This window comes from Scyliorhinus torazame, chromosome 13 (assembly GCF_047496885.1).
Source record: "Scyliorhinus torazame isolate Kashiwa2021f chromosome 13, sScyTor2.1, whole genome shotgun sequence".
In the NCBI taxonomy this organism is placed as follows: domain Eukaryota; kingdom Metazoa; phylum Chordata; class Chondrichthyes; order Carcharhiniformes; family Scyliorhinidae; genus Scyliorhinus; species Scyliorhinus torazame.
The window spans coordinates 83973117-84116785 of record NC_092719.1 but is presented as its reverse complement, the minus strand read 5'-3'; the positions used below and the strand labels follow the sequence as shown (position 1 = coordinate 84116785).

Below are 143669 nucleotides of genomic sequence, written 5' to 3'. Positions count from 1 at the left end.
CGATGACATACAGAATCAATACCACAAACACAGGAAAAAGTTGAGGTCAGACAACGGTGTGACACAGAATCGCTACTCACAATCAAATGGAACAGGGGAAAAAGGTGTCCACAGCATTAAACGACTCATCAACAAGGCATCTTGATGACGTTCCGACATCAACCTATCTCTGTTATCATACCGAGCAGCCCCATTGAGTTTAGGACTGTTGTCAGCGCAAATGCTCTTCGGCAGAGACATCCGGACAACCCTACCGGCAAAGCAATTCCGAGACCCCGGCAACGCACCGGTTCTCGGCGACATGTGGCCACTATGCTCCAAACAAAAACTGTACTACGATCAACATGCAATCCCACTCAAGCCACTGACAATAGGTGACACCATCAGAATCAGGGACCCAGAAGGCAGATGGTCTGAGTCAGCCACGGTGATCAGGCAGGAGGCACCGCGGTCCTACATTGTCAAATCGTCTGCGGGAGTACTTTTTCGCCATAACCGCCGGGATCTATTAGAGATTCGACCTACAATGCCAGTATTTCCCACACTGGACTTGACCGTGTCCATTTGTCCACAGGATGTTCCTCACCACACAACGCCAGACAGTACTCTTGATGACATCAAACTATCATCCCTACTACCACCGTTAAGACGCTCCAACAGAAGTCGTAAGGCACCCAACCGGCTAGATTTGTGACGACACTTCAACACACGCACAAGACGAATATGGACATTTCTCATGATGGACTCAGAACACAGTTAATTGTTTCTGTATTACTTCATCATTTTCACAGTGTGCAGATTTGCATATTCCCACCACTTGTTATGTACAGTTTTCTTGAGGCCAGTCTAGAAAACATGTCCAATAAAAGGGGGGGGGGGATGTAATGATCTGTACATCTGTACATACATCTGCACATACACCAGGGACTACAGACAGATGTAACAGCCACAGCATCACTAGAGGGCATCAGAGATGGGTATAAAGGATCCAGCCCAAGGTAGGATCTGCCTCTTTCAGAAGCACAGGGCTAGTGAGCAGCAGCAGACAGAGACAGCTCAGCATAGGCAGCTTACCTTAGCTTCACTGGTCATGCCTCTTGACTGTATTATATCTAGTTAAGCTCTGGAAACGGAATGAACCTACTGAATAAAGTATTTGTGTTAACTGGAAGTCTACAATCTTTATTCAGACTTAGAGAATAACCTACTCCCTGTGTACAGTACAGTAAGAAGTCTTACAATACCAGGTTAAAGTCCAACAGATTTGTTTCAAATCACTAGCTTTCGGAGCATTGTTCCTTCCTCAGGTGAATGAAGAGGTATGTTTCATGAGCTCTCCATGTTCAGTAGAGTAGTGGATAGGGTGAGCTCTCTATGTACAGTGTGTAGTGGATAGGGTAAGTATTCTATGTACAGTATATTAGTGGATAGGGTGAGCTCTCTATGTACAGTATAGCAGTCAATAGGGTGAGCTCTCTATATACGGTGTGTAGTGGATAGAGGGAGCTCTCTATGTTCAGTATAGTAGTGGAAAGATTGAGCTCGCTATGTACAGTACAGTGGTGATTCGAGTGAGCTCTCTGTGTGCAGTATAGTAGTGAATAGTATTATGGACCAGGGTTCAGAGAGCCCCAAAGTAAATCATAGAGTTCACCTGCCCCACAACTTTAAACAGATTTTGGTTATGGGGAGCACAAGGGCCCACTTTACAGGTGTGATGCAACAGAGAGCTAAAGTATGTTTAAAACAAGACAATGTTTATTCTATGAATCCAGTTAACATTTTATGAACACACAGTAAACATCTTATCAACTACAAACACTGATACTTTCCCAATAACAATATTCTATAGGTAACCCTTAATAACTTCCCAAACATCATCCGTAAGTTAAATCCTTTTTAAAATAAAGACAGCAGGTTTAAATGCTCTACAGAAACAGGTATTACTTTGAAATCATCAATGATCTGGAGACATTCTTTAGCTTGTAGAGAGAGAGATCATTATACACCTGCTTGCTTTGAATGCAGCTATCCTCCTCTGAAAACGAAACTAAACACACTGTAGCTGCCTGCTCAAAAACGAAAGTGAAAGACAGACAGCCCAGCTCCACCCACACACTGACATCACTGCAGCAATGGATAGGGTGAGCTCCCTATGTACAGTACAGTTTTGGATAAGGTGAGCTCTCTATGTACTGTATAGTAGTAGATAGGATGAGCTCTCAATGTACAGTATAGTAATGGATAGGATGAGCTCTCCATGTACAGTGTAGTGGATAGGGTGAGCTCCCTATGTACAGTATAGTTTTGGATAAGGTGAGCTCTCTATATACAGTATAGTAGTGGATAATGTGAGCTCTCTATGTACAGTATAGTAATGGATAGGGTGACCTCTCTATGTACAGTATAGTAGTGGATAGAATGCGTTCTCTATGTACAGTACAGTAGTGGACAGTTTGAGCTCTCCACGTACAGTATAGTAGTGGATAGGGCAGTGTTTTTCAAACTTTTTTCCTGAGACCCATTTTTACCAACCTGCCAACCTTCGGACCCATGCCGGCTGAACTTCACAGCTGATGCCAGCTGACCTTCGCGACCCACACCGGCCGACATTCGCGACTCACGCGGGCCGACATTTGCGAACCAACATTAATCCCCAAACAACATGGCTGAAAAAGATGATTTGGTCATTGTTTGTGGGAGCCGATGTGCACATACTGACTGCTGCATTCCCTACGTAACAGCAGTGATTGTAGTGTTACCTGCGTGGTCGATAACACGTGTTACTCAATCCTTGGCTGATGGTGAGATCCTCTGAATCTTGTTGAAGAAGACTCGAACTCGTCCAGTAACAACAAAGGTTTATTGAGTAATTATAACTAGTAATGCGTGAGTTCTTTACCTTAACATGGGAACTAGGAATTGGATAACAAGATTTAACAATTGTAACTAAATGTAGCTCCACTAACTATCTATGTGATTCTGATGTTTTCCTGTTCACAGCACACCCGAGAGAGAGAGAGAGAGACCCCGCGTGGCTGCTTTTTATACCCCTGTTGGTCCAGCCCTTTGGTGATCATGTGGTGCTGCTATTTACCCATTAACCCCTTGTGTGCATGCACCTACAGAGATCACCACATCGCCCCCGTTTTAATGTGCTACAGGTTTTCTGTGTGGTGTAACGAAAACTAAACAGACATAATGAATTAAGTCAACTGGGAACAGATAAAACAAGTAACGCTGTGTACCGAATGGGATGGTATGAATGACTGTACAAAGTCAATCAACGTTTAAAAAGCCAATTCTAACGAAAAACTTTGTGAGTCCAGGCTGTATGTGTTTGATCAGGTGGGTTAATCCTTTCGCCGGTCGTTGAGGTGGCAGCGTTGATGTCGCCATGTCATTGTGACCGTCAGTGTTTGTGTGTCCGTGAGGACATCATGAGACATCAGAATGGTCGAAGTAAGTTGACGTCAGTAGTGGATTTTCTTTTGTGCTTGCAGTGTTGACCCCGTATGTCAACTTTTTTGCAAGCTGGGTTGGGTGATTGCGTTTCAGGGTGCTGCGGCAGTGATCTTTAACTGTAAGTGGAGGCTCGAGCTTCATTATGTCGCTGGGGAAAATCATTTTTTGTTTTGAGACTTTAAACCCCTTTTTGTTCACTTCCGGGCATTTTGGATGAGGCGTGGTGATGTAAGGTTCCTCCGCGACTGTGACCATGGCCACACGGTAGGAGTCATCTTAGGCAAGGTCATTGTTTTTGGACAGGTAATCACTGAATATTGGTTGGCGGTCCATAGATGCCACATTCTGAATGTCACAGGGTCTTAGTTGTTGTCCCGTGGAAGTCATCTGTAGCACAGCTCGACATTTGAAGGCATACTGGTTGTACTTTCCACACCTCAGGCACAGTTTGCCATAAGCTGGACATTGCCCTTTTAAGTGGGTGTGTCCGCAGTTATGACACATCATGACGCTGTCCTGGCACGTTCACGCATGTGCAGTAGCGTTCTCAGCCGGTTCCAGCCTCCGTGCGAACTGCACATGTGTGTGGGCCACTTGCAGATTCGCGCGCGCGGGATTGCCGGTGGAGGAGGGCCTTCGAGAAGCCTGGGCCACCATTTTGACTGCTCCAACCTAGTGGTGGAGGCCTTGGTCCCGGTAAATAAACTGTTGATATTGTGCTTCGGTGATTTCATGAGCAGAACATAGTTGTGTAGCCATTTCAAGATCAAGATTTTTGTGCTTAAGGAGAGATTTTCTGAGTCTCTCATCAGAAATGCCACTGACAATCTGGTCTCTGATGAGGGAGTCACGGAGGGTCTCATAATTACAGGATTGGGCCAGCAGCTTTAAGTCAGTGAGAAAGCTGCTGAATGAGTTGGCGTGACCCCAATTTGCGGTCAGCGGGAGCCGGTGCTGCACCTCATCAACGACAGAGGCAGGAAGAGACCCTTCATTTGCCGCTCAAGCAGCTCAATAGAGGCTCTTGCAAGGTAGCTTGGTGGTGGGAAAATGTGCATCCTTCCCGCCTCCCTATATCACTCTATGGGCCACCTTGCCTCCCAGCCCATCTCCAGCTGCCTGATAAAATCCAGCGTAATGTGTTTGCTTCCCACAATCAATTAAAATTTCTTGTCTTGTCAGTTCAATAAGCTTACAGGAAAAATTAACCCAACAAGCAGCTACAAGGCATAAACACCCTTAATGGGGAAGGGATATGGGGGAAGGGGGATATGTGGGAATGGGGGAAGGGGGATATGTGGGAATGGGGGAAGGGGGGATATGGGGAAGGGGGATATGGGGAGGGAGGATATGGGGGAAGGGGATATGGGGGAAGGGGGCTATGGGGGAAGGGGGATATGGGGGGTGGGGATATGTGGGAAGGAGGGATATGGGGGAAGGGGATATGGGGGAAGGGGGGATATGGGGGGAGGGGGTTATGGGGGAAGGGGGGACAGACCCGGCCTATCAGGCATACGACGCCCCAGGACGTTCCAGGGCGGCCACGAGCCAGGAACAGACCCGGAGCACCAGGCAAACGCCGCCCCATCTAGTGCATGTGCGGCAACGCCGGCGGGCCACACCCAGTGACGAGGAGGGCAGTCACAGCAACGGGCCCCCATCGCAGCTGACACAGGACACTGACGCACAGGACACCGACACACAGGACACTGACACACAGGACACTGACGCACAGGACACCGACACACAGGACACTGACACACAGGACACTGACGCACAGGACACCGACACACAGGACACTGACACACAGGACGCCGACACACAGGACACTGACACACAGGACACCGAGACACAGGACACTGACACACAGGACACCGACACACAGGACACTGACGCACAGGACACCGACACACAGGACACTGACGCACAGGACACCGACACACAGGACACTGACACACAGGACACCGACACACAGGACACCGACACACAGGACACTGACACACAGGACACTGACACACAGGACACTGACACACAGGACACCGACACACAGGACACTGACACACAGGACACTGACACACAGGACACCGACACACAGGACACTGACACACAGGACACCGAGGACACTGACACACAGGACACCGACACACAGGACACTGACACACAGGACACTGACACACAGGACACTGACACACAGGACACCGACACACAGGACACCGACACACAGGACACTGACACACAGGACACCGACACACAGGACACCGACACACAGGACACTGACACACAGGACACCGACACACAGGACACTGACACACAGGACACCGACACACAGGACACTGACGCACACGACACCCACATACAGGGGGCGGATGGACAGGAATCACCACTCCAGGGGACCCTGGACTTCGGGTCGGATGAGGAGCACGCCATTACGCCTTTGCTATCTCCTACACCCTCCGCCATCGCAGAGACACTCACCTCGGTTGGGCACTTTAGCGATGAGGCATCTGGAACACTAACTAGTGCGCACAACACAGCCGTCCCGGTACAGCAGGTGGAGGTAGGAGCAGCCAGGGGGCCGGGCAGTCGGAGGGCAGCCCGGCGCAGGCAACCATCTGCCGCCCAGATGGGTCCCTGGAGTTACCACCCACCCATAGACCCGATGCAGTCATGGACCAAGGGACGACCGAAGGGGGTGGCGGCGGCTTGCGGCAGCTGCAGACAAAGGTGGAGGAGTCCACCCGCGTGCAGGAGCAGGTAGTGGTGCCGATCATGCGTGCCACCCAGACTGACACCGCACGGGTGGCGTCCGTGGTGGAGGCAATGGGTGCGACGGTGTCAGACATGAGTCGCAGTATGCAAGGTGTGGGGCTTTCCATGCAGGCGCCATCCATGGCCCAGGACATGGCTGCCCTCTCACAGGCAGCCATGAGCCAGAGCCAGCAGGAGATCGCACAGGTGCTCAACGCCGTGGCCCAGTCTCAGCAGGCAATGGCCCCGTCTCTGCAGGCCATCGCTGAGGGCATCAGCGCCATTGCCCAGGTACTGGCCGGCGTCGTCCAGTCACAGACAGGGGTGGCCAACTCCCTGAGCTCCATGGCTGCAAACTTGAAGACCCTTGTTGATACCAAGGCGGGCCCCCAGGACTGGCAGCGCCAGGTGTCTGGAAGGCATCAGGTGCTCGGTCCGTTCGCATCCCGACCCATGTAGAGGCCGGGGGCCATCGGGCACCACGAGGGAGGAGGAGGTGCTGTGGCCCGTTCCGGGTCCCCCTGTAGGGGAGGTCCCAGAACACCGCAACACCTCGGACTCCCTCCCTTCCGTCCCAGGTGCATCGGGTGGGCAACGGGCAGGACAGGCTGGCAGCTCACCATCCCAGTCGCCCGAGCCGCAGCCTGGCCCATCTAGGCCGGGCCGCCCCAGGAAACGGCCGCCAAAGGGGTCCCTAGTCACAGAGCAGGAATCACAGGAGTCCACCTGCTGCACCGTCTGGGGAACCACCTAGAGCCATAGGCTCATAAGGCCAAAAAATTAGACACTGAGTAAGTTGGCACGGTGCAGGGCACAGATTAGTTCTGGGGCTAGGGCACGTGTATGAACTCTTTGTTATTAAAATCACTTTCACGCCTACAAAAGCTGCCTTTGTGCTCTGTCCGATGCGTGCGGGGGTGTGGTGTGAGGTGAGCACCAGTGTGTGTGTGAGGGGTGATAGAACGTCGGCCTCAGGTGAGTGTGCCCCCCCTCCCCCCAGGTCACCCTCGCCATCCCCCCGGGCAGACGACGGGACCGTGCGCGGCAGTGTCACAGCCGCATGCAGGAACAGTCCAGGTGGAGGGTGGTACTGTGGCCATGGGTCAGACATTGTCCAACGATGTAGAGCCCGGAGGTCATCGCAGGGCGGGTTATCATCATCCTCCATGGCCTCCAATAGACACGCTTCCACCGGTGACTGTGTGAGCCCGGCCCGTTGTACCGCAGGTGGATCTGCAATGGAGGGATGGTGTGCATGCGGATGGGGTGTGGATGGTTGGTTGGTGTTGGGTGGGTGGGGTGAGGGTGGTTGGTGTTAGGTGGGTGGGGTGAGGGTGGTTGGTGTTGGGTGGGTTGGGTGAGGGTGGTAGGCTGGTGCCATAGTGTGCAGTCTGTGTCCATACTCGGCGATTCCCACGCCCCCCTAGTCAGTGAACCAGGCGGTTATCAGCCTGTCCCATGCCCGCTGGCCCAGCCGGTAACCGTGGGCAGCCTCCCGTCCATGTCCAGCCGTCTGTCCTGCCCATTGCCCCCATCCTCCTCATCTGGGGAGGTCTGTGCCTCATCTGGCTGCTCCTCCCCTTCCCCCTCCTCTGCCTGCAGCACATCGCCCCTCTGCTGGGCTATGTTGTGCAGGACGCAGCAGACCACAACGATGCGGCTGACCCTATCTGATGGTTACTGTAGGGCCCCTCCAGAGCGGTCCAGGCACATGAAGCGCATCTTCAGCAGCCCAAAGCACCTCTCTATCACACCCCTGGTTGCTGCATGGGCATCCTTGTAGCGGTTCTCCATGTCAGTCTTTGGCCTCCGTATAGGCGTCTTCAGCCACGACCGCAACGGGTAACCCTTCGCCCAGCAACCAGCCCCTCAGCTGGGGGGGCGGGGGCGAGGGGCGTCCCTCGAACATGGTGGGGATGAAAGATTGCGCCAATACGGATGAGTCATGTACACTGCCCGGGTACCGGGCGCAGACGTGCAGGATCATCATGCGGTGGTCACAGACCACCTGAATGTTCATGGAATGTTCCTATTCGTCAACATGGCCCTGTTATCCGCAGGTGGCCGCACGGCGACGTGCATCCCATCGATCGCCCCCTGGACCATAGGCATCCTGGCCACGGCAGCTAAGCCCGCTGCCCGGGCACCCTGGCTGGCCCGGTGCACAGGGAACTGGATGAAGAGGTCTGCAATGGCATACAGGGCGTCAACATGTCAACACTGCCCATACCACCACCCCCCCCTGCAGCCAGGTGCCATGGGCTGCATGGCCGCGACTGTTGTCAGCTGGCACATGGCAAGGCGGACCCCCCCCCCCGCCCCCCCCCCCCAAGCATGCAGCCTCCCCGGCCCCACCCTCTCCATCACACACCCTCCCCGGCCCACCCCCCGCTCCTCCCCCCCCCCCACTGCCTCCCCCGCTCACCCCTGCCCCCCCTCTCTCTTCCCTTTCAACTCTCGTTGCCCCCCTCTCCTCCCCCCGCTCCACCACCCCGCTCCTCCCCCTCCACCCACGCCTCCCCCCACTCCTCCCCCCGCTCCTCCTCATCCCCTCCTCCTCATCCCCCCGCTCCACCCCCCACTCCCCTCCCCCAGCTCCTCCCTCCAGATTCTCTCTCCCAGCTCCTCCCCCCCAAGCTCCTCCCCTCTCACCTCCTCCCCCCCTGCTCCTCCCCTGCTCCTCCCCTCCCAGCTCCTCCCTCCACAGCTCCTCCCCTGCTCATTCCCCTCCCCCCTACTCCTCCCCAAGCTCCTCCCCCCACACCTCCTCCCCTGCTCCTCCCCCGTTTCTCCCCCCCAGCTCCTCCCTCCCCAGCTCCTCCCCGCTCCTCCTCCCCCACTCATCGTCCCCCCCACTCCACCCCCCCGCTCCTCCCCCCCAGCTCCTCCTCCCCAAGCTCCTCCCCCCCACACTTCCTCCCCCCCACACCTCCTCCCCCCCACACCTCCTCCCACTCCTCCCCGCTACTCCCCCCCACTCCTCCCCCCGCTGCACACCCCCCGGTCCTCCTCCTCCCCCCCCAGCTCCTCCCCGCTCCTCCCCCCCAGCTCCTCCCCCAGGCTCCTCTGCCCCAAGCTCCTCCCCCCACACATGCTACCCCCTGCTCCTCCCCCCAGCTCCTCCCCCCCAGCTCCTCCCCCCCCCCGCTCCTCCCCCTCCTCTCCCCCAATTCCTCCCCATGCTCCTCCCCCAAGCTCCTCCCCCCCAGCTCCTCCCCCCCAGCTCCTTTCCCACCCCTCCCCCTCCCAGCACGCACATTCAAACGGCTCCTGCGACCCCTACCAGCACCTGCGGCCGTGCCGTCACTTCTCCAGCGGCCGCCCCACGCCGACCCCTATCTCCGCGCTGGCCGGTGTCAACCAGCACGACTGGTTGGCGCCGTTAAATAGGTGGTTTGATTTACGCCAGCGTGACCCGTGATCACGCCGGCGGGACTTCGGCCCATCTGGCCCGGAGAATTGGGGCGGCCCCGGGGCCCATTGCGTCGCACCGGTCCTCAACATTCTCCGAGGCGTGCGGTGCGATTCACGTCAACGGGATTTTTGGGGGGGTCGGAGAATCCCGTCCAGGATGTCAGAAGTAATGTCCTTTTAGTCAAGTTAGCTATCCTAAATTCCATTTGATTACTTATTACTGCAATGTCCTAAAAATACATGTATAATGATTACTCAATACTCTTTCTATAATTCATCTCAATCCTTAATAAAGTAACTTATGTAAAACTACTCTAGTGCCATGTTAACTATTCAATTATAAGAGGTATCATCGCTGAACCCCCCCTTCAATCCCCCCTTTTGGCCCTTGGCTAGCCCAAGAATAGGCCATTAAAGAGACATACAGAATTTGTTGGAGTCTGGCCTAGGTGTGGAATGGACAACAGGCAAGAGCCATAACAGTCTGTCTGCCATTCCGTAATGCGGCGTCTGAGGCAACAGAGCGTGATTAAAAAGACAAGCAGTATAAACAGCTGCAAAATTACAACAACGTGCAATATAATACGTATCCATGGATGGATATTGGTATTCAATCCCCAATTCCATATTTTAGAGAAAAAGTTCTGTGACTGAAACAATTCTGCCGCCTTCTCGGCGTGAGTCTGGATGAGCTCCCGCTCCTTGTTCCAGAGGTGGTCAATTTGCGTCGCGTCCTTCTTAAGTCCTTCCCAGTCGGCCCGCAAGTGCGGGATGCATGGAAGTCCCTTCTGGACATATCGGTGAATCCGTTGGTCATCGTCAGTTAGCTCGAGGTCATCTGCTTCCACGATGGACACATCCCTGTATGGAGTCAGTTCATGATGGCCAATGGTAATAGACTCAGATAAATTGGTTAGAACAACATTATGCCCAGGCAATTCACACACAATGCCACGCTTGGTATAGTTGCTGTATGATGTCACAATGTAGTAATTGTCCAAGTATTGAGCACTATTAAACACAGTCTGATTGTTTACTTCGACCGCTAACGTGCAGTTCTCATATGTAGCATACCTGCAGTAATCTTCCGTACTAATGGCTTTCTCTGGGCACAACCAGTTATTTCCCCCACCCCCTTTGCATACCTGGAGGTTGATAGAGTATATCCTATCTGCCCTTTGGATTGCATGTTCAGGGGCATCCTTCAGTTTAACTAACACACCATTCCCATAGTGTCCCAAGCTGTTCACCTGAAGAAGTTCATGAGTACTGTTCTCCCCTGCCCTGGGAATATGCAACATCATTCTCACTAGGAGGGTGTGGTTATCATTGGCAAAGGGAACGCGACTGGCCAATGTCAACTCCCTCAGGTGTTCAGGAGCTTGGTGGGCAGTTTTTACCCAAGCCTTCAATTGATCATTGCTCACCCAATTAGGTACTCGGTGTGCAGCCAGCTGGAGTAGATTGGCCTGAAGGCTTTGTCCCATCTGACCAGCCCATCTATATCATTCTGTAATCTAAGGCCTTCCTCTTCACTATTTGCCACAGCACCAGTTTCTGTGATGTCTGCAAACTTACTGATCCAATCCAATGAATGCAGCCCAGGGGGTGGATAGCTGGTGGTCTCAGTGGTCAGGGCACCCGGACATGTCAGCTGGTATGGGTTCTGACATGTGGGGCAGGGTGGGGTTCGGCCCTCCACCAAGGGGGCGGGGAGGTTAGTGCCAGGAGCACAGTGCTACCTACTCACCCTGGCAGCCCTGAGGAGGTTGTGGAGTTTTTTCAGGCACTGCTGGCCGGTCCGGGCGACTTTGCCCACAGCGCTGGCCACCTCTGCCACCTGTGCCCAGGCACAACGAATGCCGGCGGCTGGCAGCCTCCTTCCCGGGCTGGGATACAGGGTCAACCACCGCTCCTCCATGGCGTCCAAGAAGGTCTCGAGTTCTGCGTCCACGAACGTTGGTGCCACTCTCCTTAGAGCCATTTTGTTAACTGGGATGATGTGTGTGGGGAGGGGAGAATTGTTTATATGCCGCTGCAGCTTGTCAGCCTCCTGAATGTCAATCACGGATCCGCGAATCCCGCACTGTTTTTCATTAGATCCAATTGTGCTCCACGGCCCGATGCTAGCCCCTTAATAGTAGCGGAATCGGTGCAGGTGCCGCGCTGATTTTTCTGTCGTGGAAGTCCATAGATTCTCCGTTGGCCTCAACACTTTCGGAAACAGAGAATCCTGCCCGGCGTTTAATCCGGACAGATGTAAGGTCATGCATTTTGGAACATCTAATAGAGGTAGGGAATATACAGTAAATGGCAGAACCCTTAAGTGTATTGATAGGCACAGGTCACTGAAAGTGGCAACGCAGATGGAGCAGGTAGTCAAGAAAGCATACGGCATGCTTGCCTTCATCAGCTGGGGCATTGAGTTTAAAAATTGGCAAGTCATGTTGCAGCTATATAGAACCTTAGTTAGGTCACACTTGGAATATAGTGTTCAATTCTGGTCTCCACACTACCAGAAAGATATGGAGGCTTTAGCGATGGTACAGGAGAGGTTTACCAGGATGTTGCCTGGTATGGAAGGCATTAGCTATGAGGACAGGTTGGATAAACTCAGTGATGCACCGTCAATTCCCACAAGACGAGAATGGTGGAACAATTGAGGCTTTATTGAGCAAGATGTTGTGCGTCCTGCAGCTGGAACCAGAATGGCTGCAGCGCAGGAGAGCAGACACTTTTATACGCCGCCTGCTGGGGTGGAGCCAGCAGGCGGGGATTTACCATTGTACCTCTAATATACTGGCAGTGCCGTAATACATATAATATACCACTAGTGGTGACTACCACATGCACTCCCTGTTAAAACAAAAGAGTCCGGCGAGGGTGGTGGAAACATTACAAGTTAAGTCTGTCGGGGGCCTTGACCCTCCTCTGCGATCGCCTCAGTCCTGGTGGTGATGTGGGCGCCGACTTGGTCACCTGCGACTCCGGGAGCGTGTTGTCCTCGTCTTCGTCACCCCTGAGTGGAACCAGAGGGAGGACGGATCCTGCTGGGGTGGGGCCTGCGGTGAGGTTCGCTGGAGGGAGGGTGAGTGGCGCAGGGGTGAATGAGACAACCGGGAGGGGGGGGTGGTTGGTGTCAAGTCGGGGGTCATGGGTGGGGATCCAGCAGGTGCCAGGTCCCGGAGGGAGATTGTGTCTTGGCACCCGTCAGGGTGTGCCACGTAGGCGCACTGCAGGTTTGCATGTAAGAGGTGGACTTTTTCGACCAAGGGGTCCGACATATGGGTCCGCACATGCTTCCGGAGGAGGACGGGTCCAGGAACTGTCAGCCATGTTGGGAGCGAGACCCCGGAGGTGGACTTCCTGGGGAAGGCAAAGACATGTTTGTGAGGGGTCTCATTAGTCGCGGTGCAGAGGAGCGAACGGATGGAGTGGAGCGCGTCGGGGAGGACCTCCTGCCAGCAGAAGACGGAAATTTTTAGACCGCAGGGCCTTCCAGTCCGTTCTGTTCTCCCTCTCCACCTGCCTGTTTCCCCGGGGGTTGTAGCTGGTCGTCCTGCTCGAGGCGATGCCCTTGGTGAGCAGGAACTGACGCAGCTCATCACTCATGAAAGAGGATCCCCGATCACTGTGGATATAGGTGGGGAAACCGAACAGAGTGAAGATGCTGTGCAGGGCTTTGATTACTGTGGCAGAAGTCATATCGGGGCATGGGATGGCGAAGGGGAACCGGGAGTACTCATCAATCACATTCAGGAAATATGTGTTGCGGTCGGTGGAGGGGAGGGGCCCTTTGAAATCCACGCAAGTCTGGCCAGTAGAAGTGCGGCTTGCACTCTGCGCAGACCTGGCAGTCTCTGGTGAAGGTCCTGACCTCCTCAATGGAGTAGGGCAGGTTGCGGGCCTTGATAAAATGGAAGAACCGGGTGACCTCCGGGTGGCAGAAGTCATAGTGGAGAGCCCGGAATTGGTCCACTTGTGCGCTGGCACATGTACCGTGGGATAGGGCATCAGGGGGCTTGTTCAGCTTCCCCGGTCGATACAAGATCTCATAATTTTAGGTGGAGAGCTCAATCCTCCACCTCAAGATCTTGTCATTTTGGATCTTGCCCCGCTGTGTATTATTAAACAAAAAGGCAACCGACTGTTGGTCCGTGAGGAGAGTAAATCTCCTGCCGGCCAGGTAATGCCTCCAATGTCGCACAGACCCAACGATAGCCTGGGCCTCCTTTTCGACAGAGGAGTGCCGAATTTCAGAGGCATGGAGGGTGCGGGAAAAGAAGGCCACGGGTCTGCCCGCCTGGTTGAAGGTGGCGGCCAGAGCCACGTCCGATGAATCGCTCTCCACCTGAACGGGGAGGGATTTGTCGACCGCGTGCATCGTGACCTTGGCGATGTCTGCCTTGATGCGGTGAAAAGCCCCTAGTCGCCACATTCCGGCGCCTGTTCGGGGAGGCTGGTACGGGAGGCTGTCCGCATAATTAGGGACCCACTGGGCGTAATAGGAAAAGAAAAACAGGCATCGTTTCAGGGCCTTGGGGCAGAGGGGGAGAGGGAGTTCCAGGAGGGGGCGCATGTGGTCGGGGTCAGGCCCTAAGACTCCATTTTCCACTACATAGCCAAGGATGGCAAAGCGGTTGGTGCGGAACACGTATTTCTCCTTATTGTATGTGAGATTAAGGAGTTTGGCGGTCTGGAGGAAATTTTGGAGGTTTGCGTTGTGATCCTGCTGATCGTGGCCGCAGATGGTGATGTTATCTAGGCACGGGAAGGTGGCCCGCAGTCCGTACCGGTCAACCATTCGGTCCATCTCTCGCTGGAAGACCGAGACCCCATTAGAGACGCCGAAAGGAACCCTAAGGAAGTGATAGAGGCGGCCATCTGCTTTGAACGCAGTGTATTGGCTGTCCTCCGGGAGGATGGGGAGCTGGTGGTAGGCAGACTTCAAGTACACTGCGCAATCTGATTGACCATGTCAGATATGCGTGGGAGGGGGTACGCATTGAGCTGCATGTACTGACTGATGGTCTGACTGTAGTCAATGACCATCCTGTGTTTCTCCCCAGTCTTCACTATCACCACTTGAGCTCTCCAGGGGTTGTTGCTGGCCTCAATGACCCCCTCCCGCAGAAGCCGTTGGACCTCCGACCTGAAGAAGGTCCTGTCCTGGGCACTGTACCGTCTGCTCCTAGTGGCGACGCGTTTGCAGTCCGGGGTGAGGTTCGCAAACAAGGTGGGTGAGGCCGCAGACGGTGAGGGGGGGGTATGGGTCCGCCGAATTTTAAAGTCAGGCTTTGGAGATGGCATTGAAAATCCAGGCCGAGTAACAGGGCAGCGCGGAGCTGGGGGAGGACGTAGAGCCAGAAGTTGCTGAACTCTACCCCTTGGACGGTGAGGGTCGCGATACAGTACCCCTGGATTTCAGCGGAATGGGATCCGGAGGCCAGGGAGATTTTCTGGGTGACGGGGTTTACCGGGAGGGAGCAGCGCCTTACCATAGTGGGGTGGATGAAGCTCTCTGTGCTCCCGGAGTCAAAGAGGCAGGTCGTCTCATGCCCATCAATCTTCACTGTCGTCATCGCAGTCGCGAGGTTGTGGGGCCGGGACTGATTCAGGGTGATAGAGGCGAGCTACGGAAGATGTTGGGAGGTCCCGGGCTGGTCAGTGGTGGTGGAGGTAGCGGTAGGCGACGAACGGTCAGAGGAGCAGAGGTCCTGAGGCGCAGTCCAAAATGGCGCCGAAGATGGCGGCGCCCACAGGGCGCACATGGCTGGCGGCATCAAAGGTGGCGGCACCCACGGGCTGCATGTGGCTTGCGGTGAGGAAGATGGCGGCGCCCATGGGCCGCACGTGGCTTGCGGAGGGGGCAATGTGGGCGCCCCTGGGTCGCACGTGGGGGGTGTAGGAACGCCGGGCCTGGAAACAGCGGCAACCGACCGGGCCTGGCAAACAGAAACAAAGTCTCCTTTCTTCCCACACCCATTGCAGGTCGCGCTCCACGCCGGGCAGCGCTGCCTGGGGTGTTTGTTTTGTCCGCAGAAATAACACTTGGGCCCCCCAGAGTTGGCTGGCTGCCGCGTGGCGCAGGCTTGCGGTGAGCTGGAGTCAGCAGCTGGTGGGGCCGACGATGCCCACGAGGGTGCCGCGCGGTCAGGGGCGTAGGACTGAACATTACGGAAGGCCACTTCTAATGAATTAGCGAGCTGCCTAGTTCCCGCAAGATCGAGCGTACCCCCTTCCAGTAGCCGCTGACGGACGGACGCAGACTTCATGCCTGTGTCGTAAGCGTCTCTAATTAACAGTTTGGTGTGCTGGACTGCCGAAACTGCCTGGCAGTCACAGTTCCTACCTAGGATCTGCAGGGCACGCAAGAAATCGTCCAGAGTCTCCCCGGGGAGTTGCTGTCTCGTGGCCAGGAGGTGCCTGGCGTACACTTGGTTCACCGGTCGAACGTAATGTCCCTTCAGGAGTTCCATCGCTTCGGAGTAGGTGGGGATGAGGGGAAAAATGTCAGGGTTCACCTGTGAATAGAGGACTTGGAGCTTCTGCACGTCCAAGGGTTCTTCAGCGGCTGCTCTGAGGTAGCCTTTGAAGCAGGCTAGCCAGTGGTCGAAGGTGGACGTGGCATTGGCTGCTTGAGGGCTCAGCTGCAGGCAATCAGACTTGATGCGGAAATCCATCGTTTAAAAAATCTTGTTCAATAAATTGATGCACCATCAATTACCACAAGACGAGAATGGTGGAACAATCGAGGCTTTATTGAGCAAGATGTTGTGCCTCCTGTAGCTGGAACCAGAATGGCTGCAGCGCAGGAGAGCACACACTTTTATACGTCGCCTGCTGGGCGGAGCCAGGAGGCAGGGATTTACCGTTGTACCTCATATATAGGGGCAGTGCCGTAATACATATAATATACCACTAGTGGTGACTACCACACTCAGATTGTTCTCACTTAAATGGCGGAGGTTGGGGGGAATGACCTGATAGAAGCCTACAAAATTATGAGCGGCATGGACAGAATGGATAGTCAGAAGCTTTTTCCCTGGGTGGAAGAGTCAATTACTAGGGGACATAGGTTTAAGGTGCGAGAGGCAAATTTTAGAGGAGATGTGCGAGGGAAGTTTTTACACAGAGAGTAGTGGGTGCCAGGAAATTGTTGCCAGAGGTGGTGGTGGAAGCACGTAAGATAGTGACCTTTAAGTGGCGCCTTGACAAATACATGAATAGGATAGGAATAGAGGGATACGGACCCCGGAAGTGTAGAAGGTTTTAGGTTAGACGGGCAGCATGGTTGGCGCAGGTTTGTGGGGGACTGAAGGGTCTCTTCCTGTGCTGTACTTTTCTTTGTTCTTTGCTTTATTGCCCCCTATCTTGCATTGGCTCCTATGTACAGGCTCATAAAAGCTCTCTTGGATGCACTTTAAGAATTTCGCCCCTGGAAGCCTTTCACACTATGACTATCCCAATTAATATTGGGGAAAGTTGAAATCCCCTACAATTATCACCCTATTATTTTTACACTTCTCTGAAATTTGCCTACATATCTGCTCTTCTATCTCTCCCTGACTGTTCTGGGGTTTATAATAGCAACGTGATTACCCATTTTTTGTTTTTAAGTTCCGACTATATATGGCCTCAGTTAAGGAGCCTGCTGAGATATCATCCCTCCTCATTGCAGTAAATGACTCCTTGATCAATATTGCAATACCACCTCCTCTTTTACACATGCCCCCACCCCCAAAGATTCTATACCCTGGAATATTGAGCTGCCAGCCCTGCCCCTTCTGCAACCATATCTTTGTGAGAGCAATAATATCATAATGTGAACAATGATAACTAAAATAGAACTAGACTTCTGCAATCCGCAGGCTCAGAAACCTCTTCATAATCGGTCATGATGTTTATTTTGACAGAGAAAATGTGAAAGCTCTGACGACTGTGTTAAACACAGTAAGGAAGTTGTTCTGAAACCCCCTGAGAGATCGTAAGTCTATTTGAATATTGCGCAGGCCTGTTCTCCAGGGCAGGGTGTGCAGACTTTCTCCAGGCACAATTGTTATAGGGAGCATCGGGCTAGTGGGTTAACACATATGCCAGGAGGGATCAGACATTGTAGAAGAGGAACTCCATTTGGTTTAATGTACAACAAGCTAAAGGGCTGGCTGCATTAGGAACTTCTGCTCCACAAGCCCATCATTTATCGCAGGCTCATTGCACAACACAACCTCGGTGCAAATGTGAATTCTCAGCTCTAAAGCAGTGCTTCCTCTAACACCTCTGCCTTTCACTCTGAACCTGCTTGTGTCTCCATTAACTATCACACGTCTTTTCCTCATTCTTGACCTCCGAATTAAGTTGTTCTGGATAAGGGCCGGAATTCTCCGACTGTTGACATTCCCTTTTCCCGCCAGCAGCACACCCCCTCCAGTGGGTTTCCCAGCGACGTGGGGTGGTTTCAATGGGAAATCTCATTGACACGCGATAGGAAGATAGAATCCGGCCGCCAACGAATGGAGCGCCTCCGAGAAATATGTGGCTGGGGGACCGGATAATCCAGCCCAAAGTTTCCCTCCTTAGCCTTCCACCAGGGAATGTTTACAGGAGGTGCACAAAGAATTCAGTCAATGGTCACATTAATTTTAAAAATTCACTAAATTTTCCTTAAATGAATCATTAGAAGGTATGGAGATTAAGGTTTACTGAAGGTTGTTCCGGTCCTTAATTGTTCTGGAGGGGAAAGGAGTTAGCAAAGGAAGCACGTTGGGGTGTATACAGTTGGAGCTGTACTCTTCAAGTTTGGTCATTTTCAGGCTCAATATGCTGCTTAGAAATGTTTAATTGGTCAAAATTCTAAATTTTATAAAGCATGCCAACCTGGAGGCTTTTCATTGGTTCTGTAGACTGTGTAAGTCTAGTGTTGTGGCCAACTGGGAGACTCTGGAATCTCGTGAGTAATTCTGTGTAACTAAACCAGCTGCCCAGTGTTGAACCATCTCAAGGAGGGTATGTTTTTAGCAGTATATGAGTCCCAAGTGGCTACGCCACACTCTAAATTTTCTGATGCTGTACTCTAAACATAGAACATCCCATTTTCTTTTCCATCTGTTCCATAATTTTTTATATCTCCACCTTTAATCTCTCTCCTTCCTATTATCTTTTTCAAATATCAAACGATCAGAACAATTTATTTTACAGGAGAAAAGATAGGTTCATAGAATCATAGAATTTACAGTGCAGAAGGAGGCCATTTGGCCCATCGAGTCTGCACCATCTCTTGGAAAGAGCACTCTACCCAAGGTCAACACCTCCACCCTATCCCCACAACCCAGCAACCCCACCCAACACTAAGGGCAATTTTGGACACTAAGGGCAATTTATCATGGTCAATCCGCCTAACCTGCACATATTTGGACTGTGGGAGGAAACCGGAGCACCCGGAGGAAACCCACGCACACACGGGGAGGATATGCAGACTCCGCACAGACAGTGACCCAAGCTGGAATCGAACCTGGGACCCTGGAGCTGTGAGGCAATTGTGCTATCCACAATGCTACCATGCAAGCTGATTCTGATTGGCTGGGGCGTTGCCATGGAGAAAGCAATGGGGAACATTCGGCTCCCCAAGTTTCCGGGTAGTTCAAAAAAGGTGCAAGGCTACAAGATATTCATTTTGTTTGCAGAGAATGTGTTCTTGTGTGTGAATGTATGTAACTTCTATCAACTATAAATGAGCCAAGTTACGAACCTGGCTGGTTATCTTAAACTGGTTGTTAGTGTAGCTATTAGCACATTCAAGTTTGGTCAGCAAGTGCTGCCCAATCATGTAATCTGATAGTAAATGCATTGTTTTGGGTTTTGTAAGTTGAGTACAGTCTGTACTCTGCCTATAGCTGAAGGAACATGTTGTTTGATTTTATCAGCCAATCACTGGGATGTACGGCCTATTTGCCTGGCATCACACTGGCATTGAAACTAATACACGGTGTTGCTGAATTTGTGGTAGACAGACATCATTTTGCCTTATGGCAGCATCCTGTTAGTGGAAAATACTGTTCACGGAACCACTGCACAGTAACAGTGTGAAACAGCTTGCTTAACCTCTTGTTTAAATTTTTGAGGTACTTTGTCTTTCCAGGGTAGAGCATAGAGCATAAAACATACAGTGCAGAAGGAGGCCATTCGGCCCATCAAGTCTGCACCGACCCATTTAAGCCCTCACTTCCACCCTATCCCCATAACCCAATAACCCCTCCTAATCTTTTTTGGTAACTAAGGGCAATTTATCATGGCCAATCCACCTAACTTGCATGTCTTTGGATTGTGGGAGAAAACCAGAGCACCCGGAGGAAACCGTGCAGACTCCGCACAGACAGTGACGCAGCAGGGAATCGAACCTGGCACCCTGGCTCTGTGAAGCCACAGTGCTATCACTTATGCTACCGTGCTGCCCATGTAATTTGAGGGAGGCCGGGCAGTTTCCAGGTCCAAAGGCCTTTGGCCTATTTATGTGCCTAGTTTGTGCGATACACAGTGAACAAACAGGAGAGCCTATATAATAATAGCAACACCTTTGCTATGTGCTCATTCGACATTGCAAGCCTATTAACAAATGTACCACTAAAGGAAGACATTGACATTTGCACAGTGTCGCAATCTAACAGCAACCTATATGCACTGCCATTTTCTGAGGGTGAGCTCTACTGGCTGTGTCACGCTCGAACGGCCGGCAGATGCCGGGAGAAGCTTCCCGCAGGCCTCCTGGCAGTCAGTACCCCTCACGAGATCTACCCAGATCTCACAAGGCGCTGAGATCAGGATCCAGCCCCAATGGGCATGACCAAGCCATGCTCGCTTAAGTAGGCCTTAAACCTACTAAGGCCGGTATCCACCGGCATCTCGGTATCTACCAGCCTCCCCAGAGAGTGTTGGGCCCACAATTGTTCACAATTTACATAGATGATTTGGAGTTGGGGACCAAGTGCAATGTGTCCATGTTTGCAGACGACACTAAGATGAGTGGTAAAGCAAAAAGTGCAGAGGATACTGGAAGTCTGCAGAGGGATTTGGATAGTTTAAGTGAATGGGCTAGGGTCTGCCAGATGGAATACAATGTTGACAAATGTGAGGTTATCAAGTTTGGTAGGAATAACAGCAAAAGGGATTATTATTTAAATGATAAAATATTAAAACATGCTGCTGTGCAGAGACTTGGGTGTGCTAGTGCATGAGTCGCAAAAAATTGGTTTACAGGTGCAACAGGTGATTAAGAAGTCAAATGGAATTTTGTCAAGGTAAAGATAGATAGTTTTTTGAAGAATAAAGGAATAAAGGTTTATGGTGTTCGGGATGGAAAGTGGAGCTGTGTCCACAAAAGATTAGCCATGATCTCATTGAATGGCGGAGCAGGCTCGAAGGGCCAGATGGCCCACTCCTGCTCCTAGTTCTTATGTTCTTATGTTCTTTCCGAGGCACAGCGGAGCATGTCCCAGTCTCAATTGGGCATTGTTGAGGCACTCCAGAGCATGTTCCAGTCACTGGCACCATGGTACAGACATTGGGAAGCCACCAGGGCTGGCAGAGCCAGATGATGCAGGGGTATCCAGAGCTCAATACACTTGCCCATCAGTCCCGAGGTGACCCCCAGGGCCTACGGGCCCCGGTCGGGAGGAGGGGGCACTGGGTGTCAACACGGAGCCTCCCTATGGGGTGGCGATGGTGGCCACCAGCTCCCCCAAGTGTCTTCCCCCCCCTGCCCCCTGGCAACAGGGTGTCTCGGAGTCAGCCTCCGAGACAGGGTGGCATGGCCCGCATGCACCACCAGCAAGTGAGCCGGGGCTCTCCAGCCCCAGGGCTCCCAGGGGATGCCCGCCAGAGGCACCAAAGGCCACGCGATACGGAAAGCAGCAGGCTGCCTCCAACTCTGATGTGAATCCTGGAGACACACCATGACGCAATGGCAGAGTATGGAAGGCTAAGCAGGTTGACGATCACTGAGAGGGCACTGGGGACGAAGGGGAGGTGGGCGGGAGGGTAAGGGTTGGGACGGTGGAGGGGAGGAAGGGGGACAGCACCATCGGGGGATAGGGGCAGTTGGGGTCATAAATGTACAAGATTAAAAGACGTTATGACATGTGAGGTGGGAGTGATATAGGCCGGGTCAGGGATGGGGAAACCGGTGTGGTGGTGTGGTGGGACTCGCACATTATTCCCAATGCGGGCCGACCTCCAATCTCCTGCCCCAGCCCTCTCGGGGCAAGGTGGTCCTGGATTTGACCCCCGCAAGGCGTACCATGTGCAGGAGATGGGTATAAGCATGCACTCAGCAGACAGGCAGGTGTCACACCATGGCATAGATTGAGGAGCATTCTGGAGCACACCTCTTCATTCACCTGAGGAAGGAGCAGTGACATCGAAACAAACCTGTTGGACTTTAACCTGGTGTTGTAAGACTTCTTACTGTGCTCACCCCAGTCCAACGCCAACATCATAGATTGAGGAACAGCAGTGCTCAGTTCAAAGCGGGTTATCATCACGACTCTGCCTTCGACAGTGAGTAGCTGTCAGTGCCGGCACTGGCCCATTACCCTGGAGTGATATGACACAGACCCTGGGAGGGTAGAACAGGGTGTTGGGAGGGGGGGATTGGGTGGGGGGTGTGGAATGGGTGAGGTGGGAGTGATATTGGCCGGGTCAGGGTTGGGGAAATGGGTGTGGTGGTGTGGTGGGACATGTGGTGTGGGTGTGGGTGGAGGGGAGTGGGGAGGACACTTTTCTTTACGCAAAGAGTAGTGAGGCCGTGGAATGCCCTACCTGCTACAGTAGTGAACTCGCCAACATTGAGGGCATTTAAAAGTTTATTGGATAAACATATGGATGATAATGGCATAGTGTAGGTTAGATGGCTTTTGTTTTGGTGCAACATCGTGGGCCGAAGGGCCTGTACTGCGCTGTATTGTTCTATGTTCTATGTTCTAAGATGACGGACGAAGCCACATCCTATGAGAAGCGGGTGAAGATGAGGACCTCATCCACATGAGTATCCTCCTCCTCCATGTGGTACCAAGTCCATAAGGACATGACACAGGTGCCGCACTCTCCTCTTGTTGAGGTGGAGCCTCCTGCGGCACACACTGTCCGTCATCTGTTTGAAAGACCAGCGACACTTGTACACCTTGGGCCGTGGCCAGCCTCCCCTTCTGGATCTCTCCCTGGCCTGATGGATGGCCGGGTCCTCGGAGTGTGGGGCGGGGACCTGTACATGGGCTACCACCTCAAGCCTCTGCTGACGCTGCTGTCACTACCTTCTCTTGCCTCCTGGCCGGCCACCAGCACCCCGAGCGTAGCATCTGCGGGGTCCAAGATATCATCCATCTCGTGTAATACCTGGAAAGAATTGGCGAGGGTGAGGGACTGACAAACATGAGGGCTTCTAACCCGGTACCCTCCAGTCCCCAATGGCTCCCCTTCCCCATCCACCTTCACATCCTTTGCCATCCCTCAGGATGCCATCCAACCTGCCCTGTCCACGTACCCCCGGCTGCAGCGGGTGCCCCTGGACACCGGACACCTGCTGTAACTTTACCTGGACTGAGCACTGGTTTCCTCATTGGTGCACACACCTACCCTCTGGTCCCGGGATTGTCCCGAATGCTGAGGTCCAGCCTCTGGATGTTTGAATGTATATATCTGTAGTGTTGAGTCCTCCACTGTTCAGGCAGAGTGTCCAGACATCTGATTGGGATGCTGGCAATAACTCTCACTTGAGACATGGCCCACAGGAACCCACTTAGGAGCTGTGAAGTGCAGACTTTACTACAATTGCCAATTCCCTATTAGCCTTTAGCCGCGTGGCCAGAGGCCGCTGCAGTCAGTGGGAGTTGTGGGTATTTGGCGAAACAGATAGGCGGGAGCTGGAGTTGCCCGCATTATGGGTACACACGATCCGGGGGTGGCATGGCGGACCCACGGGTGGCAAGACACTCACCTCCCTCCCCAGCCCAGGGACACCCCCCATCGATGATGCCCCCCCCAGACCGAGGGCATTGTCCCCCCTGGGGTCTAACCCCCCCCCCCCCCCCCACAAGCACTGGGGCAGCAACTCGAGTATCCCCGGGCTCACTGCCCGGGAGTAAAGATGTCTACTCACCTCCTCGGCTCCCCACATCAGCCATTCCGACAGCTTCATATTTTTAGAAAGGTGACTAATCGACGCCCGTGTGACCGCTTGTTGGGAAGATGGTTAGATCACGGGAGGCCGTTAGATAGGAGGCTGTTCCTGTTAATGGTATGGAGATTGGCTTTAATTGGAGATTATTGGTTTCTCGCCACGTCTAGGCAGGATCCGGTTCTCACCAAACAGGGACGAGCCGGTTAGATTGCAAACCGATCGGCGCCCAGCGCGATTCCCAATTCTGGTCTCTCCCATGATCTAACGGCTGTGTCCCACTCAAGTGCGAGGCGGTCATTAAAGTGTGCCCTCTAAATGTGGGCCAAACCGGTGAGAAACTCCCCAGGGCCCAAACAAGTGATGATGTGTGATAAGATAGTGGTGGGGACCTCACCAACAGAGCCGGCGGGAAACTCCTAGCAAAACCCACCATGAATTACACTTTTCCATTAGATCGCGCCCTGAATCTCTATTCATTGGACTTATGGGGTGGGATTCTCCATTTCTGAGACTAAGTGTTGACACCGACGCAGGATTCATGGAATTTCCAACAGCAAAACTGGTGCCAAACCTGGATCGATTCTGCAACTGTGGAGGAGTTAGCACTGGTGCCATGTGGAACACAATCGATTCCAATAAAAAACGGTGCTGGATTTGCTGGGTCCATGATTGCCACTCGGGAGATTGACAAGCTGCAGCCGCAAACACATTACAATCCCCACACACACTCATCCCAGTCAACAAGGTGGCACTGGTTGAGCTGGGGCATGCCCATCCACCTGTTGGGTCAGCTGGGGCCAGAGGGCACCCGGGGGAGTGGCCTGGGGGAACACCTTTACGACCCTTGGCCCAAATTTCACAGTGGGCTGTTAGCGGCGTGTGCAGCTGCATGACTGCCTTGCCGGCTGCGACAATGGTATTCCGTGCCGATCCACCCCGACCCCACAGCCCACCTCCTGGCCACCCCCCTCTACTCACCCAGCCCTGGCAGAAGCCCCTCGGTCAGCAAACTATGGTGATGTTGGACACTTTCCGTACCCTCTCTCTCTCCCTCAGCAACCACGACGCCGGTTTCACGATTTTTAAAAGGACAATTGAACTGCGCTGTTGGGAACTCGTCCCATTGGAGGCGGAGCATTGCAGAGGCCCCGGAGAATACCGGATGGGGCCCGCTAATGACATGCAAACAAAGTTTACTGTATGTGCATTCCGGAACGCATTGACGCCGCTGTCGAGGTGACGGAGAATTGCAATTTGGTGTCAAATTGGCGACCGCCGCGATTTTAGCGCTGGAATCTATTCTCTACCCCATCGCATTTCGCGAGTTCGCCGTCAGAAAACGGAGAATTCCGCCCATGACCTTAAATACTCGTGCAGTCCAGTTCGGTTTTAGTAACACCGCTGAAGTAGATGGGGGAGCAATGGAATCCCCTCCGGCTCCAGCGTCACTGACACTTCTCGTATTCCATAAGAAATAATAAAATGAGCCTCAACCTCCTACCTCGCGCACATTTCTGATCTTGGATGATATGCTTGCAATATTTGAATCTGCAGCTGCGTGTAAGGATTTTCTTGCACACCATAATTCGCTCATCCTGCACTCAAATGTACTGCTGTTGTTTGATTCACTCCCTTTCCATGTTGAGAAATCCCCGAATGGATTCTCCACTGCTGTCCACCTTCACCGGTCAATAAACACGTTTTGCTGCATGTGTGCTAGCTCATCATCTTGTAAATAGGGCACCAGCCAATTGCTCACCTTGCAAGCTGGAAGCAGAAATGGAGCGCATCAAAGCTATCCTGTGGGACAGCGGCTATTCTGATCAGACCATTGTTCAGTGTATCACACAAACTCACAAACTGGCCATTTTCCATCCTGAAAAGTACCCGGTGTACCTCGAATTACCCTGCAAAATAAGAAGTCTTACAACACCAGGTCAAAGTCTAACTGGCTTGTTTCAAATCACTAGCTTTCGGGGCACTGCTCCTTCCTCAAGTGAAGAGGTAGGTTCCAGAAACATATATATAAAGTCAAAGATGCAAGACAGATTTGTAAAGACTTAATTACCTGCAAATGCTCACATTCAAAGTATAGTCTTGCATCTTTGACTCTCTATATATGTTTCTGGAACCTACCTCTTCATTCACCTGAGGAAGCAGTGCTATGAACGCTAGTGATTCGAAACAAACCTGTTGGACTTTAACCTGGTGTTGTAAAACTTCTTACTGTGCTCACCCCAGTCCAACGCCGGCATCTCCACATCATGGCTTCCCTGCAAAAGGCAAAGTGTCTCAACAATGTGAATGCCAGGTTAAGCAAGCTGTTTAACACTGCTACTCTTGAGTAGTCTTTTTCACTGGCAGGAGATAATGGATGCATTTGTTTCTCGTTTTCCAAAAGTCCCTAGATTCTGGAAAGTGGGTTGAAAAACTGCACCTTTGTTCAAGAAAGGAGAAAGACAGAAAGCAGGTGTGATGCTGGACTGTCAGCCAATCAGCCTTTCCTCCACATTATCAATATCTTTATATCTGGTTGAAATGTTGAAAGAATTTTTTTAAACTATCTTTTTAACATAAATGATTTTTCTCCAGGGCCGCACAGGGCAGTGTTGCTGGAGATTGGTGTCCAATCCCTGGACCGGTCACCCATACAGCAGGCACCTCCCTCCCCCCCTACCTCCCCCCCCACTACATGCAGATTGCAGAGTTGCCCACCTCCCGTCACACTGGTCGACATGGGTTAAAAAATCTGGACGTGAGCAAACTGAGTGCCCTGGTTGAATGGGGATGGGGCCCCAGAGTTATTCCTGTGTCGCTTAAATAGCTTCAGCTTCTTCCCAGAATATCCAGAGTCCAACCGGAGAGAGGAAGCCAAATTCCCACAGAACAGAATCACTGGAATGAAACCGCCATAGGGTCCGGGGCTAACACAGAGTGCAGAGAGAGAGAGAAATAGAGGCAGGAATTGAGAGATTGGGAGAGCGAGAGAGGCAAAGAAATAGTGTGTGTGAGAGAGAGAGAGAGAAATAGAGAGAGATCCAGAGAGATACAGCAAAATAGTGAGACAGAGAAATAGAGGGAGTGAGACAGAGAAATTAAGAGAGAAATACAGAGAGAGATCCAGAGAGATACAGCAAAATAGTGAGACAGAGAAATAGAGGGAGTGAGACAGAGAAATTAGAGAGAGAAATAGAGAGAGATCCAGAGAGATCCAGCAAAATAGTGAGACAGAGAAATAGAGGGAGTGAGACAGAGAAATTAGAGAGAGAAATAGAGAGGTCCAGAAAGAGAGATAAAGCAAAATAGTGTGACAGAAAAATAGAGAGAGAAAAGAGAGGGGACAGGGCGAGGGGGGGGGGGGGGCAGAATGATACAAAGAGAGAGACAGGCAGATGAAGATAAACAAATATAGAGAGGGACACTAAGGAGTACAGAGATACAAACAGGGATAGAAAAAAGGCAGATTTGATAGAGAGCGACAGAAAGGAGATCCAGAGTGGGAGGGAAAAGAGAGGGGTCGAAAACAGATAGCCAGAGAGTTAAAGAGAAAGTTATTACAGAGAGAGAGAGATAAAGAGGAAAATAAACGGAATGAGGGAGGGAGAGAGGAAAATAAACGGAGACAGAGGGAAGAAGATATAGGGAGAAGGAAAGAGAATGAGACACAAAACCAGAAGATAAAGACAGGAATAGAGAAAGACAGGAGAATGTGTGGAGGAAGGACAATTGGGAGAGGGAGTGAAGGCTGAGAGGAGAGATATGAAACCCACAATTAGAGGGAGTGCAACCAGAGAGAGGGAGGGGAACTGTATATATACAGAGAGAGAGAGCGGGTCTGGGAGGAGAGGCAGCAGCAGACAGAGAGAGAGAGAGAGGCACAGTCTCCCGGAGTCGCCACTTTCCATGCGGAGTAGCAGCGAGCAGGAGGGATGCGGATGGTCAGGAGGTCCCGGGAAGGAGCAGCCTGACCCCGGGTTCCAGACAGCCTGAAGCCTCCATTCAGACTCAGGGCAGCGGAGATGAGCCGCTTGTGGATGGCCGCCTGTGTCCTGCTGTCCCTGGGCGGCCGGCCCCGCTCAGCCGGTAGGTAGCGAGACCCCTCCCTCCCCTCTGCCCTCACCCCTCCCTCCCCTCTGCCCTCACCCCTCCCTCCCTCTGCCCTCACCCCTCCCTCCCCTCTGCCCTCACTCCCCCCTCCCCTCTGCCCTCACCCCTCCCTCCCCTCTGCCCTCACCCCTCCCTCCCTCTGCCCTCACCCCTCCCTCCCCTCTGCCCTCACCCCTCCCTCCCTCTGCCCTCACCCCTCCCTCCCCTCTGCCCTCACTCCCCCCTCCCCTCTGCCCTCACCCCTCCCTCCCCTCTGCCCTCACCCCTCCCTCCCCTCTGCCCTCACCCCTCCCTCCCCTCTGCCCTCACCCCTCCCTCCCCTCTGCCCTCACCCCTCCCTCCCCTCTGCCCTCACCCCTCCCTCCCCTCTGCCCTCACCCCTCCCTCCCCTCTGCCCTCACCCCTCCCTCCCCTCTGCCCTCACCCCTCCCTCCCCTCTGCCCTCACCCCTCCCTCCCCTCTGCCCTCACCCCTCCCTCCCCTCTGCCCTCACCCCTCCCTCCCCTCTGCCCTCACCCCTCCCTCCCCTCTGCCCTCACCCCTCCCTCCTCTCTGCCCTCACCCCTCCCTCCCCTCTGCCCTCACCCCTCCCTCCCCTCTGCCCTCACTCCCCCCCTCCCCTCTGCCCTCACCCCTCCCTCCCCTCTGCCCTCACCCCTCCCTCCCCTCTGCCCTCACCCCTCCCTCCCCTCTGCCCTCACCCCTCCCTCCCCTCTGCCCTCACCCCTCCCTCCCCTCTGCCCTCACCCCTCCCTCCCCTCTGCCCTCACCCCTCCCTCCCCTCTGCCCTCACCCCTCCCTCCCCTCTGCCCTCACCCCTCCCTCCCCTCTGCCCTCACTCCCCCCCTCCCCTCTGCCCTCACTCCCCCCCTCCCCTCTGCCCTCACTCCCCCCCTCCCCTCTGCCCTCACTCCCCCCCTCCCCTCTGCCCTCACCCCCCCCTCCCCTCTGCCCTCACCCCTCCCTCCCCTCTGCCCTCACCCCTCCCTCCCCTCTGCCCTCACCCCTCCCTCCCCTCTGCCCTCACCCAACCCTCCCCTCTGCCCTCACCCAACCCTCCCCTCTGCCCTCACCCCTCCGCCCACACTCCTCCCTCCCTCACCTCTGCCCTCACGCCTCCCTCCCCTCTGCCCTCACCCCTCCCTCCCCTCTGCCCTCACCCCTCCCTCCCCTTTGCCCACACCCCCTCCTTCTGCCCTCACCCCCTCCTTCATTTCCCTCACCCTCTACTCTTCCTCCCTCACTCCCTTCCCTTCCCCTCTGCCCTCCTTCCCCTCTGCCCTCACTCCTTCCCCTCTGCCCTCACTCCTTCCACGCTGCCCTCACTCCTTCCCCTCTGCCCTCACTCCCTCACACTCTGCCTTCGTCCCCTTGTTCACTCACCCTCTGACCTCCCTTCCTCCCTCTGCCCTCCCTTCCCATTTACCCTCTGCCCTCCCTCCCTCCCTCCCTCTTTCCCCGTCTGCCCTCCCTCCCTCTGCCCTTCCTCCCTCATTCACCCTCTGCCCTCCCTCCCTCCCTCCCTCATTCCCCCTCTGCCCTCCTTCCCTCCCTCTGCCCTCCCTCCCTCCCTCCTCATTCCTCCTCTGCATTCCCTCCCTCCTCATTTCCCCTCTGCATTCCCTCCATCTGTCCTCAATCCCTCTCTGCCCTCCCTCCTTCCCCCACTGCACTCCGTCCCTCCTCATTCCCCCTCTGCCCTCCATCCTTCCTTCATTCCCCCTCTGCCCTCCCTCCCTCCCTCATTCCCCCTCTGCCCTCCCTTCCTCCCTCATTCCCCCTCTGTCCTCCTTCCCTCCCTCTGCCCTCCCTCCTTCCCTCATTCCCCCTCCGCCCTCCCTCTGCCCTCCTTCCCTCTACCCTCCTTCCCTTTGCCCTCCCTCCCTCTGCCGTCCCTCATTCCCTTCCTCCCTCATTACCTCCCTCCCTCATTCCCTCCCTCCCTCATTCCCCGTCTACCCTCCCTCCCTTGTTCACCTTCTGCCCTCCTTCATTTCCCCTCTGCCCTCCCTCCCTCGTTCCCCCTCTGCCCTCCCTCTCTCGTTCCCCCTCTGCCCTCCCTCCCTCATTCCCCCTCTGCCCTCCCTCCCTCGTTCCCCCTCTGCCCTCCCTCCCTCGTTCCCCCCCTGCCCTCCCTCCCTCGTTCCCCCCCTGCCCTCCCTCCCTCGTTCCCCCCTGCCCTCCCTCCCTCGTTCCCCCCCGCCCTCCCTCCCTCGTTCCCCCCCTGCCCTCCCTCCCTCGTTCCCCCTCTGCCCTCCCTCCCTCGTTCCCCCTCTGCCCTCCCTCCTTCGTTCCCCCTCTGCCCTCGTTCCCCCTCTTTCACTCGCTCTCATTTCGTCACTTCCCTCACCTCTTCCCTCACTCCCTCTCGTGTGCTTCTTTGTAGAATTCCCCCCCCCCCCAAGTTGTGAACAGTTTGTGACCTTTTGATGTCTGTCCACAAACCGAGAACATTAACCCCACTGGATTCTAGCTCTTGCCTCTGAGAATTATTTCCCAGGTTAACTCCAAGAGGTAAACGACAGAGACCAACATCACTGCCCTGACTACTCTGTGGAGACCCGGAACTGACCAATCATGGGGGGAGAACAACTGGACATTGGCTACAAACTGACCAATCCTAGGGAGAGAGACTGGAGGCACCATAGCAACAAACCAATCAATCGCAGGGCAGACTGACCAATCAGAGGAGAAAGCAACTGGACCAGGGCATCAAACTGACCAATCACAGGGGACAGTTAGAAGTCTTACAACACCAGGTTAAAGTCCAACCTGTGTTTCGAATTACTAGCTTTCGGAGCACTGCTCCTTCCTCAGGTGAATGAAGAGGTAGGTTCCAGAAACATATATATATATAGACAGCGTCAAAAATGCAAGACGATCTGCAAGACCAATCCCTGGACTGGGGTCAAACTGACCAATCACAGGGGCTGTGATTTTGTCTATATACCACCCCAGTCCAACGCCGGCATCTCCACATAATCACAGGGGTGGCAGTAACTGGACTGGGGGACAAACTGACCAATCATAGGGGAGGCAGTAACTGGACTGGGGGACAAACTGACCAATCACAGGGGAGGCAGTAACTGGACTGGGGGACAAACTGACCAATCTCAGGGGAGGCATTAACTGGACTGTGGTCAAAATGACCAATGACCAGCAGGACTAAAAGAGGGAGCGATTAGATTTGGAATAATTTCAGGTTGAGGAGTGACCATAGTTTGTACTGATGTCCCTCACTTCACTGCACCAAATCCATGCCTCAAGATGACCCAATTTGAAATTAGATGAAAAGTAAACTTGCGTCTGAATGGTATTTATGAGAGGAATATATATATATAGCTAACTTTAAAAAAATAATAATCTCTCTCGTTCTGTCAGATCAGGGTGAAAGTGGATTGAACTTTGGAGTCAAACTTTTGAGAGCTATTTTGGGGCTACACGTTGGTGACGTGTGCCGTGTGTGGGATTGATGTACGAGGAATGGGTTGTAATTTGGATACCTGTTTGTCTCCCTTTCAGGATCCATAGGTGTGCCTGGGGTGAGGCGACACTGTGAGTCTGGAGCCTGTAACCCTCGGCTGGGGAACCTGGCAGCAGCCAGAGAGCTACGAGCCAGCACCACCTGTGGCATTAACTCCACCGAGCTCTTCTGTTCATACTCAGGGAGGGGCTGTGAGGATCCACCGAGCTGTGCGAAGTGTAGTGCGACCCATGGCCACCCGGCCACTGCGATGACTGATTCCTCATTCCGATTCCCACACACCTGGTGGCAGTCAGCTCCAGGGAGCTATAAAGAAACCATCCAGCTGGATCTGGAGACTTACTTTTACTTCACCCACCTGATCATGATCTTTAAATCTCCTAGGCCTGCTGCCATGGTTCTGGAACGTTCCCAAGATTTTGGTTCCACTTGGAAACCTTACAAGTACTTTGCCATGAACTGTAATGACACCTTTGGACTCCCAGATGATCAGAATGGGGTCGGGGCGATTTGTACTTCCAGATATTCGAATCCGCTTCCTTGTACCCGAGGAGAGGTAGTAATCTTCCACATGTATAGCTGAATGATGCTTGGGTGTAAATGGCTTGTTTGAGATAGAAACATATTGCATTTATATAGCGCCTTTCACATCCTCAGGACACTTACACGATGGATGACTCTACAAACAGCAATTACCCCGCTTCAGGTGTTCTTTGAGGGATTAGCCATATATCCTCTTTTTCATCAAATCTTCCACATCCACCCAAAAGTGCAGATGGGACCTCAGTTTAACATCTCCACCAGAAAACGGTACCTCCAACAGTGCAGTACTCCTTCAGGAATGCACTGGGAATGCTACCCTAGATTATGTGCTCAAGCCTGAAGTGAAACTTGAATGCACTACCCACAAGCCTAAGCAATCTAAACAAAGGGTTGATACATCCCTGTGATTCAGTTGGTAGCACATTCACCTCTGAGGCATTAGGTCCTGGGTTCAAATCCCACTACAAGGGTTTGAGCACAGATATTCAGGCTGATACCCTGGTGTGATATTGAGGGAGTGCTGCACTGTTGGGGGTACTGGCATTTGGATTGAACATTAAGCCAAGGCCCTGTCTGCCCTCTCGGGAGGATATTAAAAGCTTCCAAGGGTGCTATTTTGAAGAAGAGCTGGGTAGTTCTATCCAGTCTCCTGGCCAATATTTATATCTCAATCAACATTACACAAAACATATGATCACATTGCTGTTTGTTGTAGCTTGTTGTGCATAAATTGGACGTTGGGTTCCCTGCACTAGAACAATGAGCACATTTCAATTTCATTGGTTGTAAAACGCTCTGAGACATCCAACAAGCCAATATTAAGTATAGTACATGAGTAGCGACACCTATAACTTTATCCCCCATATGTATCACTCGCTTCATATTAGGGGTGACACACTTGTCAGCTGTAAGTTTGTTTGACTTAGTTTGAATATTATGATTGGTGGTTAAGCTCAGGGACGAGGACAGACACCAGCATGTAGGTTGAGTTACAAATGGGCAAAATCTTCTTTTGGTCACATTGCCGATGTTTCTCACGCTTCAAAGCAGGAATGATAACCATTCCATCGCTTCTTCAATCTCAGGGCCAAAATTTGCTTTCCACAAACTCAATGGGAGGTGAACACAGCAGCTTGTCATTTTGATTAGTGAGTAATTTAACGCACCACAGCACCTCCACTCGCCCCCGCCCATCTTTTTCCAATTTCTATGCAAGACCTTTCAGGTGCTTCATCCAATTCCCTTTAGAAAGCCTCGATTATATCTGCCTTCTCTACACTCTCAGGCAATTCATTCCAAACCAAAACTGCGTAGAAAAGCTTTTCCTCATGTCGCTTTTAGTTCTTTTATCAATCACTTTCAATCTGTGCCAGTTGGTTCTCAACTGTTTCATCAATGGGAACAATTTGTCTGTATCTATTCTGTCTAGACCTGTCATGATTTTTGAACATCTATGTCAAAGTTCAGTTGTACTGGGTATTGGTGAAACCACGGGCTGGATTCTCTGTTTTTGGGACTATATCCCACGCCGTCGTAAAAACTGACTTTTCATGCCAGAAAAACTGGTGTGAAAAGGCCGCATTTTCATAGCCCTGCAGAGGGCTAGCAGGGACCCGGCGTGAAACTAGCAGCTTTAGCTGCAGATACGGGCCCCCACACTTCCGGGTCAGAGGCCATGCATGTGCACGGCGGAGGCCGCTCCGTGGCAAACTCAGACCGCGGAGCTGGACCTCCCAAATAGTGCCCCCAAACGGCCGCACGCCCATCCCGGACCACCTGCTCAAGAATACGAGGGCCCACATATGAGGGTCCCCCTGCCCTCCGATCGGCCCGCCCCCGCCCATGGCGGCCGCGGACTGAGTCCGCAGCTGCCACGCGAGTATCCCGAATGACTGGGACCATGTTAGATCCACGCCATTGGGACTTCAGCCGGTGGGGGGGCGGAGAATGGCGGGGCGGGCCTCCAGCAATGGCTGCAGGTAGGCGATAAGCGGCATACCTCCCGGGAATGCCGCTTTTCGGGGCCCGGAGAATCGGGGAACTGGTGCCAGTCCCGATTCCGTGTGCGGAAATGGATTCTCCGCCCCGGCTCCGGATGCGATTTCGGCGACGGGGTGCGGAGAATCCAGCCCCACACCTGGACGATTGTGTACAGTATGGGTCTCCTTATTTAAGGAAAGATGTAAATGTATTAGAAGCAGTTCAGAGAATGTTTACTAAACAAGCAATTGGCGGCTTGTCTTATGAGGAAAGGGTGGAAAGGGTTAGGCTTGCATCCGCTGGAGTTTAGAAGAGTAAGAAGTGACCTGATTGAAACCTTTTAAGATCCTGAGGGGTAGTGACGGAGTGGATGTTTCCTCTTGTCGGAGAATTTAGAACCTGTTTATAGTTAAGGGATTGCTTATTTAAGACCGAGATGAGGAGAAATATTTTCCCTGTGTGTCGTGAGCCTGTGTGTCAAAAGGCAGTGGAAGCAGAATCTTTGAATATTTTTAAGGCAGAGCGAGATAGATTCTTGATTAACAAGGGGGTGAAAGGTTATCGGGGTGAAAGGTCATCGGGAGCGGCAGGAATGTGGGATTGAGGTTACAATCCAATCAGCCATCATCTTATTGAATGACGGAGCAGGCTCGAGGGGCCGAGTGGCACCCTCATGCTCCTAATTTGTATGTTCCTCTCCACGTTCTTTTCTCTAAAGGGAATAGTCCGAGCTTCTCCAATATAATAATAATCTTTATTGTCACAAGTAGGCTTACATTAACACTGCAATGAAGTTACTGTGAAAAGCCCCTAGTAACCACATTCCGGCGCCTGGTCGGGTACACGGAGGGAGAATTCAGAATGTCCAAATTACCTAACAGCACGTCTTTCGGGATACGTGGGAGGAAACCGGTGCACCCGGAGAAAACCCACGCAGATGTGGGGAGAACGTGCAGACTCCACACAGACAGTGACCCAAGCCGGGAATCGAACCTGGGACCCTGGTGCTGTGAAGCAAAAGTGCTAACCACTGAGCCACAGTGCCGCCCACAATATATCCATATCACTGAAAGCCCTCATCCCTTGTGCCATTTTTCTAAATATTTTCTGCACTCTCTCTAAAGCCTTCATATCCTCCCTAAATTGCGCTACCCAGAACTGGACACAATACTCCAGTTGAGGCTGGGCTAGTGTTTAATGAAGGTTCATCATAGCTTCCTTTGCTTCTGTACTCTCTGGTCAGGACTCTCCATCCGTTTGTTGGCAGCGGGGTTCTCAGGTCCCGCTGGCAGGTTTCCCGGTGGTGTTGGGTGGCTTCAATGGGAATCCCCATCGACAGCTGCGGGAGCAGAGAATCCCACCACGAACTCCTCCCGCTGTCGAGGAACACATGGCTGGGAGGCTGGAGAATCCCACTCTCTGTCTCTGTTTTTATGTAGCTCAGAGTCCTGTATGTTTTTAACCATTTTCTCGACCTGCCCTGCACATATAATCCGAATCTCTTTGTTCCATTACCCCCTTTGAATTATAGCCTTTATTTTACGTTGTGTCTCCTTGTTCTTTCGAGCCAAATATATCCCTTCACAACTTTGCATTCAATTTGCATTCAATTTCATTGTTACTTGAAGGTTAATCAATGACGGAACAGTGGGAGGCATTCAAGGAAGAGATAGTGAGGATTCCGAGCAAATATATTCCTGAAAAGAAAGTGAGTGGGCCCCTCAGATCCAGAGCCCCTTGTCTATTAAGAGTATCCAGGGTGGAAGAAGACAGGAAAGGGAAGCTAGTGTCAGATCCCGAGAGATCGATGCTCCGGAAAGACACGAGGAGTTGAGAAAGTGCGAAGGTGAAAAGAAAAAAGAAAATCGCAAAAGTAAAGAGAGGGTACAAAAAAATATTGTCAAGTGAAATGAAGACAAACCCAAAGTTTTATAAATGCATCGAGAGCAAAGGGATCACAAAAGTAGGAGTCGGGCCTATCCGAAACCTAAAAAGGATAGTCTGTGTGTGGAGGTGGGAGGTGTGGCATGGTTCTTATTGAATATTTTGCATCTGTGTTAACAAAGAAGGGTCAATGCAGATATTGTAGTTAAGGAGGAGGTGAGAGGTTTAGCACCTTAGAAAGTGGATCACCAGGCCTGGATGTCATGTACCTCAGGCTGTTAGAAGTAACAAGGGAAGGAATGGCAGGGGCTCTAATCACCATTTCCTGATCCTGCCAGACTACAGACATGGTGCTGGAGGACAGATAATCGTGTTCCATTGTTTAAAAAGGGAGAAAGCAATAGCCTGCGGGATGCCAGTCAGCCAAACCTTGGTGGTGTGAAAATTGTCAGAAAAAGTTCTGAGGGACACTATTCCTCATCACAGTAGCACAAGTGGCTAGCACTGTGGCTTCACAGCGCCAGGGTCCCAGGTTCGATTCCCGGCTTGGGCCACTGTCTGTGCGGAGTCTGCATGTTCTCCCTGTGTGTGCGTGGATTTCCTCCGGGTGCTCCGGTTTCCTCCCACAGCCCAAAGACGTGCAGGTTAGGTGGACTGTCCATGATAAATTGCCGTTAGTGCCCAAAAAGATTAGGAGGGGTTATTGGGTTACAGGGATAGGGAGGAAGTGAGGGCTTAAGTGGGTCGATGGCCTCCTTCTGCACTGTATGTTCTATGTTCTATCATTACGAAAGATATGGATTAACCAAGAATAGTCAGCATGAATTTGTTAAAGGAATGTTTCCAGCTCCCCAGCAATGTGTTTCTCGGAGGCACGTCGTTCGCTGGCGGCAGGATTCTATCTTCCCGTTGCTTGTCAATGATATTTCCTCATTGTAATCACCCAGCGTCGCAGGGAGGCGCGCAGGCGTGGGTGCGCTGCCAACGGGAAAAGTGAATCTCAACAACCGGAGAATTCTGGCCGTCATGTCTGACCAACTTGACTGAATGTTTTGAGAAGGATTGAGGGGGGTAGCGCATTTGATGTAGTTTGTGTGGATTTTAACAAGGCTTTTGACAAGGTCTCACATGTCAGACTGGTCAGAAGAATAAATGTCCATGGGATCCAAGGGTAAATGGCAATTTGGAAAGTTCAATCTAAAATCAGTTGTCGCAGGAAGCAAAGGGCAATGTCAACGGGTATTTTTGGGACTTGACGGGGTCCGAACTGGGTCCATGCTGTTCATGGTATATATCAACGATGTAGACATAAATGTAAGAGATATGATTAAGAAGTTGCTGGATGATACAAAAATTGTCCGTGTGGTTGATATTGAAGAAGTAAGCTGTAGACAAAAGGAAGATATCAACAGAATATTTGCTTTCATAGAAAGCAAAGAGTGGGGATTAATGGGTGTTTCTCAGGTTGGCAATCAGTAGCTAGTGGTGTCCCTCAGGGATCAGTTTTGGACCCACAATTGTTCACAATTTACATAGATGATTTGGAGTTGGGGACCAAATGCAATGCGTCCAAGTTTGCAGACAACACTAAGATGAGTGGTAAAGCAAAAAGTGCAGAGGACACTGGAAGTCTGCAGAGAGATTTGGATAGGTTAAGTGAATGGGCTAGGGTCTGCCAGATGGAATACAATGTTGACAAATGTGAGGTTATCCATTTTGGTAGGAATAATAGCAAAAGGGATTATTATTTAAATGATAAAATATTAAAACATGCTGCTGTGCAGAGACTTGGGTGTGCTAGTGCATGAGTCGCAGAAAATTGGTTTACAGGTGCAACAGGTGATTAAGAAGGCAAATGGAATTTTGTCCTTCATTGCTAGAGGGATGGACTTCAAGACTAGGGAAGTTATGCTGCAATTATATAAGGTGTTAGTGAGGCCACACCTGGAGTATTGTGTTCAGTTTTGGTCTCCTTACCTGAGAAAGGACGTACTGGCGCTGGAGGGTGTGCAGAGGAGATTCACTACGTTAATCCCAGAGCTGAAGGGGTTGGATTACGAGGAGAGGTTGAGTAGCCTGGGACTAAATTCTTTGGAATTTAGAAGGATGCGGGGGGATCTTATAGAAACATATAAGATTATGAAGGGAATAGATAGGATAGATGCGGGCAGGTTGTTTCCACTGGCGGGTGAAAACAGAACTAGGGGGCATCGCCACAAAATAAGGGGAAGTAGATTTAGGACTGAGCTTAGGAGGAACTTCTTCACCCAAAGGGTTGTGAATCTATGGAATTCCTTGCGCAGTGAAGCAGTAGAGGCTCCTTCATTAAATGTTTTTAAGATAAAGATAGTTTTTTTAAGTCTCAAGGGATTAAGGGTTATGGTTTTCGGGCCGGAAAGTGGAGCTGAGTCCACAAAAGATCAGCCATGATCTCATTGAATGGCGGAGCAGGCTCGAGGGGCCAGATGGCCTAGTCCTGCTCCTAATTCTTATGTTCTTATGACTGGTCAGGTGGGAAGAAAAGTGCCAAACTGAATTCAATCCAGAGAGGTGTGAGGCGATGCATTTGTGCAAGGTTAACAAGGGAAGGGAAAACACAATAAAAGGTAGGATATTGAGAAGTGTGCGGAACAGAGGGATCTTGGAATGCATGTCCATAATCCCTGAAGGTAACAAGTCAAATGGTTAAGAAGACATACGGGATACATGTCACTGTAAGGTGAGTAAAAGAATATAAAATTATGTTGGATCTGGATCAACACTAATTAGATCGCAGCTAGAGTACATTTTACAGTTCTGATCATCACATTATAGTAAGGATATGATCACACCAGAGAGGTGCAGAAGACATTTCAAGAGGATGTTACCAGAAATAAAGAATTTTAGCTAATGGTACATAGAGGTATTTCTGAGGAGAGATTTAATTGAGCTGCATAAAAGTATGAGGGGCCTAGATAGAGTGGGTAAGAAGCGTCTACATTCCTGAGCAGAGAGGTAGGTGAGAAGGGAGGGCATCGATTTAAAGTAATTGGTAGATGGATTAGGTGGAAGTTGACGAGTAATGGCGGGGGAAGCTTTGCAGTGCAGCCAGTTTTGGAGAGGAACAGGGAGGTGAAGGAGTAGGTGCTCAGTTGCATGTTCTGATCAATGTGTGAGCTCTGATGAATTCCAGCAAAGCCACAAAAAGAGTGTGAATCTCATTGCCAGAGACAAGGTCGGGATTCTCCGTTGGATTACACCGAAATCACGAAACACGACTGGGCGGAGAATCGGTTCCGACGCTAAAATCACGGTGGGCACCAATTTGACACCAAATCACTATTCTCCGTCACCTCACCAGCGGCGTCAATGCAGTCCGGAACCGTTTGCATATCATTAGCGGGCAGGGTGTGGATGTTGAAGGTGGTGGATGGGGTGCCAATCAGATGGGCAGCTTTGACCTGGATGTTGAGCTTCTTCAGTGTTGTTGGAGCTGCACTCATCCAGGCAAGTGGAGCATATTCCATCACATTCCTAACTTGTGCCTTGTAGATGGTGGACAGGCTTGGGGAGTCAGGAGGTGAGCTACTCTCCACAGAATTATCAGCCTCTGACCTGCTATTATAGCCACAGACAGATGGCTGATACAGTTCAGTATCTGGTCAATGGTAAGCCCCCAGGATATTGCTAATGGGCCATTCAGCAATGGCAATGCTATTGAATATGAAGGAAAAGTAGTTAGATTCTCTCGTGTAGATGGTCATTGCCTGGCACTTGTATGGCACGAAGGATAATTGCCACTTGCCAGTCCAAGCCTAAAAGCTGTCAAGGCAGGAATTTGCCTGTGACGCTGGCATTCGAGAAGACTTTGAATGCGGTCGCAGTTGTGTAAATGGAGGGGTGAAGGGAGGAAGTATCTGTGAATTGGGAAAAGTACCATTTGCATAGGATAGTACAGCATAGGATAGCACAGGAGACCATTTGGCCCATCAAGCCTGTGCTGGCTTTCTCAAAGAACAGTCCAGTTAGTCCCACTCCCTTCCTCGTTCCCTATATCCTCCAATTTTCTTTCTTCAGTTAATTTGAAGAATTCCTGATGGACTTCATCCTAGGGTCTTAAAAGAAGTAATAGTTGGTGCATTGGTTTTAATTTTCCAAAATTCCCTATATTCTGTAAAGGTCCCATCACATTTGAAATTAGGAAATGTGACTTCTCTGTTCAAGAAAGGAGGGCAACAGAAAGCAGGAAAGGACAGGCCAGTTAGCTGAAAACCTGTCAGAGGGAAATTGAGGGAATTTAATATTAAGGAGGTTACAGTGAGGCACTGAGAAAATCTCAGTATAATCAGGCAGAGTCATTATGGTTTTGTGAACTGAAAATTAAGTTTGATTAATTTATTGGAGTTCTTTGAGTAAGTAACAAACAACATGGATAAAGGGGAACCTGTGGGTGTGCTGTACTTAGATTTTCAGAAAGCATTTGACAAGATGGAAAATCAAAGCTTACTATGCAAAACCTCATGGTGGAGGGGATAACATCTTCGCATGGATAGAGGATTGATCAGCAAACGGGAAGCAGAGAGAAGGGACAGTGGGTCTTTTTTGGGGTTGACAAGCTGTGACTGGTGGTATGCCACAGGGATCAGTGCTGGGGCCTCAACTATTTACAGTTTATATAAAGAACCAGGATGAAGGGACTGATGGTATGATTGCTAAATTTGCTGCTGACACAAAGGTCGGTAGTAAATTGTGAAGAGACAGGTTATACTGGAAATATATAAAAAGTTAGTTCGGCCACAACTTGAGTACTGCATGCCATTCTGGTCAGCCCAGAGGAGATTTATTAAGATGTTGCCAGGACTGAAAAATTGGAGCTATGAGGAAAGATTGGATAGGATGTGGCTCCTCTCCTTGGAGCAGTGGAGGCTGAGGGAAATATGATTGGGACGTGGAAAATTGTGAGGGGGGGGGGGGGCATAGATTTGAAGTGATTGAAGGATTAGAAGGAAGATGAGGGGGGACCTTTTACCCAGAGGGTTGTGGAGATCTGGAACTTGCTGCCTAATTGAAAATTGAAAAGGTGTCTGGATATGGACTTCGAATGCTGTAACGTGCAGGGCCTATGGACCAAATTGCTAGAAAGTGGGATTAAGCTGGCTGGCTCATTTTTCGGCCGACGCAGACATGATGGACCGAGTGGCCTCTTTCTGTCTATAAACATTATTTGGTTCAGTGGTCTTAAGGACTCTGCAGAGGGACATAGATGTGCTAAGTGAGTGGGCAAATAAAATGGCAAATGGAGTCTTATGTGGGAAAATGTGAACTTGTCCAGAAACATTGGCAGGAAGAATAGAAAAACAGCAAATTGATGAACTACAGAGAGCTGGCAGAACTTTGAGGTACAGACGGATCTGGGTGTCCTGGTACATAAATCAGAAAACGATAGTCTGCAGGTACAGCAAGTGATTAGGAAGGCAAATGAAACATTGCTGTTTATTACAAGGAGAATGGAATATAAAAGAAGGTGGGAAAGTAAGGTAAGGTAGCACTGTGGCTTCACAGTGCCAGGGTCCCAGGTTCGATTCCCGGCTTGGGTCACTGTCTGTGCGGAGTCTGCACGTTCTCCCCGTGTGTGCGTGGGTTTCCTCCGGGTGCTCCGGTTTCCTCCCACAGTCCAAAGATGTGCAGGTTAGGTGGATTGGCCATGCTAAATTGCCCTGAGTGTCCAAAAATGTTAGGAGGGGTTATTGGGTTACGGGATAGGGTGGAAGTGAGGGCTTAAGTGGGTCGGTGCAGGCTCGATGGGCCCAATGGCCTCCTTCTGTACTGTATGTTCTATGTTCTATGCCTTGCTATAGTTGTACAAAGTGTTGATGAGACCACATCAGGAGTAATTTTGGATTCCTTATTTAAGAAAGGATATAAATGCATTAGAAGCTGTTCATAGAATTTCATAGAATTTACAGTGCAGAAGGTACAGTTCAGAGAAGGTTCAATCAACTGATTCCTACAATGGGGGTTGACCTATTGAGGAAAGGTTGGAAAGGCTGGGCCCGAGAGACTTTTAGAAGATTGAGAGGTGATCTTACTGAAACATATAGGATCCTGAGGAGATTTGACAGGATGGATGCTGAGAGGATGTTCCCCCTGTGGGAGAGACTAGAACTCGGGGGCACTGTTAAAAATAAGGGATTTCCCATTTAAGATGGAGAGGAGAAGATGTTTATTATCTCAGAGGGACGTGGATCTTTGGAAGCCTCTTCCCCAGAGAGCAGTGGAGGCAGGGTCAGTGAATATTTTCAAGGCAGAAGTAGATAGATTCTTGACTGATAAGGAAGTTAGAGGTTATCAGGGATAAGTGGAATATGCAGTTGAAGCCATGATCTTATTGAATGCTGGAGCAGGCTCATGGGGCCAAATGGCCTATTCCTCTTACTTTATATGTTCATGTTTATTTATTCAACTCCCTTTTGAAAGTCCCTATCGATCCTGTATCCACGATTACCTCAGGCAGTATATTCCAGATCCTAACCACTCACAGGTCACCTCTGGCACTTCTGCCAATCACCTTAAATCTGTGATTATCAACCTTCGTCCACTGGAATCAGTTTCCATCGAATCCCTACAGTGCAGAAGGAGGCCATTCAGCCCATCAAGTCTGCACCAACACTCTGAAAGAGTACCCTAACTAGGCCCACACCCCCACATTATCCCCGTGACCCCGCACATTGATCATGACGAGTTCACCTAACCTGCACATCTTTGGAGTGTGGGAGGAAACCGGAGCACCCGGAGGAAACCCACGCAGACACGGGGAGAACGTGCAAATCCCGCACAGTCAACCAAGGCCGGAATCGAACCTGGGCCCCTGGCGTTGTGAGGCAGCAGTGCTAACCACTGTGCCACCGTGCTTTTTCGCTTTATTTACTCTGTCTAAATCCTTCATGATTTCAAATGCATTTTCCAGATCTGCTGTTAGCCTTCTCTCCTCTCGAAGAAATATCCCAGTTTCTCCCAATCTCTGTAATCTCAGGAACTATCCTAGTGAATCTCTTCTGTACTTATTTCAGGAGTTTCACATCTTTCCTGAAGTGTGCTGCCCAGAATTGAACCCAAAACTGAGGCTGAGACAGAGGTAGTGTTTTACATAGTTTTAGCAAAACTTCCTAACTTTTACACTGTACGCCTGTTAATAAAGCCAAGGATCCCATATGTTTTATTAACTAATAACCCCACAGGTTTACCAACCACCTAACAAATTTTATATATTCACCACCAGCTCTCTGTTTTTAAAATTGTGCCATTTAGTTCCGAGTGAACGTGCAAAAGTACCTGTTGATTGGGGTGGGAAGATATTTGTGAAACTCATACCAATAAAACAAATAGTGGCGTATTACTGTATTTAGGTTAAAAAGAATCTGGCTAGGAAGAGGACATGTGCGATGGGTCCAGTGCACTGTCCATGCATCTTGTCATTTTGAGCTGTGACATGCAGTAATTTGCTCATTGCAAAAACAAATCAAGTTCCAGCTTTTTGGAATTCTCTGGAGAGATATCTGAAGCTGGTTGAAATCCCTGAAATGCACCGCACTTGTGGTAATTCCAGTTAAACGATCAACTGCAAATTTGCACAGACATCAAAGAATGGAACTGCTTCAGGGCGGGGATCAGGAAGGGAATGAAGAATTTGAAAAGAATTCTGAAACATGTTACCTCATGCACTGTGGTGATTACACGCTCTATATGTTTGGGCTGTTTTTGACAAAATTGAAAAATACTTAGCATTTATCACACTCGATGACTCACTGCCTTGTTGCTATGGAGTCAGGGTTTCATAATGAGCTGCTCAATTCCACATTGAATGCTCAACAGGTGTAGGATATGTACTAAATTCTGTCTGCGAGAAAAAAGGATCCAGAGATTTTCCCCCCCACTTATTCTCAATGCAGGTCCCTCATCTGGTAAGGCCTTGAGCCTCAATATAAGGCAGGTATCAGGAGTAAGGCAGTGGAAGGCTTGAAAGGCCACCAGCTACATAACTGGCCCATTGGGCAATCTCCCAATAACTCAGAGGCACTCTTCCCACACCCTTCACCCAACCCTTCCAGCTCACCACAATCTCCACCGCCTCTCCACTCACAGATCCCTGCTTGCCTGCCCCACCCCATTATTCTATAGTCTCCTTTGCCCCTACCCTGCACAGCTGGTACCTTCACATGTACAATGGGCAGCTATTTGACTAGATGAGGCATCACACATGAAGCCAAACTTGACGACCGAGCAGCCCTATTATCTAACAAGGAGTGCCGAATGATGATCGGCTGTGTAAGCGCCCCGCATCGTCCATGGATGAATTCCTCTACTTCAGTTCACTACCCAAAGGGGGCGGGGATGGGGTCTGACCCATAGTGCCAGCATCCCCAAAACAGGTAGGACGAGGAGACGGGGCCCAAATTCATCCCAGCTGGAACAGGGATCAGACCGGTATCATTGAGACCGCTCTGACCCACGCCAGCCAACCAGCCTGACCTTCCCAAGGTGTCAGAGTTGCTGTGCCAATGTGCATCTTTCCATGCATGTTGCAGTCTGGAGCTCTGGACAGCAATAGTAGGGGCTCCAATTTTCTTTCCATCACCCGGAATCTCTCCAGTTCTGACCGCCTGCCAATGGTGTGTGTTGGAAGGATTTATAGGTTCATATTCAACCTGTTTGGCCGTGTTATGAATGGACCTTCGTGGCCATCAAGTTCGACGTTGGGATTTCCGCGGCAGGACTGGATATTCCCGCCTAAAATCGATGGACGTTTGGCTGCCTCCCCGAATTTTCTGCCCAACCTGCGATGGGACCCACTTGTGGGAAGGACCAGAAAATCCTGGCCCTGGAGTGGGACCTGAACCCAAGGGCACAAGATCTCCTTAGTCCAGGAAAAGAGAAGCAAATGAACATTTGCACGGGAGCATTTGGCGCCTCAAGTCTATTTTGACATTCAATTAGACCACCAGTGATCTGCCACTGAACTCTATTTACCTGCCGTGGCTCCATGTCGCTTGATACGTTATCTAACCTGAACCAAAATTAATGTGGAAAGCTTCAATCGCTTTTTGGAGGGAGTTCCGTTTTCCCAGTCTCTTGTTTGTGAAGCAGTACTTCCTAACATCAGTCCCTGAACTGCCTGGCTCGAATTAGAAGGTTCAGCCCCCTTGTTCGGGCCTGTCTATACCAGAGGAAGTAGTTTCCTTCAGTCTGCCCTATTAATTCCTTTAATCATTTTACACACCTCTTAATCAGCCCTTCATCTTCTATGCTCAAGGGGATAGAAGCCAGTTTTATGCAGGTTTCCCTTACAATTTAACCCTTTTAGCCTCCGTATCTTTCTGGTGAACTAGTGTTGCAGCTCCTCCCAGGTCAGAGGAGCACAGTTCATCCAGATGAGGTTGGTCCAAGGCACTATAGAAATGCAGCTCTATGTCTGTCATATTTTGTGATGCATTTATATTGTGCCTTTCTCCACCTCAGTGCCAATATCTGTTACAGCCAATTAGTACCTGCGCAGTAAAGCCATCATTGTGCACAGGTGGTTTCCACAGACAGCAATGCGATAATGAGCCGATAATTAGTAGTTGCTAACTGAGAAATAAATATTAACCAGACCACTGGGGAGAACCTCCACTCCCCTGGTCCCATGACAGAAAGCTCCCCCTCACCCCCCACACCGATTTTTCAATGCGCTCCTGTCATTGGATATCTTACTCCCTCAGGAATACACTGCAGTGTCTGCCAGAAATATCGATTCAAATCTCAGCGGGGGACATGTCTGACTGGTGGAAATGCTGCTACTGAACCATAACTGTCTCTACAGCAATGTCCTTTTCCAGCTTTGACCTTGGTTTGAGGAAAAAGCAGCTTAAATACTGAACAACTTTCACAGCCGAGTTACTCACATGGTAAACAGGAAGCAATTTAGATCACAAAAATTTCACTGGTATCTGCAAATCTCTTTTATCCAGTTTTTCCTTTCAACTCTTTAGCTTCACCCAGTGGCTTTGGCATGAATTTATATCAGGTTATAGAATCTTACAGCACAGACGGAGGCCATTCAGGCCATCGTGTCTCTGCCTGCCAATTGAAAGAGTTATTCAGTCAGTCCTGCTGACCAGCTTATTCTGCACAGCTCTGCGTGTTTTTTTCCTTTTCAAGTTTACACCCAATTCCCTTTTGAAAGTTACAATCAAATATGTTTGGGTTCTCTCAGGCAGTGCATTCCAGATCACAGTTTATTTCCTATTTGGTCTTTTAACAATTATCTGTTGGCTCAATTTTCCAGTCCTTCCTGACAGCAGGATCTTCCGGTCCTGCCCATGGCACTGGGTTTCCCAACAGCGGGGAAGTTGAGCAACGCAAAACGCTGTTAACGTCATCTCTGATACACTCAAGTCAAATTCCGTTCTCATTTTGATCACCATTATCATATTCCCCCGTTAAAACTCTCTGTCCCAGGGAGAACAACCCCAACCTCCCCAATCTCTTCACATCACTTCCATTTCTGCCAAGAGGCGCGATCTAACCAAAATAAGAGTGCCATCCTGGGCAGGATTTGCAGAGTCATTCCTGGCGCTTGTCGCACGGGGAACAACCCCGTTATCTAATGGCACTCTGCCTTAATTACGTGCCCCAGATTCCCCCAAAGTCCTCTTGGGGTGTCATTGAGCCCCCAGCACCCCACCACGAACGGGGCTGGCACCCCTGGGCCTGATCCACGATGTGGGCACAATGCCAGCTTGGCACTGGCACTGTGGCAGTGCCCATGGCACCCTTGCAGTGCCGGGCTGGCACTTAGGTGGCACAGCCAAGGTGCCAGATGGCAGTGCCAGGCTTGCAGTGCTAAGGTGCCCAGATGGCACCAGCAGTACCAGGGTGCCACCCAACCCAGAGGCCAATCACCTTGGGGCGTCTGATTGCTTGGAGACTCCCCCAGGTACCATTCTTCCTGGCCCCCATTTGTGGGGACCAGTATTGAACGGCACCCAGATGGGGTCCCCTCGGCAAGGCGGGTAGATGCTAGGTGGCTGTTCGAACTGGCAAAGGCAGATGTAAATCAGCTTCTAAGCAGACTTCACTCTGCGAGACTGGATCCCGCCCATTGTGGGCGGGATGCAGACCGCAACGTCTCGCAAGATCTGGTTCGATCTCGCGAGATGTAGCGGCTGTCGGGAAGCCCAGGGAAGGCATCTCCTGGCCGCAACATGCACCCGTTCATGTGCAACTTGGCCGGTAGATTGCACCCATCATTCCAGCAAATCTTCACTGCATCCTCTCCAAGGTCTTCACGTCCTTTCGAAGGTCTGGGTCCCTCCTGAAACAAGCCAGGTCCAGTAGTTCATTGCAGTCTTCACACAGCCTCATACTCTACAGATGGACATGGACTGTGCTGGCCTGAGGCACACTGCGCATCAGGAAGTGTGTTCATGTGGAAAAGAAATGAACAAGTCTGGCACCAGCTCATTCTCCCCTCCCACATGTGGAGTTTGCACATTCTCCAAATGTCTGCATGGGTCTCACCCCACAACCCAAAAAGATGTGCAGTGTAGGTGAATTGGCCACGCTAAATTGCCCCTTAATTGGAAAAAGAAAGGATTGAGTACTCTAAATGTATTTTTTTAAAACTTCCTCTCAGACCTCAGTTCCAATTAGCACATCATCTGCTCCTTTTTTTCCCCACCAATATTCTCCTCATTTCACTCACGTCGCCTTGTGTGTTCTGTATCAGCAGCCCTGCTCGCTCTCAGATAACTCACTCCCATAGGCCATTCATCATGTATGGCCCTGGGAAGGGGAAAATTGGTAGGGGTCTTGGCTGATGCTGTTATCCAGACACCCTCCTCTTTGTAACAGAGGTTGAGGGATAACAAATGCAGACACTAAGCTGGAGCGGAAACCCCGGGCTGATTTAATTTTCTCTAGCCCTGAGGTTGAATGTCACACCTCACATCATTCAGAATGGAATATTTTTAATCATCATCCTCAAGTTGTGGGCATCGCTGGCTAGGCCAGCATTTGTTATCCATCCCTAATTACTACCAAGAAGATGGTGGTCATTGTGTTTGGTCCTTTATACTTTACAAAGGAATCCATCAAACACTTTGACTCAATCTTTTATTGAATCTCGTGTGGTAAGATAGCAATCTGATACAGAGCATGTTATCATGGAGTCTGATTATTACTCCTCTGGAACTTGCACCTATCACTGCCCACAATCTTCTTCTGAAGATGGCCGGATGTGTCTTCCTTATATGGGGGTCACAGGTCATATGACCTTGGTCCAGAGACCGCACTGTGTGTCTGTACCGCCATCTGCTGGTTGGAGGTCGCACACCATCCATCTATGATATAGCCCGTAGGCATTTCACCACAATGGTGAGCCGCCTGCTTGAACCGCTGCAGTCCATGTGGTGTAGGTACACCCACATGCTGTTAGGGAGGGAGCTCCAGGATCTTGATCCAGCGACAGTGCAGAAGTAGTGATATATTTGCAAGTTGGGATGGTGAGTGTCCTGGTGTGGAACTTGGAGGTTGTTGGGTTTGTCCCCTTACACCTAAACCCTTGTCCTTCTAGGTGGTAGAAATCTCAAGATTGGAAGAAGTCCAGCCATCACTGTGCATTGGTAGAGGTTTATGCTACTGGATGGGATAACAATCAAGCAGACTGCTTTTTCCAGGATGGTGTCCAAGCTTCTACAATCTTGTTGGAGCTTCACCCATCTAGGCAAGTGGAGAGTACCGTAGGTGTCAGCATGTAAGTCGGCCTTTGAAGCCTCTGAAACTTGTTCCAAAATCAGAAGTTGACTTAGACACTGGGTCGGTTTATACGCTGTGATCTATGGTAATCCACCTCATGGCGTGAGTTCTCCCGCTCTGTCTGGCTCAATATCAAAGGCAGATTGTTCACCGCCAGCAGAGAAATACAAGAGACCATTTTCCTTACGTCTGACTATCTTTTAGCTGACAGACATTTGGAACTTGCCACCTGTAATTGTTACCTTTAGGTAAAAGATTGTGAATATTTATTACCTGACTTTCATTTTACTTTTAAATGTTTTGTTTTGCTGCTCTGTCCATTGAAGGGAAAAATAAGGCAATACCGAGTCCGTATGATTCTTCTTGATATATAGTGGGGGTGAAGGAACTGGGGAAAATCGAAAAGGATTGACTGGAATGTGATTGGGACAGAGTGTGGACAGTCATGGGCCCCAGTGAATGGTACTGGAGAAGTTGGATGGGAAGTAATCAAAGCAGCCATTGGCCATGGGGGCAGGGATGGGGTGAATGGTGCTGCAGATGGGGAAACAAATTCCCTTGGATAGGATAAGAGTTCAAAGCTCAATTGAGGGATTGAAGTGAAGCGACATGGTCATGTTGTGGCAATAATGACCAGCAATCCAAGAGTTTCTCCAGCAACTTCTCAAAGGCAGTTAGGGATGGTAATAAATGCTGACCCAGCCAGCGACACCCACAAATAAAACTTGATAAATATGAGTCCCGGTCCCACCATGATATTTTGAGAATTTGATTTCACTTCAATAAAACTCAAAGTAAAAAGCTGGTTTCAGTAAAAGTGACAATTGAGCTTTTGGATTGTTGGTGGAATATTAAAAACTGGAGTTGTTTATTCAGCCCCTCCACCATTCTGTTAAGTTAAAATTCTGACTTGTCGATCTGAGGTAGTGCTATAGTGTACTGGGAGCAGACTGCACCTCTAGAAGGGTCTATGGCAGTCTTCAACTGTTTGTAAAGAGTCGTTGAGAGAGTCAATGGGGGCGATTTTGTGCCCCCGTTCGCCATGAGCTTAAATTGTGGCAAGAATTGGAAAACGAGATTCTCGCCGGTGAGATCTAATTTTCCGATTTTTCCCTACACTTCACCGGTGATGTCATGAGGGGCATGAACCTAATTTTAATATAATTAGCACGCTTCTCTGACATATGTTCTCCCCACATTTAGATTTCCCCCCTCACCAACCTGAGGTTTACAACAGTTATTTAAATTATGAAGTAGGGCAGCATGGTGGCGCAGTGGTTAGCACTGTTGCCTCACGGCACCGAGGACCCTGGTTCGATCCTGGCCCCGGGTCACTGTCTGTGTGGAGTTTGCACATTCTCCCCATGTCTGCGTGGGTCTCACCCCACAACCCAAAGATGTGAAGGGTAGGTGAATTGGTCAAACAAAATTGCCTCTTAATTGGGGGAAGAAAAAAAATTGGACTCTTTAAATCTAATTTAAAAAAAAAAGATTAATAAATAGTGTAGCAGATGCGGGGAACCACTGGGGCTATAAAGGTAAGTATAGCCCCAGGGTAGGGGGGTGGAAGGACATGCTTGGCAGTGCCAGCCCCCCAGCATATCCATGCAAAGGGAGCCCTACCAGGGGGTTCCCTCTTGAGGAGCACCATTGGGGGAGAGTTTCCCTTAGATGTGAGAGGAAGGGTTGCCCTGGTGCATGTGTGGGGGATGAGGGGGATATGGGTTCTCCTTTTCCATGGTGGCGGGGGAGGGTGGGGTTGACCCAGTGCTTGCGTGGGGGCTGTGGGGGTGTGGATTTCCCATTTCCATGGTGGGGGGGGGGGGTTGTTGACCCAGTTGCGGAGGGTGGTGAAGGTTTCCCTGATACAAGTCGGGGTGGGTTCCCCATAATTGTCAGGGAGGGTTGCATTTTTAGCACAGAATGGGGTACCCTTTAAAAATTGCACCCGACCTCTGTGGAGCAGGCTCTATCAGGCCCCGCCCCATCAGCGTGATGGCCTCAGAGATGCCTGCAGCATTTTTTTACCCTTAGGTGCTGTAGTATCTACTGTCAGTCCTCCTGGTCACAGTGCTCAAGTTTACGGCCGCTACCTATTCATCCCACGCAGCATTGGTTGCTCTCTGGCGAACCCTCCAGAACCCTCAGGGGAACAGGACATCTCCACCGCATCTTGGAGCCTCCCCAGGTCTGCATCCGCGAATCGCAGCCATGGCAGCGAGCTGAGTGGGATAGGCTGAGCAAGTGCTGTTTAGGGACTGCTCCACCTTGTTAGCGGGGGGGGGGCGGCTGGTCAGTGCAGTCCCAGCGAATCGGCTGGAGAGCCTTCATTTGTGGCGTGAATCCCGTGAGGCCTCGCTAAGTGGACCAATTAACGTTGAATAGCGTTCTCAGCCTCGCCAGGCTGAGCGCCGGGAAGCTCGCGGCAAGTCCCGCTCGCTACCACACTTAAAATCTTTCTGGAGAATCGTGCCCACAATGTTTTGGCCTCAACTACTTTCTGTGGTTGCAAATTCGGCAGGCTCACCACAATCGGGGTGAAAACATACCACCTCATCTCAGTGCTGAATAGTTTACCCTGTATCCTTAGACAGTGACTCCTGATTCGGGACTCCCCACCATCGGGAACATCCTCCCTGCATTTACCTTTCTAGTCCTGCTAGAATTTTATACGTTTCTATGAGAACCCCCCTCATTCTTCTGAACAGTACGAAGTCTTACAACACCAGGTTAAAGTCCAACAGGTTTGTTTCGATGTCACTAGCTTTCGGAGCGCTGCTCCTTCCTCAGGTGAATGAAGAGGTCTGTTCCAGAAACACATATATAGACAAATTCAAAGATGCCAAACAATGCTAGGAATGCGACCATTAGCAGGTGATTAAATCTTTACAGATCCAGAGATGGGGTAACCCCAGGTTAAAGAGGTGTGAATTGTCTCAAGCCAGGACAGTTGGTAGGATTTTGCAGGCCAGATGGTGGGGGATGAATGTAATGCGACATGAATCCCAGGTCCCGGTTGAGGCCGCACTCATGTGTGCGGAACTTGGCTATAAGTTTCTGCTCGGCGATTCTGCGTTGTCGCGGGTCCTGAAGGCCGCCTTGGAGAACGCTTACCCGGAGATCAGAGGCTGAATGCCCTTGACTGCTGAAGTGTTCCCCGACTGGAAGGGAACATTCCTGCCTGGTGATTGTTGCGCGATGTCCGTTCATTCGTTGTCGCAGCGTCTGCATGGTCTCGCCAATGTACCACGCTTCGGGACATCCTTTCCTGCAGCGTATGAGGTAGACAACGTTGGCCGAGTCGCACGAGTATGTACCGCGTACCTGGTGGGTGGTGTTCTCACGTGTAATAGTGGTATCCATGTCGATGATCTGGCACGTCTTGCAGAGATTGCCATGACAGGGTTGTGTGGTGTCGTGGTCACTGTTCTGAAGACTGGGTAGTTTGCTGCAAACAATGGTTTGTTTGAGGTTGCGTGGTTGTTTGAAGGCAAGTAGTGGGGGTGTGGGGATGACCTTGGCAAGATGTTCATCGTCATCAATGACGTGTTGAAGGCTGTGAAGAAGATGACGTAGTTTCTCCGTTCCGGGGAAGTACTGGACGACGAAGGGTATTCTGTCGGTTGTGTCCCATGTTTGTCTTCTGAGGAGGTCGGTGCGGTTTTCTTCTGAACCCAAGCGAATATAACCCTAACCGACTCAATGGACACGATTCTCCCAAAAGGGAACAGGGTCCCCATGTGAGCGCGTTTAGCCGCGTGTTTCCCAGCACTCGCACCGTAGAGAAACACACGGATAGTCAACACTACACACATTGAGTAAGAGGCATGAACAGGGAACGCGTGGCCAAAGCTGCACATAGTCGCATTTTGGAGCCTCCCCAGGTCTGCATCCACTCTGCTCCATTGGTTGCTCTCTGGCTCAACCTCCAGAACCCTCAGGTCTGCTCCACTCGCCGGAACCCCTCAGTGCAGCCAGAGATCTGGGCGTCATTTTTAAACAGCATACCGATCTCTCCCCAACCCCCCTGCCAGCTCGAACGCACTATAGTAGGGTCCCTGGCCCTGTCAACATCCCACAATACCTGGGTGTAGCGCACAAAGACTCCGAGAGACGAATAGAGTGAAGTCGATGAGGCTTTATTAAGCGTGACTGTTCCCCCGCAGTTCAGTAGTAGACTGCCTGCGGGAGAGGACTCCTGGTACTTATACTCCGCCTTCAGGGCGGAGCTAGAGGTCAACGTCCAACCAGGACCCGGGATCTGTCAGCCAATGACATCACGGCTTCACAGTCCCACATGACCCCTAATGCATACTACCACATTCACCCCTTGTTAAAAATGAACCCGGTGGGGTGATGCTTCGCATGGTGGTAAGGGTTTACAAGGCTGGTCCTGGGAGGAAAACTTTCGCATGTTATTACAGTATGTACAAGGTTTTTTTTTTTCGAACTATTTACAGTAATCGTCAGGAAAAAAGACAAAATGTTCTTGTTAAAAGTCCACATATTGTAGTGTTAGATCGACGCCACGAGTCGGTCGGGCGGTCTGGTCGTCCGTGTCGATCGCCTCGGCCCCGGTGGTGGTGGTGGTGCTTGTTCCGGTGTTGTCGTCTCCGGGAGCCTTACGGTTTCAGCTTGGGCTTCACTCCTGGTCGGGCCTGGGAGGAGGACCGATCCTCCTGGGAAGGGGGCAGTCGCGGGGTGCGGCGGTGGCAGGAAGGGGGTGATTGGTGTCGGGGGGGTGTGTGTGTTGCCGGCGGGCGCCAGATCTCGCAGGGAGACCGTGTCCTGTCGGCCGTCGGGGTACTCCACGTAAGCGTACTGCGGGTTCGCGTGAAGGAGGTGAACCCTTTCGACCAACGGGTCCGACTTGTGCGCCCGCACATGTTTTCGGAGCAAGATGGGTCCTGGGGCCGCCAGCCAGGTCGGCAGCGACGTTCCAGAGGAGGACTTCCTGGGGAAGCCAAGGAGGCGCTCATGATGCGTTTGGTTAGTGCTAGTACAGAGTAGTGACCGGATGGAGTGGAGGGCGTCCGGGAGGACCTCCTGCCACCGTGAAACTGGGAGTTCCCTGGACCGTAGGGCCAGTAGGACGGTCTTCCAGACCGTGCCGTTCTCCCTCTCTACTTGCCCGTTCCCCCGGGGGTTGTAGCTGGTCGTCCTGCTCGAGGCTATACCGTTGCTGAGCAGGAACTGGCGCAGCTCGTCGCTCATGAAGGAGGACCCCCTGTCGCTGTGGACGTATGCGGGGCAACCGAACAGTGTGAATATGGTGTTCAGGGCTTTAATGACTGTGGCCGCGGTCATGTCAGAGCAGGGGATGGCGAATGGGAAGCGGGAGTACTCGTCCACCACATTAAGGAAGTATATGTTGCGGTCGGTGGAGGGGAGGGGTCCATTGAAATCCAGACTAAGGCGTTCAAAGGGGCGGGAAGCCTTAATCAGGTGCGCACCATCCGGCCTGAAAAAATGCGGTTTGCACTCTGCGCAGATGTGGCAGTTCCTTGTGACTGTACGGACCTCCTCTAAAGAGTATGGGAGGTTGCGGGACTTAATAAAGTGGTGGAACCGAGTGACCCCCGGGTGGCAGAGGTCCTCGTGGAGGGTTTGGAGGCGGTTAATTTGTGCGTTGGCACATGTGCCGCGGGATAGGGCATCGGACGGCTCGTTCAGCTTTCCGGGACGATACAAGATCTCGTAGTTGAAGGTGGAGAGCTCGATCCTCCACCTTAAGATCTTGTCGTTTTTGATTTTGCCCCGCTGTGCATTATCGAACATGAAGGCTACCGACCGTTGGTCCGTGAGGAGAGTGAATCTCCTGCCGGCCAGGTAATGCCTCCAATGTCGCACCGCTTCCACTATGGCTTGGGCTTCCTTTTCCACTGAGGAGTGGCGGATTTCTGAAGCGTGGAGGGTTCGGGAGAAAAAGGTCACGGGTCTGCCCGCTTGGTTAAGGGTGGCCGCTAGAGCTACATCGGAGGCGTCGCTCTCGACCTGGAAGGGGAGGGACTCGTCGATGGCGCGCATCGTGGCCTTTGCGATATCCGCTTTGATGCGGCTGAAGGCCTGGCAAGCCTCTGTCGACAGAGGGAAGGTCGTGGTCTGTATTAGGGGGCGGGCCTTGTCTGCGTACTGGGGGACCCACTGGGCGTAGTATGAAAAGAACCCCAGGCAGCGTTTTAGGGCTTTTGAGCAGTGCGGGAGGGGAAATTCCATGAGGGCGCGCATACGTTCGGGGTCGGGGCCTATTATCCCATTGCGCACTACGTAGCCTAGGATGGCTAGCCGGTTTGTGCTAAAAACGCACTTGTCCTCGTTGTACGTGAGGTTCAAGGCTTTAGCGGTCTGGAGGAATTTTTGGAGGTTGGCGTTGTGGTCCTGCTGATCGTGGCCGCAGATGGTTACATTGTCGAGATACGGGAACGTGGCCCGTAACCCGTGTTGATCAACCATTCGGTCCATCTCTCGTTGGAAGACCGAGACCCCGTTTGTGACGCCAAATGGGACCCTTAGGAAATGGTATAATCGCCCGTCTGCCTCGAAGGCTGTGTACTTGCGGTCACTTGGGCAGATGGGGAGCTGATGGTAGGCGGACTTGAGGTCCACGGTGGAGAAGACCTTATATTGGGCAATCCGATTGACCATGTCGGATATGCGGGGGAGAGGGTACGCGTCTAGTTGTGTGTACCTGTTGATGGTCTGGCTATAGTCTATGACCATCCTTTGCTTCTCCCCTGTCTTTACTACTACCATCTGTGCTCTCCAGGGACTATTGCTGGCCTGGATTATGCCTTCCTTTAGTAGCCGCTGGACTCCGGACCGAATGAAGGTCCGGTCCTGGGCGCTGTACCGTCTGCTCCTAGTGGCGACGGGTTTGCAATCCGGGGTGAGGTTTGCAAACAAGGATGGGGGTTGCACCTTGAGGGTTGCAAGGCCGCAGATAGTGAGTGGGGGTATTGGGCCGCCGAATTGGAATGTTAGGCTCTGCAGGTTGCACTGGAAGTCTAATCCCAGTAATGTGGGGGCGCAGAGTTGGGGAAGGACGTAGAGCCTGTAGTTTTTGAACTCCCTCCCTTGCACCGTTAGGGTAACTATGCAGAAGCCTTTGATCTGTACGGAGTGGGATCCTGCAGCTAGGGAAATCTTTTGTGTGCTGGGATGGATGGTCAAAGAACAGCGTCTTACCGTGTCGGGGTGGATAAAGCTCTCCGTGCTCCCGGAGTCGACCAGGCATGGTGTCTCATGCCCGTTTATCAGCACCGTTGTCGTCGTCGTCTGGAGCGTCCGGGGCCATACTTGGTCCAGCATCATTGAAGCCAGACGTGGTTGTAATGGTTGAGCGTCTTCTTCGAACCCCGTGGAGCCGTCGACACTGGGGTCCGTTGTTGCCGTCCAAGATGGCGTCGGGGGTGAACAAGATGGCTGCCCCAAACATCAAACATGGCTTGGGGGTCACAAGATGGCGGCGGGGGTGGACAAAATGGCCGCCGCCATGCGTCGCACAGGTCTGGGGTGGTCCAAGATGGCGGCGCCCTTCTTCCCCTCGTGGTGGCCGGGACCCAAAATGGCGGCGCCTGCGGGTCGCACATGGGGCGCTGGGGGGTTTGGGGAGCGTTAGAGACGCGCAGAACTCCCTCTTCTCCGGGGAGAGCGGTGGTCGGGACCCAAAGTGGTAGCGCTGGCGGGTCATACATGGGCCGGGGGGGGGGGGTTGGGGAGCGTAAACGGCGTGCAGGGCTCCCTGTTCTCCGGGGAGAGCGGTGGTCGGGACCCAGAGTGGTAGCGCCGGCGGGTCATACATGGGGCGCGGGGGGGGGGTTTGGGGAGCGTTAGAGACGCGCAGAACTCCCTCTTCTCCGGGGAGAACGGTGGTCGGGACCCAAAGTGGTAGCGCCGGCGGGTCATACATGGGCCGCTGGGGGGGTTGGGGAGCGTAAACGGCGTGCAGGGCTCCCTGTTCTCCGGGGAGAGCGGTGGTCGGGACCCAGAGTGGTAGCGCCGGCGGGTCATACATGGGGCGCTGGGGGGGTTGGGGAGCGTAAACGGCGTGCAGGGCTCCCTGTTCTCCCGGGACAGCGGCGACCTCGCGGGACCGGCACACAGCCGCGAAATGGCCCTTTTTCCCGCAGCTCTTACAGATCGCTGCGCGGGCCGGGCAGCGCTGCCGGGGGTGTTTCGCCTGGCCGCAGAAATAGCAGCGGGCTCCCCCGGAGTGGCTTGGCGTTTGAACCGCGCAAGCCTGTGGGGTGTCCGGGGAGGGGGGTGGGTTTGTCGCGACGGGTGCGTACGGAGCCCAATGGGCTGCCACGCGGTCGGGGCCGTAGGCGTGGGTATTTCGCACGGCCACGTCTAGGGAGGCTGCTAGGGCCCGTGCCTCTGAGAGTCCTAGCGACTCTTTTTCTAGAAGTTTTTGGCGGATTTGGGAGGAGTTCATACCTGCCACAAAAGCATCGCGCATTAACATGTCCGTGTGTTCGTTTGCGTTCACCGGCGGGCAGCTGCAGGCCCGTCCCAAAATTAGTAGTGCGGCGTAGAATTCATCTATCGATTCTCCGGGAGTTTGCCGTCTCGTTGCGAGTTGATAGCGAGCGTAGATCTGGTTTACTGGGCAAACATAGAGACTTTTTAGTTCTGCGAACGCCGTCTGGAAATCCTCTGCGTCTTCGATGAGGGAGAAAATCTCCGTGCTTAACCTCGAGTGCAGGACCTGTAGTTTTTGGTCTTCTGTGACCCGGCCGGTGGCCGTTCTGAGGTAGGCCTCGAAACAAGTCTGCCAGTGCTTGAAAGCTGCTGCTGCGTTCACTGCGTGGGGGCTGATCCTCAGGCATTCCGGGATGATCCTGAGCTCCATAGTCCTTTAGTCACGCTTAATAAATTGTAGCGCACAAAGACTCTGAGAGACGAATAGAGTGAAGTCGATGAGGCTTTATTAAGCGTGACTGTTCCCCCGCAGTTCAGTAGTAGACTGCCTGTGGGGGAGGACTCCTGGTACTTATACTCCGCCTTCAGGGCGGAGCTAGAGGTCAACGTCCAACTAGGACCCGGGATCTGTCAGCCAATGACATCACGGCTTCACAGTCCCACATGACCCCTAATGCATACTACCACACTGGGCACATGCAAATAATGCCAGCCTGGCACTTTGGCAGTGCTCCTGCCAGCTGGCTGTGCCACCTGGGTACCTTGGCAGTGCCAGGCTGGCACCCAGGTGGCACAGTCAGGGTGCCAATCTGTCACTGCCAGGGTGCCCAGGTGGGACCAGCAGCGCCAGGGCACCACCATGCCCAAAGAGCATGCAGTTGGGGGCCTCCAATCCCCTTGGAGACCCCCATAGGTGCCATTCCATCTGGTTCCCGACTGTGGGGACCAGGGCTGAACGGCACTCACCGGAGGTCTCCAAGGTGAAAGGGATGAATCCCAAAGCCACTGGTACCTCGGGAATCTGCACATTAGAGATAAATCTCACGAGGCATGGTGAGCCGGGTAGATCCCGGGAGCGGGGTCGCCTGGTTTTCAACGGCCATGCTGCACCACGGCAAGCTGCTTTTCGGGGGCAGCCTGGACATTGGATTGCGCCCAATCTCTCCTCATAAGTCAGTCCCACCATCCCAGGAATCAGTCTGGTAAACCTTCGCTGCACTCCGCCTATAACAAGAACATCCTTCTTCAGCTGGGGAGCAGTAACCAGTTTTCACAGCAGAGCCAACACTTAGAGAGAAAAAGGGTAAGATTTCGCCCAATGACTGGAAAAAGAGACGTTGGTTTCATTCAGTGGCTCCTTCAAATTCTAATTCAGACATTCTGTTCAAATCCCTTCAAGACCTTGTCCCTCCCTATCTCTGCAACTTCCTCCAGTCCTACAACCCTCTAAGATCTCTCCTCTCTAAGTTTGACCTCTTGAGCATTCCTGGTTTCATTTGCTCCGCCATTGGTGACCGTGCCTTCAGCTGCTGGGGCCCTGCAACTCTGAAATTCCCTCCTCTCCTCCTCTGAACTAACTTTTGGTCTCCTGTTCCAATATCTCCTCCCGTGGCTCAGTGTCAAATTGTGCTTGATTACACAACAGAGAAGTGCCTTGGCTTATTTTCCAAGTGAAAGATGCTTTATAAATGCAAGTTGTATTCAATGTTTGGGGAATGTAGAATTCACCTGGTTGTGGACTGTTTGCAATGTTTCTGCTTCATTCTAACCTGATCATCCAATAATCTTGACTTGAGACAGACAAGCTGGGGTGCGTTTGCAACCTGTTTTGTAAAAAAGTTGATTTTGGTCCCCATTGTCTGAATTTTTACCTTTTGCTTCTTCTCTTGAAACAGGTTATATTCCGCGTTCTCTCCCCGCCACTTTCTGTGGGGGACCCATACAGCATTCAAGCTCAGGAGCTGTTGAAAGTCACCAATATCCGTGTGCGCCTACTTAAACGTCAGCCGTGCCCCTGCCTGGCCCGGGCAGCCGGCCTCAAACCCCAACGATTTGCGCACTACGGAATCTACGACTTCATCGCGATGGGGAGTTGCTTCTGTAATGGCCACGCTGAGCAGTGTGAGCCAGCCGATGGTTTCAGAGCGGTGAAGGGCAACTTCCGCACCGTGGTATGTATGCTCACCATTACTCTGCAATGTGTCAGCACCAACAGAGAGGCAGAAAGGCGAGAGGTGTTGGCACGCATGCAGTGAACTCCACTTCTGTCCCATCCACAGAATAAACCCCTTTAATCATCATGCTGCTGTAGGTTTAAATAAATTATTTATATTTTACATTCACAGGGCAGCACGATGGCACAGTGGTTCGCACTGCTGCCTCACAGCGCCAGGGACCCGGGTTCAATTCCAGCCTTGGCTGACTGCCTGTGTGGAGTTTGCACTATGTCTGCGTGGGTTTGGACTGTGGGAGGAATCCGGAGCACCCGGAGGAAATCCACGCAGACACGGGGAGAACGTGCAGCCTCCACACAGATAGTCACCCAAGGCTAGAATTGAACCTGAGTCCCTGGCGTTGTGAGGCAGCAGTGCTAACCACTGTGCAGCTGAGATGAGGAGAAACCTTTCTGGCAGAGGGACGTGAGTCTTTGGAACTCTTTTCTAGGGAGTGGTGGGGCCAGGGTCATTGAATATTTTTAAGACAGAGGAAGATAGATTATTGACTAACAAGTGAGTCAAAGGTTATTGGGGCCAGGTGGGAATGTGAAGTGAAGTCCGCAATCAGATCAGCCATAACCTTATTGAATGGCGGAGCAGGCTCGAGGGGCCGAGTGGCCTATTCCTGCCCCTAATGCAGATGTTCATATGTATTCTGCGTCTCACACTTCTAAAAATCTGAATCAGGTCATCCCCTCAGACTTCTCTGTTCTAGATGAAAGTGTCCCAGCCTGGCCCGTCTTTCACCATGACTGTGACCTCTCAGTTGTTGCATTACTGGCAGTGGGAACAACCATTTGACATACAGCAAAGCCCTCACAGACAGGGGAATGAATGAGCTGCTGATCAGTCTGGTGATATTTGGTGAGGGAAGAATGTTGAATCCTATTCCATTCACCTACACGTGGTCCAGCCTTGTTAAATAGCCCTCCCTCTGCACAGCACTGACAAAGTCAGCATGAATTAGAGTAAGAATTATTCTCATACACACTAACATGGTAATCGGGCCCCACTGTATGTACATGTAACCACCCATACTGAGCAAAGCCAGGCTTATTTCATTACAATTTTATTCCCTGAAGAGCTTCAGTAAAAAAATAATCTACAGTTTGCAGAAAATATTAAATCAAATCTCACATTTTAGTCATTGAGCCTTTGGTTCATTTTATCAATTGAAACTTTTCTGATAAAATCCTGTTTCACCCCCATCCCCACCCCCACCTCACCTCACTGCCATCCAACCCCCACCACAACCCTATCCCACTCCAAACTCGCCCCCCCCATCCCTACCTCACCCCCACCCCACCCCCACTTCACCCCATCTCACTCCCACCCAAACCCCACCATCCCCATAACCAACCCAAACTCACCTCCCATCACTACCTCACCCCCTTCCCCATGCCCACTTCACCCCCCCCACCTCACTCTCACCCAACCCCCACCACACCCCTACCCCACCCCAAACACCCCCATCCCCACTTCACCCACCTCACTCCCACGCAACCACCACATCCCAAACTCACCCCCATCCCTACTCCTACCACACCCCATCCCCACTCCCACCCTCACTTCACCCCCACACCCCACTTTACCTGATCCCCACCCCACCTCACTCCCACCTAACCCCTACCACACTCCTACCTCACCCCCAACTCACCCCACCCTCACCCCCCATTGCCACCCCACCTCACCCACATGCCCACCCCACCTCACCTCTATACCCACTCCACCTCACTACCCCATTTCCCCACCCCTACCTCACTCCCCCATTCCCTCCCCCACCTCACCCTCACCTCACCCACCACATCATCCCCCTCATTTTCACCCCCATTCTCACTCCCACCTCAACCCCCCATTCCCTCCCCTCACTCCCCTTATTCCCACTCCCACCTCACTCCCCCAATCCCATCTCACTCCCATCTCACTTTCTCCCTTTAAGACGCTTCTTGAAACCAGGCTGTTGGGCCAGGGGTGTCCTCTCCATCAGAAATACATTGAAAAGAGTGCTGGTGCTTGTTTATACACAACTTAAGTACATGCATTAGGGGAGTGAGGACAGAGCAGGTCAAAGGCTAGGGAGGGAGGGGGTCCTAAAATGGGGGGTGGGGAGTGCTTGCCAGCAGGAAGTGACTCAGGTGCGGCTCGGCGGAGAGAAACTCCCCGAGGCCAAATAAAACTGAAAAGTGCCGTTAAATAGTGGGTGTTTCTCGACGGCATCGATTTGTTTTGGTTGAATTGCGTCCATCTCACCACCCTGACTTGGAAATATATCGCCATTTCTTGACTGTCGCTGGGTCAAAATCCTGGAACACTCTCCCTAACAGCTCTGTGGGTGTATCTACACCACAGGGTCTGCAGCGGTTCAAGAAGGCAGCTCACCACCACCTTCTCAAGGGGTAATTACAAGGAGCGAGCCTAATAACAAATTACTGCCAGGATGATGAGTGGCTTGGAGGAGAAGCTCAACGTGGTGGTGTTATCTGCTGCCCTTGTCCGTCTAGATGGAAGAGGTTGTGGGTTTGGAAGGTGCTGCCTGAGGAACCTTGATGAGTTTCTGCAGTGCATATTGTAGATGGTACACAATGCTGCTACTGTCTATCGATGGTGAGATTGACGCAATTCAAACAAAACAAATCTATGCAGCCGAGAAATACCCACTATTTAACGGCACTTTGCAGTTTTATTTGAGGTGAATCTCTCTGCCGAGGCCACACTTGAGTCACTTCTAGCTGGCAAGACCCCCCCCCAACCCCCCCCCCCCCCCCCCCCCCACACACACACACACACACATTTTAGGACCCCCTCCCTCCCTAACCTCAGGGAGGCCAACGGGAACATCCCCTCACCCCCCTCCAACAGGTAAAGCCCCCTTGGCCCGATCATTCGCAGTGCCAACCTGGCACCCTGGCCCTGCCAGAGTTGAACCCTGACTGTGCCACACTGGCACTGCCATGGTGTCAGGCTGACAGTGCCCAGGTACCGGAGAGAGAGCCAGGGTATACCCTGCCCTGTCCCCAACCACCCAGGGGTCTCTAATGACCTGGGAGGTGCCCCAGCTGCCATTACCATTGGTCATGTTTGTGAAAAACAGTACTAAACGGCACCCTGGCAAGCTCTCCCAGGCGAATCCCTAATGGCTCATTTAAATATGTTGATCTGGGTCATGTCCAGTAAGGGCATGATCCAGACTGCGTGATCCAGACCGCGTGATCCAGACCGCGTGATCCAGACTGCGAAGTCTCATGAAAATCTGTTAGGTGTCGTGAAACGTTTCGAGCGTCGCAAATCCAGGCAAGTGGATAGCATTCCGACACATTCCTATCTTGTGTCTTGTTGATGGTGGACAGGCTTTGGGGAGTCGGGAAGTGAGTTATTCACTCCAGGCATTCTAGCCTTTGACCTTGCTCTGGTAGTGACAGTATTTATATTGCTAGTCCAGTTCAGTTTATGTTCAATAGTTCCCCCCAGGATGTTGATAGTGGAGGATTCAGCGATGGTAATGCCATTGAATGTCAATGGGTGATGGTTAGATGGTCATTACCTGGGTGTGACATGGATGTTACTTGCCACTTGTCAGCCCAAGCCTGAATGTTTCCCGGGTCTTTTCCTTGTTCCTACCAGAGTTGCAGATGAGTTTACCATATGTGGAACTTACCCTGCCAATCTGACCAGTTGTGCCATCGTTTATTTTGCCCTTTCCGTGAGGGCGTGCTTCTGAGCGAGCTGAGGTTGTCGGGATGTTGGTCGTGTGTCATAACCACAGAGAATGTGACTGAGCCCTTCATTGACTGTCACGTGCTTTGGAGCACCTGAGATCCAACCAATGACATTGCTTTATAATAGGAAACATGGCACCCAATGTATCTACAGCAATATCCCACGAATAGAACATGGAACAATGGAATAGTTTTATATTAACATAGAACATACATTGCAGAAGGAGGCCATTCGGGCCATCGAGTCTGCACCGACCCACTTAAGCTCTCACTTCCACCCTATCCCTGTAACCCAATAACCCCTCCTAACTTTTGGACACTAAGGGCAATTTAGCATGGCCAATCCACCTAACATGCACGTCTTTGGACTGTGGGAGGAAACCGGTGCACCCGGAGGAAACCCATGCAGACATGGGGAGAAAGTGCAAACTCCACACAGACAGTGACCCAGCGGGGAATCGAACCTGGGACCCTGGCGCTGTGAAGCCACAGTGCTATCCACTTGTGCTACCGTGCTGCCCATAGCAGGTAATGATGAGTAGACAATCTGTTTTTAGTGACGTTGGCTGAGGGATTAATACCAGCCAGGACTCTGGGGAGAACCCCCCCCCAGCCCATCTTTGAATAACACGGCAGGTCCCTGTAGAAATGGGACTATTGTGGCCATTGAACGGTGCTTATGGTAATACGGGACAGCTGGAAGCATATATTATCCGCTTTAATAACATTTCAAATAAGGTGGATACACTTTCCCTGTAAACTGTTAAAACAGTTAATCCTCTTATAGGGATTAACCTCACTTCTCCAATATGTAAGAGATCATGCTTGTAACAAGGGCTGTTGTTTAAATGTTGCTCAAAAGTGGCTGGGAGCTGTTTAGAGTAAATACAATGATATCTTGGAGGTGCAGAGGAAAAGGAATAATGACAGCACTGAACGATGAAATTAACTCTTTATCACCAGTCATTGACCTGAGCTGAAATTCAAAGGGGGGGTTTTAGCTGGGGAGAGTACTGCTGGAAAGTGCTCCTGTGCAATGGTCCATGAAAGTGGTGAGTAAGCTACTGCCCCCCACCATGAGGGAGGGGCTTGGTGAACTCTCCTCTCCACTCTGCCTGGCCCCTGATTCATGCCGTGCCGATAAGAGGCACTTGTGTGTTGTGGGCAAAGACCCCCACAGGAGGGAAATCGCTCTGGATTACAAACACAGCCACCCTCCCTCCTCCCCCATAACTGTCGATTGCTTAGTAACATCGGTAGTGGTCTGGGAGCAGATCACAAGGAAAAGTCTTTCATCGCTCATGAATGAATGGACGATTGTGTCTGCGAATATCGGCAGCGGGAATGTTGGGAACGATTTTCGTTCTGGAGAAGTATGGAGGTTGTAACTGGTACACTGGGCCAGCCTATTAGTCAGTGAATGTGAGGTTGTGACCCCCATTGAGAGGCAGGACAGAATAAAGGGATTAAACTAAGGGTGGTTCAGAATACCAACAATCCACTCCCTGTATCAATTGCCTGCTCCTTTCCCTGAGGATTAGTGCTGCAGCCTGGGGATCTTTAACCACTGATATCGTTCCCAGCACAGAGGATCTTTGGACTGGAGTCATACTGATGGCAGTGTGAAATATAGTCTTGCGAGTGGATATCAACTCCAGTTTAATTAAGGAACCCGTCACACTCACTCTGTAGAGGGATACCATTCAAAAAAACGCACAAGACATGATCACTTAGTGGGGATGGAGCAATTACTGCTCCAACAAAGCACGGTAGCATTGTGGATAGCACAATTGCTTCACAGCTCCAGGGTCCCAGGTTCAATTCCGGCTTGGGTCTCTGTCTGTGCGGAGTCTGCACATCCTCCCCGTGAGTGCATGGGTTTCCTCCGGGTGCTCCGGTTTCCTCCCACAGTCCAAAGATGTGCAGGTTAGGTGGATTGGCCATGATAAATTGCCCTTGGTGTCCAAAATGGCCCTTAGTGTTGGGTGGGGTTGCTGGGTTATGGGGATAGGGTGGAGGTGTTGACCTTGGGTAGGGTACTCTTTCCAAGAGCCGGTGCAGACTCGATGGGCCGAATGACCTGCTTCTGCCCTGTAAATTCTATGATAATCCATGATGACAACACTGAGATTGAGGGGATGGTCCACAGCTCATGTCCTCTTCCATATTGGGAACAGTACCTGCAACAAACATTTACTCAGGGCCCTGCTGAAGCAGTCTCCAGACGGAATCGCATCCATTATCGAACCACAGCTTTCAAATGGGAAATGGGTGGGAAGGGAATGGGAAAGAGAATGACTCCATTGAAATTACTGCCCTACTCCATATCTGGCACGGAGCAGTGTTAGAACCTATCCCATGATTTTTTTTCCCCCCATTCATTTACAGGCTGGACAAGCATTTATTGCCCATCCCTAATTGCCCTCGAGAAGGTGATATTGAGTCACCTTCTTGAACCCCTGCAGTCCCTATGATGTAGGTACACCCACAGTCCTGTAAGGGTGGGGGTTCCAGGTTATTGACCCAGCGACAGTGAAGGAATGGCGATATATTTCCAAGTCAGGATGGTGAGTGGCTTGGAGTGGAACTTCCAAATGGTTGTGTTCCCAGGTATCCCACATACCAGGCTCAAGCCAATACCTATTTGGGAGGTTAGTGGCTTCATAGAAACATAGAAAATAGGAGCAGGAGTAGGCCATTTAGTCCCTTGATTCTGCGCCACCATTCAATATGGCCTTGGCTTATCCTCTATCTCAACGCCATAATCCTTCTCTCTCCCCGTACCCCTTGATGCCTTTAGAGTATAGAAATCTATCTATTTCCTTCTTAAATATCTACAGTGTGGGCAGCACGGTAGCATTGTGGATAGCACAATTGCTTCACAGCTCCAGGGTCCCAGATTCAATTCCGGCTTGGGTCACTGTCTGTGCGGAGTCTGCACATCCTCCCCGTGTGTGCGTGGGTTTCCTCCGGGTGCTCCGGTTTCCTCCCACAGTCCAAAGATGTGCGGGTTAGGTGGATTGGCCATGATCAATTGCCCTCAGTGTCCAAATAAATTGCCCTTAGTGTTGGGTGGGGTTACGGGGTTATGGGGATAGGGTGGAGGTGTTGACCTTGGGTAGGGTGCTCTTTCCAAGAGCCGGTGCAGACTCGATGGGCTGAATGGCCTCCTTCTCCACTGTAAATTCTATGATAATCTATGATAATCTCTCCTCATTACTCAATACCAAATCCAGAGTAGCCTGCTCCCTGGTTGGTTCCTCAACATATTATTCCAAGGAAACAATCCCTAATACATTCAATTAATTCTTCCTTGAGGCTACCCTTTGATTATTCCAGTCTATGTGCATGATTATTGCCACCAGACCAGGCACGGTATGGATCACATCCTCGCTGGGCATGATCCAGATAATCATATTTAAATGATTCATTTGGCTTTTTAAAATGTGCACAACCCATTTGAGGTTACATTCCCCTGCCTAAAAAATGGTCCCCCAATACAAAACATTGGTCCAGAGTAGGTGTTAGTAACAGAATAAAGGTCTTTCATGAGAACAAGATACAGGCTGGCACTTGGGGAAATATTTCAAAATGGAGGACTAATGTAGACTGGGAATGGTGTCGTGCAGCCAGCATCACAGTGAGGCAGCCAGGGAACAGTGTCTTGTAGTCAGCATGTCAGTGAAGCAGCCTGGGAACGGTGTCCTGCAGTCAGCATATCAGTGAAGCAGTGTGGGAATGGTGTCCTGCAGTCAGCATCACAGTGAAGCAGCCTGGGAATGGTGTCCTGCAGTCAGCATCACAGTGAAGCAGCCTGGGAATGGTGTCCTGCAGTCAGCATCACAGTGAAGCAGCCTGGGAATGGTGTCCTGCAGTCAGCATCACAGTGAAGCAGCCTGGGAACGGTGTCCTGCAGTCAGCATCACAGTGAAGCAGCCTGGGAACGGTGTCCTGCAGTCAGCATCACAGTAAAGCAGCCTGGGAATGGTGTCCTGCAGTCAGCATATCAGTGAAGCAGTCTGGGAATGGTGTCCTGCAGTCAGATTATTAGTGAAGCAGTCTGGGAATGGTGTCTTGCAGTCAGCATCACAGTGAAGCAGTCTGAGAACGGTGTCCTGACACAGCTAGCATCACAGTAATGCAGTCTGGGAATGGTGTCCTGACACAGCTAGCATCACAGCGAAGCAGTCTGGGGAGGGTGTCCTGACACAGCTAGCATCACAGTGAAGCAGTCTGGGGAGGGTGTCCTGACACAGCTAGCATCACAGTGAAGCAGTCTGGGGACGGTGTCCTCCGCAGCCAGCATTGTGCTGAACCACTCTGAAAATCGTGTCCTGCAGCCAGCATCACACTGAAGCAGTTTGGAAATGGTGTCCTGCAGTGAAGCAGTCCGAGAACAGTGTCCTGCAGCCAGCATCTCAGTGAAGCAGCCTGGGAATGGTGTCCTGCAGTCAGCATCACAGTGAAGCAGTCCGAGGACAGTGTCCTGCAGCCAGCATCTCAGTGAAGCAGCCTGGGAATGGTGTCCTGCAGTCAGCATCTCAGTGAAGCAGCCTGGGAACTGTGTCCTGCAGTCAACATCTCAGTGAAGCAGCCTGGGAACGGTGTCCTGCAGCCAGCATCTCAGTGAAGCAGCCTGGGAATGGTGTCCTGCAGCCAGCATCTCAGTGAAGCAGCCTGGGAATGGTGTCCTGCAGGGGAATGGTGTCCTGCAGTGAAGCTAGCATCTCAGTGAAGCAGTCTGAGAACGGTGTCCTGCAATCAGTATCTCAGTGAAGCAGCCTGGGAACGGTGTCCTGCAGTCAGCATCACAGTGAAGCAGTCCGAGAACAGTGTCCTGCAGTCAGCATCACAGTGAAGCAGTCCGAGAACAGTGTCCTGCAATCAGCATCTCAGTGAAGCAGTCTGAGAACAGTGTCCTGCAATCAGCATCTCAGTGAAGCAGCCTGGGAAGGGTGTCCTGCCGCAGCTAGCATCACAGCGAAGCAGTCTGGAAACGGTGTCCTGCAGTCAGCATCTCAGTGAAGCAGCCTGGGAAGGGGGTCCTGCCGCAGCTAGCATCACAGTGAAGCAGCCTGGGAATGGTGTCCTGCCACAGCTAGCATCACAGTGAAGCAGCCTGGGAACGGTGTCCTGCAGTCAGCATCTCAGTGAAGCAGCCTGGGAAAGGTGTCCTGCAGTCAGCATCTCAGTGAAGCAGCCTGGGAACGGTGTCCTGCAGTCAGCATCTCAGTGAAGCAGCCTGGGAATTGTGTCCTGCAGTCAGCATCTCAGTGAAGCAGCCTGGGAATGGTGTCCTGCAGTCAGCATCACAGTGAAGCAGCCTGGGAAAGGTGTCCTGCAGTCAGCATCTCAGTGAAGCAGCCTGGGAATGGTGTCCTGCAGTCAGCATCTCAGTCAAGCAGCCTGGGAATGGTGTCCTGCAGTCAGCATCTCAGTGAAGCAGCCTGGGAACGCTGTCCTGACACAGTCAGCATCTCAGTGAAGCAGCCTGGGAATGGTGTCCTGCAGTCAGTTTACAAAATGGTCAGGGGGTTAGATAGGGTGGACAGTGAGAGCCTTCTCCCGCGGATGGAAATGGCTGGCACGAGGGGACATAGCTTTAAACTGAGGGGTAATAGATATAGGACAGAGGTCAGAGGTAGGTTCTTTACGCAAAGAGTAGTGAGGCCGTGGAATGCCCTACCTGCTACAGTAGTGAATTCGCCAACATTGAGGGCATTTAAAAGTTTATTGGATAAACATACGGATGATAATGGCATAGTGTAGGTTAGATGGCTTTTGTTTCGGTGCAACATCGTGGGCCAAAGGGCCTGTACTGCGCTGTATTGTTCTATATTCTATGTTCTATGAAGCTGTCCGAGAACAGTGTCCTGCAGTCAGCATATCAGTGAAGCAGCCTGGGAATGGTGTCCTGCAGTCAGCATATCAGTGAAGCAGCCTGGGAACGGTGTCCTGCAATCAGCATCACAGTGAAGCAGCCTGGGAAAGGTGTCCTGCAGCTAGCATCTCGGTAAAGCAGCCTGGGAACGGTGTCCTGCAGTCAGCATCTCAGTGAAGCAGCCTGGGAACGGTGTCCTGCAGTCAGCATTGCTGTGAAGCAGCCTGGGAAAGGTGTCCTGCAGTCAGCATATCAGTGAAGCAGCCTGGGAATGGTGTCCTGCAGTCAGCATTGCTGTGAAGCAGTCTGGAAACGGTGTCCTGCAGTCAGCATCTCAGTGAAGCAGCCTGGGAACGGTGTCCTGCAGTCAGCATTGCTGTGAAGCAGCCTGGGAAAGGTGTCCTGCAGTCAGCATATCAGTGAAGCAGCCTGGGAAAGGTGTCCTGCAGTCAGCATTGCTGTGAAGCAGTCTGGAAACGGTGTCCTGCAGTCAGCATCTCAGTGAAGCAGTCTGGAAACGGTGTCCTGCAGTCAGCATATCAGTGAAGCAGCCTGGGAAAGGTGTCCTGCAGTCAGCATTGCTGTGAAGCAGTCTGGAAACGGTGTCCTGCAGTCAGCATCTCAGTGAAGCAGTCTGGAAACGGTGTCCTGCAGTCTGCATCTCAGTGAAGCAGCCTGGGAAAGGTGTCCTGCAGTCAGCATTGCTGTGAAGCAGCCTGGGAATGGTGTCCTGCAGTCAGCATCTCAGTGAAGCAGCCTGGGAACGGTGTCCTGCAGTCAGCATCACAGTGAAGCAGCTTGGGAATGGTGTCCTGCCGTCAGCATCTCAGTGAAGCAGCCTGGGAACGGTGTCCTGACACAGCCAGCATCACAGTGAAGCAGCCTGGGAATGGTGTCCTGCAGTCAGCATCTCAGTGAAGCAGCCTGGGAACGGTGTCCTGCAGTCAGCATCACAGTGAAGCAGCTTGGGAATGGTGTCCTGCAGTCAGCATCTCAGTGAAGCAGCCTGGGAACGGTGTCCTGCAGTCAGCATCTCAGTAAAGCAGCCTGGGAATGGTGTCCTGCAGCCAGCATCACAGTGAAGCAGTCTGGGAAAGGTGTCCTGCAGCCAGCATCTCAGTGAAGCAGTCTGGAAACGGTGTCCAGCAGTCAGCATCACAGTGAAGCAGTCTGGGAAAGGTGTCCTGCAGTCAGCATCTCAGTGAAGCAGCCTGGGAAAGGTGTCCTGCAGACAGCATCACAGTGAAGCAGCCTGGGAACGGTGTCCTGCAGTCAGCATTGCTGTGAAGCAGCCTGGGAACGGTGTCCTGCAGTCAGGATCTCAGTGAAGCAGCCTGGGAACGGTGTCCCGCAGTCAGCATCTCAGTGAAGCAGCCTGGAAATGGTGTCCTGCAGTCAGCATCTCAGTGAAGCAGCCTGGGAAAGGTGTCCTGCAGTCAGCATCACAGTGAAGCAGCTTGGGAACGGTGTCCTGCAGTCAGCATCACAGTGAAGCAGCCTGGGAATGGTGTCCTGCAGTCAGCATCTCGGTGAAGCAGCCTGGGAATGGTGTCCTGCAGTCAGCATCACAGTGAAGCAGCTTGGGAACGGTGTCCTGCAGTCAGCATCACAGTGAAGCAGCCTGGGAATGGTGTCCTGCAGTCAGCATCTCGGTGAAGCAGCCTGGGAATGGTGTCCTGCAGTCAGCATCTCAGTGAAGCAGCCTGGGAAAGGTGTCCTGCAGACAGCATCACAGTGAAGCAGCCTGGGAACGGTGTCCTGCAGTCAGCATCTCAGTGAAGCAGTCTGGGAAAGGTGTCCTGCAGTCAGCATCTCAGTGAAGCAGCCTGGGAAAGGTGGCCTACAGACAGCATCACAGTGAAGCAGCCTGGGAACGGTGTCCTGCAGTCAGCATTGCTGTGAAGCAGCCTGGGAACGGTGTCCTGCAGTCAGGATCTCAGTGAAGCAGCCTGGGAACAGTGTCCCGCAGTCAGCATCTCAGTGAAGCAGCCTGGAAATGGTGTCCTGCAGTCAGCATCTCGGTGAAGCAGCCTGGGAAAGGTGTCCTGCAGTCAGCATTGCTGTGAAGCAGTCTGGAAACGGTGTCCAGCAGTCAGCATCACAGTGAAGCAGCCTGGGAACGGTGTCCTGCAGTCAGGATCTCAGTGAAGCAGTCTGAGAACAGTGTCCTGCAGCCAGCATCTCAGTGAAGCAGCCTGGGAATGGTGTCCTGCAGTCAGCATCTCAGTGAAGCAGCCTGGGAACGGTGTCCTGCAGTCAGCATCACAGTGAAGCAGCCTGGGAAAGGTGTCCTGCAGTCAGCATCACAGTGAAGCAGCCTGGGAAAGGTGTCCTGCAGTCAGCATTGCTGTGAAGCAGCCTGGGAAAGGTGTCCTGCAGACAGCATCACAGTGAAGCAGCCTGGGAACGGTGTCCTGCAGTCAGCATTGCTGTGAAGCAGCCTGGGAAAGGTGTCCTGCAGTCAGGATCTCAGTGAAGCAGTCTGGAAACGGTGTCCTGCAGCCAGCATCTCAGTGAAGCAGCCTGGGAAAGGTGTCCTGCAGTCAGCATCTCAGTGAAGCAGCCTGGAAATGGTGTCCTGCAGTCAGCATCACAGTGAAGCAGCCTGGGAATGGTGTCCTGCAGTCAGCATTGCTGTGAAGCAGTCTGGGAAAGGTGTCCTGCAGTCAGCATCACAGTGAAGCAGCCTGGAAACGGTGTCCTGCAGTCAGCATCTCTGTGAAGCAGCCTGGGAAAGGTGTCCTGCAGTCAGCATCTCAGTGAAGCAGCCTGGGAATGGTGTCCTGCAGTCAGCATCTCTGTGAAGCAGCCTGGGAAAGGTGTCCTGCAGTCAGCATCTCAGTGAAGCAGCCTGGGAATGGTGTCCTGCAGTCAGCATTGCTGTGAAGCAGCCTGGGAACGGTGTCCTGCAGTCAGCATTGCTGTGAAGCAGTCTGGAAATGGTGTCCTGCAGTCAGCATCTCAGTGAAGCAGCCTGGGAACGGTGTCCTGCAGTCAGCATCTCAGTGAAGCAGCCTGGGAATGGTGTCCTGCAGTCAGCATCACAGTGAAGCAGCCTGGGAACGGTGTCCTGCAGTCAGCATCTCAGTGAAGCAGTCTGGGGACGGTGTCCTGCAGTCAGCATCTCAGTGAAGCAGTCTGGAAATGGTGTCCTGCAGTCAGCATCTCAGTGAAGCAGTCTGGAAATGGTGTTCTGTAGTCAGCATCTCAGTGAAGCAGCCTGGGAACGGTGTCCTGCAGTCAGCATCTCAGTGAAGCAGTCTGGGAATGGTGTCCTGCCGCTAGCATCTCAGTGAAGCAGTCTGGGGACGGTGTCCTGCAGTCAGCATCTCAGTGAAGCAGCCTGGGAAAGGTGTCCTGCCGCAGCTAGTATCTCAGTGAAGCAGTCTGGAAATGGTGTCCTGCAGTCAGCATCTCAGTGAAGCAGCCTGGGAAAGGTGTCCTGCAGTCAGCATCTCAGTGAAGCAGCCTGGGAAAGGTGTCCTGCAGTCAGCATCACAGTGAAGCAGCCTGGGAAAGGTGTCCTGCAGCCAGCATCACAGTTAAGCAGCCTGGGAAAGGTGTCCTGCAGCCAGCATCTCAGTGAAGCAGCCTGGGAAAGGTGTCCTGCAGTCAGCATCACAGTGAAGCAGCCTGGGAAAGGTATCCTGCAGCCAGCATCTCAGTGAAGCAGCCTGGGAATGGTGTCCTGCAGTCAGCATCACAGTGAAGCAGCCTGGGAATGGTGTCCTGCAGCCAGCATCTCAGCGAAGCAGCCTGGGAAAGGTGTCCTGCAGTCAGCATCACAGTGAAGCAGTCTGGAAATGGTGTCCTGCAGTCAGCATCTCAGTGAAGCAGTCTGGGAACGGTGTCCTGACACAGTCAGCATCTCAGTGAAGCAGCCTGGGAATGGTGTCCTGCAGTCAGCATCACAGTGAAGCAGCCTGGGAATGGTGTCCTGCAGTCAGCATCTCAGTGAAGCAGCCTGGGAATGGTGTCCTGCAGCCAGCATCTCAGTGAAGCAGTCTGGAAATGGTGTCCTGTAGTCAGCATCTCGGTGAAGCAGCCTGGGAATGGTGTCCTGTAGTCAGCATCTCAGTGCAGCAGCCTGGGAACGGTGTCTTGCAGTCAGCATCTCAGTGAAGCAGTCTGGGAATGGTGTCCTGCCGCTAGCATCTCAGTGATGCAGTCTGGGGACGGTGTCCTGCAGTCAGCATCTCCGTGAAGCAGCCTGGGAAAGGTGTCCTGCCGCAGCTAGTATCTCAGTGAAGCAGTCTGGAAACGGTGTCCTGCACTCAGCATCTCAGTGAAGCAGCCTGGGAAAGGTGTCCTGCAGCCAGCATCTCAGTGAAGCAGTCTGGAAACAGTGTCCTGCAGTCAGCATCTCAGTGAAGCAGTCTGGGAAAGGTGTCCTGCAGTCAGCATCTCAGTGAAGCAGTCTGGAAACGGTGTCCTGCAGTCAGCATCTCAGTGAAGCAGTCTGGAAACGGTGTCCTGCAGTCAGCATCTCAGTGAAGCAGCCTGGGAACGGTGGCCTGCAGTCAGCATCTCAGTGAAGCAGCCTGGGAAAGGTGTCCTGCAGTCAGCATCTCAGTGAAGCAGTCTGGAAACAGTGTCCTGCAGTCAGCATCTCAGTGAAGCAGTCTGGGAAAGGTGTCCTGCAGTCAGCATCTCAGTGAAGCAGTCTGGAAACGGTGTCCTGCAGTCAGCATCTCAGTGAAGCAGTCTGGAAACGGTGTCCTGCAGTCAGCATCTCAGTGAAGCAGCCTGGGAACGGTGGCCTGCAGTCAGCATCTCAGTGAAGCAGTCTGGAAACGGTGTCCTGCAGTCAGCATCACAGTGAAGCAGCCTGGGAATGATGTCCTGCAGTCAGCATCACAGTGAAGCAGCCTGGGAATGGTGTCCTGCAGCCAGCATCTCAGTGAAGCAGTCTGGAAATGGTGTCCTGCAGTCAGCATCACAGTGAAGCAGCCTGGGAATGGTGTCCTGCAGTCAGCATCACAGTGAAGCAGCCTGGGAATGGTGTCCTGCAGCCAGCATCTCAGTGAAGCAGTCTGGAAATGGTGTCCTGCAGTCAGCATCTCAGTGAAGCAGCCTGGGAACGGTGTCCTGCCGTCAGCATCACAGTGAAGCAGCCTGGGAATGGTGTCCTGCAGTCAGCATCACAGTGAAGCAGCCTGGGAATGGTGTCCTGCAGCCAGCATCTCAGTGAAGCAGTCTGGAAATGGTGTCCTGCAGTCAGCATCTCAGTGAAGCAGCCTGGGAACGGTGTCCTGCCGCAGCTAGCATCACAGTGAAGCAGCCTGGGAATGGAGTCCTGCAGTCAGTATCTCAGTGAAGCAGTCTGGGAAAGGTGTCCTGCAGTCAGCATCACAGTGAAGCAGCCTGGGAATGGTGTCCTGCAGTCTGCATCTCAGTGAAGCAGCCTGGGAACGGTGGCCTGCAGTCAGCATCTCAGTGAAGCAGTCTGGGGACGGTGTCCTGCAGTCAGCATCTCAGTGAAGCAGTCTGGAAATGGTGTCCTGCAGTCAGCATCTCAGTGAAGCAGTCTGGGGACGGTGTCCTGCAGTCAGTATCTCAGTGAAGCAGTCTGGAAACGGTGTCCTGCAGTCAGCATCACAGTGAAGCAGTCTGGGGACGGTGTCCTGCAGTCAGCATCTCAGTGAAGCAGCCTGGGAAAGGTGTCCTGCAGTCAGTATCACAGTGAAGCAGTCTGGAAATGGTGTCCTGCAGTCAGCATCTCAGTGAAGCAGCCTGGGAAAGGTGTCCTGCAGCCAGCATCTCACTGAAGCAGCCTGGGAAAGGTGTCCTGCAGTCTGCATCTCAGTGAAGCAGCCTGGGAATGGTGTCCTGCAGTCAGCATCACAGTGAAGCAGCCTGGGAATGGTGTCCTGCAGTCAGCATCTCAGTGAAGCAGCCTGGGAATGGTGTCCTGCAGCCAGCATCTCAGTGAAGCAGTCTGGAAATGGTGTCCTGTAGTCAGCATCTCGGTGAAGCAGCCTGGGAATGGTGTCCTGTAGTCAGCATCTCAGTGCAGCAGCCTGGGAACGGTGTCTTGCAGTCAGCATCTCAGTGAAGCAGTCTGGGAATGGTGTCCTGCCGCTAGCATCTCAGTGATGCAGTCTGGGGACGGTGTCCTGCAGTCAGCATCTCCGTGAAGCAGCCTGGGAAAGGTGTCCTGCCGCAGCTAGTATCTCAGTGAAGCAGTCTGGAAACGGTGTCCTGCACTCAGCATCTCAGTGAAGCAGCCTGGGAAAGGTGTCCTGCAGCCAGCATCTCAGTGAAGCAGTCTGGAAATGGTGTCCTGCAGTCAGCATCTCAGTGAAGCAGTCTGGGAAAGGTGTCCTGCAGTCTGCATCTCAGTGAAGCAGCCTGGGAATGGTGTCCTGCAGTCAGCATCTCAGTGAAGCAGCCTGGGAACGGTGGCCTGCAGTCAGCATCTCAGTGAAGCAGTCTGGAAACGGTGTCCTGCAGTCAGCATCACAGTGAAGCAGCCTGGGAATGGTGTCCTGCAGTCAGCATCACAGTGAAGCAGCCTGGAAATGGTGTCCTGCAGTCAGCATCACAGTGAAGCAGCCTGGGAATGGTGTCCTGCAGCCAGCATCTCAGTGAAGCAGTCTGGAAATGGTGTCCTGCAGTCAGCATCACAGTGAAGCAGCCTGGGAATGGTGTCCTGCAGTCAGCATCACAGTGAAGCAGCCTGGGAATGGTGTCCTGCAGCCAGCATCTCAGTGAAGCAGTCTGGAAATGGTGTCCTGCAGTCAGCATCTCAGTGAAGCAGCCTGGGAACGGTGTCCTGCCGTCAGCATCACAGTGAAGCAGCCTGGGAATGGTGTCCTGCAGTCAGCATCACAGTGAAGCAGCCTGGGAATGGTGTCCTGCAGCCAGCATCTCAGTGAAGCAGTCTGGAAATGGTGTCCTGCAGTCAGCATCTCAGTGAAGCAGCCTGGGAACGGTGTCCTGCCGCAGCTAGCATCACAGTGAAGCAGCCTGGGAATGGAGTCCTGCAGTCAGTATCTCAGTGAAGCAGTCTGGAAACGGTGTCCTGCAGTCAGCATCTCAGTGAAGCAGTCTGGGAAAGGTGTCCTGCCGCAGCTAGTATCTCAGTGAAGCAGCCTGGGAATGGTGTCCTGCAGTCAGCATCACAGTGAAGCAGCCTGGGAATGGTGTCCTGCAGTCTGCATCTCAGTGAAGCAGCCTGGGAACGGTGGCCTGCAGTCAGCATCTCAGTGAAGCAGTCTGGGGACGGTGTCCTGCAGTCAGCATCTCAGTGAAGCAGTCTGGAAATGGTGTCCTGCAGTCAGCATCTCAGTGAAGCAGTCTGGGGACGGTGTCCTGCAGTCAGTATCTCAGTGAAGCAGTCTGGAAACGGTGTCCTGCAGTCAGCATCACAGTGAAGCAGTCTGGGGACGGTGTCCTGCAGTCAGCATCTCAGTGAAGCAGCCTGGGAAAGGTGTCCTGCAGTCAGTATCACAGTGAAGCAGTCTGGAAATGGTGTCCTGCAGTCAGCATCTCAGTGAAGCAGCCTGGGAAAGGTGTCCTGCAGCCAGCATCTCAGTGAAGCAGCCTGGGAAAGGTGTCCTGCAGTCTGCATCTCAGTGAAGCAGCCTGGGAAAGGTGTCTTGCAGTCTGCATCTCAGTGAAGCAGCCTGGGAAAGGTGTCCTGCAGTCTGCATCTCAGTGAAGCAGCCTGGGAAAGGTGTCCTGCAGTCTGCATCTCGGTGAAGCAGCCTGGGAAAGGTGTCCTGCAGTCTGCATCTCAGTGAAGCAGCCTGGGAACAGTGTCCTGCAGTCAGCATCTCAGTGAAGCAGCCTGGGAAAGGTGTCCTGCAGTCTGCATCTCAGTGAAGCAGCCTGGGAAAGGTGTCCTGCAGTCTGCATCTCAGTGAAGCAGCCTGGGAAAGGTGTCCTGCAGTCTGCATCTCGGTGAAGCAGCCTGGGAATGGTGTCCTGCAGTCAGCATTGATGTGATGCAGCCTGGGAAAGGTGTCCTGCAGTCTGCATCTCCGTGAAGCAGCCTGGGAAAGGTGTCCTGCAGTCTGCATCTCGGTGAAGCAGACTGGGAATGGTGTCCTGCAGTCAGCATTGCTGTGAAGCAGCCTGGGAAAGGTGTCCTGCAGTCTGCATCACAGTGAAGCAGCCTGGGAAAGGTGTCCTGCAGTCTGCATCTCAGTGAAGCAGCCTGGGAATGGTGTCCTGCAGCCACCATCTCAGTGAAGCAGTCTGGAAACGGTGTCCTGCAGTCAGCATCTCAGTGAAGCAGCCTGGGAATGGTGTCCTGCCGCAGCTAGCATCACAGTGAAGCAGCCTGGGAATGGTGTCCTGCAGTCAGCATCACAGTGAAGCAGCCTGGGAATGTTGTCCTGCTTCAGTTCTAATTGAAAAATTCAATTGAGAAGCACCAGCGATAAGTAAAAATTAGAGCCAGCATAATATAGAAAAATAATAAGTAATTATAATAAATAATGCAAGGATAAGTAGGTCGAAGTAGCATTAGACAAGGAGACTAAGTTAAGATGAGAGGATTATCTTTTAAAACTAGTAATTTGAAAAGTTAGCAAGTAAGACAAAGTAAGTTTAAGACACGGCAGGTGAGGTCAGCTGAGTGGAATGTGTGATCTGTAATATGTGGGAAGTCATGGACTATACGAACATCCTAAATGACCACACGTGCTGGAGGTGCAACCAACTGCAGAAACTTGAGCATCGGGTTTCAGAGCTTAAGCAGCGGCTGGAGACACTGTGGTGCATCTGCGAGGCTGAGAGTTGCATGGATAGCATGTTTAGCGAAGGGGTTACACCATAGCTCAAGGAACTGGGCGAACGAAGGATGACCACCAGACAGAAGAAGAAAAACATGCAAGCAATGCAGAAATCCCTTGGGGTCCCACCCAGAAAACAGTTTTCCATTTTGAAGCTGATGAAAGCTTTGGTTCCTCAAGGGAGTGCAGTCAGAACCAAGTTTCTGGCTCCACAAGCGACCTGACTGTACAGGAAGGGAGTAAGGAAGGAAGGTGGAGTGATAGTGATAGGAGATTCATTAGTTAGGGGAACAGACATGCGCTTCAGTGGCCACAGACATGCCTCCAGGATGGTGTGTTGCCACCCTGGGGCCAGGTTCAGGGATGTCACTGAAAGACTGCAAGGTATCCTAAAGGGGGAGGGTGAAAAGTCAGAGGTCGTGGTACACGTTGGTACCAACAGTACAGGTAGAATAAGGGATGAGGTCTTGCATCAAGAATTCTAGGAGCTAGGCAGAAGATTTAAAAACAGGACCTCAAAGTTGTAACCTTTGGATTACTTCCAGTGCCACGTGCTAGTGAGTACAGAAATAGGAGAATAGGACAGGTGAATGCTTGGGGTTTGTGCTGGAGGGAGGGTTTTAGATTCCTGGATCACTGGGACCGTTTCTGAGGAAGGTGGGACACATACAAGCAGGACGGTCTGCATCTGAACCAGAATGGGACTGACATCCTTGTGGATGGGTTTGCTAGTGCTGTTGGGAGGAGTTTAAACTAGTTTGGTAGGGGGAGGGGCCACAGAATGTGAGTACAATAGGGTCATCGCATACTATAGTAAAGGAACCAAGACTGAGGGAGTTCAGCCATATTGAGTTCCAAGGGAATATGGTGAGGTTGGATGGCGACTACTTTAAAGCAAGGAGTATTATAGGTAAAACTGATGAGTTAAGGGCATGGATTAACATGTGGAATTGTGATATTGTTGCCATCACAGAGATGTGGTGGAGGGAGGGGCAGGACTGGCAACTCAGCATTCCAGGGTATAGGATCTTCAGGTAAGACAGGGTAGGGTATAAAAGAGGAGGTGGTGTTGCATTATTAAGGAGTCAGTTACTGTAGTATGGAGGGGTCTTCAAATGAGGCATTGTGGGTAGAGCTTAGGAATAGAAAGGGGGCAGTCACATTGCTGGGAGTGTGTTACAGGTCCCCAAACAGTCAGCGGGCAATAGAGGAGCAGATATGTAGACAATTCACTGAGGTGTGTAAGAGTAATAATAGGGCAATTATATTAGCGGATTTCTACTTTCGCAACATTAATTGGGATAGTCATAGTGTAAGGGGTTTAGAGGGGGCAGATTTCTTGAAATGCATTCAGAACTTTTTAACGCAGAAAGCCCAAGAAGTGCTGGATCTAATTCTGTGGAACAAAGCCAAACAGATGTTCGAGGTGGCCGTGGGGAAGCATTTTAGTGATAGCGACCACAACACAGTATGGTTTAAGTTTGTTATGGAAGAGGGTGAAATGTCGGAGCAACAAGTGCGGTGAGCCCTGGATGTCTAGGAATATTCAGGACTGGATAAGAAAGGAAAGAGAGGCTTTTAGCAGGTAGAAAGGGAGCAAATCAGTGGCAGCCTTAATGGAGTAGAGAAAGTGTAAGGGGGAACTTAAGAAAGCAATTAGGAGAACAAAGAGGAGGCATGAAAAGCACTGGCGGGTAGGATTGGGGAGAATCCCAAGATATTCTATAAGTATATTTAGGGAAAGAGGATAACCAGGGAAAGAGTAGGGCCCATTATGGACCAAGGAACCAACTTATACGTGGAGCCAGAGGACATTGGTAGAGTGTTAAATGAGTACTTTACATCTGTCTTCATTCAGGAGAAGGAGGATGATCAGGGACAGTCAGCATGGCTTTGTTAGAGGGCGGTCAAGCGTAAAACATTTGATTGGATTTTTCAATTAAGTGATCGTGTGTCAATGAGGGTTGATGTAGTTTACATGGATTTCAGCAAAGTCTTTAACAAGGTCCCACACGGGAGAATGATAAGGAAGGGCATGGGATCCAGGATAACTTTGAAAGGTGGATCCAAAACTAAATTAGTGGTAGGAGACAGCGGATGGTGGTAACAGGCTGTTTGTGTGACTGGAGGCTGGTGTCTAGTGGTGTATCATAGGGACCAGTACTGGGTCCCTTATCGTTTGTGCCATATATAAATGATTCAGATGAGAATGTTGGGGGATAAGTACATTTATTGAGGTGATGGTTTTCCTTGACGACACGCTAGTCACCAGCACTACACCAGAAGAACCTGTGACCATCGCCTTGGGAATCACTGGGAGGAGAATTTCCATTGTGCGCTGGAAGATAGCGCTGAAGCAATGCCGTGGTAAGGGCATTGGTAAAGGGTGGTAAACCGGAAGAGGTCTTTGCGGGTACTGATCATAGGAGGTTTTGCGATGCTGGAGTCACCTAAAATGTGAAAAATGTCCTTTCAAGCCTCTGAAGTCACGTACCTAGGATTTTGCATTGATGCAACAAGGTGCAGCCTTTGGAAGAAAAGGTCAAGGCCACACGAGACGGCCTACACCCGAAAATGTCAGCGAGCTTAAGTCCTTTCTTGGTATGACCAATTACTATGGAAGATTTATTTAGCCACAACCTTGGCACCATTAGACCAGCTATTAAGGAAGAATCAGTGGTGGCAGTGGATGGAGCCTCAAAAAGAAGCTTCTGAGTCGTGAAGCAAGCATTGCAGTCTTCAAACCTCCTGGTGCATTTGGATCCGGAAAATCAATCATGCTGACATGTGACCCATCCCCTTCTGGTATAAGGGAAGTTTTATCCCACAAACTGGGAGATGGTTCAGAATGCCCTCTCGTCTTTACCTCAAGGTCCCTTTCTGAAGCAGAACAAAACGTTGCACAGATTGAGAAGGAGGGCTTGGAGGTTATCTGCGGTGTGAAGAAATTCCACCAGTATGTTTACGGCCAGCGGTGTGATATAATGACTGACCACGTTGCTGGCCCTATTAAGGAAAGATAGGCCTCTACCACACATCTCTCAGCAAGGGGGCAGCGTTGGGCCCAGCTGTTGGCGACTTGCATGTTTTTCAGCACCGCCCTGGGACGCAAATAGCTCGGGCGGGATTCTCTGCGAACTGGCGGGACGGGCCACTCCGGCGTCGGGCCGCCCCAAAGGTGCGGAATCCTTCGCACCTTCAGGGGCTAGGCCAGCACCGGAGTGTTTGCCGCCGCACCGGCCGGTGCGGAAGGGCTTGGTGCCCTGCAAACTGGCACCGAAGGGCCTCCGCTGGCTGGCACGAGTTGGCGCATGCGCGGGAGCGCAAGCGTGTGCTGGCATTATCCCAGCGCATGCGCAGGTGGGTTCTTCTCCGCACCAGCCATGGTGGAGGTTGACAGCGGCCGGTGCGGAGGGAAAGAGTGCCCCATGGCACAGGCCCGCCCGCGGATCAGTGGGCCCCAATTGTGGGCCAGGCCACCGTGGGGGCACCCCTCGGGACCAGATCCCCCCACGCCCCCCCGAGGACTCTGCAGGCTGCCCGTGGAGCCAGGTCCCACCGGTAAGGACCTGTTGTGATTTACGCCGGCTGGACCGGCCGAAAACGGGCGGCCACTCAGCCCATCGCGGGCCGGAGAATCGCCGGGGGTCCGCTACCAGCAGCCGCCGACCAGCGTGCTGCGATTCCCGCCCCCGCCAAAACCCCGGCACGGGAGAATTCGGCAGCCGGCGGGGGCGGGATTCCCACCGCCCCCCGGCGATTCTCCGACCCAGCGGGGGGTCGGAGAATCCCGCCCCTCATGTTGATGCATTAAGTCGCCTGCTCCTAGCCAAGATCATTCAGGTCCACCAGGAGATCATTCTAGCCCTGAACTTACATGACACCCTGCCAGTGTCCATGGGACACATCCACAGCTGGACGCAGGGAGACCCTATTCATTTAAAGGTCAAACGAATGATACAGACTGGCTGGTGTTATGAGAAGTCTGAACAGCTGTTCAAGACGAGTTGATATGTGAAGACGGCATGATTCACTGGGGGTCACACTTTCAAGAACTCTATGAAAAAGCAGTCAAGTAAACCACTTCACCAGAGGTTGGCTATTTTTTTGTTGCTGTGCAACTCAACCCCTCATTCAACCCTGGGGATCACACCAGCTGAGCTGATCATGGGCTGAGAACCCGATTAGATCTTGTGTTTATAAAGTAGGCGGGGAGGGTGGAGACATGTCAGGCCTCCCAGGAGAGTCAGCAGTCGGATCAGAGGCGACAGGTCATTCCGGGTGGGAGACCCAGTTTTGGTCTGTAATTTCACAGCAGGTTCGCTGTGGTTAAGACGAGTTGTGGCTTGGTCGGGGCCGTGTCTCATGTGGCCAATGTTAACAGGAAGACTGTTGAGAAGCACGTCGACCACCTGAGGAGTCGAGGTGTTGTAACCCCACCGTGGAGGTGACGAGTCCGGCAAGCACTATGAATACTCCCTGTAACTCGGTCCAGCCAAGGGGAGTTAGGGATTCCTGTTTCAGTTCAGCTGGCTCCGTCTGTCGAGGCCAGTAAGGCTAGTTCACCCGTTGTTGAAGTGGTCCTGCCCTAGGTGGCATCGACTGCGAACCACCCGATCGCCCAAAGGAGAGCCAAACCTGTGGCTGGACTTCAGAGGCCCAGAAGGACCCATAACCCATAGTTATGGGAAAGGGTGGGGGGGGGGTTTATGTGGTAGGGGGTTGTAATAACCCGACCGGAGGCCAAGGGGTCTCAGAGTCCCTGTGCCCCCACCTGAGTATGATCTCCCTAGATGAGGGGGCAGAGCCACCCCCTTAAGCCAGGGGCCTCTGGGACATAAATACCGCGACCCAGTGTGGGCCGGGCGCAGGGGTAGGAGATGTAATATAATAGGTATAATAAATTGGAGTTTTCTTACAGTCATCGCTCCCGAGTGGTCGTTTACCTGAGACTTTACAGGGTCCCTTTAAGGGGGTGGCCTCCACCAGCCACATAACCAGCTCAGGGCCAATCATGTAGGAGCGTGCGAACCCCAGCCAATGGGGAGTTTGTGCGGGACCCTGGGAGCAGGACCCCGGGTAGTGTGGACCAGGGAATTGAAGTGTAAAGACCTGTTGTACAGTGTTCTGTTAACTACTGGAAGTATCCAGTGTATGTCTCGAGCTATCGCAGAAACCTGCCACTGCTTACAGCCCACAAGTTATTCCAGTCAATCATTACATCAGTCAGCCTCGGCAGAGTGGGTCAGACCCTTGCCTTCGAGTCAGAAGGTTGTGGGTTCAAGTCCTGCATCAGAGACTTAAACATAACAGTCCAAGCCAATGTTCCAATGCCCTAGTGAGAAAGTGCTGCATTGTCAGAGGTGTTGTCACTCTGTTGATGTTGAATTGAGACTTTGCCTGCCATGAATGTGACTGTGAAGAAGAGCAGGGAGTTATTTCGAATGTCTGGGGCAATATTTAACCCTCAATCAGGAGAGACAGTGGAAATGTAATTGAACTAGTGATCCAGAGGCCCAGGCTAATGCTCTGGGGCACATGTTCAAATCCCACCATTTAAATTCCATTGGTAAAATCTGGAATTGAAAGCTAGTCTCAGTAATGGTGACCATGACAACTATCATCGATTGACGTTAAGAAAAAACCCATCTGGTTCATTAATGTTCTTTAGGGAAGGAAATCTGCCATCCTTACCTGGTCAGGCCTATGTGGGACTCCAGATCCACGGCAATGTGGTTGACTCAACTGCCCTCTGAAATGAGCAAGCAAGCCACTCAGTTCAAGGGTAATTAGTGATGGGCAACTTTTCTTATGAAAGAACTTTGAAAAAAATTATCGTAACTGATTGAGTGGTATTTAATGAGGGTGGCAGAGTGTCTGACGCCAACCATCCGAACTGGCGGCCGCCTCACTGACCTGATCTCCGGGGGCTCCAAGGGAATTAAGTCCCTGATTGGCAACAGGAACCCAGCCATAGGAGCTCCTGACTCCAGAGAGGGCGTTTAATTTCTGTACCCACCCCAAAGAAGAGGCCTTCAGCTTTCCATCACCACTGTACCACAAGGTCGGTGCAGACTCGATGGGCCGAATGACCTCCTTCTGCACTGTATGTTCTATGTTAATCTATGTTAAGGAGCAATGGCCTTGGGCCTTCACCGGGGTTCAGTGATGACAGAGACGGGTCAGAGTAAATGGCAAGGGGAGTGGGGTTTCCAGGGGATCCCTCCTTCAATGGCACTCAATGCCTGATTAAGAACCCACCATCCAACCTTTGGTTTGCCTGTCGGGTCTCCCTGCATGTGGAGACCCCCACCCACTGCTGGGCAGCAGGATGTGGTGCTAAGGTGGACTTTAATTGTCCATTTATAGGGTCTCAATTGGCATCCTGTGTGAAGCGCCCCACAGTAATAGGTGCTATATAAATCCAAATCTTTCTTTGTTTCTTTCAGCATGTCACTGACTGACTGGATCCTGACTGGCTCCTTCTTTGGTTCATTGTGTTCTCTGTTCATTTTCTACAACAGGTCCATGGGAAGTGTATCTGTCAGCACAATACTGTGGGTGAACACTGTGAAAGGTGTGATCCTTTGTATAGTGACCAGCCGTGGAGGCCTGCCGATGGCAAGAGGGGAACCGCGAACCAGTGCCGGAGTAAGTTATGAAATGGCTGCAGTTCTCTGCGATCTTTTCGGAGACAGCACTGAGGGGATTTACTGGAATAGGAACAAGGATGAGGGAGCTCAGCAATGTGGAGAGACTGAAAAAAATGGGATTATTTTCCTATAACAAAGGAGAGATTTAATAGAAGCATTCAAAATCTAGCAGAGCTTTTATAGAGTAGGTAGGGAGAAAGTCCCTCCAGAGGCAGGAAGGTCGGCAACCAGACGGACACAGATTGAAGGGTGTTGGGCGAGAGATGAGGAGTAAATAATTTATGCAGCGAGTTATAATCTGAAATACACAACCCAAACAGCCGGTGGAAACTGGTTCAACAGTGCCGTTGAAAAGAGAATGGGAAATGTGATGAATGGTTACTGTACCCTTAACACCATGTAGGTGATGCCCCTTTAAGACCGGGTTTGGAACCCTGGGGGACTCCGTCTCGGGCTCCGCCCACCAGGGAGCCGTATATAAGGTGACGCCCTGTAGGCGGCACTCAGTAAGCACACGTCCCTGTAGCTGGCTACTTCTCTGCTTATTAAAGCCTTCATTTACCATTCCACACTCTCGTGTCGTTATTGAGGGTACTACAGGATAAATATTTGAAAAGGAGAACTTTGCAGGGTCAGAGAGAGAGAGAGCACAGTGGATTGGGATTGCTTGGATAGCTCTCTCAAACAGCCAGAACAAACATGTTGGGCAGAATGACCTCCTTCTGTACTTTGAGATTCTGAGAAGCAAAGGTTGAAGCCGGACTTTTCCGGCTGTTCCCACCAGCGGGATTATCCGGTCCCCACGCAGGTTTCCTGGCGGTGGAGAGGTGCAGACAACCCCGTTGATAGCAGCAGGACCAGGTGATCCCATCCAGACCCTGGGGAGCTGCGGTAAAGCTCGCCGGTTCCTTCCAGTGATTGGACTGGGCCCTGCTGCGGCCAGCTCTCCCGCCGAGAACTCGCCCGCTGAAGGCCTGAGACCCAGCGCCCTGACCAGAGGTCACACTTATCATCTTGCCGTGTGACCTGTTGTCCCCTGGCCATCAGAGAACTTTGTAAGTGATTTTATTATTATCAATTAGGTTCTGTCCATGATGAATCTGAAGAAGGGCTGGGGGTCCTGCTTTAGCCTTTCCTCGCCCCTCACACCTAATAATAATAATCTTTATTATTGTCACAAATAGGCTTGCATGAAGGAAAGGAGTATATAGAGAAATTGGAGCAGTATTGGCACAGGGAATTAAGAAACTGTTTGGAGGATAAACACATGGACTGTTTAGTCTGAATGGCCGATTCCTCAGTTGAAATCTGGCTGGGACATTCCAGTCCCCCACGGCGGGTTTTCCCACAGCCGAGGCAGTCCACCATTGGCTGGCCGCGGAAAGTCCACCGTGTTTTGCATGGTTCGCCTATCCTGTCGCCGCGGTACCCGTTGTTGGGAAGGGAGATTCACCTTCGGCAGGCCCAGAACATCCCGCCAGAGGGAAGCGCTGGAAGATCCCAACCTGCGTATTTGAGGGAAAACTCTGTAAGCGCGGCAGACTAATGATCAACTATTTCATTCAAACAGTCATGTTTGTTCCAACAAGGGCAGCATGGTGGCGTAGTGGTTAGCACTACTGTCTCACGGCACCGAAGTCCCAGGTTCGATCCCAGCTCTGGGTCACTGTCCGTGTGGACTTTGCACATTCTCCCCGTGTTTGTGTGGGTTTCACCCCCACAACCTAAAAAATGTGCTGGGTAAGTGGATTGGCCATGCTAAATTGCCCTTTAATTGGAAAAAATGAATTGGGTACTCTAGGTTTTTTTTTTATGTTTGTTCCAACAAGTTTCAACTCCATCTTGTTGATTTGAAAGGATTTTAAATCCCCTTCCTTTCCCCTTGTGTCAGAATGCAAGTGCAATAACCACGCAGGCAGCTGCCATTTCGACCTCAGTGTGTGGTTGGCATCGGGGAATCACAGCGGAGGAGTGTGTAATAACTGCAAACACCACACAGCGGGGCAGCACTGCCAGCGATGCCAGTCAGGCTTCTTCAGGAACCACAATGCCCCTCTCGCTGCCCCAGACACCTGCCTGGGTAAGGTCATTTCTGCCTTTAACATTTGCGACATCTGTATTGATTAATCTCTGAATTCTGTCCGAAACGCTTCCTGAATTCCAGAAGTGTTCCGACACTACATTAATGTGGCTAACCCAGCCAATCCTCTCACTTTATTATCTGTAACTTAATATCTAAGCTGGTGGAAGTTGATTGTTGGAGAATGAATGGCTATCGTTATGGGTGATAGAATAATAACCTTTCATGGATGGAAATAATAATAATAACCTTTCATGGAGGACCTAGGTGGGCTTTTGGCAATAAATGGTAGAAATTGGAATGCCATGGATAGGTGGTGTAGATGGGCTGAATGGGGCTGGGTTGGAACTGGTCTTTGCCTGGATCATGTCTTGAAATGGATACAAAAATAATTTGGGGTAAAAGGAGCTGCTGATTGGCTGTGGCCTGTTTTGCACTTGTGGCGGTCACATTTGTTCACAGTTGAAATATAGCAGCGAGGAAGACAGGAATTACCCGACAGGAAAACCCCCAGCTCCACCTTGTTCACTTTCGGCCACCCTGATAATCCCATGATCCAATACTGGAGACATTGACCAGTCAGAATAATCTCTACTAGTCAGTCTACAAGGGAGCCAAACACAAGGAAAGGGAAACCCAGCAGTGGGCAGCTTTTGGGGACCATTGATTCAAAATCACACATTCCTGTCAAACATGTTCGACTCACCCAAACAACAAGGTCAACAACATATTGATACTGCACCTCCAACATGATAACTCATCCCAGAGTGCTTCACAGGGAAATTATGAAGCAATATAAAACACACCAAGGCATGCCAGGTGATAGTACGTCAGGTGACCAAAAGCTTGGTCAAAGAGATAGGTTTTATGGAAGGTCTTAAAGGGAGGAAAGTGAGTTCGAGAGACAGAGGTTGAGAGAGGAAACTCGAGAGGGTGGGACCCAAGCAGCTGAAGGCCTGGCCACTAATAGCCCATATTTTATGTCATGCCTCAAATTACTTCAATACTGGATCTCCAATTATGTTATTTGATGAAGGACAGCAAGACCTCCCATTTATGGAGCACCTTCCATGGAATAAAAGTTCAGCAAAGATAAATTCCAAATCCCGGCTAAGTGTTGACGCCGGCGTAAACACTGGAGTGTTTCACACCGGCGTCAACGGGCCTCTTGGCCCAGCGATTCAGTGGCCCACAAGGGGCCAACATGGCGCCGGAGTGCTCCACGCAGCTTCGGAACCGATATGCGGCCCTGCACTGCTGGCGCGTGTCCGCGCATGCACATGGTGGCCATTTCCGCGCCAGCGCTGCGCAACATGGCGTAGCGACTACAGCGGGAGAATGTAGGCCCCCCACAGATCACGTGCGCCTGCCGATCGATAGCCCTCGATCACAGGCCTGGCTGTCGTGGAGGCCCCCCTCCGGAGTCTGATCCCCCTGCCCCCCCCACCAGGACGCCCACCGCGGCCGCGGCCCTGAGCTCCCGCCGGGTGGTACCATATGTGATCCACGCTGACGGGACTCGGCGGAACTCGGCCGGTCGACCGTGGAGAATCGCTGCAGGAGCCTGTTTCAACGGCCCCAACCGGCGGCTCATCAACCGCGCGCACGCAACTGCCGCCGATTCTCCGGTCGCTGGGGAATCGTGTCCCAGCGTCGCAGGAATTTTCGGCGCCAACGCCGATTCTCCGACCCGGTGCGGGCTCGGAGAATTGACGCTCCCAGAGACATGCAAATGGAAATGATTTTCTCACATTGATTTTTAATGTTGGTTTTTAACAGCTATGGCAAGACCACCATTCCTTTCCACAGCACGCAGAGAGCAGATTGTTCAAACTATTTCAATTATACCAACAGCCAGAGGCAAATACAATCCCCAAACTGGTTCCACCTCCTCCATCCATAGTTCCCATGGCAACAGTTTAAAGAAGATGTGGGTGGGGGTAGTTATTCCCAGTGTCTTGGCCAATATTCATCCTTCAATCAAAGTCACAAAAAACAAATTATCTGCTCATTTTCACATTGCTGTGGGATCTTGCTGTGTGTAACTTGGCTGCCACATTTCCTACATTACAACAGTGGCCAGACTTCAAAAATACTTCATTGGCTGAGACATGAAGAGCACTGTAGAAAATCTTTCTTTTTGTTCATGATATGTGGGTGTTACTGGCTGGACCTGCATTGTTATTGCTCATCCCTAATTTCCCTTGGGAAGGTGAACCGGTGGAGTCCATGTGTGGTAGGTACACCCGCAGCACTGCTAAGGAGGGAGTTCCAGGATATTGACCCAGCGACACTGACAGAAAGACCGATATATTTCCAAGTCAGGACGGTGAGTGGCTTTGAGGGAACGCCCAGGTGATGGTGTTCCCACTTATCTGCTTCCCTTGTCCTTCTAGGTGGTGGAGGTTGTGGGATTTGGAAGGTGCTGTCAAAGGAGTCGTGGTGAGGTTCCGCAGTGCATCTTGTAGATGGTACGCACAGCTGCTGTTGTGTGTCAGTGGTGGAGGGAGTGATGTTTGAGGATTTGGTGCTAATCAAGCGGGCTGCTTTGTCGTGGATGATGCCGAGCTTCTTGAGTTTGGTTGGAGCTGCACACATCTAGGCAAGCGGAGAATATTCCATTACACTCCTGACTTGTGCCTTGTGGATAGTGGACAGGCTTTTGGGAGTCAGGAGGTGAGTTACTCATCACAGGATTCCGAGCCTCTCACCTGTTCATGTAGCTACAGTATTTATATGGCTGCTCCAGTTCAGTTTCTGGTCAATGATAACCCCCCAGGATACTGATGGATACACTGAAAGTCTTCTCTTTATTTGTTTGTCTCCAGCTTGTATGTGCCACCCTTTCGGCTCTGCCATCTTGCCTTTGCAGCCCCACACCCACTGTGACCCCGTGACTGGTGACTGTTTGTGTAAACCTGGCGTGGCCGGGCCCCACTGTGACAAGTGCATGCTGGGATACTGGGGTCTTGGAGAATATGGCTGCCGACCATGTGACTGTGCGGGGAGCTGTGATCCTTATACCGGCGACTGTACCAGCAGGTGGGTAAATGGAACCTTCGCTCAGCTCAATGAAAAGCAAAAGATGAACCAGCTTAGAAGGCATAATTAGTATGTTTTTCCATAACTGTGGGTTGCAGGTGCTGCACTAGCGACTCAGATGCCCTGAGTTCAAATCCCAGGCTAGCATGTAGAGTAGATCAATAATTGCAGGATTATGTGGGAGGGCATCAGGGAAAGATTATCATTGAAAGCTACTGGAATGCTGTAACCACTGAATTGTTTCATGGATGTCCCTCAGAGAGGAGAACCTACCATCTTTAGTCTGGGCCAGCAAACACTCCCATTCCTATGTGGTTAATTCTTAATGTTCTCTGAAATACAAAGGCACAGTGGCACAGTGGTTAGCACTGTTGCCTCACAGCGCCAGGGACCCGGGTTCAATTCCGACCTTGGAATTGGACTGAATCAGCTGGCTGTGTGGAGTTTGCACTTTCTCCCTGTGTCTGCGTGGGTTTCCTCCAGGTGCTCCAGTTTCCTCCCACAGTCCAAAGATGTGTGGGTTAGATGGATTGCCCATGCTAAATTTCCTCTTAGTGTCCAAAGATTTGCAAGTTAGGTGAGGTTATGGGTATAGGGTGGAGGAGTGGGCCTGGGTGGGGTGATTTGTCAGAGGGTCGGTGCAGACTCAATGGGCTAAATGGTCTCCTTCTGCACTGTAGATATTCTATGAAGACAGCTTAGCATAACGGGCAGTGAATGCTGCTGTTTGGGGTATCAGCCGCATGGAGAAGGTCATTCAGTCCCTCAGACCTCTTCCTCCATTCAGTTCAATCATGGCTGAGCTGTATCCTGCCATCAACCCCACCCCCCTCCCCGCCACCATGAGCATGTGAACAAACAAACTGATTGTGAGATGTGCCGTGTGGAGCCCAGACCCTCCCCTCCCCTTCCACCCATGTCCCCCCACCTCCCTACAGGGGAAGAATTCCCCCCACTCAACCCCAAACTGTGAGGCCAACAGGAGCAGGAAGTGGGACGGTTAGATTTGAAATAGCTTCAAATACAAGTTGAAAGCAGGCTTTATTAAGAGAGCCTTGGGATGCGGGGTGGGAGTTATGGCCTTCAGGTTGATGCCCAATTGGAGTGGATCATGTCCAAACCAGTTCTTCTGGTAGGGGTTTGGGAGTCAGGCTAATGGCCTGAGAGACTTGGTGAAGGAAACGACCCAGAGGGTAACTGCTGGTTCTGCAAAGGGATTTCATCATGAGCCAGTGGCCATTGAAGAGAAAACTAATATATGAAGAAAGTAGTTGAATTTCCTTCATGACACTGACATGTCTTCATTGAATCTGCCAGTGCTGCTGACAGAAAATGGTATCACCGGCCTGCAGACAGGGCACAGAACCAGGGCCTTGCCTCTGCACTCACGGGGCGAGAACTCACCTGGGACTGGGAGGACGAGCAAGGTTTCTCTGCACTTAGACATTCAGGTAAGAAACCTTATTCTTCACACTTCATATCAGGATCTTCACCAAAAATCCCAGTTCACTATTATTGCCGCAAGTGCAGGTTTGTGTTACGTGACTCTGAGTGGTGATACTGATAGTGAGCCTTAAGACCTTACAACACAGAGACCATTCGATCCAGCAGGCCTGTGCTAACTCTCCCCTCTGCTCTTTCCACATAGCTCTGAGACTTGTTTTCCTTTCAACGTATTTATCCAGTACCCATTTGGATGTTATTATTGAATCTGTGTCTGGACATAACCATTTGCTGCCGCTGCAAATGAAGGTTTCTCCTCATCCTATAAACCCGCACATTGATCATGGCCAACCCACCTAACCTGCACATCTTTAGACTGTGGGAGGAAACCCACGCAGATATGGGGGGAATGTACAAACTCCACACAGTTACCCAAGGCCAGAATCGAACCTGGTTCTCTGGCGCTGTGAGGGAGCAGTGCTAGCCACCGTGCCAGCTCTAGTAAATCTCCTCTTAACCTTTTCTGCTGTGAGGAGAATTAGTTACATTGTTTGTTGTGTTAACGTCCCATTTATTTTTGAATATAATCAAAGATGATACACTGGCATAATGATTGGACCCATTCCGTAACCCCTTCGCAGTGAGTTATCAATCTCGGTTTGCTTGTTGATGCCAGAAGAGGGAATTAGAAAAGGCAGACGTTGGCTGTGGAGGCCTGAAAATCAAGGTGTGTTCATAACCTATCGGTTCAGGAATGTGTACGTGTAAATAATGGACATCAGGCACACACAATCGCACAGAGAGACAAACAGGTAACGATTGCTTGCTGCATTGAGCATGTTGCAAACAGCCATGGTGTGACTAAGTATTGCAACTCCCAGCGGTCTCTTCCTACCAACTGTCAGGTTGTCACCTGTGAGAGGTAAAGGACCAGATTTTTTTAAAAAGTAAGGCAATTAAACCAAGTTCCAGGAGGTCATGGTGACCACGAGGGTGAAACCCTTTGTTCCACTCTCGACCTCCAGTACATCAGCAGCAGTGGGGAGTTCCCCCAGCTCCTCAGCAGGCACTGGAACTAATCCACACTCACAACATGAGCCAATAACTTGTTCCAAGAGGCAACAATCCTCCACGCAAAGAAACATCTGGGTAAAAAAAACCTAACCTAGTCATGGCTTTGTGTAATTTAGACCCAAGACACCCTGTTTCCCTACACTACCTAGTTTATAGATCTGTTCAAACAGGCGCAGCCCAGTGTGCAGAATGGTAACAGTGACCGTGAGTAGGGTAGTTGAGAACTGATCGGTGAGGGTGGGGGGGTGATCACCCCTGGGCTGGGGGAGGGGGAGTGTCCACCATACCATCCCCTGGATCGTGTGTACCCATAACGGGGGCAAACCCAGTTCCTGCCTATCTGTCCCACCGACTACCCATGATTCCCACTGACCATGGTGGCCTCTGGCCAGGTGGCTGAGGGCCATTGCTAAAAGGTAATTGGCAATCATAGTAAAGTGAGCAATTCACAACTCCCAAGTGGATCCCCGTGGGTAGGTGTGCCATGTCGGAGGTGGGGGTTATTCTCTAGCATCACAGTCATAATGTGAGGCCTGGACACTTTGCCTAAATACTCAAGGCCTCAACACCACAGATGCAGCAGCCAACATCTGAACACCCAGGGGCTGGCCCTCAGCACTGGGGACACTCCCGCGACCAGAGGATGGGTGTGTGCACTGTGCACTGGTCAGGGAACCAGTGCCTGGTCCAGGTAATGTTACGAGCCGGTATCTGGGGTATAAGATCTGGGGTCCGGTGCCCAGGGGGTCCTGCTGCGGCCGGGGGTGCGAGAATAGGGTGGGTTGGGTGGCAACCTGAGGGATGGCAGAGGCGGGGTGAGGGGGGGGGGGGGGGGGGGGGGGGGGGGAGTCAAATTGGACTGGAGGGCCCCGGGGTGGAAGGCACCACTGGTTGTCAGTCCCTCACCCTCTCCAATTCCTTCCGGATAAAACACAAGGTGGATAATATCTTGGACCCCGAGGAAGCTACCCTCGCAGTGCTGGTGGCAGGCCAAGCAGCCAGATGCCGGAGAAGGCAGTGGCAGTAGCGTCAACAGAGGCTGAGGCAGTGGCCCATGTGCAGAGCCCTGCCCCACACCCTGTGGACCCGGCCGCCCATCAGGCCAGTGAGGGACCCAGAGGGGGAAGTCGGTGATGGCCCAAGGTGTACAGGTGTCACTGGTCCTTTGAACAGATGGCTCTGCCTCAACAAGGGTACGGTATGGTACCTGTGCCATGTCCTTAGCACTGCGTGGAGGAGTTGGATGGGATGCCCGCTCCGGGCGGGACCATCAACGTCACTGCAGCACTGAACGTTTATGCCTCAGGGTCATTCTGGGCTCGAACAGGGACTTTTGCGGCATTTCACAAGCTACAGCCCACAAGTGCATCCATGAAGTCATGGGTGCCATGTTTACCTGGGCAGCTACCAACATAATCTTTGACCTAGACCAAGTCCACCAAGATGCCTGGCAGCAGGGTTCACCACCATCGCCAGGTTGCCCCAGGTCCAGGGGGTAATAGCTGGCACGCATGTCATCTTGTGCGCACCGAGCGTCAGGGAGTGCCCTTTACCAGCAGGAAGGAGTTCCACTCCCTGAACGTCCAGCTGGTGTGCGACCACCACCTCCGATCAGGCATGTGTGTGCACGCTTCCCAGGGTGTGTGCACGACAGCTACTTCCTGAGGCAGTCGGACAACCCCGGCCTCTTCGAGGACCACCCCAGGATGGCCAGTTGGCACTTGGGGGATAAGGGGGGATTAGGACCTGGCTAATGATGCCAGTACGGAGGGTGGTGACCGATGTGGAGAGCCGATAGAACGAGGCCCATGCAATCACATGGGCTGTCATTGAGGGGTGTATCGTACTGCTCAAAATGCAATTCCAATGTCTCGACTACTCTGGTGATGTCCTGCAGTACACTCCCGAGAAGGCCATCCACTTTGTGCCCTCCACAACCTGGCACATCAGTGGGGTGACTTGGTGAAGATGGAGGGGGAGGAACATGCGGCCACCTCGGAGGAGGAGGAGGACGAGGAGGCGCTAGTGGGGGCTGGAGGACAGGCCCGGGAGGGCCCACAGGACCAGCCAGAGTTTGGAGGGCAGGCGGGAGTGGCGGGAGTCTGGAAAGCCTGGAGGACCAGTGAGGTCCTCATCCTCATCCGCTTCTCATTGGACGTGGCTTCTCACCCCCCACACCACCTTTTTTCACCTTCCCATCACTGCAGGGTGATGGGCCTGTGTTAGCACTGTCAACGGGTCACTGTCGAAGGCAGGGGTGTGATGATAACCCACTGTGAGCTGAACACTGGTGCTCCTCAATCTTTGCTATGGTTTGCCTCCTGCCTGTCTGCTGAGTGTGCACTCACACCCATGACCTGCTCATGGTATGCCTTGCGGAGGATGCAGGAATCCAGGACCACCATGCATGGGGCCTGGGGCAGGGGCTTGGAAGTCAGCCCGCATTGAGGAGTAATGTGCCAGAGGCTTCACGCGTTTTGGGTGCAACATGTTTTAATAATGAACAATCGTGACCTCACTTGCCCCACTGATGATGTCAGCCCCCTTCCCCACCCCTCCCCCGTAGTGCCCTCAGTGATCCTCGACCTGCTTAGCCTTCCGTGCTCTGCCGCTACGTCTAGGTGTGTCTCCAGGATGCACATTAGAGGTGGAGGTAGCCTGCGCTTATCCCATGGCCTTCGATGGTCCTGGTGGCCATCCTCTGGGGGCCCTGGGGCCGGAGGGTCCTGGTCCACTTACCGGCGGCAAATGCCTTGTCATACCACCCTGTTTTGGGTGCTGATTCAGAGACACGCCGTTGTCAGTTCTCTAGTTAGGCCCCCTAGACCCCATTCGCCTTACAACATTCCAGCCATTCCCCATGCTTCCTCCATACTTCCCTAACCCCATGCATTCTACATATCCACTCACCCAATATCCCCTATGCACCGAACTAACAAGCCGTATAATAACACTGGGAGGTTCTGGAAATGCTCATGAAATTAAAAAACAATCAGTGTTGAAAGCTCCAGTTGACAAAATTGCCACGTTAAAAGCTCATAAAACTATCAAACACATAGCCATTGAATCTTTCATTGAAAAAACACTTTCCCCTTTCTGTGCTCTTCAATCTATGAAAATAAGCAAAAAAACATTCACAAACCTCTTCAAAACATTTAATCCTATTTCTTCCCCATAAGACTGTCGATAACCTAAAACACACATTTCCCTCCACAGCTGTGTCAACACCCACTGTTGATTGAGTCTTAACTCAGTGAGGTTTGGACTGAACCGTGCATTTATAATGGGATTTTATTGCACAGCTAATGAAAAACATCCACACAGCACCATAATATAGTCTTTGAAGTTGCCTGGCCAGATATCCAACCAACTGTTCCTTTTTTTAAAACAAAGACTCAATGGAGTTTCAATCAAAGAAGTTTGGAATCTGTTCACCTTTTTTCAATGTCTCAACAAATCTCTGGACTTAATGTAAAACTCAAAGCACAGTGTCTAGATGATTAATTTCAATCTGACTTCCAATACTGTTGAAAGCAGAAAAGAGCTTTATCTATTGGATACAGTACTTTAATGCATGTGAACACTTATATACTGCTGGTCACTTATCTTTTAAGGATAGAGTCCTATGATCAATCACTGCATTGAAAACAAAGTTAAACAATCATATGCCATGAAATTATGACATTTGAAGTTGGCAAGATCGTTTAAAAGGTTCCCGACTCTACAGCAGACTTTCCCGAGGTTCACAAATGTACTTCCCTGGTGTGGTTCCTGGTTTGCAACAGGCTCAATGCAGCAGGCAATAATTTCATGTTTGTCTCTGTGTCCGTTGAACCCACCCTGATTTCAGGCTTCCACAATCAATGCCTGTCGTTCTGAATTCCATCCTCTGGCATCAACAACCAAACTGGGATCAATAATTTATTGCAAGAAGGTTGTGAGACGGGCCCCAGTCTACAGGAATCCACCTGCCTCGATGAAAATTTGCAGAAGGCACTTAAATGAGGAACTTCAGGTCACTTTACATGAGCGGCAGGTCATGACCCACCCTGGGGAAAATGGTGTCTGTCAGGAATGACCTGGCAAGTTTAAAACTGGGGCCCCGTGTGCCTATTGACGCGTATTCACTCCGTCAGGAGGGGAAAATCCAGTCCAGTATTTCTGTCAGGAATATTCTTTTTCCTCAATTTGTTTAGTGTCCCATAAAGACTCAGACACAAATGGGCCTAATGACTTTCCCTCATAGCTCACATTTTGAATTGTTTCTTTCAGGAAAGTGTGAGTGCAGAAACCAGATCTTGGAAAATCCCAAAGTATTCTGCAATATGAAGTACACATTTGGTGAGTTGTGGAGACAGTTGTATCATTAATCAGTCCTCGAGATTCAGAATGCAGAAGTTGCTCCCAACAGGGATTGCCGTGCGGAGATCCATGGGCAAATCTTCTCATCCGCCCCATTTTGGGGGAAGTGTGTGGGGAATCCCACCACCAGGGGCTGCTCGTACCAGGCCTCAGCAGAACTCTCACCAGCTGCAGTCCTCTGGGAGGCCCTCTGGTTTTTGAAAATAATTGAATCCAGATGTGCTTGGATTTCTGGGATACCGGGCTGGCGTTTTCCTAGGCTGAAAACTGCTGGGACTCCTTCAGCTTGGGGCAGTACATAAACATCTCGTGGGCGGAGGGGGGGTGGGGTTGGCAGATGTGTGCTGCTTGACATGTCTACAGTCGATCAGGGCTGCCAGAGCCAGTGAAGTCACCATGAGATGCATGTGATCCCATTCCCAACTTTGAAGGATGGCATCTTCGGGTTTGAGTGCCACTCCACCTCGGTTCCATTGACAGAGTGCAGGCACCCGCAAAACCTAATTGTCACAGGTTCCATAACAGCCTTTGTGCGAACCATTTGCCCAACTTTGACACAACCAGGACATTCTGGGAGTGAGGAGACCTGGAAACCCGTGCTCTGCATTGCCTGATTAAGGTTCCAGAACTGAAACTGGCCTTCACTCCAGGTTTAACATAGAACATAGAACATAGAAAATACAGCACAGAACAGGCCCTTCGGCCCACGATGTTGTGCCGAACCTTTGTCCTAGATTAATCATAGATTATCATTGAATCTACAGTGCAGAAGGAGGCCATTCAGCCCTTTGAGTCTGCACCAGCTCTTGGAAAGAGCACCCTACCCAAACTCAACACCTCCACCCAACACCAAGGGCAATTTGGACATTAAGGGCAATTTATCATTAGCCAATTCACCTAACCCGCACATCTTTGGACTGTGGGAGGAAACCGGAGCACCCGGAGGAAACCCACGCAGACACGGGGAGGACGTGCAGACTCCGCACAGACAATGACCCAAGCCGGAATCGAACCTGGGACCATGGATCTGTGAAGCAATTGTGCTATCCACAATGCTACCGTGCTGCCCTTAAGAACAAATAAATCTACACTATATCATTTTCCCGTAATCCATGTACCTATCCAACAACTGCTTGAAGGTCCCTAATGTTTCCGACTCAACTACTTCCACAGGCAGTGCATTCCATGCCCCCACTACTCTCTGGGTAAAGAACCTACCTCTGATATCCCTCCTATATCTTCCACCTTTCACCTTAAATTTATGTCCCCTTGTAATAGTGTGTTCCACCTGGGGAAAAAGTCTCTGACTGTCTACTCTATCTATTCCCCTGATCATCTTATAAACCTCTATCAAGTCGCCCCTCATCCTTCTCCGCTCTAATGAGAAAAGGCCTAGCACCCTCAACCTTTCCTCGTAAGACCTACTCTCCATTCCAGGCAACATCCTGGTAAATCTTCTTTGCACTTTTCCAGAGCTTCCACATCCTTCCTAAAATGAGGCGACCAGAACTGTACACAGTACTCCAAATGTGGCCTTCCCAAAGTTTTGTACAGCTGCATCATCACCTCACGGCTCTTAAATTCAATCCCTCTGTTAATGAACGCGAGCACACCATAGGCCTTCTTCACAGCTCTATCCACTTGAGTGGCAACTTTCAAAGATGTATGAACATAGACCCCAAGGTCTCTCTGCTCCTCCACAATGCCAAGAACTCTACCGTTAACCCTGTATTCCGCATTCATATTTGTCCTTCCAAAATGGACAACCTCACACTTTTCAGGGTTAAACTCCATCTGCCACTTCTCAGCCCAGCTCTGCATCCTATCTATGTCTCTTTGCAGCCGACAACAGCCCTCCTTACTATCCACAACTCCACCAATCTTCGTATCGTCTGCAAATTTACTGACCCACCCTTCAACTCCCTCATCCAAGTCATTAATGAAAATCACAAACAGCAGAGGACCCAGAACTGATCCCTGCGGTACACCACTGGTAACTGGGATCCAGGCTGAATATTTGCCATCCACCACCACTCTCTGACTTCTATCGGTTAGCCAGTTCGTTATCCAACTGGCCAAATTTCCCACTATCCCATGCCTCCTTACTTTGTGCAGAAGCCTACCATGGGGAACTTTATCAAATGCCTTACTAAAATCCATGTACACTACATCCACTGCTTTACCTTCATCCACATGCTTGGTCACCTCCTCAAAGAATTCAATAAGATTTGTAAGGCAAGACCTACCCCTCACAAATCCGTGCTGACTATCCCTAATCAAGCAGTGTCTTTCCAGATGCTCAGAAATCCTATCCTTCAGTACCCTTTCCATTACTTTGCCTACCACCGAAGTAAGACTAACTGGCCTGTAATTCCCAGGGTTATCCCTAGTTCCTTTTTTGAACAGGGGCACGACATTCGCCACTCTCCAATCCCCTGGTACCACCCCTGTTGACAATGAGGACGAAAAGATAATTGCCAACGGCTCTGCAATTTCATCTCTTGCTTCCCATAGAATCCTTGGATATATCCCGTCAGGCCCAGGGGACTTGTCTATCCTCAAGTTTTTCAAAATGCCCAACACATCTTCCTTCCTAACAAGTATTTCCTCGAGCTTACCAATCTGTTTCACACTGTCCTCTCCAACAATATCGCCCCTCTCATTTGTAAATACAGAAGAAAAGTACTCATTCAAGACCTCTCCTATCTCTTCAGACTCAATACACAATCTCCCGCTACTGTCCTTGATCGGACCTACCCTCGCTCTAGTCATTCTCATATTTCTCACATGTGTAAAAGGCCTTGGGGTTTTCCTTGATCCTACCTGCCAAAGATTGTTCATGCCCTCTCTTAGCTCTCCGAATCCCTTTCTTCAGTTCCCTCCTGGCTATCTTGTATCCCTCCAATGCCCTGTCTGAACCTTGTTTCCTCAGCCTTACATAAGTCACCTTTTTCCTCTTAACAAGACATTCAACCTCTTTTGTCAACCATGGTTCCCTCACTCGACCATCTTTTCCCTGCCTGACAGGGACATACATATCAAGGACACGTAGCACCTGTTCCTTGAACAAGTTCCACATTTCACTTGTGTCCTTCCCTGCCAGCCTATGTTCCCAACTTATGCACTTCAATTCTTGTCTGACAACATCGTATTTACCCTTCCCCCAATTGTAAACCTTGCCCTGTTGCACGTACCTATCCCTCTCCATTACTAAAGTGAAAGTCACAGAATTGTGGTCACTATCTCCAAAATGCTCCCCCACTAACAAATCTACCACTTGCCCTGGTTCATTACCCAGTACTAAATCTAATATTGCCCCTCCTCTGGTCGGACAATCTACATACTGTGTTAGAAAAGCTTCCTGGACACACTGCACAAACACCACCCCATCCAAACTATTTGATCTAAAGAGTTTCCACTCAATATTTGGGAAGTTAAAGTCGCCCATGACTACTACCCTATGACTTCTGCACCTTTCCAAAATCTGTTTCCCAATCTGTTCCTCCACATCTCTGCTACTATTGGGGGGCCTATAGAAATCTCCTAACAAGGTGACTGCTCCTTTCCTATTTCTGACTTCAACCCATACTACCTCAATAGGGTGATACTCCTCGAACTGCCTTTCTGCAGCTGTTATACTATCTCTAATTAATAATGCCACCCCCCCCACCTCTTTTACCACCCTCCCTAATCTTATTGAAACATCTATAACCAGGGACCTCCAACAACCATTTCTGCCCCTCTTCTATCCACGTTTCCGTGATGGCCACCACATCGTAGTCCCAAGTACCGATCCATGCCTTAAGTTCACCCACCTTATTCCTGATGCTTCTTGCGTTGAAGTATACACACTTCAACCCATCTCCGTGCCTGCAAATACTCTCCTTTGTCAGTGTTCCCTTCCCCACTGCCTCATTACATGCGTTGACGTCCTGAATATCAGCTACCTTAGTTGCTGGACTACAAATCCGGTTCCCATTCCCCAGTCAAATTAGTTTAAACCCTCCCGAAGAGTACTAGCAAACCTCCCTCCCAGGATATTGGTGCCCCTCTGGTTCAGATGCAACCCGTCCTGCTTGTACAGGTCCCACCTTCCCCAGAATGCGCTCCAATTATCCAAATACCTGAAGCCCTCCCTCCTACACCATTCCTGCAGCCACGTGTTCAACTGCACTCTCTCCCTATTCCTAGCCTCGCTATCACGTGGCACCGGCAACAAACCAGAGATGACAACTCTGTCTGTCCTGGCTTTCAACTTCCAGCCTAACTCCCTAAACTTGTTTATTACCTCCACACCCCTTTTCCTACCTATGTCGTTGGTACCAATGTGCACCACGACTTCTGGCTGCTCCCCCTCCCCCTTAAGGATCCTGAAGACACGATCCGAGACATCCCTGGCCCTGGCACCCGGGAGGCAACATACCTTCCGGGAGTCTCGCTCGCGACCACAGAATCTCCTATCTATTCCCCTAACCATTGAATCTCCTACAACTATTGCTTTTCTATTCTCCCCCCTTCCCTTCTGAGCCCCAGAGCCAGACTCAGTGCCAGAGACCTGGCCGCTAGGGCCTTCCCCCGGTAGGTCATCCCCCCCAACAGCATCCAAAACGGTATACTTGTTTTGAAGGGGAACGGCCACGAGGGATCCCTGCACTGTCTGCCTGTTTTTTTTTTTCCCCCTGACTGTAACCCAGCTAATATTGTCCTGTACCTTGGGTGTGGTTACCTCCCTGTAACTCTTCTCAATCACCCCCTCTGCCTCCCGGATGATCCGAAGTTCATCCAGCTTCAGCTCCAGTTCCCTAACACGGTCTTTGAGGAGCTGAAGTTGGGTGCACTTCCCGCAGGTATAGTCAGTGGGGACACCGGTGGTATCCCTGACCACCCACATCCTACAGGAGGAGCATGTAACTGGCCTAGCCTCCATCCTCTCTTACCTGACAGAATATAGCTGCTGTGTGGACTAACTAGATCTCCGCCCTCCGACTCTGCTCCCAGTCAGCTACACTTCCTGTAAACTCCTGGCTCTCTTCGCACTCTTTGCGGAAATGTCGGAAACAAAATGAAAGGAGCACCTTACTCCCTCCTCACCTAACTCCCTCGGTCACCAAACTCTCACTATCGCACTCAAAAAGCACCAAATTCAGCACTCAGTGCAAACAAAGTCTGCCCTGTAGGGGATCACTTTTATACTGTGAATCTAGCCTCTGAAAAACTGGCCTAATCCAATTAACTAATTAACAAGCTCCAGCTGCAAGTGCCTAGAAGTAGAAGCCTGTTTAAAGCTGATTGAAAATTCACCTTCTTCTAAACCAAACAGCAACTTTTAAGTTAATTAACTAAATAAAAGAAAGACTAAATTTTAGATAAAAATGAAGCCTTATACTCCCTCGGTCACCAAACTCTCACTATCGCACTCAAAAAGCACCAAATTCAGCACTCAGTTTACCCCAAATCCATACACTGGTGGGGATCCTTCTCCTCTACTTCACCAGTCTCCTGTTTTTTTTTTGTTTTTAAAAAATATATATATATTTATTCAAATTTTTCAACAGATTTTCAACAAACCCCTCCCCAACAAAAAGAAAGAAACAAAAACACAGCAATCAAAAATGATACAAAAATTATACATTGGATTTCCCCCATATACAATAACCCCCCATATGACATTTAAAAGCACCAATAGGGAAGTCCCCCCCAAAAGAACCACCCCCCCCCCCCCCCCCCCCGCCCCTGGGGTGCTGCTGCTGACGACCTCCTAACGCTCCGTGAGATAGTCTAGGAACGGTTGCCACCGCTTGAGGAACCCCTGCACAGACCCTCGCAAGGCAAACTTTATCCTCTCCAGCTTGATGAACCCTGCCATGTCATTGATCCAGGCTTCCACACTGGGGGGCTTTGCATCTTTCCATAATAGCAAAATCCTCCGCCGGGCTACCAGGGACGCAAAGGCCAGAATGCCGGCCTCTTTCGCCTCCTGCACTCCCGGCTCGTCCGTTACCCCAAATAATGCCAACCCCCAGCTCGGCTTGACCCGGGCATTCACCACCTTGGACATAGTCCTCGCAAAACCCCTGCAAAACCCATCCAGTGCCGGGCACGACCAGAACATATAGACGTGATTTGCCGGGCTTCCCGAGCACCTCCCACATCTATCCTCTACCCCAAAGACCCTACTCAACCACGCCCCTGTCATATGCGCTCTGTAAGTAACTTTGAACTGTATTAGGCTGAGCCTGGCGCAAGAGGAGGAAGAATTAACCCTACTTAGGGCATCAGCCCACAGGCCCTCATCTATCTCCTCCCCAAGCTCCTCCTCCCATTTGCCCTTTAACTCCTCCACCGAAGCCTCCTCCTCTTCCTTCAGCTCCTGGTAAATCGCCGAAACTTTGCCTTCTCCAACCCATACACCCGAAATCACCCTGTCCTGAATCCCCTGTGCCGGGAGCAGCGGGAATTCCCTCACCTGCTGCCTCGCAAACGCCCTCACTTGCATGTACCTGAAAGCGTTTCCCGGGGGTAGCCCAAACTTCTCCTCCAGCGCCCCTAGGCTCGCAAACGTCCCATCGATGAACAGGTCCCCATTTCTCTAATCTCTGCCCGATGCCAGCTCCGAAACCCCCCATCCATCCTTCCCGGGACGAACCGATGATTCTCCCGAATCGGGGACCAAACCAAGGCTCCCACCTCGCCCCTGTGTCGCCTCCACTGCCCCCAGATCTTCAACGTCGCCGCCACCACCGGACTCGTGGTGTACCTTGTCGGCGAGAGCGACAGCGGTGCCGTCGCCAGCGCCCTCAGGCTCGTGCCCACACAGGACGCCATCTCTAACCTCTTCAACGCCGCCCCTTCTCCCTCCATTACCCAGTTATGGATCATCGCCACATTGGCTGCCCAATAATAGCCGCACAAATTCGGCAGCGCCAGCCTTCCACTGTCTCTGCTATGCTCCAGAAACACCCTCTTCACCCTCGGGGTCTTATTCGCCCACATAAAACCCATGATGCTCCTACTTACCCGTTTGAAAAAGGCCTTGGGGATCATAATGGGAAGGCACTGGAACACAAAGAGAAACCTCGGGAGGACCGTCATTTTGACCGACTGCACCCTACCCGCTAGTGAGAGTGGCAGCATATCCCATCTTTTAAAATCCTTCTCCATCTGCTCCACCAACCGCGTCAAATTGAGCTTGTGCAGGGCCCCCCAACTCCTAGCTACTTGGATCCTTAGGTACCGAAAGCTCCTTTCCGCCCTCCTCAGCGGTAGCTCGTCTATCCCCCTTCCCTGGTCCCCTGAATGCACCACAAAGAGCTCACTCTTCCCTACGTTGAGTTTATACCCCGAAAAGTCCCCAAACTCCCTTAGGATCCGCATGACCTCCGCAATCCCCTCCACTGGATCTGCCACATACAGCAACAGGTCGTCAGCATACAACGACACCCGGTGTTCCTCTCCCCACCGGACCAGTCCCCTCCATTTCCTGGACTCCCTTAGTGCCATGGCCAGAGGCTCAATTGCCAGTGCAAACAACAAGGGGGACAGGAGGCACCCCTGCCTCTTCCCCGGTACAGCCGAAAGTACTCCGACCTCCGCCGATTCGTAGCCACACTCGCCACCGGGGCTCTATATAGCAGCCTGACCCAGCTGATGAACCCCTCCCCGAACCCAAACCTCCACAACACTTCCCAAAGATACTCCCACTCGGTCACAGGCCTTCTCCACGTCCATAGCTGCCACTATCTCCGCTTCCCCCTCCACCGAGGGCATCATAATCACATTGAGGAGCCTCCGCACATTTGTATTTAGCTACCTACCCTTCACAAATCCCGTCTGGTCCTCATGGATCACTCCCGGGACACAGTCCTCAATTCTCGTAGCCAGCACATTTGCCAGCAACTTAGCATCAACATTGAGCGGCGAGATCGGTCTATACGACCCACATTGCAATGGATCCTTGTCCCGCTTCAGGATCAAAGAAATCAGCGTCCTAGACATTGTCGGGGGCAAGGTCCCCCCCCTCCCTCGCATTATTGAAAGTCCTCACTAGCAACGGGCCCAGCAGGTCCACGTATTTCCTGTAGAATTCAACCGGGAACCCATCCGGCCCCGGGGCCTTCCCCGCCTGCATGCTCCCTAATCCTTTAACCAGCTCCTCCAGCCCAATAGGCGCCCCCAAACCAGCCGCCTCCTCCACCCTCGGGAACCTCAGCTGATCTAAGAATCGTCGCATCCCCTCCTCCCCCGCTGGGAGCTCAGACCTGTACAGATCCCCATAGAAGTCCCTAAATACCTTGTTTATTCTCACCGCACTCCGCACCGTATTCCCCCCGCTATCCTTAACTCCACCATTCTCCCTTGCTGACTCCCTCTTACGAAGCTGGTGTGCCAGCATCCGACTCGCCTTCTCCCCATACTCATACGTCGCCCCCTGCGCTTTCCTCCACTGTGCCTCTGCTTTCCCCATGGTCAACAGGTCGAATTCCGTCTGGAGGTTCCACCGCTCCCTGAGTAGCCCCTCCTCGGGGACCTCTGCATACCTCCTGTCCACCCTTAAAATCTCCCCCACCAACCTCTCCCTCTCTCTCCCCTCTCTCTTCTCCATGTGGGCCCTAATGGAGATTAGCTCTCCCCTGACCGCCACCTTCAGCGCCTCCCAGACAACCCCCACCTGCACCTCCCCGTTGTCGTTGGCCTCCAAATATCTTTCAATGCACCCCCGCACCCGCCCGCACACCTCCTCATCCGCCAACAGTCCCACATCAAGGCACCACAGCGGGCGCTGGTCCCTCTCCTCCCCCAACTCCAGCTCCACCCAATGCGGGGCTTGGTCCGAGATGGCTATGACCGAATATTCCGTTCCCTCCACTTTCGGGATTAGCGCCCTACTCAAAATGAAAAAATCTATCCGGGAGTAGGCTCTATGGACGTGGGAAAAGAAGGAAAATTCCCTGGCCAGCGGCCTGACAAACCTCCATGGGTCCACTCCCCCCATCTGGTCCATAAACCCCCTGAGCACCTTGGCCGCAGCCGGCCTCTTACCCATCCTGGACCTAGAACGGTCCAGTGCTAGGTCCAGCACCATGTTGAAGTTGTGTCCCACCCCCCCCCATTATCAAGCTTCCTACCTCCAGATCCGGAATCCGACCCAGCATGCGTTTCATAAATCCGGCATCATCCCAATTCGGGGCATATACGTTCACCAGTACCAGCCGCACCCACTGCAACCTACCACTCACCATCACGTATCGACCTCCATTATCCACTACAATATTCATTGCCTCAAACGACACCCGCTTCCCCACCAGTATTACAACCCCTCTGTTCTTCGCATCCAGCCCTGAATGGAAGACCTGCCCTACCCATCCCTTTCTCAGCCAAACCTGATCTGCCACCTTCAAATGTGTCTCCTGGAGCATAACCATGTCCGCCTTCAGTCCCTTTAAGTGCGCGAACACCCGGGCCCTCTTGACCGGCCCGTTCAGGCCCCTCACATTCCAAGTTATCAGCCGGATTGGGGGGCTACTCGCCACCCCCGCCTGCCGACTAGCCATCTCCTTTTCTAGGCCAGCCACGTGCCCGCGCCTCCCGCACCCTCCAGTCCCCCAGGCGGCGGACCCCCGCCCCGACCACCTCTCCTACTTCCATCTCCCCTTTGGCCAATGCAGCAGCAACCCTGTTTCCCCCCCCCCCCCCTCCCCCCGCTAGATCCGCATCTAGCCATTTTGCTCCCCCCATAACACTCCCGTAAGTCAGCTGACTCCTGCTGACCCCGGCCTCTCCCGCCATTCCATCGACCCCCCCAGTGTGAGAATCCCCCCTCCCTTTGGCAGTCAGTGTGCGCCCCTCTCCAACACCGCACCCCCCCCCCACCCCCGGCCCCACCCCGTCCTTCCCTAACACAGGAAAAAGCCCACGCTTTCCTGAGCCGGCCCCGCCCCCTCTGGCGCAGCTCCTTTTTGCGGCCTTACCCCAACTCCCCATCCCCGGGCCTCCACTTCCCCTCTTCCTCCGTGGGGCCCTGCCCCTCCAACACTGACGCCCACACTCTCCCACAGCCCTCACATCAAATCCATTCACCCATCCCCACCCAGCACTCAAACAAAAAGAACATTCCCCAAACATGATGAACACAGCAAACATCCCCCCATGACAAACCCTCAATTTGGGTCCATCTTTTCAGTCTGTATAAAGTTCCATGCCTAATCGGGCGTTTCAAAATAGTGGTGCCGATCTTGGAACGTGACCCACAATCGCGCCTGCTGCAGCATACCGAACTTCACCCCCTTCCGATGGAGCACCGCCTTAGCCCGATTGAAACCAGCTCTCCTCGTAGCCACCTCCGCACTCCAGTCCTGGTAAATTCAAATCTCCGTGTTCTCCCACCTGCTGCTCCGCTCTTTTTTGGCTCATCTCAGGACACATTCTCTGTCCATAAAGCGGTGGAACCACACCACTACAGCCCTTGGCGGCTCGTTGGCTTTGGGTCTCCTTGCCAGGACCCGATGAGCCCCATCTAGCTCCAGGGGCATCGGGAAAGCTCCCGCGCCCATCAGCGAATTGAGCATCGTGCTCATATATGCCCCGGCATCGGGCCCCTCCACTCCTTCAGGGAGACCCAGAATCCGAAGATTCTTCCTCCACGACCTATTCTCCAGGTCCTCGAATTTTTCCGCCCACCTCTTGTGCAGCGCCTCGTGCGCCTCCACCTTCACCGCCAGGCCCAAGATCTCATCCTCGTTCTCCGAGGCTTTTTGCCACACCTCCCGGATCGCCGCCCCTTGGGCCTTCTGGGTCTCCACAAGCTTCTCAATCGCCGCCTTCATTGGTGCCAGCATTTCTGTCTTCAGCTCCTCAAAGCAGCGTTTAAGAAACTCCTGCTGCTCCTGCGACCACTGCGCCCACGCTGCTTGGCCTCCACCCGTCGCCATCTTGCTTTTCCTCCCTCGCACATTTCGCTGCCCCAAGATCACTTTTTTCACTGCTCCACTCCTGGTCCAATCCATATAATGTCGGGGGGACCTTGCTGTCATCTTCCCGCACTGGAAGCCGTCGAACAATTGCCGTTGGGGCCCCTCTGGAGAGCCCAAAAGTCCGTTCCCGGCGGGAGCTGCCGAACGTGCGACCTACCTAGGCATAGCCGCAACCGGAAGCCCCCAGTCTCCTGTTTTGTCAGTCAAATCCACCGTAAGTTGGGGAACAAGGCCTCAAAGGTCAACCACGAGCGGGAGCTACCAAATAAGCGACCACTCACTCCATGGACACCACCGGAAGTCACTCCTGGTTTACCCCACACACTACGGTTTGCCAATCTCAGGTCAGTTACATGGGGACACCAGAATAGATTCCCTGCGATTGACCACCTTTAATCCTGCGCAGAGAGTCTGTGTGGAGATCGCTCTCTATCCCAACCTGGTGATGATAAAGAATTAATGTGGTTGTGACTGAGAGACTAATCTAGTGATATTGGCATGGAAATCAGGTGAATGTGAAGTTCAATATTAAAAGCTGACCAAAGTAGTCAAGGTTTGAGAGCAGTAAATTGCATTTATATGGGCGGCGCAGTGGCCTGGGTTCGGTCCCGGCCCCGGGTCACTGTCTGCGCGGTGTTTGCACATTCTCCCCATGTCTGCGTGGGTTTCACCCCCACAAACCAAAGATGTACAGGGTAGGTGGATTGGCCACGCTAAATTGCCCCTTAATTGGAAAAAAAATAATTGGGTACTCTAAATTGTTTTTAAAATTGCATTTATATAGCACCGCCAACAAATGGAAAACATTCCCAGGTACTTCAGAAGTTTTTGATCATGGAGCTGGTGGGTGTTGTACAAGTAGTGACGAAGAGTTTGCTCAAAGAGGAAGGTGTTAAAGATTATTTATTTTTCAAAGAAATTTAGATTACCCAATTATTTTTTCCAATTAAGGGGCAAATTAGCGTGGCCAATCCACCTACTGTGCACATTTTTGGGTTGTGGGGGCGAAACCCACGCAGACATGGGGAGAATGTGCAAACTCCACACGGACAGTGACCCAGAACCGGGGTCGAACCTGGGACATCAGTGCCGTGAGGCAGCTATGCTAACCACTAGGCCACCATGCTGCCCTTTGTTAAAGATTATCTTAAAGGAGAAGGGAGGCATGGAGATGGGAAGAGGTTGAGGGAGGGAATTCCAGAGCTTTTGACCTTGGCAGTTGGAGATACTGCCCCCCAATGAGGGGAGACAGGAAGTGGGGTTGCAGGGACACCAGTGTTGAAGGAATGCAGAGGCCCCTGGTGTGGGAGTGGCTGCAGGGGGGGGGGGTGGGTGGGGCAGGGGCAGTCGGGCTGGAGAGGGTTGCAGAGATGAGGGAAGGGTGAGGCACAAGGATAAGAATTTTAAAATTGGGAGCATTAGAGTTGTGGTCAACAAAGACAGATGGTACGGGTGAGCAGGACTTTAGCTTAGGGTAGGGTATAGGCAACAAAGCCCAGCCTGCATCCTCAATCCTAATGGACAGGGGGGAAAATCCCAGCTACATTTCTTTTTTTAAAAATCTAATGTTTTGTTTGGGAGCAAAAAGCAACTTCGGCCAAACGTTTACGGAATGATTTTTTAAAAATGGTATCCGAAAGTGACAGATAAAATCTATTTGATGTTCCTGATGGAATTCAGCGAGACTAAAACATTTCCTGGTTCCCATCGTTTCCCATTAATGAGATTCCAAGAGTGCTTCCATGAGTACATTGCGACAGAATTTGGTAATATCCCTCAGTACTGTGTTTAGAAAAGATCCTGTAGATAGTTGAATAATTTGTCTGGAGTTCCTGCTATGAACTCCCAAACACAACAACTGCACGGGTTGTTCTTTAGAGTTACCATATATACTCGTGTAAAAGTCAGTCTAGAGTATAAGTTGACCCCATGATTTTTGGCATATAAAATACTTTTATTTTTCATATACCTCAAAACACGACCCACATTTCTCAGGGTTTCAGAACCAAAATATAATCTTGGAAATGTTAATCTTTCAATTTCATTATAGATATATAAATACTAATAAAAATGAATGCTGGTAAGTAAATGCTTAAAACATTCAGACGTTTAAAGTTTTTTTTTTGGTTATTCAAATTATTAAATTGGTCAGATTAGGAATTGCAAACCAAGCTGCCCTGGGGCCTCAACCTTTTACAATTTATCTAAATGACTTGGATGAAGGGGTTGAAGTGTGGTTGCTAAGTTTGCTGATGAGACAAAGATAGGTAGGAAAGTAAATTGTGAAGAGGATGTAAGGAGGCTACAAGGGGGCAGCGATAGGTTAAGTGAGGGGACAAAAATCTGGCAAATGGAGTAGAATGTGGGCAAATGTGAAATTTTGGCAGGAAGAATAAAAAAGAAGCTTATCTAAATGGTGAGAGATTGTAGAGTTCTGAGATTAAAAGAGATCATGGTGTCCGAGTGCATTAATCGCAAAAGGTGATATATGCCTGGTATACAATTACAGCCAGTATTAAGGAAAGCGAATAGAATGTTTTCATTTATTGTGAGTGGAATTGAATGCAAAGTAGGGAGGTTGTGCTTCAGTTGTACAGGGAATTAGTGAGACCACATCTGAAGTATTGTGTACACTATTGATCGCCTTATTGAAAGAAAGATGTAAATGCATTGGAAGCAGTTCAGAGCAGGTTTATTAGACCAATACTTGGAATGGACAGAGTTGTCTTCTGAGGAAAGATTGGAGAGGCTTGACTTGTGTGCAGTGGATTTTCGAACGAAAAGAGGCAACTTGGTCGAAACATATAGGTCCTGAGGGGTCTTGACAGAATGGATTTGGAAACAATGTTTCCTCTTGTGGGAGAATCTTTTAAGACAGACGAGGAGAATTATTTTCTCGCAGAGAATAGTGAGTCTCTGGAACTCTTCCTCAAAAGGCAGTGGAAGCAGAGTCTTTGAATATTTTTAAGGCAGAGCGAGATAGATTCTTGATTAGCAAGAGGGTGACAGGCTATTGGGAGTGGGCAGGTATGTGGAGTTGAGGTTACAATCAGATGATCTTGGTGAATAGTGGAGCAGGCTCGAGGGCCCGAGAGGCCGACTCCTGCTCCTAATTTGTATGTTTGTAATTAATGACTTACCAATAATTAATATGAATTCATCAGTACTATTGGTTTTTACTTTATTCCACTGTGATGTTCTTTTTTCGATTTCACTTCAGCCCAAATCAAGCAAACAGTTTGAAAACACCACTATGTAAAGGCCGACCCCAAAACGTTTGTCCGCAAAATTAGTCTCCAAACTTCAACTTTTGCATGAGTATATATGACGGATGGTGATTCAGTCAGGTTATTGATGCAGAACATAAATCCCAGAAGTAAATAACAAGTGCAGCCGATGATTCAGTTGGTGTCACTCTCACATCGGAGATGGAACATTGATATCTAAAGACTTTAGCACAAGACCCAGGCAATTGCTCCCAATGTAGTACAAAGCGACTGCTGCACTGTCAGAGGGTCAGTACTGAGGGGGTGCTGCACTGTCAGAGAGTCAGTACTGAGGAGTGCTGCACTGTCAGAGGGTCAGGACTGAGGGAGTGCTGCACTGTCAGAGGGTCAGTATTGAGGGAGTGCTGCACTGTCAGAGGGTCAGTACTGAGGGAATGCTGCACTGTCAGAGGGTCAGTAATGAGCGAGTGCTGCACTGTCAGAGGGTCAGTAATGAGGGATTGCTGCACCATTGGAGGGTCAGTAATAAGCAAGTGCTGCATTGTCGGCGGGTCAGTACTGAGGGGTTGCAGCACTGTCAAAGGGTTAGTACTGTGGGATTGCTGCACTGTCGGAGGGTCAGTACAGAGCCAGTGCTGCACTGTCAGAGGGTCAGTAATGAGGGAGAGCTCCTCTGTCGGAGGGTCAGTAATCAGGGAGGGCTGCACTGTCGGCGAGTCAGTAATCAGGGAGTGCTGCACTGTCATAGGGTCAGAACCAAGAGAGCGCTGCACTGTCAGAGCATCAGTTATGAGTGAGTGCGACACTGTTGGAGGATCAGTACTGAGGGATTGCTGCACTGTCAGAGGCTTAGTACTGAGGGAGTGCTGCACTGTCAGAGGGTCAGTAATGATCGGGTGCTGCACTGTCGGCGGTCAGTAATGAGGGAGAGCTGCATTGTCGGCGGGTCAGTAATGAGGGAGTGCTGCACTGTCGGAGGCTCAGTACTGAGGGAGAGCTGCGCTATCAGAGCGTCAGTAATGAGGGAGAGTGCACTGTCGGCTGGTCACTAATGAGGGAGTGCTGAAATGTCGGAAGGTCAGTCATGAGCGAGAACTGCACTGTCAGAGCATCAGTGATGAGGAGAGCTGCACTGTCAGAGGATCAGTACTGAGGGAGCACTGCACTGTCAGAGGGTCAGTATTGAGGGAGCATTGCACTGTCAGAGCATCAGTAATGAGGAGAGCTGCACTGTCAGAGGATCAGTACTGAGGGAGCGCTGCACTATCAGAACATCAGTGATGAGTGGGTGCTGCACTGTTGAACGATCAGTACTGAGGGAGAGCTGCACTGTCAACGGGTCAGTAATGAGAGAGAGCTGCACTGTCAGAGGGTCAGTAATGAGCGAGTGCTGCACTGTCTGCGGGTCAGTAATGAGTCGGTGCTGCACTGTCAGAGGGTCGGTAATGAGCGAGTGCTGCACTGTCGGCGGGTCAGAATTGAGGGAGTGGTGCACTGTCGCAGGGTCAGTACTGAGGGAATGCTGCACTGTCAGAGCGTCAGAAATGAGCGAATGAGGACTGACAGAGGGTCAGTCATGAGCGAGTGCTGCATTGTCAGAGGGTCAGTAATGAGTGAGTGATGCACTGTCGTAGGGTCAGTAATGAGGGAGAGCTGCACTGTCAGAGGGTCAGTCAGAGGGATTGCTGCACTGTTGGATGCTCAGTACTGAGGGGTTGCTGCACTGTCAAAGGGTTAGTACTGAGGCATTGCTGCACTGTTGGACGGTTAGTACTGAGGGGTTGCTGCCCTGTTGGGTGGTCAGTACTGAGGGGCTGCTGCACTGTCAAAGGGTTTGTACTGAGGGATTGCTGCACTGTTGGAGGGTCAGTAATGAGTGAGTGCTGCACTGTCAGAGGGTCAGTACTGAGGTAGTGTTGCACTGTTGAATGGTCAGTACTGAGGGAGAGCTGCACTGTCAACGGGTCAGTATTGAGAGAGAGCTGCAATGTCAGAGGGTCAATAATGAGTGAGTGCTGCACTGGCGGAGGGTCAGAACTGAGGGAGTGGTTGCACTGTCAGAGGGTCAGTACTGAGGGAGAGCTGCACTGTCGGAGGGTCAGTAAGGAGGGAGAAATGCATGGCTGGAGGGTCAGTAATGAACGAGTGCTGCACTGTCAGAGGTTCAGTAATGAGCGAGTGCTGCACTGTCAGAGGGTCAGTACTGAGGGAGAGCTGCACTGTCAGAGGGTTAGTAATGGGGGAGTGCTGCACTGTCGGAGGCTCAGTACTGAGGGAGAGCTGCGCTATCAGAGCGTCAGTAATGAGGGAGAGTGCACTGTCGGCTGGTCACTAATGAGGGAGTGCTGAAATGTCGGAAGGTCAGTCATGAGCGAGAACTGCACTGTCGGAGAGTCAGTACTGAGGGAGCGCTGCACTGTCAGAGGATCAGTACTGAGGGAGCATTGCACTGTCAGAGCATCAGTAATGAGGAGAGCTGCACTGTCAGAGGATCAGTACTGAGGGAGTGCTGCACTGTCAGAACATCAGTGATGAGTGGGTGCTGCACTGTTGAACGGTCAGTACTGAGGGAGTGCTGCACTGTCAACGGGTCAGTAATGAGAGAGAGCTGCACTGTCAGAGGGTCAGTAATGAGCGAGTGCTGCACTGTCTGCGGGTCAGTAATGAGTCGGTGCTGCACTGTCAGAGGGTCGGTAATGAGCGAGTGCTGCACTGTTGGCGGGTCAGAATTGAGGGAGTGGTGCACTGTCGCAGGGTCAGTACTGAGGGAATGCTGCACTGTCAGAGCGTCAGAAATGAGCGAATGAGGACTGACAGAGGGTCAGTCATGAGCGAGTGCTGCATTGTCAGAGGGTCAGTAATGAGTGAGTGATGCACTGTCGTAGGTCAGTAATGAGGGAGAGCTGCACTGTCAGAGGGTCAGTCAGAGGGATTGCTGCACTGTTGGATGCTCAGTACTGAGGGGTTGCTGCACTGTCAAAGGGTTAGTACTGAGGCATTGCTGCACTGTTGGACGGTTAGTACTGAGGGGTTGCTGCCCTGTTGGGTGGTCAGTACTGAGGGGCTGCTGCACTGTCAAAGGGTTTGTACTGAGGGATTGCTGCACTGTTGGAGGGTCAGTACTGAGGGAGTGTTGCAGTGTTGAATGGTCAGTACTGAGGGAGTGCTGCCCTGTTGGGTGGTCAGTACTGAGGGGCTGCTGCACTGTCAAAGGGTTTGTACTGAGTGAGTGCTGCACTGTCAGAGGGTCAGTACTGAGGGAGTGTTGCAGTGTTGAATGGTCAGTACTGAGGGAGAGCTGCACTGTCAACGGGTCAGTATTGAGAGAGAGCTGCAATGTCAGAGGGTCAATAATGAGTGAGTGCTGCACTGGTGGAGGGTCAGAACTGAGGGAGTGGTTGCACTGTCAGAGGGTCAGTACTGAGGGAGCGCTGCACTGTCAGAGGGTCAGTAAGGAGGGAGTGCTGCACTGTCAGAGGGTCAGTACTGAGGGAGAGCTGCACTGTCAGAGGGTTAGTAATGGGGGAGTGCTGCACTGTCGGAGGCTCAGTACTGAGGGAGAGCTGCGCTATCAGAGCGTCAGTAATGAGGGAGAGTGCACTGTCGGCTGGTCACTAATGAGGGAGCGCTGCTCTGTCAGAGGGTCAGTAAGGAGGGAGAAATGCATGGCTGGAGGGTCAGTAATGAACGAGTGCTGCACTGTCAGAGGTTCAGTAATGAGCGAGTGCTGCACTGTCAGAGGGTCAGTACTGAGGGAGAGCTGCACTGTCAGAGGGTTAGTAATGGGGGAGTGCTGCACTGTCGGAGGCTCAGTACTGAGGGAGAGCTGCGCTATCAGAGCGTCAGTAATGAGGGAGAGTGCACTGTCGGCTGGTCACTAATGAGGGAGCGCTGCTCTGTCAGAGGGTCAGTAAGGAGGGAGAAATGCATGGCTGGAGGGTCAGTAATGAATGAGTGCTGCACTGTCAGAGGTTCAGTAATCAGCGAGTGCTGCACTGTCAGAGGTTCAGTAATGAGCGAGTGCTGCACTGTCAGAGGGTTAGTAATGGGGGAGAGCCTTGCACTGTCAGAGGGCCAGCAATGAATGAGTGTTGCACTGTCAGCGGATCTGTAATGAGCGACTGCTGCACTGTCAGAGGTTCAGTAATGAGCGAGTGCTGCACACGTGGGTTTCCTCCGGGTGCTCCAGTTTCCTCCCACAGTCCAAAGATGTGCAGGTTAGGTGGATTGGACCTGATAAATTGCCCTTAGTGTCCAAATTTGCCCTTAGTGATGGGTGGGGTTACTGGGTTATGGGGATAGGGTGGAGGTGTTGACCTTGGGTAGGGTTCACTTTCCAAGAGCTGGTGCAGACTCAATGGGCCGAATGGCCTCCTTCTGCCCTGTAAATTCTATGATAATCTATGATAATCTGTCAGAGGGTCAGTACTGAGGGATTGTTGCACTGTTGAACGGTCAGTACTGAGGGAGAGCTGCACTGTCAGCGGGTCAGTATTGAGAGAGAGCTGCACTGTCAGAGGGTCAGTAATGAGCGAGTGCTGCACTGTCGGAGGGTCAGAACTGAGGGAGTGCTGCACTGTCAGAGGGTCAGTACTGAGGGAGTGCTGCACTGTCAGAGAGTCAGTACTGAGGGAGTGCTGCACTGTCGGAGGGTCAGTCATGACCGAATGCAGCACTGCCGGAGGGTCAGTACTGAGGGAGCGTTGCACTGTCAGGGCATCAGTAATGAGGGAGCGCTGCACTTGTCAGAGGGTCAGTACTGAGAGGGTGCTGCACTGTCGAAGGGTCAGAACTGAGGGAGTGCTGCACTTTCGGAGAGCCAGTACTGAGGGAGTGCTGCACTCTCAGAGGGTCAGTACTGAGGGAGCGTTGCACTGTCAGGGCATCAGTAATGAGGGAGTGCTGCATTGTCAGAGGGTCAGTAATGAGCGAGTGCTGCACTGTCAGAGCATCAGTAATCAGGGAGTGCTGCACTTGTCAGAGGGTCAGTATTAAGGGAGTGCTGCACTATCAGAGGGTCAGTAATGAACGAGTGCTGCACTGTCAGAGGGTCAGTACTGAGGGAGTGTTCCAGTGTTGAATGGTCAGTACTGAGGGAGAGCTGCACTGTCAACGGGTCAGTATTGAGAGAGAGCTGCAATGTCAGAGAGTCAATAATGAGTGAGTGCTGCACTGGCGGAGGGTCAGAACTGAGGGAGTGGTTGCACTGTCAGAGGGTCAGTACTGAGGGAGCGCTGCACTGTCAGAGGGTCACTAAGGAGGGAGAAATGCATGGCTGGAGGGTCAGTAATGAACGAGTGCTGCACTGTCAGAGGTTCAGTAATCAGCGAGTGCTGCACTGTCAGAGGTTCAGTAATGAGCGAGTGCTGCACTGTCAGAGGGTTAGTAATGGGGGAGAGCCTTGCACTGTCAGAGGGCCAGCAATGAATGAGTGTTGCACTGTCAGCGGATCTGTAATGAGCGACTGCTGCACTGTTAGAGGTTCAGTAATGAGCGAGTGCTGCACGCGTGGGTTTCCTCCGGGTGCTCCAGTTTCCTCCCACAGTCCAAAGATGTGCAGGTTAGGTGGATTGGACCTGATAAATTGCCCTTAGTGTCCAAATTTGCCCTTAGTGATGGGTGGGGTTACTGGGTTATGGGGATAGGGTGGAGGTGTTGACCTTGGGTAGGGTGCACTTTCCAAGAGCTGGTGCAGACTCAATGGGCCGAATGGCCTCCTTCTGCACTGTAAATTCTATGATAATCTATGATAATCTGTCAGAGGGTCAGTACTGAGGGAGTGTTGCACTGTTGAACGGTCAGTACTGAGGGAGAGCTGCACTGTCAGAGGGTCAGTACTGAGGGCGTGCTGCACTGTCGGAGGGTCAGTCATGACCGAATGCAGCACTGCCGGAGGGTCAGTACTGAGGGAGCGTTGCACTGTCAGGGCATCAGTAATGAGGGAGCGCTGCACTTGTCAGAGGGTCAGTACTGAGAGGGTGCTGCACTGTCGGAGGGTCAGAACTGAGGGAGTGCTGCACTGTCAGAGGGTCAGTACTGAGGGAGTGCTGCACTGTCGGAGAGCCAGTACTGAGGGAGTGCTGCACTCTCAGAGGGTCAGTACTGAGGGAGCGTTGCACTGTCAGGGCATCAGTAATGAGGGAGTGCTGCATTGTCAGAGGGTCAGTAATGAGCGAGTGCTGCACTGTCAGAGGGTCAGTACTGAGGGAGTGCTGCACTGTCAGAGCATCAGTAATGAGGGAGAGCTGCACTTGTCAGAGGGTCAGTAATGAGGGATTGCTGCACCGTTGGAGGGTCAGTACTGAGGGGTTGCAGCACTGTCAAAGGGTTAGTACTGTGGGATTGCTGCACTGTCGGAGGGTCAGTAATGAGCGAGTGCTGCACTGTCAGAGGGTCAGTAATGAGCGAGTGCTGCACTGTCAGAGGGTCAGTAATGAGCGAGTGCTGCACTGTCAGAGGGTCAGTACCGAGGGAGTGCTGCACTGTCAGATGGTCAGTAATGAGGAATTGCTGCACTATCGGCGGGTTAGTAATGAGCAAGTGCTGCACTGTTGGCGGGTCAGTACTGAGGGGTTGCAGCACTGTCAGAGGGTTAGTACTGTGGGATTGCTGCACTGTCGGAGGGTCAGTATAGAGCCAGTGCTGCACTGTCGGCGAGTCAGTAATCAGGGAGTGCTGCACTGTCAGAGGGTCAGAACCAAGAGAGCGCTGCACTGTCAGAGCATCAGTTATGAGTGAGTGCGACACTGTCGGAGGACCAGGACTGAGGGATTGCTGCACTGTCAGAGGGTCAGTAATGATTGAGGGCTGCACTGTAGGCGGTCAGTAATGAGGGAGAGTGCACTGTCGGCTGGTCACCAATGAGGGAGTGCTGAAATGTCGGAAGGTCAGTCATGAGCGAGAACTGCACTGTCGGAGAGTCAGTACTGAGGGAGCGCTGCACTGTCAGAGGATCAGTACTGAGGGAGCACTGCACTGTCACAGGATCAGTACTGAGAGAGTGCTGCACTGTCAGAGGGTCAGTACTGAGGGTGCGCTGCACTGTCAGAGGGTCAGTACTGAGGGAGCGCTGCACTGTCGGATGGTCAGTACTGAGGCAATTCTGCATTGTCAGAGGGTCTGTACTGAGGGAGAGCTGCACTGTCAGAGTTTCAGTAATGAGGGAGAGCTGCACTGTCAGAGCATCAGTGATGAGTGGGTGCTGCACTGTTGAACGGTTGAACGGTCAGTACTGAGGGAGAGCTGCACTGTCAACGGGTCAGTATTGAGAGAGAGCTGCACTGTCAGAGGATCAGTAATGAGCGAGTGCTGCACTGTCTGCGGGTCAGTAATGAGTGGGTGCTGCACTGTCGGAGGGTCAGTACTGAGGGAGTGCTGCACTGTCAGAGGGTCAGTAATGAGCGAGTGCTGCACTGTCGGTGGGTCAGTAATGAGGGAGCACTGCACTGTCAGAGCATCAGTCATGAGGAGAGCTGCACTGTCAGAGGGTCAGTACTGAGGCAGTTCTGCACTGTCAAAGGGTCAGTACTGAGGGAGTGCTGCACTGTCAGAGGGTCAGTACTGAGGGAGTGCTGCACTGTCAGAGGGTCAGTACTGAGGGAATGCTGCACTGTCAGAGGGTCAGTACTGAGGGAGCGCTGCACTGTCAAGAGGGTCAGTACTGAGGCAATTTTGCACTGTCAGAGGGTCTGTACTGAGGGAGAGCTGCACTGTCAGAGGGTCAGTACTGAGGGAGTGCTGCACTGTCAGAGGGTCAGTACTGAGGGAATGCTGCACTGTCAGAGGGTCAGTACTGAGGGAGCGCTGCACTGTCAAGAGGGTCAGTACTGAGGCAATTTTGCACTGTCAGAGGGTCTGTACTGAGGGAGTGCTGCACTGTCAGAGGGTCAGTAATGAGCGAGTGCTGTACTGTCGGCGGGTCAGTAATGAGGGAGCACTGCACTGTCAGAGCATCAGTCATGAGGAGAGCTGCACTGTCGGAGGATCAGTACTGAGGGAGCACTGCACTGTCACAGGATCAGTACTGAGAGAGTGCTGCACTGTCAGAGGGTCAGTACTGAGGGTGCGCTGCACTGTCAGAGGGTCAGTACTGAGGGAGCGCTGCACTGTCGGATGGTCAGTACTGAGGCAATTCTGCATTGTCAGAGGGTCTGTACTGAGGGAGAGCTGCACTGTCAGAGTTTCAGTAATGAGGGAGAGCTGCACTGTCAGTGCGTCAGTGATGAGTGGGTGCTGCACTGTTGAACGGTTGAACGGTCAGTACTGAGGGAGAGCTGCACTGTCCACGGGTCAGTATTGAGAGAGAGCTGCACTGTCAGAGGATCAGTAATGAGCGAGTGCTGCACTGTCTGCGGGTCAGTAATGAGTGGGTGCTGCACTGTCGGAGGGTCAGTACTGAGGGAGTGCTGCACTGTCAGAGGGTCAGTAATGAGCGAGTGCTGCACTGTCGGCGGGTCAGTAATGAGGGAGCACTGCACTGTCAGAGCATCAGTCATGAGGAGAGCTGCACTGTCGGCGGGTCAGTACTGAGGCAGTTCTGCACTGTCAAAGGGTCAGTACTGAGGGAGTGCTGCACTGTCAGAGGGTCAGTACTGAGGGAGTGCCGCACTGTCAGAGGGTCAGTACTGTGGGAGTGCTGCACTGTCGGAGGGTCAGTACTGTGGGAGTGCCGCACTGTCAAAGGGTCAGTACTGAGGGAGTGCTGCACTGTCAGAGGGTCAGTACTGAGGGAGTGCTGCACTGTCAGAGGGTCAGTACTGAGGGAATGCTGCACTGTCAGAGGGTCAGTACTGAGGGAGCGCTGCACTGTCAAGAGGGTCAGTACTGAGGCAATTTTGCACTGTCAGAGGGTCTGTACTGAGGGAGAGCTGCACTGTCAGAGTTTCAGTAATGAGGGAGAGCTGCACTGTCAAAGCGTCAGTGATGAGTGGGTGCTGCACTGTTGAACGGTCAGTACTGAGGGAGAGCTGCACTGTCAACGGGTCGGTATTGAGAGAGCTGCACTGTCAGAGCATCAGTGATGAGTGGGTGCTGCACTGTTGAACGGTCAGTACTGAGGGAGAGCTGCACTGTCAACGGGTCAGTATTGAGAGAGAGCTGCACTGTCTGCGGGTCAGTAATGAGTGGGTGCTGCACTGTCGGAGGGTCAGTACTGAGGGATTGCTACACTGTCAGAGGGTCAGTAATGAGCGAGTGCTGCACTGTCGGCGGGTCAGTAATGAGGGCGCGCTGCACTGTCAGAGGATCAGTACTGAGGGAGCACTGCACTGTCAGAGCATCAGTAATGAGGAGAGCTGCACTGTCAGAGGGTCGGTACTGAGGGAGCACTGCACTGTTAGAGCGTCAGTGATGAGGAGAGCTGCACTGTCAGAGGGTCGGTACTGAGGGAGCGCTGCACTGTCAAGAGGGTCAGTACTGAGGCAATTTTGCACTGTCAGAGGGTCTGTACTGAGGGAGAGCTGCACTGTCAGAGTTTCAGTAATGAGGGAGAGCTGCACTGTCAGAGCGTCAGTGATGAGTGGGTGCTGCACTGTTGAACGGTCAGTACTGAGGGAGAGCTGCACTGTCAACGGGTCAGTACTGAGGGAGAGCTGCACTGTCAGAGGGTCAGTAATGAGCGAGTGCTGCACTGTCTGCGGGTCAGTAATGAGTGGGTGCTGCACTGTCGGAGGGTCAGTGCTAAGGGAGTGCTGCACTGTCGGAGGGTCAGTACTGAGGGAGTGCTGCACTGTCAGAGGGTCAGTACTGAGGGAGTGCTGCACTGTCAGAGGGTCAGTACTGAGGGACAGCTGCACTGTCAAAGGGTTAGTACTGAAGGATTGCTGCACTGTCAAAGGGTTAGTACTGAGGGGTTGCTGCACTGTTGGGTGGTCAGTACTGAGGGAGAGCTGCACTGTCAACGGGTCAGTATTGAGAGAGAGCTGCACTGTCAGAGGGTCAGTAATGAGCGAGTACTGCACTGTCTGCGGGTCAGTAATGAGTGGGTGCTGCACTGTCGGAGGGTCAGTAATGAGTGAGTGATGCACTGTCGTAGGGTCAGTAATGAGGGAGAGCTGCACTGTCAAAGGGTTAGTACTGAAGGATTGCTGCACTGTCAAAGGGTTAGCACTGAGGGGTTGCTGCACTGTTGGGTGGTCAGTACTGAGGGGCTGCACTGTTGGAGGGTCAGTACAGAGGCAGTGCTGGACTGTCAAGAAGTCAGTATTGAGGGAGTGCTGCATTGTCGGAGGGTCAGTACTGAGGGGGTGCTGCACTGTCAGAGGGACAGTAATGAGTGAGTGCTGCACTGTCAAAGGGTCAGTACTGAGGGAGTGTTGCACTGTTGAACAGTCAGTACTGAGGGAGAGCTGCACTGTCAACGGGTCAGTATTGAGAGAGAGCTGCACTGTCAGATGGTCAGTAATGAGCGAGTGCTGCACTGTCGGAGGGTCAGTACTGAGGGAGAGAGCACTGCACATTCAGAGGGGCAGTAATGAGGGAGAGCTGCACTGTCAGCGGATCAGTACGGAGGGAGAGGTGCATTGTCAGAGGTACAGTACTGAGGGAGAGCTGCCCTGTCAGAGGTACAGTACTGAGGGAGAGCTGCACTGTCAGAGGGTCAGTACTGAGGAGGTTCTGCATTGTTGGAGGGACAGAACTAAGGGAGTTCTGCATTGTTGGTGTACAGTCTGAGGCAGGTCTGCATTGTTGGAGGTACAGTCTGAGGGAGTGCTGCTCTGTTACAGGTGCTGCCTTTTATGCTAAGGCTGTGTCTGACTTCCTATTTGGATATAACAATCCCACAGCACCATTAAAAGAGCAAACTTGTTTCCTGTTTTTATCCCAGGTTATCTGTTTTAGTAGATTGTGGGATCTTGCTGTGCATGAATTGGATACCACGTTTGTGTACGTTATAACGATGAATACATTTCAAAAGGACTTTACTGGCTGCAAAACGCTTAGGGAGGTTCTGAGGTTTGCTATGTAAATGCACATTTTTCCTAATGAACATCAGTATAGTCACTTCCTTTTCTCACTCATAAATAGCATGAATTATATCAGAAATGATGGACACTCAGGAATAATCAACAAGAGTAATCCAATTGAATAGCTTCTTAAATCACCCTTCAAATCTCGAGCTGCGCCGACGGCCCTGAAATTATTCCAGTTCGCCAATTTTCCAAATTATACACCCCCTGTGCAAAGCTGGTTATTCTGTAGCATTTTATTGTCCTTCATGTGAGCTGGTTGAATGATTGTCTCTTTCTTTCCTTCCTATGCCTCAGTCCTAAGAGTCAAGATTCTCTCAGCACATGACAGAGGGTCGCATGCAGAGGTCAATGTTAAGGTCAAGAAGGTGTTGAAACTGACAAAGTTAAAGATTCACCGGGGCAAGCGGGTGCTGTACCCAGAATCCTGGACAAACCGAGGCTGTACATGCCCAGTTCTAAACCCTGGTAAGAAACACATCGACAACAGCAAACACAACACAAACATATCACCACCTGCTGAATACTCATTGCCCAACCCAATACAAATGAACTCACAATTACGGACTGGCAGCAAAGGCAACAGGGCTGCACTGTAATCAGCCTTCATCCCTGCAGTGCAGGGGGGGAGGCCAATCAGCCCATTGAGTTTGCACCGACCCCCTGAAAGAGCATTCTACCTGGTCGCACTCCCCCACCCTATCCCCGTAGCCCCACGCATTGATCATGGCCATTCCCCCAACCTGCACAACTTTGGACACTAAGAGGCAATTTAGCATGGCTAATCCACTTAACCTGATGATAAAAGAATGTCTCTGTACTATACCAACCATTTGTGTTATTGTCTCAATAGTGAGAGCCTAGGAGCTGTGGTGGATTTAGGAATCCCAACGCACATAAATCACTAAAAGCTAATGCAAAAAAACCCACGATCTACCACGGGGAGGATCCAGGTTCGATCCCGGCCCCGGGTCACTGTTCGTGTGGAGTTTGCACATTCTCCCCATGTCTACGTGGGTCTCACCCCACAACTCAAAAAGATATGAAGGGTCGATGAATTGACCACACTGAATTGCCCCTTAATTGAAAATAAAATAATTTGGTACTCTAAATTAATAGTAAAAAAAACAAGATCCAGAAGCTTAATGAAATGTTGGCCTTTATCTTTAGGAGCCAGGAATACCATGGGCAGAGACTGATGCTTCAGTTGTACAAGGTGTTAGGATACCAGACCAGACCCCAACATTTGTTAGGATATCAGACGAGAACTCCAAATAATTTTTCTATTTGTAAAACTTCACCCCACGAGTGATGACTCGGACCAATAGGGATCTTTGTGAAAACAATCTTTAATTTAAACACGGAATTAACCACATTAACATCAAGGAAAATAGCTTTACAATTATAGTTAAACAATTCTTAAACACAAGGAAAATCTTACGCTTACTATTTATACCTGCTGCTAACTCCAATTAAACAACCCAATACAGTTCAAATGTCACTTATAAATAAAGTTAACAAAACATGTTTACTTGCTCAGCTGTGCAGACCTTTGAAGAGAGTTTGTTTCAAGAGCAGATCCAGTACACTTCTGCTCAACCTAACAGCATTTGGCAAAACTGCTATTCAACTTAAAATCCTATACTGCATTGCAAAACTACAGACAGACCGGGCTCCTCCCATTAATTACATCATCTGTATCCCACTAAGATGTCACATGACCTGCTTAGCTGGGACTAAATACAACCCCTTATAAATGATCTGCTCTCCAGGGAATCTCCAACAATCATAATAATGTTCCATTATCCCTTTATCTGTAACCAAATAAGTGGTTGGAATCAATCATGACCTCATGTTTTATGATTCCCTAACTACAGCTTTAGCAGGCACACAGTCATAGAATCTACAATGCAGAAGGAGGCCATTTGGCCTATCAAATCTGCACTGGGCCCTGGAAAGAGCACCCCCTTCCAAGCCCACACCTCCATCCCATCCCCGTAACCCAGCAATCCAACCTAACTTTATTTTTGGACACTAAGGGCAATTTAACATGGCCTGCACATCTTTGGACTGTGGGAGGAAACCGGAGCAGCCGGAGGAAACCCTCGCATTCACGGGGAGAACGTGCAGCCTCCGCATTGACAGTGACCCAAGCCGGGAATCGAACCTGGGACCCTGGAGCTGTGAAGCACGGAGCTAACCCCTATGCTACCATGCCGCTGTGCAGCCTCGGTAGCACAGGGGTATCTTAACCTAGATTTTTCAATAATATTACTGCAACAAATATATATCTTAACCCAGGCTTTTAAAAACATTACTGCAACAGATATAAAATACGATATAGAATAATTTCCACATTCATCACAAAGGCCTGGGTCAGATCCTGTTTGGTGTAACCGCTCTAGGCTCAGTACCTCAGGATGGTTATATTGGTCATGTTAAGGGCGTAGTGTAGATTTACCAGGATTCAAAGGGTTGTATTATGAATGTAGATTAAGGTTGTCTTGTATTCCTTAATGTTTATAACATAAGAAATAGGAGCAGGAGGAGGCCATTCGGCCTTTCAAGCCCACTGCACAAAGATTGAGGAGTGATCTAATCAAAGTACTTACATTTTTTTTAAAATTTAGAGTACCCAATTCATTTTTTCCAATTAAGGGGTAATTTAGCGTGGCCAATCCACTTATCCTGCACATCTTTGGGTTGTGGGGGCGAAACCCATGCAAACAGGGAGAATGTGCAAACTCCACACGGACAGTGACCCAGAACATAGAACAGACAGTGCAGAAGGAGGCCATTCGGCCCATCGAGTCTGCGCCGACTCACTTAAGCCCTCACTTCCACCCTATCCCCGTAACCCAATAACTATGGGGCTGGTTTAGCACAGGGCTAAATCGCTGGCTTTGAAAGCAGACCAAGGCAGGCCAGCAGCATGGTTCAATTCCCATACCAACCTTCCCGAACAGGTGCCGGAATGTGGCGACTAGGGGCTTTTCACAGTAACTTCATTTGAAGCCGCCTTGTGACAATAAGCGATTTTAATTTAATTTAATTTCATTCCTCCTAACCTTTTTGGTCACGAAGGGCAATTTATCATGGCCAATCCACCTAACCTGCACGTCTTTGGACTGTGGGAGGAAACCGGAGCACCCGGAGGAAACCCACGCACACACGGGGAGAACGTGCAGACTCCGCACAGACAGTGACCCAGAGCCGGGATCGAACCTGGGACCTTGGCGCTGTCAAGCCACAGTGCTATCCACTTGTGCTACCGTGCTGCTCTCAAAGTACTTAAATAGAAAAGAATTAAATTAAGTCGCTAAAGTGAAACTATTTCCTCTTGATAGGGGAATCCAGAATATTTTAAAATAAGTCCAAATCCATTTAGGAATTTGTTATTTGAATGCTTAGAGAAAGCAGCTATCATTTTATGTTGTGGTTAACAATCCAGTCAATGGCTTCAGCTGCCACAGTGAATGGTTATGATGCCACCAGGAATGGATCTCCGGGACAGGAGCTCACTCTGTGGGTGATGACCTGATTTGGATGGCCGCAGTCATCATTTGGGCCATTCCTCACGTTCCACCTGTGGGCCAAGTGGACAAATCTTCCCTGAGCCGCCCTCAAGTGGTTGAGGGGTGTCAGAGTTTGGTTGAAACCTGGGACTTCACCACTCGGCTCCTTTGCCGAGGTTGTGGGTGCATTACTGTTTGCAATCAACCAGAAATCCGCCATCGGGCAGGTGGGGGAGGGGCAGAGGCGGTAGCCGACTGCATCAGTTTGTACGATGTGGAGTGTGTTCCAGTAGGGATTTGGGGATTCCTGAGATTCTGTTTTTGGTCCTGTGTCAGCGGCTGTCAGCCCTTGGTACTCTTTATGGAGGATCGTCTTCCTGCGGTCAGCAAGAGATTCAATATGTGCTAACACAGAAAACACTCGAGTTGTGTTAGTCTCAGCATCCCTGAAATAATCCTCATGCCTTCCCGGAGGTGGATGGCGAACATGTTTGTGGGGCGGCTCCTGAGCAAGGTGGGGTTAGAGCAGGGCGAGTGAAGCTGTGTGTCATGCTGATGCCCTACGGGGTACCTTCAACAGCCAACATCACACGTGGCAGTCGGTGCTGGTGAATAACTGTGGACTGGGCCTATATGCAGCCTGGTACAATCATTCTGCCAAGTGGAAGAAGGACTACTCACTGACCTTTGATTCACGACCCAGAGCAGTAATGGCCAACGCTAATGCACTCCTGACGAGTGCTGCCCACTGACACCTCCCCTCCCCACTCCCAACATTGGCAACCCTCATTCACGTCAGCCTCGAACTACCATCCATAAACCCAGAACAAAACCACATCTTTCCTCACTGTAATCTGCGGAAGGACAGAAAATACATAGAAACCACCATTAACCAGATCCCACTTCTTCCTGGAAACTGCACCCACTTTGCTCAACTTCTCAAACTGGGAGACACCACATTTGTTCCCTTGGGTTTCAGAAAAACTCCATCCCCTCTTAGTCCCCGAAAGTGAACATCTGGAAGAATACAGGGATAATGAAGACTCCGAAGTATCAGCAGCATTCCTCAAGCTCCTTGATGATGGACGCCTTCATGAAATGGTGGCAAACTGTGGAGAAGATGAACTTAACGCATTCAAGCCGGAAGGCAGAGAAACCCGTCCGTCGCCAGGCAGCAGCAGCAGCCCAGGGTCAATGCTGGTGACATCACTCCACAACCCCGTATAAACACAGAAATACCAGCCAGCTGGGAAGATAAACTGACAGTAAAAACAGTCCTCAAGCCGCCTCTCAAACTGCCACAGAGCAAATAGTCTCCTCAGACCCTTACACATGAGAGCAAGTGGACAGTGCCCATGAGAGCAAGTGGACAGTGGCCACAGGAGGAAGTGGACAGTGCCCACAGGAGGAAATGGACAGTGCCCATGGGAGGAAGTGGACAGTGCCCAGAGAGAAAATGGATAGTGCCCTGATGGCAACCAAGTCAGGCACAGCAGCAGGAGTCAATTAGATTTACCCAGAATACCCGAAGAATGTTTATCAACTTCCACAGCATAGGCACCATTCCAAACAGCTGGCACCAATCCCAGAAAATGGGAATACCAAGACAGGGGAGCCCCTCAGCTACCACCCCATCGCTCTGCTCTCAATGATATATAAGGTCTTAGAATGCCTCCTGCTAAACAGACTGAGTCCACCCTGGAAGCAGCGATGCACACTTCCCACACCTCCCAAGCCCCACTGGAAGTAGCTTTTCGCACAGGCCGCAACTGCTCCGAGCTGGTCCTATTACTCTGTTCTCCCATATTGAGGCCGGGAGGGGGCCTCCACGCTGGCCGGTGTGTGCCGGCCAGTGAGTGGGAGTGAGGTGGGGGAGGGGCTGCGGCTATCGGAGCCTGGCAGAACAGGGTCCGAGTGGTCTAGCCGGGGTGGAAAGTTGGGGGGGAAGGAACCGAGGGTAGGGGGAGGAGTTTTACAAGAGGCAGTGGACGGGAGGAGCTGGAGGCCTGGGGTGGAGGGGTGGGGGGGTGGGAGCTGTGTAAGATTAAGGGTGACTACGGGTAATCCCTGATTTATTTTTGTAATTTGTTCATGTAAACATGCGGGTTGAGGTTTGGGGGTTGGTGGGTAGATGGGATCGTTGTTGCTATTATGGGGACTGACATATCTTGCTGATTATTGTTTATTGTTGATGGATGTAAATGTGGGAGAAAATGTGAAAATGGAGGAGAATTTTTTTTTTAAAAATTTTTTTTAAAGAACAATGGACAGTTTATAATGTCAATTTAACTTTTCAGTAAAATGTTGCATTTGCTTTAGCTAGCCTTTAGGTGTTTCAAATTCTGTGCTTTCTTGCTGCAAGCTGTGTGTTTTTGTAATCTAAGTTATGCTTGACGTTTTATGATGAAATCCATTTTGAAATGGATTTTAAACTGGGCTTTAGTATTTACATTAAAATGGCTAAATTAATGACCCTTTTACTTATCAGAAATAGCAGGTTCCCGTCATGGGGAGAATATGCAAACATCACATGGACAGTGACCTGGGTCCGGGATCAAACCTGGGTCCTCAGCGCCGTGAGGCAGCAGTGCTAACCACTGTGCCACCGTGCTGCCCTTCAGTCAAACATCCTGACCTTAGTTTCTGATGTCTAAATCCACGTTTCTAATGGAACCTGCCTGTGTAAACCTGTCACATTGCTATTACACTCTCACACCAAGAGGTGGCACTGCATGGGGGTTTGATTACAAAATTGTCTATATAAATGTGAACATAAGCTTTATAATGGCAAGAACTGACAGAAGGGATAAAGTCCAAGGAAAAATGATTTCAAAGCTTTAAGAAAAATGTTGCATTAATTATTCTCTTATCATCACAGGACTTCATACATACAGTGAATTTTGTGTCTGATGGTTCCGTCTCAATTTGGCTTGAGTTTTCTACATTGCTAATTCGAACTTGCCTTTCACACTGAGTTTCCCAGATGGCAGGAGAATCTAGGAGCCAGGGTTGTGCCAGGACCAAAATCCAAGCCCTTCCCCCTTTGCCGGAGTGACAGCGTAAACCACGCCCACTCTTTTTTCAACGAGGCTCAATATCGGGAGAGAAAAGTGGTCTGTGCAACTGGAGTGCTACACGCCAGTTTTCAGTCTGAGCCTAACACTTTGCCAAAGATACCACCCATTATCTTTGTGTATTCAGCAGAATTGCTTACATTACCCTCGAACCCTTCATCCAAGTCTTTAATATAGATTGTAAGTAGTTGAGACAGCAGCAACCTGTGGCACTCCTCCAGTTCCAGTTTGCCAACTTGTAAACAATCCATTTATCCCAACTCTGTTTCTTGTTAGTTAGAAAATCCTCTATCCGTGCTAATATAGAAGATAGGAACTAGGAGCTGAAGTAGGCAATTTAGCCCTTCAAGCCTGCTCCCCCATTCAATCAGATCATAGTTGATCTCTTCCTGATCTCAAACCCACCTTCCTAGTTATTCACCATATCCCTTCAACCTGTTTTTTAATCAGAAATATATCTATATCCCTCTTGAAACCATTTAATGATTCGGATATATCACCTCAAGACATATAAACAATTGAAGGAAGTTTATTTTACTCCTTCAATCGTGCCCAGGAAGCATTAATCCTTCTCCCAGTGATGAGTACTGCACTGACCCATGTCTTTCACTTTTGACAGGTACAGAGTATCTCGTAGCAGGGCATGAGGATATTCGCAGTGGCCGTCTGATCATCAACATGAAGAGCTTTGTCCAGGCTTGGAAACCAGACCTTGGCCGGAGAATGGCCCACATCCTGAGAGCAAAATGCTAGTCGTGCCCAGCGTCTCAGATCAGGATGGTGTTTCCCGATGGTATTGAGCAGGTCTCTGTCCTAAGGGAAACTGTCAGCCAAGGATTGTTGTGGTTAAGCTCGAATACGGAACGGTTGCACATCTAAGTATCTGCTGAGCTGGTTGCGAACCAAAGTTGGCCTTGAATTATTTTCTTTCTAAAAGAAAACTCTTGCTTTTTTTATGTGTAATAACGCACTTTATTAGCTGACGGGTCATGATGTGGCAGGGGTGGGGGGAAGATTATTACGTACACGACTTGAAAAATTAATGAGTTACGGATGACAGGAGATCTGGTAGCATTAATCCAGCTGTTACCACCCGCCCCCATACTGTAACATCTGTAACATTGTCATAGACATTGAATCCGAAGGACTGAGAGAGACGTTGCTTCAAAAGAGTTTTCTGCATTTACAAACTGCAAAAGAAAGTCAGTCAGAATGTTTGGACATCATAATTGACAGTTGGTTCTTTCCTATTGATCCTGCGGACCAAGAATAAGTGAAGTTGGACACTCCAGATTGTTTAACAGAATACAAGACAATTGCTTTTTGTGGTCGAATATGTCCTTGACCTCTTATCATTTCTCTCATTTTGAGTCTCCATATACCGCTGGACTCTGTCAAGAATTAAAGGTTTTCTGCAAATGAATGATAGTTTTATGTAGATGTACACCTTATGCACTGGACCTTAAAAGGGAAATTTGCAGTGTTACATGGTAATATGGTGTGTAGTCTTGGAACGGTAATGTATAGATATACATATGCACTTAGCAGTCCTGTGGATTTGCAAAAATTGACATTTTGCCATTTTATTTTTTACTTCAAAATTTACACAATAAAATTGACAAAACTGTACAGTCGCTGAGTCCTCTCTGGTCCATTCAACAATAAATTATTGGCCAAAAGAAATGTCATTCCTATACCGGGCATCCTTAGTGTAGCTCCAGATGGGAGAGGATTTGGAATTGGGGCTGATTTTCATTTTATATAATACATAATAGTGCAAAACAACAAAACATAATAAAACACCAGGACAGACATAGACCCCTGAATCATAGCCTACACTCTCCCACAACCTAACCCCTTCCCCCTTTCCTTCTCCCTCTCCGCCCCTTTTTAACATGGTTTTCTATTGGTTATTTACATTTGGCTAGTAGCAGTGTTGTTACATTAGTGTTTAAACATACAAGAAGCAAGTATAAATAACAAGGGATCCATTGCGAATGTATTGTACAAAATATAGTGCATGTGGTGTTGGGTGCTCTGATGCACAGATGAACCAACACAGTTGTATTTGGTACAACTCTATTTTATTTCACTTCTATATACAATTCGGTCTGGATACTCTGCACGTGGTGTCTCCCTGAGTGTGTAGTGTAACAGGTCTGTCCTTGTCCTGGTCTCCAGCTAATACTGGCCACCAGGTGTCGTGTTTGTCCTTTTATGCTGTCCCTGTCCTTGTCTGTGATTGGTTGTGGTGTTGTGTGTTCTGATTTGTCTGTTGGTGCGTCTATCATGATGTGTGTGTTTGAATATCATGACATCCCCCCCTTTTTACAAAGATATGTGCCTACTTGGTTATAAATATAATCGTGTCGTGTGTGCATCTAAGAGTGTGTGTGTGTGTTATTTACAGCATGTGCATACGACGTAACTATATACATGGGGCGATGTCGGGAGCGTCATGCTAATGAGGTTGTACCGTAACAAAACATGAATGCAAAAAAACTTTGACTGCTGGTCCGGTCAAACGATATCTGGAATGATAAAACAACAATAGGTTATAATACAGCAGTGTTTAACGTTTAAACGTATGAGCAGTGTTATAAGTCCAGTCTAATAGGTGTGCGACGAATTCGGCTTGACCGCCTCAAGGGTGGGTCAAGAACTACCGGCTGATGTGCAAGCCTGGCCACGGGTGGCGATGGAAGGGGCATGATCCGTGGCAGCTCCACGAAGTCATCCTTGGGAACCAGTGGAGGATCCGGCGTGTGTGTACGGTTCAGTTGCGAGCGTGGAAGGCGGCGCAAGGCTCGCCGATTGCACCTACGCACCAAACCATCCGCCAGGCATACCAGGAACGAGGTGGAGTCTTTTTTCTTTTTATGTTTGTGGTGGTGCCGCTGGACGGCATCTTGTAGCCGATGGGTCGTTGCCATTGATGAGGCACCATCACTAATATCATGCAAGGCGATGAATGTGCCAGATGTTGAAGTCGGCCGGGACCGTGCACGCTGGTTCCGGCCACATGCTGTGCTGGAAGGGTGACTCCGCAGAGAAACGTCGAAGCATGTCGCCTTGGAGAGAGAATTGTTGCTCGCATCAACGTCTGGCGATGGCGCGAATTGGTGTATCCGTCTTGGACCGCCGGTGCTGGTCGCCACTGCCGACCCAGTGTGACTGCCACGCGATCCATTCCCTGTCGCCGTGGCATCCGCCATCACCCTGAGCGTGCCATCACCGAGGCCGCGACACTGCCCGTCCGGAGCAAAGTCTGGCGTACGCGAATCAGAGTCAGCGCTTGGCTGCTCCCCATCTGGAGTCCGGGTCTGCCTTCCGTCGATGCTCCCCGTCCGGAGTCCCAACAGGTTCACTGGAGGCAGCCGAGATTCCCTGAAGCTGCACTTCTGGAGTCGGAACATGCAGGAATGCACCGACCAGTGGAGAGGCTCGAGTCATCAAGGGTGGAAGTGGTGCGGCGCCACCGCAGTCATCAGTGGTCCCACCGTGATCGTCGAGTGCCTCTGTACGCGCTAGGCGAGGTCTGTCACCTTGCACCTTTTGCATGGGAAGTGGGATGCTGTCGTCACTCGTCTCACATCCCGTGGATAGATCCTCATTAGCAGCTTGCTGTTCACTAGGGTTGGGTAAATTGTCAGAGTTTTCATCTGGTGGTGCAAACCATGTCGGTGGACTGTCATTGTCTTGCCGTTGTCCTTCATTTGGGCTTTTCTTCTTTGGAATTTTAAATCTTCCCCCAGACATTGCAGAACCTTGTTTATTACCCTCAAGTTCTCTCATATGTATGGCCTCGAATGTAGGATCCAATGTTTCTTTCGACATTGTACTATTTTCCAAAGAACATTCCGTTTCAATTTTCTTCTCAGTTACCTCATATGTATCTTTGTCTAATGTACATGCCTTCATATTCTCTGGGTCTGATTTTGCTGGGACTGGCATAGTCACAGTCTCTCTTTTACTGTTCTCAATTGCCCACATTATACTCCCCAGACATAACTGCTTAATCACTGGGGTTAGTGTGGTACAATGGATAATCGGGTCGACCTTATCTGCATCTTCACCATTAGTGGAAAGCACACTTGGTTCACTTGAAACTGCTGCGGGTTTTAAGTTCTTTATCTGGCTACTCGATGTCGGTGTCCTCAGGATTCTTGCTCCAATGTTCTGCTCATTTATCAGTGGAGTGTGTATAGATTCAATGCAGTTAATGTTCCCCTCAAGGATTGAAGAGTCATTACTGACTAACTGCTGGTCTCCGAAGTTGGGACTTTGCAGTGTTGTGTTGAAGGGAGACATTTGTCCCTGCTGTAGGTATGATTCAGGTTGTGTTATTTCCATTAACTGAGGATCAATGTCTTGTCCATTTTTTTTATCCGTACTAAAACACTGGCAATTCTCAGTCTGCTCCTTGCAAGTTAAACATACAAGTAATTTCTTTAGCAAATCCTCAGCATCCTTCTGTGACCGTGCAGCATTATTAATCTCTGTTCGGCTATATTGATCCTGAAGGTCAGCGCATAAACCTTTTTCCTTCGGGCTTGGAAGAGGAGATTCCTTTGGCTTGTCTTCAGTTGGGCTTGAACAGTCATCAGCGCTGTGCCCTTCATTGTAGCATGAGAGACCGTCATGGTCATGCTGCTGTGCAGTGGAGCATGGTAGGCTGTTATAGCCTTCTTGCTGTTCACGTGAGCATGGCAGACTTGCATCGTCTGCCGCTGGTTGGTCAGGAGAGGTTGCTAGACCCTCATGGTCTTGTTCCTGCAAGGACTGCGCATCGGAGTCGAGCGTTTCTTCTATCTTGGAGGCTGTCCATGAGCTCTCTGTGGAGGCTTGTGACACTGGAGTCACTTCTTGTTCGTGCAAGGACTGCGCTCTGGAGTCTTGCGTTTCTGCAATTGTGGAGTCTGTCCACGAGCTTGCTGTGGAGGCTTGTGACACTGGAGTCACTTCTTGTTCGTGCAAGGACTGTGCTCTGGAGTCTTGCGTTTTTGCAATTGTGGAGTCTGTTCACGAGCTCGCTGTGGAGGCTTGTGACTCTGGAGTCACTTCTTGTTCATGCAAGGACTGCGCTCTGGAGTCTTGCATGTCTTCTTTGATAGAGTCGGGAACGCTGAGCGGGACGTGGACCATGGTCTGTGTGGCAGCAGGCCGCTCTCTGTGGGCTTGCAGCGCTCCCTGTCTGTTAATGTCAGGCTGCAGCATCATCCTGCACTGATGAGTTGGGACGTCATATCTGCTGGATTGAAGATCCTCAAATCCGAAAAATGAATCCGCATCTGCGTCGGATTCAATGTGAGGTTCGCCAATGTGCACACGAAAGGTTCATCCGAGTCGTAGTCGTCTAGGACCATGGAGCTGTCATTGGGCTCGCGAGGTCCAGAGAAAATGTAAAGATCGGTATCGAAGTATTCGAGGTCGGAATCATCGGCTTGTGCGTAGGTAACTGCTTGTCGGAGGGTTCTTCGGAGGTCAAATTCATCTCCTGGGTCAATTTGCGGCAATGTGCTGTCATTCCAGTTGAGGGAAGGTTGTTTTACAGCTTTAACAGATTTTTGTTTTTTTGATTTGGGATGTTTCCCTTTTAAATTGGATTTGGGACGTTTCCCCTTTAAATTGGTGCGGTCTGGGGCCTCTGACATCCTGACGCTCGGCATGTAGCACGTAGGAATCGACTGCGCATGCTCAGATCGCTGTTCCTTTACCGATGGCCGTTTTCTTGACTGCGCATGAGCAGCGTCTCACGCATGCGCAAACAAAACTTCCGGTTCTGCGCACTGCTCGCGCAACTGTGCTTGCGTGATACCTTTTGCAAGATGGCCACCGACATCGACCCAACTCTCTCTCAGGCCTGGGATTTCGGCCTCTGGGAATTCGGCCTCTGGGATCCCGGCCACGAGGTGAGTACTGCCGCTTTTCTTACCTTTACTTGCCGATTGGAGTGCGTTTTCCTCACAGTACTTGGAGAATATGTCCAGGACTGCCTGGTAATCGTACCTTTGTTGCCTCCTGAAGAACCTGAACCTTGTGAAGATTTCTTTTGCTCTTGCACCTGCGATGGTGAGGAGAAATTCAATTTTTTCATTATCATCCAGGTCTTTGAGTTCAGCTGCCACCAGGAACAATTCAAACGCTTGCCGGAATCGCCGCCAGTTTTCGCGGAGATCGCCGTGGCACTGGAACGGCTGTGGAACCGGGAGCTGTAACATCTTGCCTGGGTGCTGCTGGTTGTCTCTGTACACTGAGGTATGCCGGCAGGTATCGATCCACTCCTGTACCATGTGGTGTTGGGTGCTCTGATGCACAGATGAACCAACACAGTTGTATTTGGTACAACTCTATTTTATTTCAACTTCTATATACAATTCGGTCTGGATACTCTGCACGTGGTGTCTCCCTGAGTGTGTAGTGTAACAGGTCTGTCCTTGTCCTGGTCTCCAGCTAATACTGGCCACCAGGTGTCGTGTTTGTCCTTTTATACTGTCCCTGTCCTTGTCTGTGATTGGTTGTGGTGTGTGTTCTGATTTGTCTGTTGGTGTGTCTAGCATGATGTGTGTGTTTGAATATCATGACAGTGCAGGCTGGGAGTTGACGTATTTTGTTGCAAACCGATGTGCAGGTGTCGGGGGGGGGGGGGGGGGGGGGGGGGCGGGGAGAGAGAGAGAGGGGCCTGTTTGATTTAGGCCCCCGGTGGTCGGGTATCTGGCCTCACTGTTCTACTATTTATGTGTGGCTCCCAGATATAGGAACATACCAAGGGGGATGCTTGCGGTCCCACCCTCACTGTGCCCCTCCTGATGCTGTTTGGGCATCCTTCCTGGCCTGTCTCCCCTCCTCCATGCCCCTTTGTCCCCTCCTCCCTACTTCCCCTGTGTTCTGAGTTCTGTCCTCTCCTCCTCCTATTTAGATCCCGTCCCCCCTACCCTGCTCCCTCCCCCTTTCTCCTTGTCTATTTTGGTCCCCCCGCCCTCTCCCCTCCCCTCTTCCATTAGTTGCTGGTGATGAACAGGTACTCAAACAGGTTGGTAAATTGCTTCCATGTTTATCAGAAGCCCTCTTCCGATCCTCTGATGCTGAATTTTATTTTTTCCAATTTGAGGAATGTGGCTCGATCTGACAGCCAGTCCGCGGCGGCCTTAGGTGGAGCTGCTGATCTTCAGACTAGCAGGATTCTCCAGCGGGCGATCAGGGAGGCAAAGGCTAGGGCATCTGCCCCTTTCCCTGTGAAGACCATCTCTTCTGATACCCCGAAGACCATCATTTTGGGGCATGGCTCCACCCTCACCTCCACAACCCTGGATATGACCTTGTAAAATGCAGTCTAGTACCCAACAAATCTGGCACATGACCAGAACATGTGGGCATGGTTGGCCGGGCTCCCTGGCACCATTCGCATTTGCCTTCCACCTCCGGGAAGAACCCGCTCATCCGCGTTCTTGTCAAATGCACCCTGTGCACCACCTTAAGCTGCATTAGGTTCAGCTCTGCGCACAAGGAGGTGAAGTTTGCCTTGTGCAGTGCCTCGATACAGAGTCTTTCCCATTTCCATGCATAGTTCTTCCTCCCATTTTTCCCTTGTCTCGTCAATGGTGATCTTGTCTCCTCCAATAGGCATCCGTACATGTCAGCACAGTTACTGTCCCCTAGCTCCCCTACAGTTAGGAGTCTGTCCAGTAGGAAGTGTCCTGGTCGTGGGGGGAACGTTGCAGTCTCCTTGCGGAGGAAATTCCTCAGTTGCATGTATCACATCTCGTTCCCCTAGGGTCACTATCCTTTTTAAAAAAAATTTCGATTACCCAATTATTTTTTCCAATTAAGGGGCAATTTAGCATGGCCAATCCACCTACTCTGCACATTTTTGGGTTGAGGGGGCGAAACCCACACAGACACGGGGAGAATGTGCAAACTCCACACGGACAGTGACCCAGAGCCGGGATCGAACCTGGGACCTCAGCGTCGTGAGGCAGCTGTGCTAACCACTAGGCCACCATGCTGCCCTCTAGGGTCACTATCCTGCCATCTATGTATAGGTCCCCCTATCGTCTGTGTGTCCTCATCCTGTCCCCAGCTTTTGAAAGAGATGTCAAGTGTCGCCAGAGTGAATTTATGGTTCTTTCAGATGGAGGTCATGGCAGACATTGCTGCCAATCCATAGTGTTGTCTTAGTTGACCTTCCCTGACTGCATGGAGTTGATGCTTTCCATGGCCTCTCAATGTTTGTGGTGCTTCAAGTCCCTGTTTTCTATCCTCGCCCATGACTGGTTTGTCCAGACCGTCGAGGAACTGTTCCATCTTCGAGTCCCCCTCCGGGGGTTCGGAGCTTTACAATCCCCATTAATAGGTTGTGAATGCCTCATTGAGCTTTTCCGGGGCCGTGGCTAGTCTACGATTCTTGTCTTTCACCTGCCCTATTTCCCTTGTGGCTGCCTGCTTCCTCAGCTGGTGAGTCAGCAGGCGGCTGGCCTTGTCTCCATGTTCGTACAAGGTCTCCCCCGTTGGTTGACTGCTTTCCCAGTGGAGAGCAGGTCAAATTCCATTTGTAGTTTTTCTCCTCTCCGCCAATAATTCCATGGTCGGGGCCGTGGAGTATTGTCGGTCCACATGCAATATGGAGTCGACCAGTCACTGCCTAGCTGCCCTCTCCTTTCTGTCCCTAAGCGCCCTATAGGCGATTATTCCCCCCCTTATCACTGCCTTCAGTGGCTCCCAGAATATGGAGGGTGAGACCTCCCTGTTCTGGTTGCAGGTTATGTATCCCTTGATGGCTTGTGACATTTTCTTGCAGAAGGCCTTATCGGTGAGGAGGGCTGTGTCCAGCCTCCATGGGGGGGGCACTGGGCACGGCCCGTCTCCAACCTCAATTCCACGTAGTGCGAAGCATGGTTGGAGATTGCTGTAACAGAATATTCCTCCCCTACTATCCCTGGAAGCAGCAATCACTCTACTACAAATAAGTCGATGCAAGAGTATACTTTGTGAACCTCCATGAGTTCACCCCACCCCCTACCCCAATCTGTTCCATAAAGGTGTTCAGTTCTCTCATGCCCGATTGTTTTGTTGATTTGGGGCTGGATTTGTACACGGTTGAAGTCGTCCCCCCCACCCAATGAGTCGGTGGGAGTCTAGGTCAGGGATTTCTGCCATAGTCTTTTTTATAAAGTCTGCGTCATCCCAGTTGGGATGGGGAAACATTTACCAGTACCCCGTCGCCCCTTCCAGGACACCGCTAACTATGAAATATTGCCCCCCCCTTGGTCCGTCACCGTCTTCGTCGCTGTAAAGTTCATCCTCTTATTGAACATTATTAGGCCACACCCCCACCCTCTCTTCTTACCTCCTTGAGCTCAGATACCTGCTTGCCGAGTGGATCTCCTCCTGGGAGCTTTCCCTCCTATCTTTGGCCCATTTTACTTCACTCCCCACTCCACTGCTTCCCACTTCAGTGTCCATTTGTCCTACCCCCTCCCCTGGGATGCACAGGTGATCATTCCAGAGTGTGCCCTGGGCATATAAATAAGGATAGATTGGCCATGGAAAGACAAAGAATATCTTTCATGGTCCCTTTAGTCCATTACTGCTGTCTTCCCAGCCCATTCTTCTTGAGTTTCCAATCGTTGATTCGTCTTTTCCAGGGCCTCTTTGAAGAGAGCCAAAGGAATTGCTATGGCCACCTGCACGGTCTCCATGAGGTCCTCTTTGATGGAGTCCCTCAGCTTTAGGTGCTCCTGTGACAGGAGCTTCATCCATTGTTCCATCGGTGGCTGGGTTGGTGCTGGTGATCGCGCCGGCGATCCCGGTCTGCCGCGCTCTGTTCGGCTTCATTCCTCGTGTCAGCCTCCTGGCTCTTACCACTCCTGCTATCTTTTTGGTTTCTTGGCGGATTTGAGGGCATTTTCTTGGGTGGCTGTCATTCTTTTTGTTGCGGGTGAGGGTACTTTTTGTTGCGGGTGAGGGTACTGGGGGGGTTAACGGTTTAGTGGTTGATTTATAGGCTAAAGGGGCCAGAATTAAAGTTTCCTGAGGAGAGCCAGCTTTCGTGCAACTAGTCAGCACATCGCCACCACCGGAAAGCAGGCCAACGTGAGGACCCAGGTTCGATCCAGGCCCCAGGGTCACTGTCCGTGTGGAGTTTGCACATTCTCCCCGTGTGTGTCTCACCCCCACAACCCAATGATGTGCAGGGTAGGTGGATTGGCCACCCTAAGTTGCCCCTTAATTGAAAGAAAAAAGAATTGGACACTTTAAATTAATAAAAAGGAAAGCAGGCCAGATTTCTTTATGGAGACAGATCAACGGCCAACGTCTACTGGCCCTAGGATGAAGGAGACGTTGTCCCTAGGACGAAGGGGACGTGATTCAGGGAAAGTCCCAGGCTTCCTGTCAACTGATTGGCCCAATAGAACCTGCCAAGGAGCTGTGAGCCGTGACTTCAGGATGCTGCAGGGAGCACGAGATCTGTTCTGATTGGGACCGAATGCTGTGCTGGCATGGACCAGACTGTTATCATCGTTGTGGATCTTAGATGCGGTAGCTGTGGTTCTGGACTTACAGATAATGCTGAAGACAAGGCTGTTGGTAAGCTCTAACTTCAATTAAACATTAGTAACTGTTTACAATACAGACTCTGCCCGAGGCTCCACATAGAACTATCTGCTCTGCTGACATGTGATCTTGCATCGCTGGTGATATAGATTATATATTAATATATTTGACATTAACATACTAGACCCAGTAGCAAATTTGAACAGCTCCAGTTGGGGACCTGTCCTCTCCTGACAGCCCCACTCCAATGGCCTGGAGAGATCGTGAAGAGAGCTCGTCGATCCTGCCTTAGCCTTTGCTTTCTTGTGCGAGATGGAAGATGTCGTTATCCTGCAATCTGCCCTGCGGTTCTTCAAGAGTCCTGATTGTGACTTCCTGTTGGTCATGTTGTTGACTTTTTTTATTGTTGTTTTTTGTCCTGAAGAGGAGGGAGTGTGAAATGTGAGCATGATGACCTGGGCCATTGATTATCCTTTTCCTGTTATCCTGTGTTAGTAAGGCCATTTGGAGTCAATTATACCAAGTGTGATTTGTGCATAGTTTTACCCCTGCTGGTAATTGTATGATACGACCCTTGTGGTTGGGGGGAGGGGAGTGACTTTTGTCATCCCTGTCTCGTGTATGAAGAACATAAGTGGAGCTGGAGTAGGGTGAAGGGTGGATGGATATGGCTGGTAGAGTTAGTTCGGTCCTTGCTGAGATTAAGGATACCCCTCCCTTTTTTTTGTTTTGGGGTGCAGGTTTCTCTTTGGGACGTGCTGGAGGCCCTTGGTGTATTGTATTTTTTGTGTGTCGGTTGGTGCTGGGCTAGGCCAGGCCACGGTTCTGTGGCTGTTATCCTGTTACTCCAAAGGGCTCATTATGTCCCTCTCCGAGAGCATGGGGAGGAGCTTCCTGGGGAGCTGGGTTTTGTTTCCTTATCTCTCTGGTGCACAGGGGTCCGGGTGGGTCAAGTTTTGTACTTCAGTTGGCCGAGGCGGCGAGAGGAGCGAGGTGAAGATGGTGCCGTTCTGGAGGCAGGCCGGCTTGAGTTACATTCAGTACTCTCGAATATGTGCACAAGCGGTGAGGGCTGCCCTCAAACCTCAGCACCAAGCAGAGGCCAAGAAAGCGGCAGATGTAAATGTGAAAGTCAGCAAGCCGAAAGTGTGATTTGACCTGAGCATCTTCCACAGACCTGAGCTTTTGAATATGAGAACTCTTTGACCCATCATCCGGAAAGCTGGAACCACAAATCCATTTGAAGACTGTGTCTGCAAAACTGACCAAATGCGAATTTAAAAATATAAATCTTGTTTAAAATGCCAACAAAAAAAAAAAAAAGTTTTGTACTTCAGTGGATATCCTGTGTTTCCCCCTAGGGAGGTGGTCCTCACTATGGTTGATTACGTGGCCTGTTCTCTTCTTCGCTGGTGAGTGTTGTCATTTGGTGAGATAGCTGGGTGGGTCTGTTTCTTCGCTCTTCTTCCCCTTCTTTTCTGCCTCCGGAGGCCCAGAGGGCCTGACCATAACCTGAACATTCTGTTATTGCTGCCAGGCCTCTCCTTGCATTATAATTTTTGTTCTGCCTTGGACCAGGGTTTGGGGTTCTGTTGCATCACGCAGTATGCCTGTAACTCCTGGCAGATCTGGGTTTTCATGTATTTTCTTTTGTCTTTGCAAAGGTGGGTAGTGTATGACAAATCTGATCCTGGCTCCCACGTGGCCTGGAATCCAAGAAGAGAAGGTTGTGCTGGATCACTGAGTGATGGTATTAAGCCATTGGGATGATGTTCTCCTGTTCCACACTGTGCTCATGCAGGTTAATCTGTATAGTTTCTTTTTACCCTCCTTGCTTTGGGTGCTGTATTATATTTTAACTTTGTTGCATTTTTTTTCAAATGGAAAATCTCAATGAACATATATTTTTTTAAGATGTTATAGTAAGACACTTAGAAAGGTTCAAGGCAATCAGGCAGTCAATATGGTTTTGTGAAAGGCAAATCATGTTTAGCCAATTTATTGGAGTTCTTTGAAGGAGTCACATCTGCTGCTGTGAATAAAGGGGAACCGGTGGATGTACTGTACTTAGATTTCCAGAAAGCCTCATCAAAGGTTATTGTGGAAATTAAAAGATATGTTAGAGCGTAACATATTGACATGGATTGAAGATTGGCTAGCTAACAGGAAACAGAGTTGACATAAATAGGCTTTTTCTAGTTGGTGGAATGTAACAAGTGGTGTGTCACAGGGATCAGAGCTGTGGCCTCAACTTTTTACAATTTTTATAAATTACTTGGATGAAGGGACTGAAGGTGTGGGTGTTAAATTTGTTGATGACAGAAAGATAGGTAGGAAAGTAAATTGTAAAGAAGACATAAGGACACTACAAAGAGACATAGATAGGTTATGTGGTTGGGAAATATCTGGCAAATGGAGTATAAATTGGGCAAATGTGAAATTTTGGCATGAAGAATAAAAGGCTTATTATCTAAATGGTGAGAGATTGCAGATCTCTGAGGTACTGCGTCTCCTAGTGCATGAATCACAAAAGGCTGGTACACAGGCACAGAAAGTAGTTAGGAAAGCTAATAGAATGTTGTTGTTTATTGTGAGGGTAATTGATTACAAAAGTAAAGAGGTTATTTTTCAGTTGTACAGGGCACTAGTGAGACCACAGCTCAAGTATTCTGTACAGTATTTGTCTCCTTATTTACGGAAAGATATAAATGTACTAGAAGCAGTTCAGAGGAGGTTCACTAGACCCGGAATGGGCGGGTTGTCTTATGAAGAAGGATTGATGTGGAGGTGCCGGCGTTGGACTGGGGTGAGCACAGTAAGAAGCCTTACAACACCAGGTTAAAGTCCAACAGGTTTGTTTCAAACACTAGCTTTCGGAACCCTGCTCCTTCCTCAGGTGAAGGATTGGAGACGTTAGGTTTGTATCCACTAGAGTTTGGAAGAGTAAGAGACAACTTGATCAAAACCTTTAAAATCATGAGGGGCATTGACAGGGTGGATGTGGAGAGGATATTTCCTCTTGTAAGAGAATTAGAAGTAGAGGTCACAGTTTAAAAATAAGGGGCCGCCCAGGGCGGCATGGTAACACAGTGGTTAGCACTGTTGCTTCACAGCGCCAGGGTCCCAGGTCCTGGGTTGCATGGGTTTCCTCCGGGTTCTCCGGTTTCCTCTCATAAGTCCCGAAAAACGTGCTGTTCGGTGAATTGGACATTCTGAATTCTCCCTCTGTGTACCTGAACAGGCTGAGTACTGCGGCGACTAGAGGCTTTTCACAGTAACTTCATTGCACTGTTAATGTAAGCCTACTTGTGACAATGGTTTCTTTCAGAGAAATGTTTTCTTTCAGAGAGTTGTGAGTCTCTGGAAGTAGAGTCTTTGAATATTTTTAAGGCAGAGTGAGATAAATTCTTGATTAACAAGGGATTGGATTGGATTGGATTTGTTTATTGTCACTTGTACTGAGGTACAGTGAAAAGTATTTTTCTGCGAGCAGCTCAACAGATCTTTTTTTTTCTTTTTATAAATTTAGAGTACCCAATTATTTTTTCCAATTAAGGGGCAATTTAGCGTGGCCAATCTACCTACCCTGCACATCTTTGGGTTGTGGGGGTGAAACCCACGCAGACACGGACAGAACGTGCAAACTCCACACGGACTGTGACCGAGGGCCGGGATTCGAACCCGGATCATCAGCGCCGTAGGCAGCAACGCTAACCACTGTGACACCGTGCTGCCCTAGCTCAACAGATCATTAAGTACATGGGAAGAAAAGGGAAGAAAAGAAAATACATAATAGGGCAACACAAGGTATACAATGTAACTGTATAAGCACCGGCATCGGATGAAGCATACAGGGTGTAGTGTTAATGAGGTCAGTCCATAAGAGGGTCATTTAGGAGTCTGGTAACAGGGGGAAGAAGCTGTTTTTGAGTCTGTTCGTGCGTGTTCTCAGACTTTTGTATCTCCTGCCCGATGGAAGAAGTTGGAAGAGTGAGTAAGCCGGGTGGGAGGGGTCTTTGATTATGCTGCCCGCTTTCCAGGCAGCGGGAGGTATAGATGGACTCAATGGATGGGAGGCAGGTTTGTGTGATGGACTGAGTGGTGTTCACGACTCTCTGAAGTTTCTTGCGGTCCTGGGCCGAGCATGCCAGGCTGTGATGCAGCCAGATAGGATGCTTTCTACGGTGCATCTGTAAAAGTTGGTAAGGGTTAATATGGACATGCCGAATTTCCTTAGTTTCCTGAGGAAGTATAGGCGCTGTTGTGCTTTCTTGGTGGTAGCGTGGGCGTGGGTGGACTAGGACAGATTTGTGAAGATGTGTACCCCTAGGAATTTGAAACTGCTAACCATCTCCACCTCGGCCCCGTTGATGCTCACAGGGGTGTGTACAGTACTTTACTTCCTGAAGTCAATGTTTTGCTGGCATTGAGGGAGAGATTGTTGTTGCTACACCACACCACTAGGTTCTCTATCTCCCTCCTGTATTCGGACTCATCGTTATTCGAGATCCGGCCCACTATGGTCGTATCGTCAGCAAACTTGTAGATGGAGTTGGAACCAAAGTTTGCCATGCAGTCGTGTGTGTACAGGGAGTAGAGTAGGGGGCTAAGTACGCAGCCTTGCGGGGCCCTGGTATTGAGGACTATTGTAGAGGAGGTGTTGTTGTTCATTCTTACTGATTGTGGTCTGTTGGTTAGAAAATCGAGGATCCAGTTGCAGAGTGGGGAGCCAAGTCCTAGGTTTTGGAGCTTTGATACGAGCTTGGCTGGGATTATGGTGTTGAAGGCGGAGCTGTGGTCAATAAATAGGAGTCTGATGTAGGAGTCCTTGTTGCCGAGATGCTCTAGGGATGAGCGTAGGGCCAGGGAAACGGCGTCTGCTGTGGACCGGTTGCGACGGTATGCGAATTACAGTGGATCAAGGCGTTCTGGGAGTATGGAGGTGATGCACTTCATGATCAACCTCTCGAAGCACTTCATCACGACTGAAGTCAGGGCCACTGGTTGGTAGTCATTGAGGCACGTTGCCTGGTTCTTCTTTGGTACCGGTATGATGGTGGTCTTCCTGAAGCAGGTGGGGACCTCGGAGTGGAATAGGGACAGGTTAAAGATATCCGTGAGTACCTCTGCCAGCTGGTCCGCGCAGGCTCTGAGTGCACGACCA

At 51.1% G+C, this 143669-nt stretch overlaps 1 protein-coding gene across 2 annotated transcripts; it reads left to right on the top strand.

Annotated features, from left to right (window-relative positions):
• The first annotated feature begins 27203 nt into the window (after positions 1-27203).
• Positions 27204-129580, top strand: ntn4 (netrin 4). 2 transcript variants are annotated; one of them, XM_072471920.1, is made up of 10 exons: positions 27207-27880; positions 31427-31944; positions 58886-59161; positions 84069-84195; positions 86089-86277; positions 89106-89319; positions 90637-90770; positions 96109-96177; positions 121660-121830; positions 128571-129580. In XM_072471920.1, the coding sequence occupies exons 1-10, from the start codon at positions 27817-27819 to the stop codon at positions 128702-128704; spliced, it is 1896 nt and encodes a 631-aa protein (XP_072328021.1). In that variant the 5' UTR covers positions 27207-27816; the 3' UTR covers positions 128705-129580. The 2 variants fall into 2 exon arrangements, with proteins under 2 accessions (XP_072328022.1, XP_072328021.1); XM_072471921.1 differs by lacking the exon at positions 96109-96177 and having other exon boundaries at positions 27204-27880.
• The last annotated feature ends 14089 nt before the right edge of the window (positions 129581-143669 follow it).

Bases quoted from the DNA above. Each gene is read 5' to 3' on its own strand.
- ntn4 (XM_072471920.1), top strand. From the start codon at position 27,817: ATGAGCCGCTTGTGGATGGCCGCCTGTGTCCTGCTGTCCCTGGGCGGC. The intron at 31,945-58,885 runs GTAGTAATCTTC...CTCTTGAAACAG, and splicing joins TTCCTTGTACCCGAGGAGAG to GTTATATTCCGCGTTCTCTC. The intron at 121,831-128,570 runs GTAAGAAACACA...CACTTTTGACAG, and splicing joins ATGCCCAGTTCTAAACCCTG to GTACAGAGTATCTCGTAGCA.